The sequence below is a fragment of the Uranotaenia lowii genome, chromosome 1 (genome assembly GCF_029784155.1).
Source record: "Uranotaenia lowii strain MFRU-FL chromosome 1, ASM2978415v1, whole genome shotgun sequence".
In the NCBI taxonomy this organism is placed as follows: Eukaryota; Metazoa; Arthropoda; class Insecta; order Diptera; family Culicidae; genus Uranotaenia; species Uranotaenia lowii.
In genome coordinates this window covers 113,758,705-113,902,883 of record NC_073691.1, presented here as the reverse complement: position 1 = coordinate 113,902,883, position 144,179 = coordinate 113,758,705, and the positions used below count along the sequence as shown (strand labels likewise).

The 144,179-nt window shown below is 37.7% G+C and overlaps 3 protein-coding genes and 1 long non-coding RNA gene across 8 annotated transcripts; 1 reads left to right on the top strand and 3 right to left on the bottom strand.

Annotated features, from left to right (window-relative positions):
• Positions 1-7,694: 7,694 nt before the first annotated feature.
• LOC129737837 (uncharacterized) lies at positions 7,695-12,974 on the bottom strand. The gene is made up of 2 exons (XM_055728995.1): positions 9,717-12,974; positions 7,695-9,674 (listed from the first exon to the last, which is right to left on the bottom strand). The coding sequence occupies exons 1-2, from the start codon at positions 12,972-12,974 to the stop codon at positions 7,695-7,697; spliced, it is 5,238 nt and encodes a 1,745-aa protein (XP_055584970.1).
• Positions 12,975-31,724: 18,750 nt separating this feature from the next.
• LOC129739008 (neuroendocrine convertase 2) lies at positions 31,725-79,984 on the bottom strand. Of its 3 annotated transcripts, none has more exons than XM_055730367.1 (11): positions 79,853-79,984; positions 78,926-79,316; positions 46,253-46,360; positions 45,894-46,187; positions 45,753-45,829; positions 45,219-45,696; positions 45,058-45,158; positions 44,763-44,996; positions 39,440-39,604; positions 39,263-39,380; positions 31,725-33,691 (listed from the first exon to the last, which is right to left on the bottom strand). In XM_055730367.1, the coding sequence occupies exons 2-11, from the start codon at positions 79,121-79,123 to the stop codon at positions 33,530-33,532; spliced, it is 1,935 nt and encodes a 644-aa protein (XP_055586342.1). In that variant the 5' UTR covers positions 79,124-79,316; positions 79,853-79,984; the 3' UTR covers positions 31,725-33,529. The 3 variants fall into 3 exon arrangements, with proteins under 3 accessions (XP_055586342.1, XP_055586340.1, XP_055586341.1); XM_055730365.1 differs by lacking the exon at positions 79,853-79,984 and adding an exon at positions 79,391-79,843; XM_055730366.1 differs by lacking the exon at positions 79,853-79,984 and having other exon boundaries at positions 78,926-79,843.
• Positions 79,985-82,910: 2,926 nt separating this feature from the next.
• LOC129739006 (uncharacterized) lies at positions 82,911-100,801 on the top strand. Its single transcript, XR_008735714.1, has 3 exons — positions 82,911-83,042; positions 100,295-100,432; positions 100,495-100,801. It is a non-coding gene; the product is annotated as an uncharacterized LOC129739006 (long non-coding RNA).
• Positions 91,301-143,296, bottom strand: LOC129739005 (uncharacterized). 3 transcript variants are annotated; one of them, XM_055730362.1, is made up of 3 exons: positions 143,066-143,296; positions 91,662-92,681; positions 91,301-91,602 (listed from the first exon to the last, which is right to left on the bottom strand). In XM_055730362.1, exons 1-3 carry the CDS (start codon positions 143,112-143,114, stop codon positions 91,379-91,381), a joined length of 1,293 nt encoding a protein of 430 aa, XP_055586337.1. In that variant the 5' UTR covers positions 143,115-143,296; the 3' UTR covers positions 91,301-91,378. The 3 variants fall into 3 exon arrangements, with proteins under 3 accessions (XP_055586337.1, XP_055586339.1, XP_055586338.1); XM_055730364.1 differs by having other exon boundaries at positions 91,301-91,599; XM_055730363.1 differs by having other exon boundaries at positions 91,662-92,678.
• Positions 143,297-144,179: the final 883 nt, after the last annotated feature.

The window sequence follows — 144,179 nt, the reverse complement described above, 5'->3', positions numbered from 1 at the left end:
GCAAAAATATTATTCCATGGCATCTCTGCCCTCCAAAAAGTAGTTTTTCTGCTCGTGATTCTCAGTCTGAGAAAGCGTTGACATTCAAGACAAGAACCGTTTGTGATACTCACGATGAGATTATTTAGCATCACACTGAGATTCAAAAAGGGAAAATCTCACTCAAAAAAATCTCAATCTCATGAGATTTCGCAACCTTGGTTGTAGACGATACACCCAGCTTATTTGCGGTATCTCGGAGAGAGAGGTTAGGGTTTGCTTGAAACTACCGGCAACTCTCTTTGTCGTCTCAGCGGCTTCCGGTTTTCGCTTTCCCCCCGATTCAGACTTCCTAGCTGTCGACAAACGTTCCTCAAACGATTCACTTACATTTGTAACGGTTGATTTGTCAACTTTTAGCGATTTTGTCAGCTTTGCGTGCGAATAGCTCGGATTTACGCGATGCGCGAGCAAAATTTTGATACGCTGCTCTTCTTCCTTGGACGGCATTTTGACAACTGAAGAGTGAATTCCAAAATCAAAATAGGAGCAACATTCTACACACACACCTTCAAAATGAGGGGTGTTCAGGTTTTTTGAATGCAAAATTGAAAGAAATACGTCAAGTTGATATTGACCAAATTTTGACCGTATCACCCTTTAATTCATTTAATGGGTTCGCAATCAAGGTTTATGTAGAGTAACAAATTTAGCAAGCATATAAAAATTGTTCAAGGTAATATGGTCAAATATGCATATTTGGCTTTCTTTTTCTCAGGGAAAATAATTATATTGTTCCTGGCATAACTTTGTCAGTAAGAACGATTTTAATTTAGAATTTGATCAGCAGACATCATGTCTGCAACTGGGTGCAAGAATGTAATCTTCGGCATCAAACCTGTGTTTCTCTAAAGAACATCCCAAGTAACCAAAAGTCGCATAGATACTTAATTCTGTGCATCAAAAGTTCACATTTGGCTGGATAAAAGGTACTCGAGAGAAATGAAAATAAGTGCTTGTTTTGGGATTCTGAACGAACATAAAAAGTCTAAACAAGTAGCATAGAACGTTTTTGTGCGTTGCAAGTACTTTAAAAAATCCAGGATTCAATTTGGCTTATCGTGCTTCGTTACGAACTTTTAACGAATTTTTTGGTTCCATACAGAACTTCTTACGAACTTTTTGGTTCCATGCAGAACTTGATACGAACTTTTTGGTTCCATGAGGAACTTCTATAGAACTTCAATGCAAACGTTAGCGTTAAGATTTTGCCCAAGAGTGAATAACAAAATATCAGAGCTACGAAAATACGAACAACGAATTAAACCTTCAAATAAATCCACTGTTGTAATCAAAATGGATAGATGGCTTAAATCTAACATATATTTCACTTTTATTTTATTTTCACAATATTCATATCTAACAAATTGAAAAAAAAAAAAACACATCTCCTCGTTTACAATCCGATTTCCTTTATTTTTTGATTGCGAAGTTATTATTACAGCTAAGCTGTTAAACCTCCAGCACCTAGAGCAAATTTATTACCGGCTAGTATCGACGGTAGCTATTCGCAGCTGTTAGCAATATGTTCTTCAAAAGAATGAACTTGACTCTAATTTTCTCTATTCCTTTTCTATATTTGAAACAGTTCCGCAAATCTTGATTGTCATGATTGGGAAAAACCTTGATGAGCAATCACATGAAAGCTCTCTCCATTTTTTAACTAAAATTGGAAATAGATAGTTAGAAAATAAAAAAAAAATAAAAAAAATAAAACTACTCACGATTAATTTTGATTCCTCCTAGTTTGTTTTGGAAAAAAATTTACATCCTTTGGTGAATGGATACGAATGTTTACATTTTTTAATATCGCCTGCTTTGAAAAAGCAATAATTCTAAGTTTCATTTATATTGATGTTAAAAATAACAGCAATCTAAGAATTGGCCATGGTACAGAGGTAGCGTGTTCAGTTCTCACCTCGTTGGTTCAGATTCAAATCTTCAAGCATGCAAATTTTTCAAGTAAGTATAAAACTCATTCACAGTTGAAGCAATATTAAATTAGAATAAATAGGTACAACAATCCAAAGCAAGGAAAATTATGATTCTTTTTTCATTAATTTTTATTTTTCGAGGTCTCGTGTGGAGGCTGAATAGCCTTCTACTCAGCTTCAATTATGGACTTTGAAAGTATCGATAAGAACTTAAATTTAAGGCTGAGTAGAATGCTATTCATTCGTTAAACAAAGCTGAGTAAGCTTCTAAGAGCCTGTTTTATGGAACTTTTGGTTACTTGGGATATAAGCCAGTTGATCATTAAAATTTAGGATTGTCTACCTCACCTGGCCCAATAGAAAAGCTCTGCCTCCTATTTTATTTTATTTACATAGTATTCCATCTCACGACATAACTTGACGAACATAATTCCTAAAATTCACTCGGTCCATGGCAACCGTTCTCCAATTTCTCGGGCACCCCACGTTCGCCAGATCACGCTCCACTTGGTCTAACCACCTCGCTTGTTACGCCCCCGCTCGTCTTGTTCCTACCGGATTCGTAGCGAACACCTGTTTTGCAGGACAGTCGTCCGGCATTTTCGCAACATGTCCCACCCAGCGTATCCGGCCAGCTTTCACCACCTTCTGGATACTGAGTAGCTCTGCCTCCTCTGCTCTGTATTAGTGCATTGAATAATTTCCATGCACCTTCAATAGCTTTTCTCCAGCAGCCAATCGGAACAGGAACTATCCTGCGAAAAGAATCAACCACAAGTAGATTTATAATAATTTATATTAAAACATGAAAAAATAATACAAACCAAAACCAATCTTAGCACCATTAACCGCCTTCCGGACAATCGGCCCTCTGAACCGAGGGAAAATATTACTTTAACTTCATGTTGCTGCTTCCTTTTACTCTGTTTGTTTTTTTCTTCGAAATTCTATGTATGTACGGCTGCTGCATCTTTTTCATCCATCTTCCGGATTCTGATAGCCGCCCGGAAACAACCACATCACCTCTCATAACCATATTTATCCAATGGTTTCATCCTTTTTCGGAGATTCCCTTCGAGTTGTGACCTAGAAAAAAAAAAAACAAAACAAGAATCGTTATTTCCAGACAATTCAATGGCAATTCAAAACTATCCACAATTGATTTTTTAAATACAAATTTTGAGCGACAACCGATTAGTTATAATGAAAGTGTAATCGCAACACATTTTATGAATAAGTCTGTTTTTCCGTGTATACTTTCATCAGCTTTGAAGAAACTATAGCAAAAATTATCCATTACAAGATTCGGAACTCTTGCAGAAATCGACGGACAAAATCCAAAAGCGCCACCATCAAATGCTGCGGCAGAAATGCAACTATTCAGTAAAACACGCTAAGAAAAAAAACCATTTATATTACACGGTCGGAAATAACTAGCATTTCGAAGGTTTTTTTGCACAACAAACACACTGAGATCTTTCTCTACGTGGTCTTGGCTCTCCAAAATTAGCACGGTTTTTTGGTATCAGAGTCGTTATCGCTATTCAAAACTTTTTTTTTACTTGGGGGCCGTTCAGATACCACGTGGATAGAAAAATGCGATTTAAGACCCCCTCCTTCCTCTGCGTGGACAAGTGTGGACGTTTGGCAAACCCTAAACCCGTCCTCGGATGTCCACGTGGACAGGTTTGAATTTTTTTTCTAAATCTCATTTGACAGTTAGAAAATACTACTTTCTGCTTTTTTGTTATAGAAATGGCTGGTTTTGAAAAAAAAGCGAAATAGCATGTCCTGATATGAAATAATTTTAAAATTTTAAATTTCTTAGTTATGTTATTTATCACTTGCTTTCAAGTGTTTACTAGATGTTTAAACTTAAACTGGAAAACTTTGCAATTTTAACATTTTGAATTAAACATCTTAATAAAACTAGATAAAATTTATCTTCAACTAAATTAAATTAAGACCTTGGTAAAACAATCTGTATTATATATCATGTTATAACATAAATCAGGATCCCAATCAAAATAAATACTTGGCCAAGTCATCAAAACCCCTAATCGTAATATCCTCAGCACTGTTCCGTGGAATTTGGAATAAATGATCAGGCTCAAGTAGATATGCAAAACAAATAAGTTATCTGTTTAAATTGATAATTATTATTTTCAATTGAGGAATCTTAATGCGCAAAAACGAGTCAGGTTCTCAATTATATTGAGTCAGTGGCACAGCATTTCTCCAAAAATTGGCGAAAGTATGTCAGGGTACATTTTGCAAATGTATTCCAAATTAGTACAAAAGGATATTAGAGTGCATTTGAAAAATTCAATTATCGAGAAATGTTGACCTTTTCTGTCAGTAGATGGTGTTAAGGTTTGTTAAAAGATTGTCCGTTGGCGTTTATATGAAATATTTTAAGAGCTAGGTATCTTGGAGTATATTATTTTTGACTATAGTAAACGAAGAGGCGCAATCTGATACCTTTTGAATTGAGCTTGCAACCCTGCTGTAGGGCTGCCTTTAAGACTGCTTGGTTTTGCTCGATTGAAATGACACTGACAGAAAATCAAAAATTCCAATCGTGACATTTCGTCTCTTTGTTTACTATAGGCTCGTTAATCAGCCTTAACAAGTTTCAGATGATATAAATCAATAGGCTGTGTGGTGGCGGCTTATAGAATACTACCACTGGGATACTGGTCCACGTCGTAAAAGGCGACTTATCCAGTACTTCCCATATGCGTTAGTCATTCTTCAAATGCGACTATCACATTGGGAGGGGGGAATCTTGGCTTGGTTCCAAGCCAAGTTTCTTCAGGGAGGATTCACCAATTGTGCTTATTGCTATTAATGCGCATGCACGAGTTGTATTCTCCTAAATTTTGTAAACACCCGCTTCAAGGTGGTTCTGTGCCTGCGGGCCCCAAAGTGGGGGTAGGAGGGTGTATAATAATCCTATCTTAAGCATAACGTTGTTAAGGTCTGCACTATAGCCAGGCACTGGTGCAAAGGGCCGTATTTTTCCTGGCAACTCGTGGGATTCAGATTATACACACGATTTTAAAATTTTCATCCTGTATGGGATACCCCGCTTCATGCGTCGATATGATGGTGCAGGGGTTCTTGTGTGTGATGGGAATATGTGTGGAATTCTTTGATAGAAATGCTTTCTATTAAGGTTGCACAGATAAATCTGCAGCACAAAAGAACCGCTACACTGAACTTATGTCGTTTAATCCTTAATGGAACTGCATCAATCGCCTTGGTCCAAGAACCCTATTTCCGAAATGGAACTTTTTACTTAGGGAATTTGCTCAAACCAAACTTTACTGTGTTCAGTGTAATTGGAATGACTAATGCCCGAATAATGCCTCGTGCATGTATATTGATAAACAATTCTTTAAATGCAACACTTATACCCAATCTAACAACAAGAGATATTTGCGTCGTTCAGGTTTCGCTGCCTGATAGAAAATACGTCTACTGTTCAGCATACTCACCATATGAACAATCATCCCCTACGGATGATTTAAAAAATGTCATTTCATTCTGTGAATCACAAAATATACCTCTTGTAATTGGCTGTGATGCCAATGCCCATCATTTTGTATGGGGTAGCTCAGATATCAATCTGAGAGGCTTAAATTTAATGGAATATTTAAGCAGCACTGATTTAGAAATTCTAAATGTAGGAAATAAACCAACTTTTGTTAGGTGTGACAGAGAAGAGGTGATTTACATCACACTTTGTTCTAGAACAATTTCTCAGGAAATTTCAAATTGGCATGTGCCTAACGAAGAATCGATTTCTGACCACAGGTTTATCTATTTTGAACACTCAGGTGAGTTTTTAGAAACAATTACATTCAGAAACCCAAGAACAACTAATTTTTTTTTTTACTTTATTCGACTTTATTACGACCGAAGAAGTTTGAGAAACTGTTGACGGTCTTTAAACGGTGATACTATTTTTAGTGCAGTGTGTGTTTGCTTTTCCTTAAATACTACTTAAGTTTAAAACTCTCTTAACTGCCTCTAGGGGAAAGAGAAGGAAGGAATAGGGAATGGGGATTAGGATAAATGTTTGGAAAAGGAAGGGTAAAGGATGGATTTGGGGTGATACTTTAATTTCCCACGCCAGGTTGCACACGGTTGTGAAGACCATTTCCTGTCCTCTCCTCCCAAGAGCCCATGGTTATGACAAGGTTTACCGCGCTTGTCACGCGTTACTTTTGTGGCAAACTGTTTCTTGGGAGGTCCGTGCAGTATAGATTTTGGTATTTGGTTGTAGAAGCATAGTAAAATCACACCCCTCCACTAGCCATACTATCTATGTACAGTGTGGTTTCGTAAGAGCGGGAGGACTCTACTGTGCTGATTTTCGTTAAACGGGTAATTGTTTTGATTAAGGTTTAAGAATAATTTCACTTCTTTTTTAAAACTCAAAAAACTGTGTAAACATTTTAGTTCACTTGGTAGTGAGTTGAACATGCTAACTCCTCTTTTCACAACACTTTTTCGGGCAAAAGTGGTTCGTAGTCTTCTTGTTAACAGATTTATGTGTGCCGAACTTCTAGTATTATGACTATGAGATTCAGATGTAAGGGAAAAATCTAGTTGATGTTTGATAAGATTGTTTAAAACTTTGTATATGTACTGGCATAGTTCAAAGATATTTAGCATATCCAGAGATAGCACTCTTGAATTATAAAGCAGTGAAGTTGGATGTAGTAAGGGAAGATTTCTTATCATCTTGATAGCTTTGTTTTGTAAGATTCGTATTGGTTGCAGATATATATTAGCACAACTGCCCCATATAGAGTTTGACGATAGCAGCAGCAGCAGGTAAGTATCGGACAGGGCCGAAGCAGCAGTAGCAGACCAGGTAAATTTCACAGGAATAAGCAGCGGTGGAAACAGCAACAACAGGCAGGTAAGTATCACGTGGGTAAGTACTTTTCTTCGAATCAATTCACTAGTCCTTTTGTTTCCACTTTCTAAACAACTTTATTTTCCCTTTTTAATACACTTTATTTATCTTCTTCCTTCTTAATACTTTATTTTTCTATCTTCACTCTAATTTTGCTTAACTTTATTTATTTACTTAATCTCTAAACATTTAATTTGTAAACTTTTCTCCTCGATAGGCACACTACTTTAATTAGATGTCACGTTGACGTGTCTGCTGTCACAAGAGCTTGACGAAAGGCGAAACCCACACCGTGGGTTGGTCTTTTATAAACTTTTCGCCCGGAAATTTATAATCGCAGGTACATTGTTCTTGCTGTGGCCCACTTAGCGTTCGATGATATCTTCAACGGGGGGTATCCTAATCTGACCCAACTCGTTTCACAACGAGATGGCGAAGAACACATTTTTCGTCTCACGAACATCCTGGCCCCTCCAGAAACGAGGTTTCTGGCATCACCGTGCAGCTTCTTGATTCATCGATTAATCGATGACGACGAGCTCCGCTTGCCGTGGGTTGTCCCTCTTCTAGCTGATGTCGACGAAACAGCCTCGTTGACATCTAGAACGTCATCCTTCTTGGTAGTAGTAGTATGTTGATGTTTTACCTCAGGAACATAAATATTGCTCTGCAAAATTTGAGACCCGGAAGCAAAATTTTCGAAAAAAATAAATTTATTGGACAGGTTCTTACCTTGTCGCAATTTAAATGCGCCTTGTATAAAATAAGATTCATCAGCATTCCGAGCAGCTCTATTTGTCGTCCGTGGTGATCAGCTGATCCGTTTTGTCGTCGTTCTGGATTTGATGTGGTGCAATTGGAAGCAAACATATTTTCTGGACACAGCGAGTTGTTTTTGCCTTCGGTGTTTGCAGCGAAACTACTCTGATGATACCGTCGTTCCCAGGATGAACATCGATGATTCGTGCAGTTGGCCATCGCATTGGCGGAGTATTCTCGTCCCGGAGGAGAACTAATTGGCCTGGTTGAAAAGTGACTGGTGGACGGAACCATTTCGTTCTGGGTTGCAAGGTGGACAGATACTCCAAGTGCCACCGTTTCCAAATATCTTGTACGATTTTTTGCACTTTTTGCCACTGTTTGAGTCTGTCATAGTTGATGTTGGAAACGTCTGTGTCTGGGACGGCTTTAAGGGCTGAGCCGGTCAGGAAGTGACCAGGGGTAAGGGGGTCAAAATCCGAGGGATCGTCGCTGAGAGGAACTATTGGTCGTGAATTAAGGCAACATTCAATTTGGCAAAGTAACGTTTCCATATCATCGTAAGGTAAGGAGCGTGTTCCTAACACACGAATGAAATGTTTTTGTGCCGATTGGACCGCTGCCTCCCACAGTCCACCGAAATGAGAGGCTTTCGGCGGGTTGAAGTGCCAACGGATCTGCATTTCTGAACTGCTTTGGGACACCTCCGCTCGATGATTCTCGGAACGAAGAAGACGTTTGATTTCGTTCTTTGCTCCCACAAAATTCGTCCCGTTGTCGCTGTATACATCAGTGCACAGCCCTCGGCGAGCGACGAATCTTTTGAAGGCTTGCAGGAACTTGATGGTGGTCAGATCTGGAACGAGCTCCAGATGAACGGCCTTCGTGCTGAAGCATATGAACACTGCGACGAAAGCCTTCCTTGGTGATGCTCTCCGGTGTGGTGGTTGCAGTAGTATTGGACCCCAATAGTCCACTCCAGTGACTGCGAATGGTCTGGTGGCAGTGACGCGCGATTGTGGCAACTCTCCCATGAATTGCTGCACCATTGTTGGTTTGGCTTTGAAGCATTGCAAGCACTTGTGCACCACTTTTTTCGTTAAGCTTCTGGCCCCTATGATCCAGAAGCGTAGTCGAATGATGGTAAGTAGAAGCGTGGGTGCTGCGTGCAAGTGTTTGCGATGTAAGTGTTCGACCAAGAGAGCGGTGATTTGGTGAGATGATGGCAAGATGATTTGATGTTGAGTGTCGTAGTTTTGGTTGGAATTTGCTAATCGTCCACCCACGCGTAGAAGTTGATCGGGGCCCAGGAAAGGACTGAACCATTTCAGTCGGGATTTGGAGGATATTGGTTGCTCTTTTCGAAGATGGTTGAGATCTTGTTCGTAAGTTTGCTGCTGAACTAATCGAAAAAGCGTTTTTTCTGCTTCGTTGATTTCTTCCACCGACAGAACACAGTTGGGGATTCTTTTGGTTGAAGGTAGTCGAAATATTTTCGCTGGCCGTTGACAGAAAGCGGTAACTCGGAGGAGATGCTGGTAGCTACTGAATCGTTTGACCAAATCATCTACAAACGAGGGCTCCGGGGAACATAATGTGGTCGTCATAGATGATTTTCGCTGTTCTAGTAACACGTCTGTTGAATTTTCGGGTTGAGCAGTAGTAGATGGCCACGCATCTCGTTCTTCCTTTAACCAAGCCGGTCCGTGCCACCAGATGTCACATGAAAGAAGTTCTTCGGGCGGTATTCCTCTCGAAACATGGTCTGCTGGGTTTTCGCTGCCGGGCACGTGATTCCAGTGGGAGTTGATTGTGGCGAGTTGAATTTTGGAGACTCGATTGGCAACAAAATTTGCCCATGTTGACGGTGAACAATTCAACCATGCGAGGGCAGTGGTAGAATCGACCCAGAAAAAGGTGGGACAGTTAAGCTGAGTGGATGAGCAGATTTTGGTGTACAATTCGGCAGCATGGAGCGCACCACAAAGTTCGAGGCGTGGTATACTTATTCGCTAGAGGGGGGCAACCTTTGAACGAGAAGTCAGCAATACTACGCGAACACAACCATTATTGTCGCGTGATCGGACGTACGCACAAGCTCCGTATGCTCGTTCTGATGCGTCTGAGAATATGTGCAGTTCGATTGATGTTGCGTTTGGGAAAACTACACAGCGGGGGATTCTGAGATTTTCCAGATGTGGCAATTTGAAGTAGAAGAGGTTCCATTTTTTCGAAAGAGCTTCCGGTAGAGGATCGTCCCAGTTCAGAATGTTGTCTTGTCCATCCTTCAAGGTCCACAGAGATTGCATGAACAGTTTGGCGTTAACAATAACTGGGCCCAAAAGCCCTAGTGGGTCGAAGATTTGAGCAATTCTGGATAAGGCAATTCGTTTGGTTAAGACAAAATTCTCCGGGTCGCAAGAGAGTTGAATCTTGTAACGCAAATGATCCTCGGATGGATCCCAATTCAAACCTAAGGTTTTAATACATGGTTCCCGATCTAAATCCACTGATGATTGTATTGCACGATTTTCCATCGGTACCTCGTCGATAACAGCAGTTGCATTAGAACCAAATTTTCGTAATTCGAAACCGCCAAGCTTGCAAAGTTCCTCCAGCTCCTTCCGAAGGTTCTTTACTTCGTCGATGTTCTGGCCACCCGTGAAAAGATCGTCCATGTAGAAATCCCTTTGCAGAATTTTGGCAGCAGAAGGGAATCTATGTTGCTCGTCATTTGCCAACTGCTTCAGTACTCTTGTCGCGAGGAAGGGCGCACAAGCAGTACCGTAGGTTACAGTTTTCAGTTCGTAGGTGCTTAGTGGTTCGTCGTCGTGATTCCTCCAGACAATTCTCTGCAACGGTGTATCTCTGGTATCGACAAGAATTTGCCGATACATCTGCTTTATGTCCGCAATCAACATAACAGGATGCATTCGGGAACGTGTAATGATGGCGCGCAAATCGTCTTGGATGATAGGGCCGACCATAACAGCGTCGTTGAGAGAGTAACCGGTGGCGGATTTGCACGACGCATCGAAGACGACTCTCAGCTTCGTTGTTGAACTGCTCTCTCGTATAACAGCATGATGGGGGAGGTGGTAGGATTGAGCCAGCGTGCCGGTGATGAATGAAATCTTCTGCATGTGCTTGAGATCTTCATATTCATTCATGAAATCTCGATACTGTTGATGGAGTGTCTCGTTGCGTTTGATTTTACCTTCTAGCAAATGAAATCGTCTGACTGCTGACTTGCGGTTGTCTCCTAGGTTGCTGAGTATGATTTCACGAGTAGGCAGGCGGATAACGTAGCGACCTTCATCAGTCCGGGCAACGGTTTCTGCAAAATGGTTCTCGCAAGCGGCTTCGTCCACTGATGGTCCTGGTTTAGCGTCATCCTCTTCGATTTCCCAAAAGCGCTCGAGGAATCTATGAAGCTCGCTGATGGTGGCTACGTTGGAAACAATCGGTGTGATAGGCTGACTGAAGGAAGTCTTTCCAGTAACTATCCACCCCAGCTCAGATTTGACAAGGACAGGAAGGGTTGTTCCGAGGGAAATTCGTTCACGGTATTTGAATAATTCGAAGAATATTTCCGCTCCAATGACAACATCGATAGGGCCTGGACGGTTGAATGATGGATCGGCAAGTTCGACATCGGTTGGTAGGTCCCAAGAAGAAACGTCGATAGCCGCAGATGGGAGTTCGACGGTAAGTTTAGGCAATACTAAGAATTCAGTCAGGGAAGCATAGTCATTGAAGCGGGAACGAATAGTAGCACGAAGTTTGTGTTTGGCGTATGTTGCACAGTGGCCTATACCAGCAATGGGGAGAGAAATTTTCGTTCGATTAACTTTCATAGCCTGTGAGAGAGCATCCGTTATGAAGCAGCATTCACTGCCGGAATCTAAGAGCGCGCGAGCGGCGTGGACTCTTCCACTATCATCGACCAATTGGATAACAGCTGTAGCTAGAACTACTTTCAGCAGCTTCCCGTTGTTGATTGAAGTAGTTGTAGCTTGAATGAGAGAAGCAGCAGCGGATGTGGTTGGTTCAAGTTGATGTGTGTCTATCGGGTTGGGAGAGATTCGCTCAGGTTTAGAGTCTGGCTTGGAATGATCCTTGAAGCAAAGTTGAGTGTGATGATGACCATTACATTTTCGACAGGTGCTCGTAGATGGACAATTTTGTGACATGTGCCCCTTTCGCAAACAATTTCGGCACAACTGATGACGTCTCACTTCCTGCTCCTTGTCTTCGATCTTCATGTGTGAGAACTGAGAGCACTTGTAAAGTGGGTGGTTCTCCGAACAAATGATGCACTTGCGTGTGAAGGTTTGCATGGCACCGAGACTGGATACGGACTTCGGGTTAGACTTTCTAGGTGGATTTTGAGTTAAGCCTTCAGGAATTTTGTTTCCGATACTCTGCAGGACCGTTACTCTTCGCTGAATGAATGCGACCAAATCTTGGAAAGAAATAGTGTTGCGTGCCGAAGAAAAATCCTCCCAATCTCGCCTGGTGGTAGGATCGAGTCGAATGCTCAACATACGAATGAGCATAACATCCCAGTATTGAGTTTTCTCCCCAAGTTGATTCAAAATCTTTACCGTTGCTTCAAAATTTTCCACTAAAGAATGTAGATCTGTTGCGGATTCACGTTTTAAAGCAGTAAATTCAAAAAGTGCGTCAATGTATGACTGTTTTAAACGCGCTGGATTTTGGAAATGGTCGACTAACAGATTCCAGGCCACTGGATAGTTGTTCGCACTAATAGGTATCGATTGAATTAATTTCAAAGCATCGCCGGTAAGAGAGGAACGTAGGTAGTAAAACTTCTGGATGGTAGAAATCTCTGTCGATGCGTGGACGAGCGAGACAAAAAGGTCGTGGAAGTTAAGCCAACATTCCAAATTTCCGTTGAACACTGGGATTTTGACATCGGGAAGACGTATATGAGGGTATCGCCCAGGGAAATTCGTCGACAAGTTAGAACTAGAGGCTGCTACAGGATCAGGAGCTTTATTTACTGCCAGGAGAAAACCTTTCACCCGGTAGTAATTGGTTTCGAATTCCGCACGTTGTTTTAATAATTGGTCAATTGAAGGATTGTCGAGATTGTCGCAGACTTCAAGTTCACTTTGCACGTTGGTGAAGTCATTCCAAATGGTTCCCAGGTGTTCGATCCGTACTGGAACTTCCATTTCGTGTTGTTCTTCCTCGTATTCGTCAACGAACGTTTTAATCAAATTGAACGATACCAAGATGCTCCTCAGCCGTTGCTTGAGAGCCTTTAATTTACGTTCCGCGGCCATTCTGGAACAAATAATGACCCGGTAGCACAAAACGATATAAGTAGCAGTTATAGGAACCCTAATTACCTTTTGTAGGCAATTCAATGCCTTGTATTGAAGATTATTTCAGCAAACAGGAACTATATTGACCTTTCGAAACTCGTGGCGACGTAGTTGGAGGATTCACCGGATGGAACTCGGAGTTCGACGAGCGCCAGGATATCCGGCTCGAAGGACCATATGACGATAGCAGCAGCAGCAGGTAAGTATCGGACAGGGCCGAAGCAGCAGTAGCAGACCAGGTAAATTTCACAGGAATAAGCAGCGGTGGAAACAGCAACAACAGGCAGGTAAGTATCACGTGGGTAAGTACTTTTCTTCGAATCAATTCACTAGTCCTTTTGTTTCCACTTTCTAAACAACTTTATTTTCCCTTTTTAATACACTTTATTTATCTTCTTCCTTCTTAATACTTTATTTTTCTATCTTCACTCTAATTTTGCTTAACTTTATTTATTTACTTAATCTCTAAACATTTAATTTGTAAACTTTTCTCCTCGATAGGCACACTACTTTAATTAGATGTCACGTTGACGTGTCTGCTGTCACAAGAGCTTGACGAAAGGCGAAACCCACACCGTGGGTTGGTCTTTTATAAACTTTTCGCCCGGAAATTTATAATCGCAGGTACATTGTTCTTGCTGTGGCCCACTTAGCGTTCGATGATATCTTCAACGGGGGGTATCCTAATCTGACCCAACTCGTTTCACAACGAGATGGCGAAGAACACATTTTTCGTCTCACGAACAGAGTTCATATAGGTAATATGGGAGTGTATATAGGCGAAATAAATTTTCCAAGCTGTTGGTTCAGTGATTATTGAACGTATTTTCCTCAAAGCAAATACATACGGGGTTATTTTGGTACAGACGTGTTTAGTATGTATGTTCCATTTCATGTTTTCGTCTATTAACAAACCTAGGTACTTAACTGAATTGACTCGTTCCACTGGAGATCCGCGTAGCGAAATCTGCAGAGTTTGTGAATTTCCTCGGAGACTGAATGTCATGAAGTTGGTTTTTTTTAAATTCATTTCCATGTGATTTGAAAGAAAGAAATCCATCAGTAATTCTAGGTCGAATTCAATACTTTGTTTCAGCGAAATAAGGTCCTCTGAGGGATACAAAATTGTAGCATCATCAGCATAAAGCTGTAGTTTTCCCTTTAGAGGCAACGAAAATATATCATTTATGTAAATTATAAATAATAGCGGCCCAAGGATTGATCCTTGTGGAACTCCGTGTTTTATCGTAAGATACGAACTAGTCGTATTGTTAATTTTTACTGCTTGTTTTCTATTTTGCAGATAAGATTGCATCAGAAGTTGTGCAGCATGAGAAAAACCTATGTTTGCAAGTTTTTTCATTAGTAGCTTGTGGTGAACAGAATCAAAGGCTTTTTTTACATCTATGAATACACACGCTACAAATTTTCCTTTGTCTATTCCACTAGAGATTCCATCTACAAGGCTGACAGCAGCGGATAAGGTATTTGATTTTGGAACAAACCCAAATTGATTAGGGTGTATGATGTTATTTGTGAAACAAAATACTTGGATCTGTGCATATAGGGCCTTTTCAAAGGGTTTTGAAAATGCATTCAAAACGGATATTGGACGGTAATTACCCAGAATGGTTTTATCAGCCGATTTATGAACTGGAATTACTTTTGCTAGCTTCAGAATATCTGGAAAATTACAGGTTCTTATACATTCATTAACCAAGGTCGCATACTTTGAAATGTAATGGTTTTTATATTTCTTCATAAACTTCGTGGATATTTTGTCCAGACCAGTAGCTGCATTGCTATTGAGTTCATCAATAGATTTTGATAGTTGGTCTTGCAGAACTACAGAGAAATTGAAACTATGCGGGATATTGCTGAGTAGAGCTAGTGACGCCGAAGGCTCAGGTATTGCATCGCAAACATCCACATAGAAGTTATTAAAAGCATCCGATACTGTTGTTTCATCTGAAACCGAAATGCCATTTATTTGGATTGTATATTTTGAGGATTCATTTCCCCTTGTTTTATTGAAAATCAATTCGTTTATTTGATTCCACATAACTTTAGGATTATTCAAATTATCTTGTATTTTAGAATCATAATAATGTTTTTTAGAAAGTTTTATTTTATTGCTTACCATATTTCGTATCCTTTTATATTCATTTAAAATAGTAATATCATGTTAATTGATTATTGTTTTAACAGGAAGGACTTGTTGATTGGTTGGTATTTGCTGGTTTAGTGACAAAATTATTGTTTGATGATCAGATAAATCAGGATCTCTTTCGAGCAAAGTGAAATGGAAAGTGTTTGAGCACAAGTCGGTTAGCACATGATCAATGATAGTAGATATAGTATTAGAAACTCTTGTAGCATATTTTTTATCTACAGGGTTCAGTATCATAAATCCATTGCTTTGTGCGGTACAGCAATAATTGAGAACCGTTGAATCGTTTATGTCGAGAAGATTGATATTAAAATCTCCAAATATCAAACTTTTGGGATTGGTTTGCAACAACAAATCAAAATGGTTAAGAAAAGTAGGAACATTTCTTCCCGGGTTGTATGTTCCAAACAGATTGATTCTATATTCTGGCAAGTTAACTATAAGAAAGTCAGACTCATGTTCATGCTCCATGTACACGATATGAGCGTTCAAATGCTCGTTAATGAAAATGGATACTCCACCTCCTCTTGCTTCGTCACGGGTGCAGTGAAAGGATTGATATCCGGCTATGTTGCAGATTTCATTTGCGTATAACCACGTCTCAGTAAAAATAATCGCGTCGATCTTTTTGTTCAGAGCATTCAAAAAGCATTCAAATAATTCAATTTTATTTCTACAGCTGCGTATATTCATATAAAGAATATTCAGAGAATACGGTGGAATATTCTTGATGTGAGTATCACAAGTAACTATGTTTTGCGAAAAATTGGTCATAAAAATCGTTCTCCAATAAGGCAAGAGTGATCAAGATAGGCAGTGACAACAACAACAACAACAACAACAACAACAACGTCAGCAGCAGCAACAGCGAAAAATTTATGGGTTTGAATGAGTGATTTGATGAGGTTTGGGTAAGGCAAGGGAAAGGAAAGGTGAGGAATTGGAGGGGTATTGGCAGCGATCTACTTAGCATGGTGAGAGTTTTACCGTTTTTTGTTGGGGTCAGCAGTTGCTTTATGCAGATAATGCGAGATGTCATCCAATGAACGTACTGCGATCGGCGTCGTCTCTCTTCGATGTCGTAGAAAAAACGTTCCTCTGGAGTACCACACAATGTGTTTACCGGCGGCGGCGATCCCTCGGGTGGCACGATAGATTTGGTAGAAGACAGGGCTAAATCGCTGCTGGACAAAGATTCTTCGGTGAGCTCCCTTCTCGCAGCTTTGGTCGTACAGCATTCTACCAGCGGTGTTTTTAAGGAATGTTTGTTTGGAAATTCCATCGATGAAACGTACCACGATCGGTGAGATGTTTTTTGCACCGTTCGTTTTCATGCGCGTACAGAATTGAATTTTTGTTGGATCGATCGGCAATTTGCAAAGCGTGGTGAGCTTTTCTAGAATTTGTTGTGTGTGTTCAATTTTCTCGGTCTGACTTACATTCGAGATAATAACGTCAGCATCATATTTCATTTGCTCCAACCACTCGACTTTTCGGGTGACTTCCGATAATTGCATGCGCATATCAGTCGATTGCCGTTGATCGGGGGAATTATTTTTCGCATCAACTGAACTTTTTGTCGCTTGTAGTTCTAGTCGAAGTGAGTCTAGCTGGGTGGTGAACAGATGCTGGGTTTTTTTAATCGACTTCAGTTCATCGTTTAGAGTTCCAAGAGAACAGCGTACGCTTTCGGTGATGTCTACCACTTTCGACAGTGATTGCTGGAACGCATCCAATACCATTTTTCGAACTTCCATCAGCAAACTTTCGGAGTTTGGAATAGTGAGTCGTGAATTGGCCTCCATCTGTTGGGTGTATTTGTGATTCGTAAATTGGTGATTCCAACTGTTGGTGACTTGAGAATTGCGGGGTTGCAAAAATCCAGTGATCTTTTTCCAAAATACTGCTGATCTCGGCAGGTAAACGGTGGATAATGTGCAACACGAGACCCCATAGTGGTCATATCACCTCTTATTCACAACTCCTATCTCTACCTCCCCGCGGTGCCGGCTGGGGTGCGAGTAACCTAAGCGGAGATCGGGTACCCAACCCCGGTGGATGCTTTGGTCGCATGCAGACTGAGAAGGTGGCCGCACGCGTCTGTTCCCCAGGTCAGGGGCGGCGTGCAACAACAACCGAGCGTCTGTTCTCCAGGTCAGGGGCGGCTCAAACAGCGTCTGTCTTGCAGCAAGCGGCTGAATTTATGAAATGCGGCTCCCGCCAGCTAAGTCCAAGATGGCAGCCCCATCGCGGGATAGGGACTTTAGGCTAACAACCTACTGCTCCCGATTTAAAATTGTTACGGAATCCGAAAGAAATGACCGACCTGGAACTTTGGCGACGACTTTTAGCATGAAAACACGGACACGAATTGGAACTTGGAATGTTTTAACCCTTGCCCAACAAGGCAAACTGGAACAACTTGCTAGAGAGGCTAGCCGCCTCAAGCTTGAAATTCTGGGACTGAGCGAAGTCCGTTGGCCTAATACTGGAGAACACAAGACACAATCCGGGCAAGTCCTGCTTTACTCTGGCATACGAGGAGAACATGCTACTCGGGAACGAGGAGTTGGTTTCCTGTTAAGCCCGCAGGCCTACGCGGCCCTCATTAGATGGGAACCTATAAACGAAAGAATAATCGTAGCCAGATTTAGAACACGGGTTAGAAACCTTACAATGGTCCAGTGTTATGCGCCAACTGACGTTGCCGACTTGCAGGAGAAAGAGCAGTTCTACAGTCAACTGAACAGCGTGGTTGAGAGAATTCCGAAGGGTGACATTCAAATCCATTTGGGCGACTTCAACGCAAAAATTGGCTCCGACAATCAGGACCTTGAGCGCATCATGGGGCGCCACGGCCTAGGACAGATGAGCGAAAACGGAGAGCTGTTTGTAGAATTTTGTGGCAACAACAACATGGTGATCGGTGGATCGCTCTTCCCCCATCGACCAGCACATAAGGTCACTTGGGTATCCCGAGATGGCCGAACAGAAAATCAAATTGACCACATCTGCATCAGCCGAAAATGGAGAAGGAGCCTTCTTGATGTCCGCAACAAACGAAGCGCAGACATTGCATCTGACCATCACCTCGTCCTTGGCGAGATACGACTGAGAGTTGCACGTGTCCAACGGCGCGAGGAGAAAGTCGGGTGTCGATACGACGTCCGCCGGTTGGAGAATCCAGAGGTGAAAAGGGCATACGTTGAACAGCTAGAATCCCGAGCCTCGGAGCTGCCGACAGACGGAACAGTCGAAGAACAGTGGTGTGGAATCAAGAATGCCTTTATCACGACGAGCCATGGTACTCTCGGTAAAGTTTGTGGAAGAAGGAGTGAATGGATGTCGGATGAAACTTGGAGGATGGTCGATGATCGGAGAAAGGCGAAAGTCGGAATTGATCAGGCATGTACCGGGTCAGCCAAAGCAGTCGCCCGCTTACGATATGCGGAGCTGGAAAAGGCAGTTAAACGAGCTTGTAGACGAGACAAGAGAGCCTGGACAAACTCCCTAGCCGAAGAGGGAGAAAGAGCCGCCGCCAATAGAGATATCCGATTGCTTTACGACATTTCTCGCCGCCTCAGTGGTGCAAGGACTAATGCAAGAATGCCGCTAAAAGACCGAGCAGGTCAGTTATTGACCGATCGAACAGATCAGCTCAAACGATGGACTGAGCACTTCGAACAACTCTTCCGAGTCACGAATAGCGATGGCCAACAGAATCTGCAGCTCGAAGCGCCAACAGTAAGTCGCATAAATGGCGTCAACTCGGAAGCGCCTTCGCTGGCTGAAATAGAAGCGGCAATCAAAAACATGAAATCCAACAAAGCACCTGGGATCGATTGCATCCCAGCTGAAATGCTGAAAGCCGACCCTGCCCTATCAGCACAAATGTTGCACCGTCTTTTCGCTGACATCTGGGATACTGCGACATTCCCGGCCGACTGGATGCAGGGTATCCTCGTAAAGGTCCCGAAGAAAGGAGACCTGACAGAGTGCGGTAACTGGCGAGGCATAACGTTGATCTGTACAACCCTCAAAGTACTCTGCAAAGTGATTCTGAACAGGATCCAGGAGAAAATAGACGCTACACTCCGACGGCAACAAGCTGGATTCCGATCTCGACGATCATGTGTGGACCACATCACAACGCAACGAATCATACTGGAACAAATCAACGAATTCCAGGACTCTCTTCTGCTGGTGTTCGTTGATTTCGAAAAAGCATTCGACCGACTTAACCATGAAAACATCTGGGCGGCTCTAAGGCGACGAGGGGTCCCAGAGAAACTAGTCCATCTCATCGAAGCACAGTATGAGGCATTTTCGTGCAAGGTCTTGCACGACGGTGTCTTGTCCGAACCAATCCCGGTAACTGCTGGAGTGAGACAAGGATGTATTCTATCACCGCTACTTTTTCTAATCGTAATGGATGAGATTCTGATTGCATCGATTGACTGTGCACCGAACCGAGGATTGCCGTGGAATCCTTCAACAATGGAGCAACTGAACGACCTTGACCTGGCTGACGATATTGTTTTGCTCGCCCAAACACAACCAGATATGCAGAGCAAACTCGATGACCTCACCGAAAGTTCCAAGGCGGCAGGTCTCAAAGTCAATGTCGGAAAGACCAAGTCGATGGAGATCAACACAGGAAATCCCTCCAGTTTCATGGTAGCTGGGCAACAGGTTGAGAAAGTGGAGTGCTTCCAGTATCTTGGTAGCCAGATTACGCCTGATGGTGGTACCAGAAAAGACATCGAAACACGGATCAGAAAGGCCCGATTTGCGTTTGCGAGTCTCCGAAACATCTGGCGGTCACGCCAGATCTCTCTACGAACAAAAATCCGAATCTTCAACTCAAACGTCAAATCCGTATTGCTGTACGGGTGCGAAACTTGGTGCACATATGCGGTGACGACGCGAAAACTGCAAGTATTTGTAAACCGATGCCTGCGGAATATCATCCGCGCTTGGTGGCCTGGCAACTGGATCTCGAATGAGGAACTACATCGCCGGTGTCATCAAAAGGCGCTAGAAATCGAGATTCGGGAACGTAAGTGGAGATGGATTGGGCACACGCTGCGAAGAGATGAAAACGAGATTTGCAGAGAGGCGCTAGACTGGAATCCAGAAGGTCATCGAAGAAGAGGCAGACCCAGAAATTCGTGGCGGCGAAGCCTAGCCGCTGAAATCCGAACTGTCGACGAGAATCTTGACTGGGACCAGGTGAAGACGCTGGCTCCGGATCGTCAACAGTGGAGGTCTTTTACCACGGCCCTATGCACCGGAGGATCGGCGCGGGATCATTAAGTAAGTAAGTAAGTAGCTGATCTCGGTGCAAGCACAATCAGGGCTTTATGTGCAGTTGAGGCTACGTCGGTTCCGGTTTGCGATCAATGGTTCCACGGCAATATTTGTTTTTTTTTAACCACTTTAAATTAACGTTTTATGTAACAGCAGAAAAAAACGTTGCCGTATACAGTGAGCACACACACACCTATGGGACCTATATTTGGAGTATCTTGCTACTAAATTTCATGGATATACACCTGAAATTACTACTCCTCTTGAGTTGGATGAAGTGGTTGCAAAAACCACCGAAATTATTTTGAATTCTTATGAAGAAGCGTGTCCCTTACGAACGTTGAAATTCAACAAAAACAGTACACCATGGTGGAACTCAAATCTCAGTAAATTACGAAAAAACTGCAGACGCTCTTGGAACCGAAGGCGCACGGAAGGTTTTGATGCTTTCAAGTTGGCTCGCAGAGCTTACCGGAAAGCAACAAGAGCTGCCGAACGCTCAAGTTGGCAGAGCTACTGCACAAACATTTCAAGCTTGCACGAAGCAAGTAGGTTAAATAAAGTCTTAGCCAAATCAAAAGATTATCAGGTTTCATACCTTAAAACCCCTAGTGGTGATTATACATCAAACGACGAAGAAACATTAAGTTGTCTATTCAATACTCACTTTCCAGGATGTGTTGATCAAGATTCATCGATAGAGCCTGAGTTCTTTTCTGGAAGTCTAGATTCCTTGCATTTTGCTCGGAAAATAGTTACTACAGAATCGATCAAATGGGCAATCGATGGTTTTGCTCAATACAAATCTCCTGGTAGTGACGGTTTATTTCCAGTTTTGCTTCAAAAAGGTTTCGATCATTTCAAACACATATTAAGAAAAATAATGATAAGCAGTTTTGCTCATGGATATATTCCTAAACTTTGGCGGCAGATAGCCGTGAAATTCATCCCTAAAGGGGGACGATCATCATACGACGAAGCCAAAAGCTTTCGTCCTATTAGTCTAAGTTCATTTCTATTAAAAGCACTTGAACGTTTAATTGATCATCATATCAGGCAAGAATGCCTTCACGGAGAAAAAAGTATAGTATTTCCAACAATAATCCACTTATATTCTATCATATTTCTGATTAATTCTCGGCTAACTATAAATATTAAACTTTCTACTATATATATAATAGACAATTTGAGTGAATTTTCGCATTTAACCAAACCTATAATAGATTCAACTATACTTCTATGATTGATTTTATGCATTCAACTATAAATATAATAGATTCAACTATAAAAGTATGATTGATGTAGTGCATGTAACAATAATTATAGTAAATTTAATTATACTGGTATGATTGATTTAACTGTAAATATAATAGATTCAATTATATTTCTATGATTGATGTTTTTAAAAATCAACTATAGATATTGTAGATTCAATATTTGTTTATTTAAGAAGTCATCGTATTTATTGTTAATTACTTTCTTTCTTGTAGGAAGAAACTATTCATAATTTTCAAATTTTGTATTTCATTTCGGTTATTTTTTTAAACTCTACTATAAACACTATCCTATCCCCGGTTCCGGTTGATTGCTCGGGGTCTCACGGCAAAGGAACTCTCGCCTAGATTGTCCAGGTGATCCAGTTTGGCTTCGGCAGCACCACCAGTTCCACCCCGATAACGAACACCTTGATATTTGTTTACGGGCCATGTCTAGCAATATGTGCTCTCGGAAGAAGGAGGAAGGGAGGTCTTCGAGACTCTGCTACCGGGGGTTGGTCTAGAAAAGAAAAAAAAGTTGAGTTACTGATAGATTTATTTTTATAAATTCCACAATTTTACCTGTCGATTCATGACGTCACCAGCCGGTCCCCGGTTCCTTTTGATTGATCGGGGTCTCACGGCAAAGGAACTCCCGCCTAGATTGTCCTGGTGATCCAGTTTGGCTTCGGCAGCACCACCAGTTCCGCCCGGATATCGAACACCCTGATATTTGTTTACGGGCCATGTCCAGCAACATGTGCTCTCGGAAGAAGTAGGCAGCAAAGTCTTCGGGACTCTGCTACCGGGGGTTGACCTAGAAAAGAAAGAAAGTTGAGTTAATGATACATTTATTTTTTGTAAAGTTCTACAATGTTACCTTGCTGATTCATGTCGTCGTTTTTTTTTCTTTTTTCCCGCCGGGAAAGTTTGCTACACGCATACCTGGATATACTCAATGTTTTGTTAAAATATAATTCGTTGGAGAAAATCAGTCAAATCTTTCACAATGAATGATAGATATATAACAATATTTACTATATTTATAGTTCAATGGCTAGAATCAATCATACATTTGTAGTTGAATCTATTATATTTACAATTGAATCAATTATACCACTACAGTTGAGTCTATCATATTTACATTTGAATCAATTATACCACTACAGTTGAATCTATTATATTTACAGTTGAATGCCTAAAATCAATCATACAATTGTAGTTGAATCTATCATATCTACAGTTGAATCAATTATACCATTACAATTGAATCAATTATACCATTACAATCGAATCTATTATATTCATAGTTGATTGCATTAGGTCAATCAGCAGTTTGTAGTTAAATCTATTGTATTTATAGCTGAATGCATAAAATAAATCATACAGTTGAATATATCATATTGATAGTTGATTGCGTAAGGACAATTAGAAGTTTGTAGTTGAATCTATTATATAAGTAGTTAAATGCGAAAAAATCAACTGCATTTCGATTATTGGTATAACAAGCTGAAATAATTGGAACAACTTTCGTCTTTTTTCTCCGTGTTGTCCAACATCCGCTTAATGCGACACAACATGCATACCAAACAGGAAAATCAACATTAACTCTTCTGCACAACGTAGTACACAATATTGAAAATAGTTTTTCACAGAAAGAATCATGTCTAGAAGCATTTCTAGACAAAGAAGGAGCATTTGATAATGTCTCGTTTACATCAATAATGGATGCGGCACTACTTCATGGAGTGCCTAGTGTTATAACTAACTGGATTAGCGCAATGCTAAGTAACAGAAATCTTCATTCGTCTTTAAGACAGGCTTCAATAACAAAAGTTAGCACACGTGGTTGCCCACAGGGAGGTGTACTATCACCTCTTTTGTGGAACCTAGTTGCAGACGGCTTGTTGAGAAAACTCAATGACCGTGGAATACCAACCTATGGATTCGCAGATGATTATCTTCTGCTGGTAAGAGGTTTGTGCATAAGCACATTATTTGATATAATGCAACAAGCTCTGCGCTCTGTTGAACGATGGTGTTCTCATGTAGAACTGTCAGTTAATCCTCTAAAAATTAATATTGTATTATTTACTAAAAAAAACGTATCACCCGCGGGGTGCGCCCTCTGCTGTTTTATGGTTCCGAAATCACCGTGTCTGATCAAGTTAAATATTTGGGTGTCATTCTTGACTCCAAATTAAACTGGTCTGATCACATCGAATTCAGAATAAAAAAAGCATGCATGGCCTTCGGACAATGCCGACGTGCAATCGGAAAAAACTGGGGACTCAAACCCAAACATATTCACTGGATTTACTCCACAATAGTAAGACCAATTCTGGCCTATGGGTGTCTAGTGTGGTGGCAGAAAGGAGAAGTTGCAACAGTTCGGACTAAACTAAATCACCTTCAAAGAATGTGTCTTTTGGGGATGTCCGGATCGTTCACTACAACTCCTACTGCAGCACTAGAGGCTCTGTTTTCTATCAAACCTCTACACTTGTTCCTAAAACAGGAAGCTTTCTCATGTGCTTTTCGTCTACAGGCAGTTGGTCTCTGGCTGTCAGGAAATATCGAAAGATCATCGAGTCATACTAATGTGTGACCTGAATTAGTTAGATTAAACAAGTTTAATCTAGCGCCAAACGATTTAACACTCTCGAGTAGTTTTCCCTACATGGGGTTCAAAGTCAAATTTCCTTCTCCTCAAGAATGGTTATCAGGTTTCGTAGAGGGCCAAATGTCCTCTCATATTGTATTCTATACTGACGGTTCATTATCAAAAGGCCGTGCAGGTGCAGGAATTTACTGTCACGAGTTGAACATATAATATGCTCAACCTCTAGGAAAATATTGTACAGTCTTTCAGGCTGAGCTATATGCTATTATGTATGGAGTGCAAATTGCACTTCAAAAGAAGATTATGTTCAGAACAATTTATTTCTGTTCAGATAGCCAAGCAGCTATCAAATCACTCAGTGCTTCCAGTTCTAGATCAAAACTGGTAATCGCGTGCCGGAAAGCAATCGAAGAACTTGCTGAAGGCAATGGATTAAACCTTCTATGAGTACCCGGACATAAGGGAATTTTTGGAAACGAATGCGCCGACGAACTCGCTAGAGCTGGATCGGAAAAGGAATTTTACGGACCAGAGCCGGCTGTCCCAATATCACCATGTTTGTTCAGAAACCAAATTCAAACTTGGTCCTCTAACCAGCATAAACGATACTGGGAAGAGTTGGACACTTGTCGCCAAACAAAATTATTTTTAGAAAAACCATCTCCAATCATATCGAGTTACTTATTAACTTTAAATAAATCTCATTGCAGCATCTTGATCAGAGCACTCTCCGGTCATTGTAAACTCAACTATCACATGCACAACATTCAGCGTGCTGAATCTCCAGTATGTGGTAGTTGTGAATCAGATGTGGAAGATCCCTTCCATCTTATATGTAACTGTCCCTCATTTGCCAGACTACGTTTTTGTACTCTGGGATCTTACGCTATAAGCGAATCTGAGTTTAAGAAATTAGACTTAAAAAACATTCTATCATTCCTTACCGAATGTAGAAAAGAGCTTTAATGCTAATAATCCCTAGTGGAAAGGCTTTATGCCATCTTAAATAGATTGAATTTATTTCTTCCTTTTATAGGTTTTTCAGGTTTCTCAGGTAAATGATGAAATCTTGGATAAAAAAAAGGCTAGGCACAATTTTCCCGTTTGTTTGGATAACGTGCCGCTATTAAGCCTACCCCCATTCTGATACCTGATACCTGATGACACTGACAGAAAATCAAAAATTCCAATCGTGACATTTCGTCTCTTTGTTTACTATAGGCTCGTTAATCAGCCTTAACAAGTTTCAGATGATATAAATCAGTCATTTTAAAAGTGGTCCCTACCGCCCCTTTGGGGGCGTTGAGAGCTTCCAGGGCGCGGTGAGCTCAATGTTGAAATTTGGGGGGCGTTGAAAGAGCTCAAGGGGGCGGTGAGGTCGTATTCACATTTTCACAAATTACAAAACAACGTTGATTTGGAAGATTGGATTTGGAATAACAACGAGTTAGTTGATGCAAAAAATTGAATTACGTTACAAAACTAGACATCAGGTTGAAGACTAAAACATCTATGATTTCACAGAGCTACAAACAAATTTTTGTTAAAGTATCTCAGTAATTATTTTTAAATGTAACTAAAAGATTTTTTTATATTTCTTTATTCAATCTTTGCAGATGCTCTAAAATTTAGTACAATGAAAATATTTAAACTATCTTATTCTAGATTTAAAAACAGTTTTTGAGACATTGAAATCGAAATTACTACACTCAGAGGAAATCTCATTATAAATTTCATAAGATACATCTTATGAACCACTTTTTTGCGTCCAAACTAATTTTTCATAAGAGTCTTATGAAATTCTTTCAATTTTCATACGATGTTCTTATGAAAAATAGAAGAAACGGCATTGTGAAAAAATGATGAACACATTCATTGATAGCATCAGTTTTTTTTTCATCATCTAACAGTACGAAGCAATCGCCAGTTCATAGTTATTATAGTTTTCCTTCAATGTTAAATGTTATTGTTATCTCCGGAATGGTAAGTTCGATTTGATGTTTTTGGTGTGAACGTTGAATATATTAGTAAACTAAAATACATTATTTGTTTACTTTTCAGCAAGCTGATCGGCAAAAAACGAAAGGTCGAGGATTAGGATGCGGCAAAAAAAAAAACTTTGATGGAGCCGTCTGTTGATGCGCTGCTGATGGTGACAATGAAGGATTTAATTTTAAACGAATTTGGCAAACAATAAAGTGAATGTTTTCAGCATGAAATATCAAGAATTTTTCTTATTAGAAAGTGATTTACTGTTTCCATAAGAATCTCTTATGAAAAGCAACAACCTCTCATTGAAGTAGGCGTTCATCTTTAGAATTCATTTGAGTCATAAGACAATCTTATGAATTTCATTAATTTTTCTTATGGCGCCACTTCATAAGAGAATCTTATGGCATCTATCTTACATAATAGTATTTTTCTGAGTGTAGATATTTCATTAAAGCACGCACAGCATACATCCAACGGGTTGTTTAACAAATTTAAACTGATTTTGTATACGCTCTACATGTTGATCTTGTTTGGTAAGATTATTTTGTGTTATACTAAAACAAGAATAATTTTAGATGGCAATGCTTGATAATCTTTAAAATGTTTTGTCTCAAAAAATCATCCAAATAGAAAATACCTTTGAAAAAATCTGTATTTAAAGGCGTCATCTGTTATTTAGCGATAGACATTTTTGAAAGAAAATATGTAAGAATAATTTTAGATCAGAGAATTTTTATTTTAAGTTCTTATTCGTTGAACTCTGTTTTAGTCGACTCAAATAATCAATTTTGCCATCTGCCATGGATAAACTTTTAATCTTTTCGGTTATTAAAAACATCGCCTGGATGTAGTTATTAGAATCTAATTTAAACTTTAAGACCCGTGAATGCTGCATAACTGTGAACAGGACTCAAATTCAGATATCAATAGCTAATACCGTTCTTACGTTATTTCAACGGCTTGACAGTATTTAATTTGTATTCAGTAATGCAATTTAGTCTTCAACACTAATGCAAATTAACGGTGAATAGAATATTTTGTTTAGCAAAACTTTAGATATATCATTTGATATTAAACTAATTAGAATTATTTGTTTACTGGAGGTTTGAAGCAATATGAGGCCTTTGAAGCCAAAAGGGTATAAGTAAAGGTTGCCAAACTGCTCGGTTTTATCCGGGTTTGCCCGGATATTTAATGAAAAACTCGACAAAAGTCCGGTCCGGCCTGGTTGACCGGATTTCATTGAAAAAAGCCCGGATTTTGCCCGGAATTATTCACGTCATTTGCCAAATCCGATCTTACTCGACTTCGCAATCAACTACGAAAGGCTCGTAAATGTTTCAACAGAAATCGTTCTGAAGATCGAAGATGCTGTTTGAGATCCTTAGAGAACGAATTTAAAGATTTAAATGATCTGCTTTATCGTCGACATGTTTCTCAACTTCAACAAAATTTTAAACGCGATCCCTCATCTTTCTGGAAATATTTTAAAAATAGAAAACGAAACGCATCAATTCCCGTTGATTTGGCATTGAATGGTGCCATTGCTTCCAACCCGACGGAATCGGCAAATATGTTTGCAGACTTTTTCCAGAGTGTTTATTGTTCAGCTGGTACTGACACAGACAACAACTACCTCGCCTCTTTACAATCCAACGATATCAACTTGTCTGTACCGTACTTCACTGTTCAGGAAATCTACGAGAAGTTGGCCGCAGTTGACCCAACGAAGGGTGCTGGTCCAGATAACATACCTCCCGCCATTTTTAAACTATGTGCAGCACCTTTAGCTGCCCCGATTTGCAGAGCTCTAAATCGTTCAATCACAGAAAGATCGTTCCCTAGAGCATGGAAAATTGCCGCTATCTCTCCAATACATAAATCGGGAAATGTTCACAGCGTGTAAAACTACCGTCCTATTTCGATTTTGAACTCCATCTCGAAGATTTTTGAAGTCTTGATGCACGAACGGATATATGCTGCTGTTAAATCTTTGATCTGCGAGGCTCAACATGGTTTTGTGAAACAAAGGTCGACCGTTACCAACCTGATGTGCTACGTAAGCTCATTAAGTGACTGTATGGAGAAAGGTTGTCAAGTCGATTCTATCTACATTGATTTTGCGAAAGCATTCGACCGCGTTCCGCATAAAATTTACCGCGTTTCCCTGATTGGGCACTTGACTGGATTGCGTCGTACCTCAACGACCGTCATGCTTTCACGAAAGTCAACAGCTCACGTTCGAGAACATTTGCCATCCCATCAGGTGTACCTCAAGGAAGCCATCTCGGGCCTCTTCTCTTTATAATCTTCGTTAACGATCTCTGTGCAACTCTTCAATCCGATACGCTAATGTATGCCGACGATCTAAAGCTTTTTCGAAAGATTGTAAGCACTGTAGACTGTAGACTAGAGATGTACCGAATATTCGGTCGGCCGAATATTCGGCGTCGAATACCGCCAAAAAACCGTTAAGCCGAATATTCGGCTCACCGAATAGTTGAGCTAGGTATTCGGCCGAATAGGCCGAATAGGCCGAATAGTTATTTTTTTCAAATTCATCAAAAACAGACTTCTCAAATTTTTCAACAGATGTTAGATAATTTATAACATATCCAAAAGTTATGTTGGAAAACCTTCAAAATCATCAAAAACTTATGGATTCAGTAAAACATTTCAGATGTATCCGTGAAATTATCACTGTAGATAGCTTTATACTTTGATTTACGTTTATTCCAAATTTACTTGATATATCCAGGCTTGCCCATTAACCAAATAAAGAATTCGAGAAAAATTAAATCTGACCGGGATGGCCACATATTTTTTAAATTTTCCGTATTTTACCCGGGTATATTCAGATTTTTTGCTGAATCAAATAAAAAAAACCAATGTCTCTTTGATTCTTTTTAAATTTTCTGTTATAAAACGATTATTTAGAGTAAATTTATTCGTTTGATTCGATTTGAGCACTGGTGTTGTAATTCGATGAAAATTTTTAATTTGAAGTTATTTTAATTATTATTCCTCTTGTATGTTTGAGAATAATGCCTAGTTTCTGTTCAGATTATCCCTATTTTTTTAACAAGTTTTTGAGAAAAAAAACCGTTCAGACGCGGAAGTGTAGATAAGTGTCGTGGAAAGTATTGCATGCTTGAAGTCAGAGAACATCGTTTATTTTGTCAACTATTTTGATGACATCTAGCAAAAATTTGTCATTCATCTATTTCGATATGAAAAAAAGCTATTTCAAATAGCTATTCCCTGTTTTGACATGTTTTGTCCCAGAGTTCACTGGAATCCAATCTCTTTTGTAATTAACGTCCTAGAACCTACAAATATTCTGATGTCTTTTTAGCTAATGGTGGTAATTTTGAAAATGAAATAGACCTCTATTTAAAAAAGATCTGATACATCTGGTTGGAAATAATCGACTAATCGACTAATAAACATGAGGGACATTAAGATGGCAGAAATATAAGATTTCTAAAAGAAATAGAAGTTTTTCTATTGAAAACTCAACGGAATATTCCACCGAATATTCGGCCGAATATTCGTTTGGCCGAATAGTTGAAAAGGTCAATATTCGGTATTCGGCCGTTCGCCGAATACCACTATTCGGTACATCTCTACTGTAGACTGTCTCGCCCTTCAAGCTGACATTGTCTCGTTAGAAAACTGGTGCCGAATGAACGCAATGCAGGCCAATGCTAAAAAGTGTAAGATCATCAACTTTACCCGTTCCCGAAACATGATCAGATTTGACTACCAACTATCAGGTTTCTGCTTGGAGAATGTGAAGTCTATTCTTAACCTGGGAGTGAAAATTGATTACAGACTTACTTTCTCCGAACATCGATCGATCGATACGATCCGTCGTATCGAATTGCAGCAAGTTCTCATTTTTAATACCTTGACTCGCCGTGTCGACTCCCCGTACATACTTCAACGTGTCAATATCTACGTATCTACAAGGCCACTTCGACAACGCCAGTTTCTTTGGATACCCTATCATCGTACCGCATATGGCAGAAATCATCCTATTGACAAGTGTTGTGAACGTTTTAACTCAGTGTGTCACTTGTTTGATTTTAATATGTGTAAACGTAGGTTTAAATTAGCACTTTGCATAATTTCTTAGATTTAAGCTATTAGTCTGGACGGTAATTCAACCAAAGACGATAATAATAAATAAACAAATAAAAAAACAAATTAAAAAACAAATTGTGATGTTAAAATTTGGATTTATGCGTCCAAAACGAAGTTTTTGGAGCAAATTTTATGGAAACTATCATGAAAAATTTTGTGAATGCCTAGATAAAATACGATTGAAAACTGCTGAAAAATTATGACGGAAATATTTTTTCTTGATTTTTTGTGTTGAAACTCCTGGGTTTTGACAAAATTCTTGTATATTACCCGGGTTTTGGTCGACAATTATGAAATCAAAAATCAATGATGCAGATTTGCATTTTTTTAATAGATTTTCTGAAAATTTGCCCAGGCGTTGAGCTTGAAATTTTTGCAATAGGGGGCGGTGAGTGAAAAAAGTTTGAAAACCACTGATTTAAATAGTTAGTTTTTAGTATTATAATATTATTCCCAGCAAGATGGCGTCAGTAAATTCGATTCAATTTCACAATCAACATGGCGTTCAGTAAGTTAATGTTGAACATCTTAAGGCAGTTGAAAACAGTTTTGAAATTGTTTTTTGCCGGTTTGAAAAATTTTGTAATAAAACAATTCCAACAAACAGTTTTAAAATGGTTTTAAGAGACCTTGAATCACAACTTCGTTTGACGTTTCTCTAAATGGAATACACGCTCATGATGGATTCATCCATTTTTGAGTAAGATAACTTTGTCGCAATAAATGAGATCATTTCGATTTGTTGCTTGGCAAAAGGCATTCTTGAAACTTTTCGCTTTGTTTCCTTTTGACTATGATTAGACGATGGTCAATTACCTTTAAATAACAAGTAGGTACGTAACTACGTTACGCTTCAAATAAATCGTAATTTTCAATGATCGGCCATTGCTAGTAGATTTTATCCTGACTAACAATGTAATGATAAACTTGTACAAATAAGGCACTTTAAATAAAAATCAGTTATTCGAGGATCATTTAAAAAATTTGAGTTTTGAAGTTTGTTTTTATTTGTTTCCCGAAACATACTTGAAACACACAATGATGCTAAGACAACTTTCGCTGTCAATCACATCGCAACATTCTTCAACTCTGTAAAGAAATGGGAAAATATGCACTCCTTTAAGTGTCCACCATTCCTAGTTAGTAAGCTATCCCACTGATTAATATTTGGAAAATAACACAATCACTCTACTTATGAAGAATAAAACAACTTGGCTTAGAATTTTCATATCAATTAATTTTTATTCATTTATAACTTTATTTATGGTTTTGTTGTAATAAAATGTACATCAATTTATTTTTACTCTCATGATAAACATAACCAGACTCTAATTCTCTAATTTTGTTTGTATTGTTAAAGAATATTCTATGACGATAGTGTTGTAAAAACCGAAAAAAAGGAAGAGATAGAGTGTAAGAATGTAAGAATGTCTAACGAATGTTTGGCCCCCCAAAAACACAAGCAGTGTGTAGTAGCACAGCGTTTAAAGTATGTATGTATATGTGTATGTTTTGTGTTATTAAAGCCAAATTTCAAAACATTGCAAATTATTTGATTCTCTACAGATATCGACATTTCTATCAATATTTTTTTTTATTTTGTTTGTTTTTCAGAATACGTGTGAATGTGTTGCGTTACAGTTTTTTGTGTGCTTGTTTTTTTTTTTTTTTTTTTTTTTGAGCGAAAATAAACTTCCTTCAGCAAAACAGTGTTTGGATTTTAGGTAATGAATGCAGGAATAATATACTTACGTATACGAACATCATCAGAAGATTTGAGAACTTGACTTTTGAAACGAAATTCGAACCTTCGATTATCTGGTATGTGATTCATTGCAATGATTAACAGTTCATTTTCTATCATGTGGACATGTGATCAGCATGTTTGAACTAACAATTTTAACAAAACTGGAAATATGATTTTTTTTTCCATAAAAAGCGATAGTAAACAATCAAATTACAAAGTGTTTGATATCTTTCTTGACACTTGATAGGATCATAAAATAAATAATCGCAACTTTACAAATCTGTTTCTGCAGAAATTTTCCGATTATCATGTTGTCTTGAAATACAATTTGTTAAAACAAATTCTTGATGAGAACGTTTTAAATACATTACAATCTTATTTCAACAAAAAGTACACTAAGGTTTTTTTTACGCGGTATGAATGCCGTCGGTAACGTATAGGACTTTATATTATATATATTATATAATTCTTTCGCTCAAAAAACGTGTTGTTCGCGAGAGCCGTGTAGAAGAATCATATCCATGGCAAAAAAAACGCGTAAAAAGAAGCCGAGTTAATAAAACTGAGCAAAATCAAACCGCGTAAAAAAAGACCTTCCACAAAATTATACAGAAATCAGAAAAAAAAACTTTTTCGGTCTGTTCCAATATATCAAATTAAGCTAGACTGGTAGCTTGAATTGATATACTCTTCTTTGAGGGTTTTTGGAATACTAAAAATGGTACATTCCTTAAGTGTTTTCTTTTCTACGAGTTCTATAACTGAGACATATGTAACTGCGTCCCAATTTTTCTCTATTAAAAAAACAAAACAAAAAAAAGCCAATGCAATTCTAACGGAACTTTGAGCCACCATGGATTAAAATAGTGCATTCAATGCTTTTCTTCATGACGAGATCCCTGAATGTTGAAAAAAAAGAGTACCAAATAGTGCTTCAAAGTTGGCAGACTGAATACAATTCGTTCTATCATTATGCATTTATATTTTGATTCTATAATCGTATTTTCTTGTTCAGGAATGATTGAGCTCTTAATATGCTGGTTTTTTTTTTGTTTGACCAGAGAAACACAAATGTAGAAAAATAAACGCTAGAGCACCCAACAACAACACCCGTTTTAGCTTGCATACTCTGTATCATATATTTATAACTTTGAGAAGCTCAAACTTTTCTTCATTTTTTTATTTGTTTGTTTGTGGGTACTAATAAATCATCATCATCATCTACATACATATCGTCTTAACTTCATCTTCAATGAGTGTGTGCTGCATTTACATTTTATCCTGATCTTCATGTGCTTTCTTGACGATCGCCAATTTCGAGTGCGGAGAAGCTGGAGATAGCATCCGGTAGGGCGGATCCTTGGTGCCGTGCAGGACCAGTGAAAACTCCTTCAGCCAACCCGTCCGCGGTTCCTTGGAGTTGAACGTGGCCTGGAACGAGAGAACGCGAGACATGCATTTAAAATAATGGTAAAATCACGATCATTACACCCGAGATTTATCTGGAGCAAAAAAAAGGAAATATAAAGATCCTGAAATGATGAATACGAATAAAATAAAATAGGTCGATAACCCACTGAGAATGCTTGCAAGTAGCTTGTGAAATACAGGAAGTCATCGACTACCTTCATTCGAAAACAACAAAATCATTTTGAAACAGTTATGATTTTTCAAGAGAAATTTCGATTTTTGTTGGTAATTTTGAATATATTGTAAGCTTGAAAAACATGTAGGGGGAACTTGTCTACTACCGGACACTTAAGGGTTTTAAGCAATAATTCAATTAAATATTTTTTGTAAATAATGGTTCCTCTACTGATTTGAACAGTATCAATATTACGATCACTTAACTATATTAGAAAAAAAAATATTTACAACATATTCATGTGATAAGAGAAATCATTTTATGTTAGTATTCACTCATTTAAAAAAGTTTTTTCTATGGCCGGACGCTACGAATTACTTCTCCAAAGTTGTTACCAATAGCACACAAACGTAACAAAATGACTCAAATGACTTGCACAGGTCTTGTGAGTACGTGTTTTTAAATACTGATCATTCTATGAAGCCATTCATAAATTTTTGACAAACCAGAATTAAACGTTTGTTTCGAAAAAAATAGGTCTTTCGACCCGATGCGGTACGGGAAGTCTCGATCGCATATTCAAATATTGTTCATGCTTAACTCATCAACAATAATTGCAGCACTACCATGAGGTACGTTACCACTGGCTTGGGACAGATTTCACTCATCGCACTCCTTTCCAAGTATTCGAAAAAAATTAAGAATCCTGAAAAGATACCTAAGTATCCTAAATATTCCAAAATTGCCGAAATACTCCGGCTGGCTTGAACTCACAATCCATTGTATATCAGTTTTCCGCTCATTTGATGCCCTGTTCTACCCCCCTCTAAGCCCCAAAAATAGAGTTAAGCTATTTCGAATATTGTAAGGGCTTGTGATATAGCTCAGTTGGCAAGTCTGTTGTCTCCTGAGCCGATGTCCGTGAGTTCGAGCCCAAGAGTAAACATCGAACACGGTTGTACCGGATAGTTTTTCAATAACGATCCGCCAACTGTAACGTTAATAAAGTCGCGAATGCCATAAAGATGGTAAAACGACTATAATCGAAACAAAAAAAAAAAAAAAAAAAAAAGAATATTGTAAAATGAATAAAAAGTTACCAATTTTTTCATCTTACCTTTAAACCAACTGTACTTTCCTCATCTTCGTATTTACCTCCCAACTTTGACTTGATAATAACGAATTTTATGTACCAAAAAGTAACGGGAGGCTAATGATATGATGTTAAACGGTATCCATTATCTTTGCTTTTATTAGGTATTAGGTATTATTAAACAAAAGATTTGTCAAAAACAAATAACAAAAATTACAGAAATAATATTGTAGGATACAGATGAATAGGATTAAATATTGTTGTAGAAAAATGTATTCAGTTTTTATTCCGTCCTAAGCGTGCAAGTGCGAGAGCTGCATGAGTGCAATGAGTGCATGAGTGGAAAAAAATCGATTAACGGAAAAGTCTAACGACCAACGTACATAGAGTCAGTCTATTGACGAATTTTCGTGGCGATTGAGGTTATTTGTAGTGTTTCATATTTTTAATAACACCGAATCCGACATCAATATTTCTTCAATGAATCATAGAACCAGGATATTTTATCTCTAGCACAACTTTTTAGCATCACGTTAACAAACAAAATTTATTTCAAAGCAGAATTAAACTTTTTATGTGATAAACAATATTAATATAAAATTTATCAGTTCTTTTCACATAATCCACAGTAACTGAAATCTTCAGCTGCACGAAAAAAATTGTTAAATTAAAGTTTATCCAAAATATAGTTGCATGCATTTCAGAGTTTTTTTGCGAAAACTCCTTTTTTTATTAGTTGATCACCCAGGTGGTAAATCCTTTTAACGGATTGCATTCCAAGCTGGGTTGCCAGGTGCCCAGATTTGTCTGTAAAACCAAGACTTTTGACCCTTCGTCCAGATATTGGTCAGACACAGATTTTACCCAGATTTTTGCTGAGAGTGCCCAGATTTTACAGACTTTTAAAATTGACAGATAAAATCAATATTAATGTATCAGATTTGATGTGTAAGTGGCAGATTAGACTAAAATCTAGCTTGTATTCTTTGGTATGACCAATCAATCATTAAATTTTTTTTTAAATAAGATCGGCATGGTACATGGTAGGAAACAGTGTTTGTTATACAGTTATCAACTCGAAAATAACCCGAACACCATAGCAAAAACAACCCCCCCCCCCCCTCCCGCTCACACGATTCGCCAAATTTAATTTCTTGTTTAGTACCAAATTTGTGATTTTTCTTATACACAGACACACACAGACTTTTTTTCAAAATTGCCCAGATTTTTCATCCTCAACACCTGGCATCCCTGATTCCAAGGCACGGCGAGCGACCGAGTCCCCCAAAAACTCCTGAATATATAAGGCTTTGAAATTAGTCTCGCACACAAGTTTTCGTAAAATATACCGATAAAAATTTTCCCATGAAATATTTCACTCTGCTCCCGAAAAATATGTCAAAAACTTCGTTTCTGTCATTAAGTCAGTAGGAATAATAATAATTAAAATGCCAACTGAATCAAGAAAATTAAAGAAGCTTTAAATCAATCCTGATCCTTCCCGAAGTTCCACTCTACTAATATGACCCAATACTAGTCCAGAGGGCCCAGCACCAGTGTTAGCTCCATCACATGAGATACATTGTTTTTATATAGAAAACTAATCGAACGAATCGATTCACAGTTTTCTTCCCTTCACTTGAGACCAGTGCATAAAGGGCACTAAATTCCAACATAAAATCAGAATTTGATCACATTTTTCGAATTTATTTTTGAAATATCTTCTCCGGAAGAAAATTTTCTAAATTTCACTTTCCAAGGCTTCATTTTACGAGCCGAATAAACTGACCACAATGTAAATGCAAAGTTTAGGCAATCCTCTCAGAACTACCCACTAGGCAAAAACTGTCGGTGCCTATCATTGGTTTACCTTTTCAGACTGGTTTACCAATCAATGTTGTCCGGCCATAGACGACCTCCCCCTAGAATTCAAATTGTAAATTGAAAATTTAGAATTTGAAAATGATGAAAATATGCATAACTTTTGATGCCATCAAATTTGGAGCAATTTTATCAATTTCGTGAAATTTGAACTTCAGAAATAGTGCATTTTTTTTCCTTGTAGGGGAGATCCCACTGCGACCAGTAGTTTGCTGAAAGGAGATGGTGTGTCAGATAATCATAGAATCATACCAAAATTATTTTATATGTTAAGTTTTGTCTATTTCCCGGATTTTGTAAAAAAAAAAGTTAAATGTAAGCTTTTCTCTTCCCTTCTTATATTCCCAATTCTATTATCCTACTGCAAGAATGGAATTGTTTCACATAGAAAAATTTATGGGGGGCTTGTGATATAGCTCAGTTGGCAAGTCTGTTGTCTCCTGAGCCGATGTCCGCGAGTTCGAGCCCAAGAGTAAACATCGAACACAGTTGTACCGGATAAGTTTTTCAATAACAATCCGCCAACTGCAACGTTGATAAACTCGCGAATGCCATAAAGATGGTAAAACGACTATAATCGAAACAAAAAAAAAACATAGAAAAATTTCTCGTATTGAAATACCATCCCATGCCAAATTTGGTTTTATTTACGTAGTAAATTCTTGAGTTATGCATAAACTTGAAAGGAAGTACCAACCCCCCTTCCCTTCTCCCCATTGAATGGAGAGGTGGAACTTAATATTCATAAAAGTTTTTTTCGTACTCAAACACTATTTGATGCCTAATTTGGTTTCATTTGCTCGATTAATTCTCGAGTTATGCAAAAAAAAAATGTATGGAAGCCCCCCTTTTCCCTTTATATCTTTCCGCTGAAAAAAAGGTGGGGCTTCAATTTATAATAGAAACATTTCTGGTATCCAAATACCGTCACATGCCATATATGGTTCAATTTGCTCGATCAACTCTCCAGTTATACTGAAAATAGTAAGGGAGACCTATCCTCCTCCTTTCAATCCACCTCTTTGAAGGAGTGAGGGATACCAAATATTCATAGAAGCATTTCTCCAAATATAGTTCGGTTCCGTTTGTTGTTGTAGTTCTTGAGTTATGCAGTAAAAATTGTATGAAACTCCTCTTTCTCTTTCCTTTCTCCACGCTGGAAGAAGGAAGGGGTATCAAACAATCATTAGACAATGTCACGTTCGAAATACCTGCCCATGCCAAATTTGGTTCCATTTGCATAATTAGTTTTTGAGTTATGAAGAAAAATATGAAAGAGACCCCCCTCCCCCTTTCTACTGGAAAAGGGAGGGGTCTCAAATAATCATTGAAATATTTTTGTATCCAAATACCTTCCCGTGCCAAATTTGATTCCAATATCTTGATTAGTTTTCGAGTTATATGAAAAATTGTAAGGTAGCCCCTGCCTCCCTTTCTATCACCCCACTGAGAGGAGGAAGAAATAATATTCATAGAAATACTCCTCGTTCCCAAATACCATCCCATGTCAAATTTTAAACCATTTTCTTGATGGGTTCTCAAGTAATAAAAAAAATCTTCTTATGTTTGGGAGGCCCCTCCCTCCCTTCATGAGATAGGGAGGGGTCTCAAACCATAATAGAATTCCCCTGCCTACAATACTCCCACCTGCCAAGTTTCACGCAAATCGGTTCAGTAGTTTCCGAGTCTATAGGGAATAGACAGACAGACAGACAGACAGACAGAAATTCATCTCTCTTATATATAAAAATGGAGGCATTTTCTTAGTAACAACATCACGTATGAATGGTCGGTCGGAATGAAGTGAAATTTGGTATCCGAGGGTTTTTTGGGTCAGAGATGGTTTGTATAATAGTTTCAAGAATCTCACTTTTTATGAAAGGGGGGTCCCCATACAAAGTTATCTCTTCTTCACATCTTATATATAAAAATGGAGGCATTTTCTTTGTAACAACATCACGTATGAATCGTCGGTCGGAATGAAGTTAAATTTGGTATCCGAGGATTTTTTGGGGCAGAGATGGTTTGTATAATAGTTTCAAGGATCTCACTTTTTATGGAAGGTGGTGCTAATACAAATTCAACTTTATTTGTTACTATTTCCATAAGAATCTATTTGCGAGCACGATGCAGTTAAGGACGTGTAGATGAAATTAAACATTTATTTCGATTCATACTTTAGAAGGTAAAACGAAGTTTACCGGGTCAGCTAGTTTATATATATATAGATTGAAGCAGTCTATTGCGGTATGTCCAATTAATAGAATTGCCAAGAGGATACACCACTACACGTACTTTAAACTAACGACAGAGAGAGAAGATCACACAGCTTGAAGCGATGTAGGGAGTTGGTTTTAGTAAGTCATGCTAGGCGGTTGAGTTAATGTACGCCTGCTGGAATAGGCACGGCTCAATAATAACTGATACCGAAAAAGCTAATTACCTCAAGAAGCCACGTTCCTTGCGGGTACTCTCCCCAGGTATGGGTCGTCATGAATGGCCACTTGGTGAAGCCATCCCGGTGATCGTCATCGTTTGCTCGACGGCTCAATATCATCGATCTAGAAGACAATGCTTGTTAAAAATATTTTTTTCTTTATCAGATTTTTTACAACGTTACCTGGTTCCCATAGGAGAGGTCACAAACAGTTCCAAATCACCTCTGCGCGTTGCATTTGCAGTAATAACAGCTTGGACGTGTTCCAAGTAACGCACCTCGGTGTCAGTATCTTTACATGCATCGGTATTTATGCGCAAGACCAAAGATCCCACCGACGAAATGGAGCTAAAAGTTTGGAAAAAGAGGTACCGTCAGTCAACATCATGCAACACATTGCAACTTCAATGGCTTCTAAAAATTTAATGACCACAGATAATCATACCGCTTGTACATCAACAGTTTTTTTAAGGTTGACAGGACATCAAATTGACGAAGTCAGAAAAATTATTGATTTTACCAGTTATTTTTAAGTTTACAAAAACATGCGATTTTCATCCTGCTAAGAAAAAGGGTTGAGTTGCAATAAGCTTTGTTTTTAATTAAAAATCAAATGATAACGTTTGAAATTTTATAGTTTTTGATATACTTGTAATGTCATACCGCATGACAGGAAGAACCGACTCATGGGGGAGGGGGGGGGGGGGGGTTTGGTGACAAATTATACCTATGATTTTTTGCCCAACATGTATGTATGTATGTACATATGTATGTATGAGAACCCACCAGTGGCTGATAGGTTTTTCGACCCGAGGCGGTACGGGAAGTCTCGATCGCTTATTCAAATATTGCTCATACTTAACTCATAAACATTAATTGCAGCACAACCAAGGGGTCCGTTACCACTGGTTTGGGGCAGGTTTAACTCATCTCACTCCCTTCCAATTGTTCGAAACAAATAAAGAATTCCGAAAAGGTTTCTAAGAACCATAATCATGGTTCTAAATTTGACGAGATACTCCGGCTGGCTTGAACCCACAATCCATTGTATGTCAGTCTTCCGATCGTTTGATGTCCTGTCCAACCCCCCGCTGAACCCCATAATAGAGTTAAGCTATTTTGAACATAGGAATAGAAAAAAAACAGTTTCACTTTTTTTCTTCTTACCTCTTTACCATTTGAAAACGATACTTGTCTAAATTCCATAAGATTCTTCGGGAATATTTGAAAGGCCCATAAATCAGTGCTAAATATTTATCTGGTCACAGCATGCCGAGAATGCTATAGCGATTTTACACCTAAAGTTTTCTGTTGAAACGGACCATTTTCGGTACAAAAAACCTCAACTATCACGTTGGAGCTTGCGAGATCTTGAAATAATTACATCTCAAAGGCATTACGAGACAACTTTTTCCTAATTTTGGTTCCGTTTTTGGGGTAAAAATTATTTCTACCCACGATAGCCACGAACCATCAGTTGCACAAAAAAACACTTGCCAAAAAAAACTTTTTATACGCATGAACCATCCACAATTTCGATCGAAAACTTTCGGTGATCAGTGTTCCACTAGGCATCCGGTCACTCTTTGAACATATTTTCGAACAATTAATCACAAAATAACTATTAAAAACAACTATATTAATAAAAAGATTACAGACCCGAAAAAAACGCAAACATTGTCATCACCTACGATTTTTTGCCCAACAATTCACAAATTAAAAAAAAGGTTTGTAGCTATACGATTATTCATTTTTAAGTACCGTAAACTGGGGGAATTTTGATCAGCGGGGTAAATTTGACCAACATGAAATTTTTGCAAATAATCATCATTAACTAAGTTTAACGTAAAAATATCTGAAAACTGTTTATTACGTTTGAAAGCTTGTAGGCTTGAATTACAAATAAGCTAAATTAGGTTTTTATAATGAGATTCTTTATATTACTTAAAATATAGTTTTAAAATTTTAAAATATCTGGTTTTTTGAAGGCTCACAAACAAACATCTCCCTTGATCAAATTTAAGCATTTAGGAGTAAATGGGTTTTTTTTAATGTGAAAGTTCAACCTTTTTCTTGGGTTAAGTTAAGTTTAAGTGTTACTTTTATGGTCATTTGATGATAATTTTTGAATATTGAAAAAAACGGCCATTTTCAATGAAAAAGCGTGTATAGAAAAAATGGCTAAAAACCCTATCAAATGGTTAAATTTGAAGAAAAAAGAACATGGGAAAAGTACGAGGACTTAGGGAATTGCATGAAGATAAAATTTTATTTATTTTTGAGACAAAAAAAAAATTTAGAAATGTTTATAATTTTTGCTCCTTAATGTATGCAGCAACATTGTCCATCTTTAGAGTATATAACCCATTCCAAGCACCCCTCAACTGGAGAACCGATTTTTATTTTTCATTATCCAAAAATAAATTACATAGCGTTAGAAAGGTTATTTCTTGAGTGTCATTTTCCATTCCATTTTCAGCTACCTTTTTTTAGAATTGAGTATGTGAAAGTTGAAATTTAAAAATATTAGTTTGAAATTAAATTGATTTTTGCTAATATTCTTTATTTATAACATAACTTTGTCAAAAATTCAGCTATGTCAAAAAAATTACTGCAAAATGATAGTAGAAAAGCCATCTTTTAAGCATGATATAAGATAAATAAAAGTTACTGCAAGTTTACGCTCTAGAATCGTTGATAAAGGTATCTGATCTTAAATTTATGATTTACTGAAATTTCACATATTGTCGAAAATTGGAGATCTCTTCAAACTTTTTGTGTGGAATTTAATGCAATTTTTAGATTGAAAATCGGTTTAGCAAGTTGTGAGTGGCACCGGGTGAAGAATGCGTTGTGACGTCACGAAAATTTATTTACTTTTTTTCGAAAACATTCAAGACTTTTTACTTCAACACTATGATAGTATTTCTTCAATACAAGTTCAACACAACAATGTGCTTCAATAAACGAATTCTATCATCAAGTTTTCAAAGAAACTAATTTTTTTTTGAATTAACTTAGTTGTTTTTAATTATTTCTAATAAAAAATATAAAATAGCGCTTAAAAACGCTTGATTCAAGAATAAACAAACTATCAAACAAATGAAATTCTCATCGATTTTGTAGAAGAATATTTGTGAATCATAAAGCAGATAGTTATCTGTGATTTGAATAAAAATCATGCAAAAGATCAAGTTCTTCATATATCTATGTTAGAATGAAAAACACCGATAGTAGCTTATATTTCTTTCTGGCAATATGTTTAAAAAAAAATTAAATGAAATGAAATAAATGTAATGAGATTCAAAAAATCTTTAAACATGGTAAACTTAATAGATTTACTTTTTTAATTAAAAATTTCATAAGATTTTCATAGAAAATTAATTAATAAAAAATAATTAAATTATTTTAATAGAAAACTGCCCTTATTGAAATTTCCACCTCGAAGAATGTCACTAGAAAATCCAAATCGAACCCCGTGTTCACGTAAAATCTCACAAAAGAGACTTTGAACTGAATTACAAAACTAAATAAATTCAAATATGTACTATCACAAGGCCTCATGCAAAATTTGGGTCAGATTATTCTAAGGGAAAGGGTTGCGCAACGCACCTGAAGTTTGTATGGAATTATGTAGATTTTGTTCGGCATGATAAAAAAAACCGTTTTTCGTCAATAATTAAGGTCTTTATCAACCAATTTTTCTTTTAATTTGAGTATTTTAGAGCTTTGATTATGACAATATTTCATCTGAGGAACGCGTTTCGATTAGAGTTATCATAAAACAGCTGTAACGTTCAAAATTAGCGTCGATTAACGATCATTCAGGTATTTTTTGTATTTGACCCATCAGAAGCTAATTTTTGAAACTCAAAAACTTTTTTAACTAAATCATTGTCGAAATGGGATCTTGAGATAAACTATTGGTGCATAACTTGGTTTTAATGTCCTTCCAACCCCAATTTCTCATAACTCCATACAAATTCCAGGCTCATTGTGCCCTCTATTTCCGTGGGTCAATCCCCAAATTTGGCACTGGACTTTGTGTTAGGCCTAGGATCTATTAAAGCTTGCAACTCATAAAATTTTCATTAGATGGCTGATTTAGGCACTCTAGTGTCGATTAACTATCTTTGAAAAGATCGAAGGCTTTGAAATTATCATTTATTTTTCCTTTCCTTTGCAATTAAAGATTAAAAAGATCAGGTATCAGAATGGGGGTAGGCTTAATAGCGGCACGTTATCCAAACATACGGGAAAATTGTGCCTATAAAAGTAGCCGAATTTGTCCCCCGGTCAGGTTTGACTCTTGTGAGATTCGATTTGTTGGCATTCATTAGAGAAAGTTGATCTTGTAATGGGGGTCTGTGGTTTGCTGGTAAAGAATGAACTTGTACACAACAGGGGTTTGAGTAGTTAAGGTTACTCAGTCCTTTGGAACGTGGAGACAGGCAAGCTACCCTATTTCCTAGTTTTAGTTTTGTCCTAAATGATATTCACATGATCGCACAAAAAAACTTCGAATAAAATTGATGTTAACAGTGTTGCAAACCTTATCTGCTTATATGGGCCTTTGAGATTTAATTTCTTTTAATTTTTTGAATAAATGGATCGATTTCATCACCAAATCACATTATTTATTAAGTTTTTAAGCATTTTAAGTAAATTAAGCATTCATTTTAAGATTATACTTTGATTTATTTCATGTAGCTAACCATAAAATTTCGCGACGTCACAACGCTTTGCAAAACCCTGCTTTAAAAAAATGGTGCGTTGTGACGTCACGAAACTGAATCGCTCTAAAATAAATTGAAATCAAAATTTGAAATAGTCAAAAACATCGATTTGTTAGTTGTAATGAATCGATACTTTCCTGAAATTTTCATATAATTTGATCAAGTAGAAGAGCAGAAAACTGCGGCGTTGTAAAAAAAACTGAAAAGTGGGAAAAGAGGCGCGTTGTGACGTCACGATTCCTTTTGCTTATATTTTGTTAACTATTTATTCTACACAAATACTTTTAGTTCCAAATTGTAGAAAATTAAATTTTGACCTTATAATGTACAATTTTTAACAATGTGCGATATGACCTGTAAAACTTACATAGAATATACCAAAAAATTGTTTTGCAAACGCTGTGACGTCACGCTGGAATGGGTCATATTTATTTTTGAAAGAAAACGTTGAAAAATTCAATTGAGTCCAAACAAAAAATAATTGTTATCGATGTTTTGAGCCTTCTGTGCTTGATGGCATCAAAACAATAAATTTGATGATGTTGAGAGTGTTTAGATGATATTGATAGCTTTTTACGGTAGCGAAAAATGTAAAAATTTGTTGTTTGATTTGCTAAATTTTCTATGAGAATCAAAATTAAAAATAAAATTATCTCACGATGAGTGTTGTGATATGCAAATGTTGCATCTAACCCCGCTGTTGCATGATGCCGCGTTTGACGGTATGTGTTTAATGAATTAGGCACTTCGAACTAAACTTGTTAACTTACTGCGGTGTTAAGATTGCTCCTGCTTCACAATGATATCGAGGAGGAACGGTGCGCCATTTTTTGGCCAATGAAACAATAGCCCCTGCGTCCAGAACACCAAATCCGAATAGATGATTAAATTCGAGTCCCACACCGTTCATCGTCCAGTGGAAACGATTTTTGGCATCGAACAATGAATTTCGCTTCGATGTGAGAACCGTTAGGTGTTGAACATCACGCCATGTTAGAGATGGGCTAGAAATTTTTTTGTTTTTAAGAAGTACAGGATATGGACCTTGAAAACTATCTATCTTACTTTGCTTCCAGTGCCAGGGCAAACACTCCTGCTGCCTCTGGAGCTGCTGCGCTGGTTCCGGAATGGGTGGTTGTGCATTTTCCGTACAGATCGGTTGTGGCCTGGAATTCAAAGGACAATGAACAAAATTTTAAAGTTTGCTTGCTTCAGATCACACTTACCACTCCTGTGTTGGGATCTTTGGCACCGTTGCTAAAAGTGCTGGCCAATGTAGAACTACAGCTTTCATCATAATGCGCATTTTGACCATCGTTGATGGCACTATTGATTGAGATCGTCCACATGGAGGCAGCATATCCGTCACAATTGCAGTCATCCTCTTCTCCACCATCACCAGACGCCCAAACGTAGATATTTCCCAATCCGTTGCGACCTTCATTCACACCCTGGACTATGGCTCGCATTGTAGCATTTCTTGGACCATCGACCGTCTTTCCATCATCTGTGGGTCCCCAGGAAGCGCTGTAGATGTGAATTTTATGCGGCTCATGTCCCATGGAATTGGCTTCGATAAGATCAGTCATATAAGGTTGATCCAGCATCCGTATTCCAGCTATCTTGGAATCGTATGCTACTCCAACCCCACATATTCCATTGTCACGAGCAGCGGCCACCTCTCCAGCACAACGTGTACCATGGCTGAAAAGAACGGAACATAGTTTTATTCTGCCACGCATTAGACGGACTCTTGTAACCTGTTAAACCAATCATCGGTATATCGAGGGTACGGAAATTGATCGTTACTGCTGAAGTCGTAACTCGCCTCCGCATTCTTCAATAAAAAAAAAGATTATAAAAATAACTAGAAATCAATTTCGAATAAGCAACTCCCTTACGTAGTTGAACTTCAAATCCGGGTGCATGTAGTCCACCCCGTCGTCCATGATGGCTGTAGTGACATTTTTTCCGGTAATCCCTTGATCCCAAGCTGCCTGAACGTTCAAATCGAGACGCGGTTTTCCTCCGTTCTGACCGGTATTCCGCAAATACCACTGCAGTGGGAAATACGGATCTGTTGGAGCTTTTCCTACATTCGGATCCGATTTGTCGGGAACGTAAACGGCAGGAATAGCCGGTCGTAAGCCTCGTTTAACTCGTTTGAACCCTTGCTGTTGAATTGCTGTGTTTATCTGAAGAAATCAAATGCTCAAATAAACTAAGTCATAGTGACTGATTTTCGAGAAAATGTTCTTACCAATCGCTCTTTCTTCAATACCCTGGCGTGCGTTAAACTGCGTCGTGTTCGAGCATGCGGTAAGGTGGAATGTTTGAAGTGATATTCACGACCAGCGCTACCGGGAAGCTGAAAAATTTAAGTTTTCTGATCAATTAAACAACAATTTAAGTTTTATGATCATAATAAAAGACATACACTGTCTTAGCCGATTTAGGCTTTACAGACTGAATAAACTTGGACAACTTAAGATTAAAATTTAACAACCTGTGCCAAGATGGGAATCGAACCCATGCCATCAGTAGACCTGGCAATTAACGTCATACCACGCTAACTCGGCTACTGAGACTATTAACAATGTCTAACGCAAATTCTCTGGTTTTACTTTTAGAAATATATGTATTTATCATATTTTTGTCTGAAATTTGCTTTCTTTTGCATTTTTGATCCTTGAAAGTAAAGACGTTCGGATGACAGCATCTTTACAGGAACTAAGGCCACATACTAAGAGCAAACATTTGAACTGATCGACCTCAATTTCGGACAGCTTGAATTCTTCACATTTTTCACTGGCGATATCGTCATACGTGTAGAAGCCGTCAAACTGGTTTTTCTGGATCTGAAGGTACTGGTATCGCAGATTGAAAAGAAATATATGACGGCCAAAGATGGAATTGAGTGTGTAGACCGTCTTCTTTTGATTTCTACGGAAGTATGTAGTTCACATATTTCTTATGAGCAACAGTGCTAAGGTTTTGGAGAAGGAGCCTAACTCCGACTTCCAGGTCGTTGTTGAATTTGTGGATTCTGCTTGACAAGGATTCGAACAAAAATTCGCTCTGGTTCTGCCGGCGTGAATCTTCCGGACTCTGATGACCGTTTTGAGCTAGAACGTTTCGTTGCCGGGTGAATTCTTCGAGCATTCGGGTTTGGTTCTCGAGTATCTGCAGAATTGTGTGGATTTTTGAATTCTCGTCGCCAAAAACTATTGTGTCTTGTAAATTAAAAACTGTTCTCCTAAATAGCTTAATAAAGAATGATTTTATTTAACATGACATAGCAAGAAGTGGAAAACCTAGCCTAGATTTCCACAGACTCATCTTGGATTGCTTGATCTCTAACATTTTACATGACATTGCGCCAGCATTGCGGGTGATGGTTCTGGCACAGACTAATAGTTCTGGTACACACTGACAGTGAGGCTTATGAACAACATTCTCGAGAAATTTAATTTAAAGTAGGGAAGATAAGAGCATCTGTATTCGTGGTCTATGTAGTAGAAGGAACCAAGACAAGACAAAAACGGAAAACATAATACTAGCTTTCTTCGGATTCTTTTGTACTTCAATGAATAAACATAATTTATGCTAAACAAAGCACTCTTGGATTGCGATTTGGATCATTCTATTATATGAAACGACTATCCTGTTGAACTGTGATAATGGAAACCCACTGAAAAATATTTAATTTGAATGAGATTGATTGTAGTGGTGTGTTTCGAACATCATTCTTCGTGGTTCTTAACCAACATTCCTTCAATGAATGATTGCATCGGAATTCGTGATGATGATTGCGCTTCAGTCTATAAACGAGCTTTGATGGCGTAGAACGCTTCCTGTGTTTCGATTTATAGAAATGTTAAATCGTTAGAATTAGCTACGACAATGGCGCAGTTCGACTCCCAGCAAGAGCTGTAAGTATAGTTCAGTGCAATTGTAGTGAATGAGTTGGCCATGGATTGGAATCATGGAGTGATTCACTTGTTTGTGCCTAAGATAAAGTTCCAAAATGGTGGATTGAGTATTTAAGTAATACTTATTGTATTGGTGAAAAAAAGTGATAGAGCACGAAAGAATTAAAAAAAAAACGATAGTGTCTAGGTGTTAAGTTCGAAATGGACTTAGAGATACAAGTAAAATTAAATGGTGTGAGAACTCTAGTGGAAAAAAATTAAAGGGACGGAAGGTACCCGTGTTGAATAAAATGATGGGACGGAAGGACCCAAGTGGAAAATTTGAAAGGGACGGAAGGTACCCGAGTAAAAAAAAATAATTTAAAAATTAAAATAATGGAACGGAACAACCCAAGTGAAAAATTAGGAAGGGGCGGAAGGTACCCGAGAAAAAAAAATAAAATAATGGGACGGAAGGACCCAAGAGAAAATTATAAAAGAGGCGGAAGGTACCCGAGTGAAAAATAAAATTTAAAATAATGGGACGGATGGACCCCAGAGAAAATTTGGAAAGGGACGGAAGGTACCAGAGTATAATAAAATGATGGGACGGAAGGACCCTAGTGGAAAATTTGAAAGAAACAAAGGTATCCGAGTAAAAACAAAATTAAATAATGGGACGGTAGGACCCAATTAAAATATGAAAAGGGCGAAAGGTACCCGAGTAAAAGTAAAAATAAAAATAATAAAATAATGGGACGGAAGGACCAAAATAAAAAAAAAATGAAGTGGCAGAAGGTACCCGAGTAAAAAAAATATATATATATATTGATGGGAAGACAGGACCCAACTTCTTAAAACAAAATGGTTGGACGAAGTGATCAAGTAGGACATTTTGAAGGGACGGAAGCACCCAAATAAAAAAAAAACCAACAATGGGATGGAACAGCAAAAGAAAAAAATGAGATAAAAGCTAGGAAGTAAAAAATAATATAATAATAACGGAAAAAGAAAAAAAGCAAAGAAAAAAGGCAAAGAACGAAAAAAATCATTTAAAAGTAGGACAGAAGAAGAACAGTGGGTTGTGAGAAAACAAAAAAAAAATAATGGGCGGATGGACTTGAGGTTAAACAAAATAAAACGAATAAGAAGAAAGGTTCTAAAAAAAAAACAAAAAAAAACACAAAAAACAGAAGGGCTATGATTAAAATAGCAAATAGTTTAACGAAAGAAGTCAAGTAAAAGCAAAGAAAATGGAATGAAAAAGAAAGAACTATACAAAAGATGAGGCGGAGGGATGCAAGAAATATAAGGAAATGGAAGAACCCAAAAGAAAGAAAGAAGTCAAGTAAAAGCAAAGAAAATGGAATGAAAAAGAAAGAACTATACAAAAGATAAGGCGGAGGGATGCAAGAAATATAAGGAAATGGAAGAACCCAAAAAAAAATAAAAATAAAACACAATGGGATGGTAAGTTGCGGAAAAAACGGCTTGAAAGGCCTCAAGCAAAAGGAAAGTAAAAAAAAGTAACAGAAATACGAAACGGACGGAAACAAATAAAAAAATCCATATGGAGAGATCCAAGAAAACATGAAAAGAAAAAAAAACAAAAAAAAAAATATCAATGGGACTAAAGGATTTGAGATATATGAAAAATTAAAAATAAATGCAGACTAAATGATTGGCTAAGTTTCGCTTATTGTATAGTATTTAGTAAAAGAAAAAAAAAAGCTAAATAAGGTAAGGACTATCTTAACAAAACAACGGAAGGAAGGACTGTATAAGAAAAAAATGCATAATGCATCAAAAGAATCGAAAAATAGAAAGAATGAAGAAGAGTATAAAAAAAGCTATGGATGGTTTATGTTAACAAAAAAAAATTAAGGACGAAAACATAATAATAAAACTAAATTTAATTGATGGAATGGAAGGATTAATGGATTAAAGGATTAATTTATGGGATTAAAGTACGTTGTAAGAAATTTAAATTAATAATGGGCTGATGGACCTAAGGTTAAACAAAATAAAACGAATTGGGAGGAAGGTCCCAAGTAAAAAAAACAACAAATCAGAAGAGCTAAAGTTAAAAAAGCAGAATAGTTAAACGAAAGAAGTAAAGAAAATGCGAAGAAAATGGAATGAATGAAAAAAAAACTATACAAAAGATGGGATGGAAGGATGTAAGAAGTATAAAGAAATTGAAGGACTGTATTTAAACAAAAATGTATAATGCATCAAAAGAATCGAAAAATTGAAAGAATGAAGAATAGTATAAAAAAGTGACGGACGGTGTATGTTAACAAAAAAAAAGTTAGGACAAAAAAAAATAAAATTAAATTTATTGAATGTAATGGAAGGATAAATGGATTGAAGGATTAATTAATTAAAGGATTAAAGAAGGTGGTAAGAAAATAAAATAAGTAATGGGTTGATAGACCAAAGGTCAAACAAAATATAACGAATTGGGAGGAAGGTCAAAAATAAAAACAACAAATGAAAAAAGAAGGGCTAAAGTTAAAAAAAAGCAACATAGTCGAACGAAAGAAGTAAAGTAAATGCGAAGAATATAGAATGAAAGAAAAATACTATAAAAAAGATAGGGTGGAAGGATGCAAGAAATATAACGGAATGGTAGGACTTAGGAAAAATAAAACACATAGGATGGTAAGTTGCAGAAAACGGCATGAAAGGTCTCAAGCAAAAAGAAAGTAAAAAAAAAAAAAAAATGAATGAATAACAGAAAAACTAAACGGACGGAAACAAATAAAAAAAAAAACAACGATGGAAAGATACAAGAAAATATGAAAAGTAAAAATAAAAAAGACGCAGATTGAATGATTGGACAAGTTCTGTTAATGTGTTTTCTTAAATGTGAAAAAAGTAAAAAAAAAGGTAAGGAATATCGTGAAAATAACGGAAGGAAGGACTGTATTTAAAAAAAAAAAGAATAATGCATCAAAAGAATCGAAAAATAGAAAATAATGAGGAAGAATGTAAAATAAGTGACGGAAGGTTTATTTTCACAAAAAAAGAGGAAAGACAAAAACATTATAATAAAATTAAATTCAATTAATAGGATCGAAGGACCCAAGTTGAAATCCGAAAGAGACACAAGGACTCTTGTCAAAAAAACAATATACATAAGGAGGAGATTAAAATTAAAAGGTAAAGAAACATAAAATACACGGAAGTATAAAAGCAAATAAAATAAAAAGGATGGATGATGGGAATTCTATAAATAATAGTAACAATAGTAGGCGGCAGGAAAAATGAGAAATAAAACAAGGTTAGAGACGTAAGAACAAGAAGAAATATAGCAATGGGGCTTTTAGAGTAAAAAAAAAAATAACAAAAGAATGAACTGGGAAAAAAATAAGAAGACGATAAAAATTCAAGTAAAACAAATGAAAAGAATGCAATCACGTTTTTATTTCACTATTAATTGGACTCGACTAACATAAATAGAAAGCTCCAGAGATTTGCAACCTGGGTTACAGATCTCAAAGGAATTGAAAAATTATAAAAAAAGTTAGACTTATTGAATTTTATAACTAGATTTGATATTTTAAAACAAATTCCGTAAATTGTGAAACCAATATAACATTATACATGTTCCAGATATAGTAGAGTAGCGAGCGAATGTAGTAGAAGGAACCAAGACAAGACAAAAACGGAAAACATAATACTAGCTTTCTTCGGATTCTTTTGTACTTCAATGAATAAACATAATTTATGCTAAACAAAGCACTCTTGGATTGCGATTTGGATCATTCTATTATATGAAACGACTATCCTGTTGAACTGTGGTAATGGAAACCCACTGAAAAATATTTAATTTGAATGAGATTGATTGTAGTGGTGTGTTTCGAACATCATTCTTCGTGGTTCTTAACCAACATTCCTTCAATGAATGATTGCATCGGAATTCGTGATGATGATTGCGCTTCAATCTATAAACGAGCTTTGATGGCGTAGAACGCTTCCTGTGTTTCGATTTATAGAAATGTTAAATCGTTAGAATTAGCTACGACAGTCTATTCTTGGGTCTAATTTATACAAAAATTGAACCACAGAATTTAGATCCGATCCAATAAAAAAAACATGGCAACTGCACTCGTGTTCCATTAACTGTCAAACGATTTAGAACTTCGTCAAATTGGATCCAAATCTCATCAGTTTTGGATCAATCCTTATAGCAGCTCTAAAAAAAGTTGAGTTGAAACTGGTATAATGGATCACCAGTGCGGTTGCTCGGGTCGAAATTTGGGTCTAAACCGGCTGTTTAGACCACGGATACAGGTGCTCTAAGGCCATAACGAGCACCCGGGGCATAATAAGCACTCCTCTTTTCTACAAAAGTACGTATTTTCTTAGATAAATGTTCATGAGGATTAGTTTCGTTCTTCCTATAGTATAAATGTATCACCAAAAAGGAAATCTCTTTATCATCTTTACAAAAATATTTGAAAAAACCCATCTAGGTTCTCATGTGACGAAAATATTAATATTTTTGTATGTTATGTATGTTGGTTATCCACCATGGGTGCACGCCCAGACAACCAGAAGTCGTATATTATTTTTCAGATTATATCGTATGAATGTTATTTAAACTCATTTTCGTATATCTGCACCTACAATGTGCGGCCCATGCATATCCTTTATCGTATTTAAATGCATCGCATGTTTTTATTACGACAATTCGTATATATGCACCTACAATATGCGTCCCATGCATATTCTTTGTCGTAATTAAATACATTGCATGATTTTATTACGACTAAACAATCCAAATCAAGAATATGTGTACTAACGTACCTATATGGCCTCCAAAATGATACGTATATACTGGTTTTGCTGCATTATATACGATATGTTTACACGTATATTTGCACGTATATTTGTGTTGCAAATTTGATATACCCACCAAATGGTTGTCTGGGCGGATTCACCGCAGTTTCTGTTTCAGTATGTGTTCACGTGCATTCTTTTAGATTATTAGGTCCGACAAATCTCTAATGCAGTTCGCGTACACCATACCCGGACTCCATGGCTTCGTTATTGAACTGTTATGGAGTGAATGTATTGCGTGTGTTGATGTAAGTATATTTTGGAAGAACGAGTCAATCAGGTGAGCTAGTTTACTTACAGGTATTCCGGCATCCGTGTAAATACCTGGCCAGCTGGCAACTGATTGAACATTCTTATTATATAGTCAGTTATAAGAGGAAACACATCTTACCTGTCGGCCACTTATGGGATTCGAACCCAAAAGCTTTCTTGCCGATACCGGGAATCGAACCCAGTACGCCTGGCATGCTAAAACCAGACTCACGCCAGCCTATCCGCTAGACCACATCGGCGCTACGAAATTATTAATATTTTTAAGCACCAGAAAATAAGCTCTTATGATCTTTTAATCATCTTGATCTATAATGTACGCACTGCAACATGATAAACACATTGTTTTCTCAATTTTTGCCATCATTAAATTTTTGATTTGCATCGATCATGATAGGTAAATGAAAAAAATCACCACGACCAGGAAGCGAACTCGAGTCCTCTGATTATCTCTCCGACTCCTCACCAATAGGCCAAATCGTCAGATGAAACTAGTCAAGGGGGCATCCGTAAATTACGTAACGCTCCTAGGGGGGAGGGAGTAAGCTCGAGCGTTACGAGTTGTGACATAGGGGAGGAGGGGGAGTGTATGCTCATCGTTAAGTAACGATTTTTACGTTAAAAAAATCAGTTTAATTGCATGATATCATGCAGTTTTTGCAGAATGATATGCAAACCAAAATCAGCTTAAAATTTGTAAGTTTGAACATGATTGAAACTGGTTTCTAGACATAGAAGGAGTATCTGATAATGTCTCGTTTACATCAATAATGGATGCGACACTACTTCATGGAGTGCCTAGTGTTATAACTAACTGGATTAGCGCAATGCTGAGTAACAGAAATCTTCATTCGTCTTTAAGACAGGCTTCAATTACAAAACTTGGCACGCGTGGTTGCCCACAGGGAGGTGTACTATCACCTTTTTTGTGACGGCTCTTGTTGAGAAAACTCAATGGCCGTGGAATACCAACCTATAGATTCGCAGATGATTATCTTCTGCTGGTAAGAGGTTTATGCATAAGCACATTATTTGATATAATGCAACAAGCTCTGCGCTCTGTTGAACGATGGTGTTCTCATGTAGAACTTTCAGTTAATCCTTTAAACTAATATTGTTTTATTAACTAAAAAACGTATCACCCGCGGGGTGCTCGCTCTGTTGTTTTATGGTTCCGAAATCATCGTGTCTGATCAAGTTAAATATTTGGGTGTCATTCTTGACTCCAAATTAAACTGGTTAGATCACATTGAATTCAGAATGAAAAAAAAGCATGCATGGCCTTCGGACAATGCTGACATGCAATCGGGAAAAACTGGGGACTCAAACCCAAACATATTCCCTGGATTTACTCCCTATGGATGTCTAGTGTGGTGGCAGAGAGGAGAAGTTGCAACAGTTCGTACAAAACTAAATCACCTTCAAGAAATATGTCTCTTAGGAATGTCCGGATCGTTCACAACAACTCCTACTGCAGCACTAGAAGCTCTGTTTTCTATCAAACCTCTACACTTGTTCCTAAAACTGGAAGCCTTCTCATGTGCTTTTCGTCAACAGGCAGTTGGTCTCTGGCTGTCAGGAAATATCGAAAGATCATCGAGCCATACAAATGTGTGGCCTGAATTAGTTATATAAACGAGTTTATTTTAGCGCCAAACGATTTAACACTCTCGAGTAGTTTTCCCAACATGGGGTTTAAAGTCAAATTTCCTTCTCCTCAGGAATGGTTATCAGGTTTTGTGGAGGACCAAATGTCCTCTCATATTTTATTCTAAATATACTGACGGTTTTGTATCAAATGGCAGTGCAGGTGCAGGAATTTACTGTCACGAGTTGAACATATAATATGCTCAACCTCTAGGTAAATATTGTACAGTCTTTCAGGCTGAGCTATATGCTACAGGAGTACAAATTGCACTTCAATAGAAAATTATGTTCAGAACAATTTATTTTTTTCAGATAGCCAAGCAGCTATCAAATCACTTAGTGCCTCCAGTTCTAGATCAAAACTGGTAATCGCATGCCGGAAAGCAATCGAAGAACTTGCTGAAGGCAATGAATTAAACCTTCTATGGGTACCCGGACATACGGGAATTTTTGGAAACGAGTGCGCCGACGAACTCGCCAGAGCTGGATCGGAAAAGGAATTTTACGCCAATATCGTCATGTTGGTTCAGAAACCAAATTCAAACTTGGTCTTCTAACCAGCATAAACGATACTGGGAAGAGTTGGACACTTGTCGCCAAACAAAATTATTTTTAGAAAAACCATCTCCAAACATATCGAGTTACTTGTTAACTTTGAGTAAAGCTCATTGCAGTATCCTGATCAAAGCACTCTCATTGTAAACTCAACTATCACATGCACAACATTCAGCGTGCTGAATCTCCAGTATGTGGTAGTTGTGAATCAGATGTGGAAGATCCCTTCCATATTATATGTAACTAAGAGGACGGATGACCATGTTGGTTAAAATCCTCTATAAATACACAAAATAGAATAGAATAGAATTATATGTAACTGTCCCTCATTTGCCAGACTACGTTTTCGTACTCTGGGATCTTCAGGTATCAGGTATCAGAAAAGGGGTAGGCTTGATAGCGGCACGTTATCCAAACAAACGGGAAAATTGTGCCTAGCCTTTTTTTACAGATTTCATCATATACCTAAGAAACCTGAAAACCATAAAAGGATTAGAAAATAAATAAATATTTAGGGCATAAAGCCGATCCACGTAGGGATTTTGAAGCATTGAAGCTTATAACAACATTGGGTGAAAAATGACAGATTGTAATTTTAGTTTAAATTCATAGAATTAGATACACTTATAACAGGATAGATGAGAGTACACAAAAGCTTTCTAGCAAACGAAAAACAGGCATATATGGTCTAAAAAGAATCACACATTATTGATTCATAACTACAAAATTCAGGAGATTTGAGTTTACAATGATCAGAAAATGTTCTAACCAGGATGCTACAATGAGGGCAAATAAACGATTTTATAATGGCAAAGTTGGCATTTAGCCTTTCCACATAGGGATTTTTAAGCATTGAAGCTTTTTTTAATCATAATATTGGAAATAAGGACTTTTTTTTAAACTTGCTTTGTTAAATTCTGACATACATTAAAAAAATGAAGTCGGGCAAAAGAGGGACATGTACACACTAAGTGGAAGGTAAATATAGGTACAATAGTACCTCTGAATCATAGCTTAACCATACAGGAGATTCAGAGCACAAATTCTTGATTTTATATATTTTTATTTAACTGATCAGTTAGCTCTCTGGTTAGACGACTACAATGAGCTTATGTGACGCCAAATTTGAAACACTGCACGAAGCTGTAGCAGTGGATTCCAGAACCAGGATTGACGTATGATACGAAATATCAGAGCACGATATTAAAGGAGCTTTGACGCTTCTTAACACTAAAACCATTCTAAAGCTAAGGGAACATGTGTCAATACAAGAGAAGTGACATATATTAGGTGAAACAGATATGACTGTCGACATGCGATACAAGTTTTGATCAAAAACTTGATTTAATAGGGAATATTGAAACCTTTTGGCAGTCAAAAAAAAAATTTTTTTTGAAATTTTTATCCACGGAAACAATATTTGTACGGCTTCAATGATTGAATAACCATGACGCAATTTTAACAATTAAATATTTTTATATGAACGGACATTTACCTCCACGGATTACGAACTTGGTATAAAATTTTTGAAAAGTAAAAGTAGTTTTACGATACATTTATCCATAGTAATCAGTGTATGGTGATTTTTTACTTAAAAAATTATGTTCATAATTACCCCGAATGCTGTTCATATTTACCCCGAGACTTGTCCTATATGATTTATATGGTGTCAGAAAATCTCAATTCAACACCAAATAATGAAAATTATTAGCAGTAACAAGAAAATGGGTTGTTTTCAAAAACTCAATCCAATTCATCAATAAAACTTGCAAAATAAACAAATTTAATCAAAATTAAGAGGTAAAACAATAGAAAAATATCTATTTAGTGTTCTTTTTAATTGATATTTTTCTATCTTTTGTTTCGAGAGTTTAATTTCTTTGTTGCATCTTTTACGTTTTGGTTGGTTTCTTTTTTTCCGTTTCTTTATGTCTTTACAGAACATTTTATTTACCTCTCCATACGTGTGAAATTTCAGACGAGTTAGGCTACTCGATAGTTTTTACATCTGTTTAAAATGTCCTGCGCAGCAAACATCCAGTCTTCACCACAATCTCGTGGGCTTGGCTTTTCACGTACGTGCAAGGTATCATGAAATTGCAACCTATACATATACAGGAAATTCGAAAATATATTTAAATGGTTGTTTCACAAAAACACTCATTAAAATCTTCTTGGATCAGTGAACAGCCTTTTTTAAAATTCTTATCAGTTCTATATGATCGACAGTTTTGAAAAATATTGACACTTATAAAATTTTTATCACCTGTATGAAATTTCACATAAGTAGCTCTATTCTTTCAAAAAACAAAATTGAAGTACTACCGAAGTTTTCCTCAACAAACTGAAAGAGAAAATCTTCAACCAAAAGATGTTTATTTTGCACCAAATTGAAAAAAATATTCGAACCAATTAATATTGAAAAAAGTATCTATCAGGTATCAGAATAGGGATAGGCTTAAATTAACATTGAAAAAAGTATCTAAGTAAAAAATTAGACTGCAAGAAAATAGATTTTTGGATCTTTGATATCCGGGTTTAACAGATAAACAATTATTATTTGATGTAATTCTAATGTTCTGAATAGCAGCACGTTGTCCAAACAAACAGGAAAATTGATCTTTGCTTTGTGGACTTATTCACCAATTAAATTAATCAAAAATTTTGATGTATTTTACTGTTGACCACAGAGATTTAATTAAGGTTCATAATAATGTTAAATTTCACACAGTTATGATTAAAAGCTCGATCAGCAAACCTTTTGTAAACAAATGGTGAATTTAATTTTTAGTCAAATTAAACATTTATTCAAGTTTGGTTTATAACCTTATTGTTAATCAATTACCAAAACACCTGATTTTGGAAGCACGCAAAACCTGTATTCGGTATTAGAGAACTATTCCTGGGATACAGGTTTTCGGTTTTGGTACTTTTGACTGCCTTTTTTTTCTATCAACGAAAAGCAAGTTTTTATCACTATTTATTTAAACAATATAAAGACTTGTTTAAATTTTGTTACAGATTGAACTTTTTTCAAAATTTCTGTTTTATTCACTTTTTTTTCCACTTTTGAAATTTTATTTTCAGTTGAAAAAAATGGGGTTCAAAAGTTTTTTTGCAAAGACTGAAAAGAACTGGCATAGCTTTTTTTCTAAATCGGAATCTTAATTTTAGAAAAAAATCAATTTCTCAAAAATTCAAAACTTAACACATTGCAGACCTAATTTAATTATGAAATTTATTGAAATCGGTCCAGTAGATTCTGGGATGTAAAAGCCAAGTGTTGATGTTTCCCGGCTAAGATTTCTCCACGGTCGTTAATGTGTTAAGATGTTATAGAAGGGGGGGGGGAGTAGATTTTTAAGAAACTTCTTACAAGGGGAGGGAGGGGGAAAGGGGTCTGGAAATGCTTGGGTAATTAGTGAATGGCCCCCTAAGTTGATGAATAAATCATTTGACCATTACAAACATTAGAAATGTCAGGATATGCATAAGAAGATGTGTTCATAATTACCCCATAGGACGAAAACTATGGGGTAAATATGAACACTCACCTGTGAATAAGTGCGAATAAATTTTTTCAAAATTTCTTCAAAATCCAGACAGAGCATCATAAACTGGATGTAAAACAGGTGATAACAACATTCCAGCTGGATTTCCTATGATCAGATAGTCAAAACATTAAACACTGTCCGAAACTATTTCCGTTTCACGAGGTAATGGTTTTTTAAAACATCTGAGATGACATCATTATGATTTGAAAACAGATTCGAAACACCTTACAGCTATCAATTGAATGTTAAACTACCACTTTTGGAACTTTTTGTGTCCATTCATCCCCCACAACAGCGCGTATGGCACTTGTTCGGAATTACCCCGTGTTCATAATAACCCCACTTGACCCTACTTGTCCATTATAAGGAAAATACACTAATTTTACGCTTGACGTAACAGATATAACTGATGTAATTTAGATCATATTCTTCTATGATTTCAAATCGGTTAATATTAACAGATAGCCAAAAGCAATGGGACCGTTTTTTTTCTTTTTCTAGGATTTTAACTCTCTCGAGTTATTCATCCTCAATGGGACCGTAAGCGGTGCGTTTGCGATTCACATTTGAACACTTGTGAAAAGATTTTATTGAACGGAGTTACTAGGAGAGCAAAGAGATTAGTTAAATGCAAAATTATATTCCAAATTGGTAAAACGAGAAAATATGGAAGAATACAGCTTGTGCAAATGCATGTACTACATATGCACTATCGGCATACCCTTCTCGAGAGAAAATACGTACAAAGGAAAAATACTAGCAAGAATTTAAAACTGATTCAGATTCAAAACATTTTCTTTCAATGTTTTGAACTTGAAAAACTTCTGAACTCTGCATGTTATAAATGACCTTGACCTATTTTCTCCCCCGCCCAGATACAGCCTCATTGATTTCCAATAGACAGAAATATGAGATAAACGTATCTGGGTAGTACTGGATCAGGTATCAGGTATCAGAAAAGGGGTAGGCTTGATAGCGGCACGTTATCCAAACAAACGGGAAAATTGTGCCTAGCCTTTTTTTACAGATTTCATCATATACCTGAGAAACCTGAAAACCATAAAAGGGTTAGAAAATAAATAAATATTTAGAGCATAAAGCCGATTTTAAAGCATTGAAGCTTATAACCACATTGGGTGAAAAATGACAGATTATAATTTTAGTTTAAATTCTTAGAATTAGATACACTTATAACAGGATAGGCGAAAGTATCTACACTGTATCAAAAAATTGTCCGTACAGCACATACCTTGAAATCCAAACAATCAAAAAGTGCACTTTTTCAGTCAATAAAAATACTACAATTACATCATTCGCTGCAGAAACTAGTCCTTTTTGTAGATCAGTATTAAAATGTTTATGAATTTAACCTTAAAAATAATCCAATTCATTTTGTATAGAAAGTCCCAAAAACGACGTCAAAAAATTGTCCGTACAGTGAGGCCTTTGTCAAATATTAGTCAAGTAAACAGTTATATGTCAGTCTGTCAAACGCAGAAACATGAGTTGAATCTCAGCAAAGACAATTTCCAGTGGTCTGAGCGGTAAATACGGTAAAATGAACTTTATCTAGCATAAATCAGTAGATTTTCGTGTTTCCGGATGTCAACGGGTATTTTTAATGTGAAAAACAGACATTTTCCTGTTAATTAAATCCACAAAAATTAACAAGAAAATGTCTGCTCCTCACAAAAAAATACCCGTTGACATCCGGAAACTGATTGCCGACCTGTAGAACGGTAGAGCTTGTCCGAAATTGCAGGTATAGTAAAACGGCCACGATCGTCGGTTCAGTATGTCCTTCAGAACTTTAAGAAGACTTATTCCCTAAAGACCACTCCAGGAAGAGGCCGCAAACTGAAGCTTACGTATCGTCACCATCGCATCATTGTCAGGGAAATCAGTCAGAATCCTAAAATCAGTGCCCGGAAACTAGCAGACAGCCTGAAGAATTTTGAAAACTACAGGTTAATCCTCAAACGCTACTGAACATACTTCACAAGAAAAAATACCGAGGTTGTGTTGCTCTGAGGAAGCCATTTATATTTGCTAAAAATAAGAAAAAGCGGCTGTATGTCCTCAAAAGTATGTTCTGGAACCGGAAGAGTTCTGGCAGAACGTCATGTTCACTGACGAAAGCTAATTTAATATTTTTGGGTCTGACGGACATGTAAGAGTATGGCGTAATCCAAATACTGAATTGGATCCGAAAAATTTGTGATCGACAGTTAAGCACGTTGGTGGCCATGTAATGGTGTGGTATGCTTTCAGCGCGAATTCATTCACGGAGAAAAATAAATAGATTTATCAGTCATATTACGCTTCTACAGGAATATAAATATGATTGTTTGGTTCTGACCCGAAAATACGATCAAACCAACCATCAGCGTATACGATTAGTTTCCAGCGAGTTAGTCTTCTTAAAGTTCTGAAGGACATACTGAACCGATGATCATGGCCGTTTTACTATTCTATGCGTAATTCGAAGACAAGTAAATAAATAAATTTCGGAAAAGCTTTTACCGTCATTCTTCAGGTCAACAATCAGTTTCCGGATGTCAATGGGTATTTTTTTGAGAGGAGCAGACATTTTCCTATTAATTTAATCCAAAAATTGTTGAAATCTACTCATTTATGCTAAATAAAGTTCATTTTACCGTATTTATCGTTCAAACCACTTGAAATTGTCTTTACTGAGATTAAATTCACGTTTCTGCGCTTGACAGACTGACACATAACTGTTTACTTGACTAATATTTGACAAAGGCCTCACTGTACGGACAATTTTTTGACGTCGTTTTTGGGACTTTCTATACAAAATGAATTGGATTATTTTTAAGGTTAAATTCATAAACATTTTAATACTGATCTACAAAAAGGACTAGTTTCTGCAGCGAATGATGTAATTGTAGTATTTTTATTGACTGAAAAAGTGCACTTTTTGATTGTTTGGATTTCAAGGTATGTGCTGTACGGACAATTTTTTGATACAGTGTATATAAAAGCTTTCTAGCAAACGAAGGCATATATGAGCTAAAAAGAATCATACATCATTAACTACAAAATTCAGGAGATTTGAGTTTACAATGATCAGAAAATGTTCTAACCAGGATGCTACAATGGGGCAAATAAACGATTTTATAATGGCAAAGTTGGCATTTAGCCTATCCATATAGGGATCAGGTACTGGATAAGTCGCCTCGTACGACATGGACCAGTATCCCAGTGGCAGTATTCTTTAAGCCGCTGCCACACAGCTTGACCATGTTGGTTAAAATCCTCTATAAATAAACAAAATAGAATAGAATAGAATTATATGTAACTGTCCCTCATTTGCCAGACTACGTTATCGTACTCTGGGATCTTACGCTACGACAAAAACTTTTAAAATATACTTTTAAACGTCTTTATCTACTCATTCAAGTTTCAGTCAGTTATGAAATAGACATTTTTAGTGTCTGAACACGAAGAAATGATGTACCTCACATATTAAAGCTGCTTCCTGTGGTTAAATAAGCGTCCTTTTTAAGATGACCACTATGCCCTTATCTCCCCTAGTGATGTTTTGTGAAACCCATTGGTATTTAAATTTAATATAAAAAAGATGCTTCAGATGGGTCAACCCCAATACATAAAATCCTCCAATATCTTCTGTCACATGATCTTATCTGATAATCTAAAACTTTTTCAACCAGTTGAACTCTTGCAACTTTCGATTTTATTTCTTTACTTCCTTGAAAATTTGTTTTGAAATTTTAAAACATACCAGATGGGAAAAAGGACTTTCGACGCCGACGCCTACTGATCAACTGGTTTTTGCAAAACTCTCCACCATGAAAAATTAGTTTTCGAGTGTCATATGGAAGACAGTTAGCAGAGTTCACACTTAAAAGTGAGTTTTATTTTAATTGATAAAAATAGTTTTCTCAGTTTTAGTTTAAATTTTTTACACCAACCACCCTCCTCCTCCGCAATGAAGTTTCTTGATCATCACCCACCACACGATGTTCTTCAATAGAATTGTCCGCTAAGAGCACATTTTTGACTCTGAAATTACCTCGGCTATGAAGTAGACATTCATTCCCGATACTCCAATATACATAATATGCTAGCGATCTTGACGTAGCGACGTAGCGTTCAATAAATACGTTTCTAACAATGGCGACGAGAATGAATCTCATTCATGGTTAGGTTCCATAGTACTTTTGCACCTCGAATCGAATTGTAAGCTTGGTTTTTAAATATTTGGTTTCCTCTAAATGTTCAAAAAAATTTGAAATGAATTTATATTAAAAATGATTTGCCTTGATCCAGACTCAGCATTGAGATTGAAGATAGGGAATTGTTTTCTTCAGAAATTGATAAAAAAATTCAAACTCAGCTTTGGCAATATGTAAGGTTCAGAAAAATCTCATTTAAAGTGGAATAAAAATTTATGAATCAAATTATTAAAAATAGAATTGTAATTTTAGGTTCGAAAAAGTTTAGCTTGAAGTTCTTGCTTAATCTTTAACTCTGAATACTAGACTTGAAAAACAATTGATGTGAGAATTAGGTAGGAAAAAAACAAAGTGCCAAACGAGATGCGGCCGTCAAACTTTCCGTACAACTGGGAATGTGTAAACTCTTGAATTATTAACGCTCGGATGTACTTTAAACCATTAAGTACATGGTCACATTTAAATTCATTGGATAATGAATGTGATACCATGGTTCTGCTTTATTCGGGATGGCAGCGGATAAATGGTCGGGAAAATCTAACAGAATTCCAAAAAAATCGGACGGATTTGAACTGACAACTAATATTTTGACAGTTATCGGTCCGGGCAATGGACTTGGTGGGAGGATTAAAAGAATCAATGTAGGAGGTTTACGTTACATAATATCAATAGTTCAAATCACTAGTAAGTAGTTATGAAAATTTAACCATGAACTAGTAAAATTTCGATACCTAGAATGACAATCAGCGACATCGATATTTATAATGTCACGAAATCTCAATCGTAACATTCATTGAATGTTATAAATTTTACTGTCGCGACCACATTTAATGCAAAGTAAATGTAGACAATGGGATTTAGATCGATTAAATAAGAAGATGATTTGAATTTAATTGGTTGACTTTTCTACAGAAAGATAGTACGTACGTGAGATTAAAACAAACTAATGATGATTAACAGAATTAATACCGGTAGAAATTAGTTTAGCTCCAATTTCAACTTGCGACCCCTTTAGTGTAAGGGTGACGGAAAATAGTGTCGCGAATTTGCTAGTACAAGCTTCTAATGTTAGTACCGCGAGAAATGTGTTTAGCTCCAATTTAAACATGCGACCCCTCTGGTGGAAGGGATTGACTTGTAGGTGACGAAAACTAGTGTCGCGAGTTCGCTAGAACAAGCTACTAGTGTTAGTACCGCGAGAAATGTGTTTAGCTACGATTTAAACTTGCGACCCCTCTAGTGAAAGGGTTTGACCTGTAGGAGACGAAAAATAGTGTCGCTAGTTCGCTAGTACAAGCTACTAGCGTTAGTACAGGTCGAAATTAGTTTAGCTCCGATTGCAACTTTCGACCGGTCAAGTGAAAAGATTTAACTTGTGGGTGACGAAAAATAGTGTCGCGAGTTCGCTAGTACAAGCTACTAGTATAAGTACAGGTAGAAATTAGTTTAGCTCCGATTTCATCTTTCGACCGGTCAAGTGAAAGGGTTTGACTTGTAGGTAACAAAAATAGTGTAGCGAACTCGCTAGTAAAAGCTACTAGTGTAAGTACAGGTAGAAATTAGTTAACCTCCGATTTCATCTTTCGACCGGTCAAGTGAAAGAGTTTGGCTTGTAGGTGACGAAAAATAGTGTCACGAGTTCACTAGTACAAGCTATTAGTGTAAGTACCGATAGAAATTAGTTTAGGTTAAACCATTTCACTTGACCGGTCGAAAGTTGGAATCAGAGCAAAACTAATTTCTACCTGTATCAACACTAGTAGCTTGTACTAGCGAACTCGCGACACTATTTTTCGTCACCTACAAGTACCCTCCCGAATAGCAGGAACCATGGTTTCACATTCATTTTCCATTGAATTCGAAGGTGGTCATGTACTTAATGGTAAAAATTACATCCTAGCCTTTAGTACAAAAATTTACACTTCTCTAATTTTTCGTGTTGGGTTGACAGCTGCGGCAATTTTGTTTTGCTCGAAAAATTTCGGTCGGCACATTTTTCGATGGTTTCTTGGCACAAAAATATTAAACCATCAAGTGTTGATATGACCAAACCGGTGAGTAGTATCGAAGCATGGAAGAAAAAATCATTTTTATAATCTTTTGTTTATCATTTCCAGCGACAAAATCCCTTCCCACAAGCCTGTGAAGAAATGGAAAGGAATCACTTGGTCGTGTTGGAATAGTAACCATTGACTTACATAGTTCTTAATAAACTCATTCTGTTATCAACCCTCAACCCAACCAGTCTATTATATCAGGTTGTGGACCCAGCAAGCTACATAGTAACGGTTGGTTGCTTAGCAGAATAAACAAGTTGAAAATTTTTCTCAAGAAAATGGAAAATTCGAGAAACATCAAGACCGGAAGCAGTTCTGTGGCTCTTTCCATACGGGAAATTCTACGAGGTTCGGAGAACTACAGTTCTTGGGCTTTCGCGACCAAGATGGTCCTTATTAAGGAACGGACCTGGTGCGCAGTGAAAGCGAGAAACGATGAAGATCCGGCGGTGAGCGACGAGGTTTCCGAGCAAGCATTGGCCACGATATGTCTAAGCATCGACCCGAGTATCTACGGATTGGTCAGAGATGCGAAGACGGCGAAGGAAGCATGGGACAATCTTCGAAGCACGTACGAGGACGATGGCTCAACCAGAAAAATCGGACTTTTGCGAAAGTTAACGGCAATCCGATTGGTTGGCGCGGAGCGAGAAGAAGAGGTGATATGCAAATCGACGCAGGAATATGTCAACGAGCTTTTTACCACAAGTCATCAATTGGCCGAGGTTGGTTTTAAAGTCGACGACACGTGGCTCGCAAGTTTGCTGATGAAGGGATTACCAAAACGTTACGAACCTATGATTCTTGGACTGGAATCATCTGGCATCAAGCTGACAGCGGACATTGTTAAAGCCAAGATTCTTCAAGATGTGAAGGTGTGCGATTCACAATCTGGCTCAAGTGAAGAAGCATTTTATTCGAACCCGAAAGCGCAGAAGGGCGGTGAGAAATCGTCGATAAAATGTTACCGTTGCAACAAAATGGGCCATTATTCGTCCGAATGCAAGCAGCAGGGTGAGAGGAAAAGATCCACGAAATCGGGGCGAGACGGAAAGCAAAGCGGACATGCAGCATTCTTCGCTGCGTACAACACAGTGGAGGCGTGTACGAGACCGGAAGAGTGGATATTTGATTCTGGAGCCACCACTCATCTTTGCCGGAATAGGAACGTTATGCAAGAAGCCACTAGTATGTCTGGCAGTATCAACGTGGCAAACAATTCCGTTGTTCCTGTTGTGGCGAAAGGATCTGTCAAATTAGACGCCGATTGCGATGGTAAGAAATGTGAACTGTCCATCAGCAATGTTTTGTGTGTTCCAGAGTTGGCGATCAACCTTATGTCCGTGAGCAAGATCTGTTCAAACGGGTACCAAGTGGTCTTCAATAAAGAGTCCTGCAAAGTATTGAGTCCAGAAAAGGAGGTCGTTGCAATCGGAAAGGAAACTGGCGGTCTGTACAAGCTGAAGGTACGCACCGAGTCGGCGAATTTGGTTCAAGCCCGGAATAATTTTGAACTGTGGCACCGACGGTTAGGTCATTTGTCCGTTGGTAACATGCAGCGTCTAACCGGAATGGCAACAGGAATCAATTACAACAGTAGCACCCAACTGAAGTGTGTTCCATGTATCGAAGGAAAACACAGTCGAAAATCATTCAAATCGAAGGGTAGAAGAGCAAACTGTGTATTGGAATTGATTCATACGGATTTGTGTGGCCCCATGGAGACGAAATCGATCGGAGGATGCCGATATTTTCTCACGTTTGTGGATGACGCTAGCAGAAAGGTTTTCATCTATTTTTTGAAATCGAAAAGTGAAGTTTTTGGTGCTTTCAAGGACTTCAAATCATATGCTGAAAACCAAACTGGTGAGACTATCAAGTGTCTCAGATCCGACAATGGCAGAGAATACCTCAATAGCAACATGGAAGAGTTTCTTCGTCAAGCAGGTATTCGTCATGAAACCAGTGTCCCTTACACTCCCCAGCAGAACGGGTTAGCCGAGCGGATGAACAGAACGATTGTCGAACGAGCTCGGAGCATGCTGTGTGACGCCAAATTGAAAAAACGTTTTTGGGCGGAAGCTGTGGCTACGGCTTCCTACATCATCAATCGTTCGCCGATGTCGGAATTGAAGGTAACACCCGAAGAAAAGTTCACTGGCAGGAAACCGGATTTGGCCCACCTTCGAGTATTTGGTTCGGAGGTTATGGTTCGAGTTCCAGACGAAAAAAGGAAGAAGTGGGACCCAAAATCGGAGAAGTGTCTCTTCATGGGATACAGCGAAAATTCCAAGGCGTATCGCGTTTATCATCCAAAGAAAAGAAACGTGATAGTGAGCCGCGACGTTATTTTCCTGAATGAAGATCAGTTTGGCGTTCACGATGAAGAGCCCTCAGCAGAAGTTGATCCTGTCACTTTAGTCATTGATTCCGAAGTGGATCAAGCGCCAGTTACCGATGTGAAGGTCGATATAGTATCGAGCGATGATCAAGAATCGAATTGGTCCGAGTACAGCGATGCTGAAGATGGTAGCGAGGAAGAACAGCCTGCTTCCGCGCTCCCCTCACACTCAGAGGACCCACAAATGTTGGTAAGGCGCAGTGAGCGGGAGCGCTTACTCCCAGGCAAGTATCGAGATTTTCATATGGGATTAGGTATTCTTCCTAAAAAGGTTTCCCCCTCCTCTCAGGATACTTTGACAGAACCCCAAACGATGAACGAAGCCCTGACGAGCGTTAATGGTTTGCAGTGGAAGGAGGCCATGAAAGCAGAATACCAGTCGCTAATCCTGAATGGTACTTGGGAGCTGGCGGACTTGCCCAGCGGGAGGAAGGCCTTGAAGTGCAAATGGGTCTATCGAGTGAAGACGAATGCCGATGGGTCACTCGAACGCTTCAAAGCTCGACTCGTGATCAAAGGTTTTTCACAAGTCAAGGGTGTCGATTACACGGAAACTTATTCCCCAGTTGTCCGTTACGCTACCGTTCGTTATCTGATGGCTGCTGCTGCTCGTTTGGACCTGAAAATACATCAAATGGATGCAGTAACAGCGTTCTTGCAAGGTGACCTCGACGGGGAAGAGATCTACATGGAGCAACCCGAAGGTTTTGTAGATCAGGCTCATCCGAATCAATCGTGTCGACTAAAGAAGGCATTATACGGCTTGAAGCAGGCAAGTCGTGTATGGAACCAGAAGCTGGATGGGCAACTGCGAAAAGCTGGTCTGAAGCGATCCAGATACGACACTTGCGTCTACTTCAAAATAGAAAATAAATCGATTTTGATTGTAGCCGTGTATGTGGACGATTTGTTAATATTTTCGAACAACCAGCAACGAGTGGATGAATTGAAGAGGACTCTGGAAAGCAAATTCCAGATGAAAGATTTGGGCCTGGCAACCAAGGTCCTAGGATTCCGGGTCACCAGAACCACGGACGAGGTGATGCTAGATCAAGAGCATTACATAGATGATCTTCTTAATCGGTTTGGTGTTGTTGATTGTAATACTGCGACTACCCCTGCCGATTTCAACCAGAAGCTCACGAAGGAGATGTGCCCACAAACCGAAGAAGAGCGGAACACCATGAGCAATGTACCTTTCCGGGAACTAGTAGGAGGTCTTCAGTTTTTGGTACAAGGTACTCGACCCGATATCGCTTATGCTACGAATGCTGTTAGTCACTTTAGTAGTAATCCAGGGAAAGCACATTGGACGGCTGCAAAACGTATCCTGAGGTACCTGAAGCACACGAAAGAAATGAAACTGATCTATTCGAAGAAAGCTGATCGAAGGTTCTTAGGCTACAGCGATGCAGACTGGGCAAACGATCCTGATTCAAGACGATCTATCACCGGATTCGTTTTCCTCCAATCCGGCGGACCGATAACATGGAGCTGTAGAAAACAAACCACGGTGGCGTTGTCAACGACCGAAGCGGAATACATGGCGGTTTCTGCTGCTACACAGGAAGCGATCTGGTGGAAGGGAATGCGGAAAGAACTGTTTGGAGATTCAGACCCGGTGACAATCTACTGCGATAACAAGAGTACCATCTGCCTTGCCGAAAATGAAGTTGGATATTCACAGCGAAGCAAACATATAGACATACGACATCATTTTGTGCGCGAGAAAGTTGCTGACAAGTCTCTCAAGCTGGAACATATTGGATCCAAACATCAAACGGCGGACCTGTTGACCAAATCTCTACCATTGGCCACTTTCGAAACCGGAAGACAAGCACTTGGGATACAATAGTCACGGTTAAGGGGGGATGTTGGAATAGTAACCATTGACTTACATAGTTCTTAATAAACTCATTCTGTTATCAACCCTCAACCCAACCAGTCTATTATATCAGGTCGGAGTCCCGTAATGCGTAATGCATTTCAGCTGGTGGTCGACGGAGTAGATAGCAGCATTCTGTATGTAATATAAATATGTTGGAATTTGATACGTGTCAAATATTACAATGAAATAAATATTATATATACGAAAACCTAAACACAACAATTATTTAATAAGATCACGAAATAACATTGCATTTAATCTTCCTTAAAACCATGAATATTAATTAAAAAATATTGAATTTCACGGTTTCCTTGAGGAAAACTAGATGCTGAAATAACCATGAACTATATATTTTTGTGTTCTGAACTGTATGGAAAAAAGTTGATTTTTTCATGGTTAAGTTGCTTAACAACCCCCTTTTTTCATGGTAATTTTTGTCTAAACCGTAAATTTCATTGTAGAAAACGATGAATTTGACAGTGCATTCAAGGTTTCTTGTACCATGATATTCATAGCGGCAACCATGAACTACATGATAATGTGAAAATACAATTCATGGTTTTTTCAAAATGTTTTTCTATTCGGGCTTTCACTTGCTTCACTGGCTTCACTCCCCGTGGTGCAGAGTGGAAACGTGTCTACTTTATGCAGATGTACGGCCGAGAGAACTACACCCCCCCCCCCCCCCCCCCCTTACGAAGACCCTCGTTATCGAATTTTGATCACGGCAATTTCTATCGGAAACCGACTCCATTGGTGAACGTATAAAGCTTAACCGTGCCGATGTACCTGGAAGGCTGGCGGGTCGTTAAGTCAGTTGTCTGTGGGGCACCGGGACACACCCCACAGTATCCCAGTCCTTGCGGCTCTAAGCAGGTCACTGGCGCAGTGGACCGTTCGTTACCTTGCCACTCGTGGGATTCAAAATGAGAAAAAATTCAAAAGAAGCAAAAAGAAACGGAACGGATAAAGGCGAGAGCCCGAACCCGTTCGGTGGGAGTAGCCTTAGGCGTTCGCCGGTTAGGCAATCTGCCAACCCGGTGGACCCGACGGCGACGTCGGTGGAAACACCGAGCGATGTTCGAGCGGACCCGTACGAAGAAGTACAGGAAGCGCTGGAGAACCTACTGAGCTCCCCGGAACTCCAAGATCCGGGAGCTCCTGTAGAGTTCGTCACGGCCATGGCTGGCATCGCTGACCTTGTGGAATGTGTGAAGGGGAAGTCCAACATCCACAAGGAAATACGCGAGAAGCTAGCCAGGGTGATGCAGCTTTTCATCGCAGCCAACAAAGCTGTGGTGGAACGTCTTGCGGAGCCCGAGGCCAGACCAAAGGAGCGAGGGCCGGCAGAGACCCCTCTGAGGGCGGACACCATCCGCCCGAAGAAGGTCAATGCCTTTGCCCAAACAGAGGGCGTCCTTGCGTTTGCTGGCAACAGTAAACGTAAGAGAGGGTCTCCCGGGGAACTCAGACCCGGTGACCCTAAGAAAAGAGCGGAGGATCCGTCTGTCCGGCAGGATCTTGCGGCCAGCGCTTTCAAGCGGGCGGAAGGCCCTGCAGAAAAGGCAGGTGAGCCGACGAGCGCGAATACCGGATGGCAAACGGTATCGCGCAGAAGGGGAAGGCCCAAAGGTACGGAGACGGGAAAAGCCAACCCCGACCCCAACGACGCAAACGTCGCGTCAGGAAGAGGGGCGAGGCGATTGTCGTCAAAGCACCTGAGGGCACGTACGCAGATGGTTTGCGACAGATGCGTACGAACGAAGACCTCACCGATCTAGGCGAAAAAGTTCGGAGGATCCGTCGGACACGCACCGGCGAGATGATCCTCGAACTAAAGCGTGGTGCTGGAAACTCCAGCGGGACCCTTACGATTAAGGCAGCCGAAGCCCTTGGCGACAAGGCTGAGGTGTGTGCCCTCTGTAAGGAGGTGATCATCCGTGTTAAAAACCTGGATGAAGTCACGACGGAAGATGAACAGCGGGTGGCACTGGTCGAGCAGTGCAAAATCCGCTCAGACCAGATGTCGGTTCGGCTGTGGAATGCCCCCCCCAGATCTGGCATGCAGATTGGGCTGGTCAAACTTCCGGTTGCAGCAGCAAACGCCGCACTTAGGTGTGGGCGGCTAAAGGTGGGATAGTATATCTGTCAGATATCCATCCCCCAGCAACCGGACCGGTGCTTCAAGTGCTTGTTGAACGGTCACAAGTCGTTCGACTGCACTGGGCCAGACAAAAGCGGCATATGCTGGCGCTGCAGCGAAACCGGCCACAAGTCGGCTAACTGTGAGAAGCCTGCTAAATGCCCTGTCTGCGCTGGACACCACGCTGCTGGTAATCCTAGGTGCCCTGCCTACACAAAGGCGCAGGCGGTACCACTCCGATGATGCTAAACTGGCCGCGATATGGGTAACAGGTAGTTTCCCCATACAAGAAGTGGTGGCGACGGAAAACGAAGGCATGGTGGTGGCCAAAGTTAACGGGATCTACTACTCCCCCAAGATGGTCCTTGGAGAGGTTCGGCACTATGGTTGACAAGATGGTAGATGTTCTAACGGGGAAATGCCCCATAGTTATTGCTGGCGACTTTAACGCGTGGGCCGAAGAATGGGTTGGCCGCCTCACAAACCCCAGAGGTCAAATACTTTTAGAAGCCCTGGCGAGGCTTAATGTGGATCTGGCCAACGTAGGGAACACCAGTACCTACCAGGGTTGGAACGGGAGCGAGTCAACCATAGATGTCACCTTCGGCAGCCCGGGGTTGGTATGCGATTGGATGGTGAGCGAGGCCTACACGAATAACGATCACTTCGCGATTCGCTATCGGCTAGGCTCAAGTACGCGGACAGGTAGACGCGAGTCTCGTACAGGAGAACGCCTCTGGAAGACAACGCAGTTCGACCAGAACGTCTTTGTCGAAGCGTTGCACTGGGAGAGGAACCTGGACAACCTGTCCGCGGAAGAACTGACGAGGGTTCTAGCTCGCGCTTGCGATGCTGCGATGACGAGAAGGGCCAAGCATAAAAACACTGGGCCACCCGTCTATTGGTGGACGGAGGAAATTGCGGGTCTGCGTGCCGACTGCCATAGGGCAAGGCGCAGGATGCAGAACGCAAGGACCCAAGAAGAGCGAACGGAGCGTAGGCCACTCTTCACAAGCGCGAGATCGGCCCTCCGCAGGGCCATCAACGCAAGTAAGAGGGCACGTTTCAAGCAGTTATGCCGTGACGCCAACGACTGTCCATGGGGTGATGCCTATCGGATAGTCATGGGCAGAACTAAAAGTGGGGGTGCACCACCTGAAACGTGCCCCGATAAACTGAGGGTCATCATCAATGAGCTGTTCCCACAGCACGATGTTATCCGCTGGGAAACAGTCCCGTATGATTGGGACACTAGCGCCGAAGAGCGGATAACGGTGGAAGAACTTCGCGAGATCGCCAAGTCTCTCCAACCGAGGAAGGCCCCCGGACCGGATGGCATTCCGAACGTCGCAGTGAAGGCCGCAATCAGGGAGTTCCCCGATATGTTCCGGACATCGTTGCAACGATACGTGACGGAGCAGGTGTTCCCTGACACGTGGAAACGGCAGAAACTCGTCCTTCTGCCAAAACCGGGTAAGCGTCCAGGAGACCCATCGGCATATCGGCCGATCTGTCTACTGGATACAGCGGGGAGAAGGTGATTCAGAACCGACTTCAGAGGTATACTGAAAGCGAGGGCGGACTCTCGGGGAAACAGTTTGGTTTCCGTCGAGGCCGCAGCACCGTAGATGCCATCCGCTCGGTCATCGAGGTAGCGGACAGAGCCAGGCTGACCAAGAGGAGAGGGCTCCGCTTTTGCGCGGTTGTCACTCTGGATGTGAAGAACGCCTTCAACAGTGTCAGCTGGACAGCGATTGCGTCGTCGCTCATCCAAATGAAAATTCCCGGCATATCTGTATAGGCTTGTGGAAAGTTACTTCCACAATCGCCAACTGCAGTATATGACCGGCGAGGGTTTGCGAACACAAGAGGTTTCGGTGGGTGTTCCACAGAGGTCAATACTCGGCCCGGTTCTGTGGAACATCACTTACGACGAACTTCTACGAACGAGCCTCCCATCGGGAGCTGAACTCGTAGGATTTGCGGATGGTATAGTCCTCTTGGCGAGAGGCTCCTCAACAGCGGAGGTTGAGCTACTGGCCACGGTAGCTATCCAGGCAGTGGAAAGCTGGATGCACTCCAAGTGCCTGCGTCTAGCCCACCACAAAACCGAGATGGTGCTTATCACCAACCTGATCTCACCCCAAACAGGTACCATTGCCGTTGGACCGTGCAATATCGTGTCCAAACGCGCAATCAAGTACTTAGGGACTCAGCTTTACGAGCCATGTCGAATACGTGTGCAAGAGAGCGGCAATGGCCACGGCCGCACTCACACGGATGATGCCGAACTCCTCGGCCATCCAAAGCAGCAAAAGACGGATTCTGGCAAGCGTGACCACTTCGATCTTGCGGTACGGAGCAGCGGCCTAGAGGCAGGCCCTGGGAAGAAGCTGTAACCTACAGCGACTTAGCAGCGTTCAGCGGCTGATGAACCTGCGGGTTATCAGTGGATGTTATCAGTGGATACCGGACCATGTCGTCCGAAGCCGCCTGTGTAGTAGCGGGTGTTATGCCCATCTCGGTTTTGCTTGAGGAGGATGTCTATTGCTACGACAACAAAGACACGCCCAATGTACGAGACCTCGCCAATGAGGACTCGATGTCCAACTGGCAGCAGCTGTGAGACAGCTCAACGAGAGGAAGGTGGACCCATCGTCTGATCCCGCACATCGGGAGCTGGATCGGAAGAAGGCACGGTGAAGTAGACTTCTATATGACGCAATTCCTGACTGGTCATGGATGCTTCATGAAGTACCACTACCGGTTTGGACATGTGGCTTCGCCATACTGCCCAGATTGTGCTGGAGAAGAGGAAACACCTGAGCATGTGGTGTTTGTCTGTCCGAGGTTTGCGGCGGTACGTACTTCCATATTTGCCATATCCACGACAGCAGATAACGTTGTACAGAGGATGTGTGCGGATTCCAACACTTGGCATGCGGTCAGCGATGGGTTCACCCGGATCATGACTGCCCTGCAGAGGAGCTGGAACCAACGGCAGTCCGCGAACGGTGTAGGATGACTCCATCGACGGGGAGCATTTGAGTAGTGTGCGTCCGATCCCTTGATCGAAGCTACAAAGATAAGGCAACATCTTCTGCGTAGCGGAGGTCGGGGGTGCGCCGCGAACGTGTGTAGGATACCCCAACGTCGGGGGGTATCCGAGTAGTGCCACTTCCTAAGAGGGAAACTGTGTATAAGACTTAACCTTCTTCGCAGCGGATCTCGAGGGAAGAGGGTTAACCACTGTCGGGGGATACCCACGGGTAGAGAGGCTCTCGCTGCCGGGCGAGCCTCTCGAGTCGGTGTAGGATGTCGTCACCGTCGGGAAACATCCGAGTCGTAGCGTTCCAAGTCCCGAATGTGTGCCGTGACAGGCGCGAGTTTAGGAGAAGCTGCTCTCGATCTGGCACACAACGGGCAGGAAAATCCGCGGGCCAAAAATCCTAGGGTTGCCAGCCAAGAGGGATAAAGAAGACCGGACAACGGTCGGAGTAGACTGACCCCATCGACGGGGGGCTGTCGAGTAGAGTGCGTCCGACCCCGCGGTTTGAAGTTACAAAGATAAGACAATATAAGAGGTCGGGCTTCGAATCGTTAGAGGAGAGGTCAGGTCTCAAACCTTCAGGCGGAGAGGTTTGTGTGGTCAACCCCGAGTCTTTATGATAAGGGGTCGGGTCTCGAGTCGTAAGAGGAGGGATCAGGCCCCTTACCAACAAGAGGAGGGGTACAAGTGGTCACCTCGAGTCATTACGAGGAGAGGTCAGATTTCAAGTCGTTAGAGGAGAGATCGGGCCTTGAATCGTGCAGAGGAGAGGTAAACCTCGAGTCGATGCGAGGGGGGTCGGATCTCAAGTCGTTAGAGGAGAGATCAGGCCTCAAGTCGCGAAGAGGAGAGGTTTGTGCGGGAATCTCGAGTCATTGCGAGGAGATGTCGGTTCTCAAGTCGTTAGAGGAGAGTTCAGACGTCGAGTCGTAAGGATGAGAGGTTTTGCTGAAAGTGGTCTCGTTAATGAGTATTGCCTTGGAGCGCATTAGCGCGAATAGACCTCCCACTATTGAAGTATAGTGTACTAAACAGTTCGAGGTGGGAACCAGGTCTGCGGCCCCAGGTGGAGTTTAGGGAGTAGGGGGTATACACGGAGTATATCATGAGTCTTCCCATTGTACCCATGGACCCAGAGTAGCAAACTGGGGGGAAGCGGTGGCTCGCCGTGCCTTGGAATACAATCCGTAAACCGGGATTTACCACCTGTGGTTACCAACAAAAAAAAACACACTATTTTTTGTCACCTAAAAATCAAACCCTTTCACTTGACCGGTCAAAAGTTGAAATCGAAGCTTAACTAATTTCTATCGGTACTAACACTAATAGCTTGTAATAGTGAACTCGCGACACTATTTTTCGTCACCTGAAAGTCAAACCCTTTCACCTGACCGGTCGAAAGTTGAAATCTTAGCTTAACTAATTTCTACCTGTACTAGCACTAGTAGCTTGTACTAGCTAACTCGCGACACTATTTTTTGCCACCTACAAGTCAAACCCTTTCACTTGACCAGTCAAAAGTTGAAATCGGAGCTCCACTTATTTCTACCTGTACTAAAACTAGTAGCTTGTACTAGCGAACTCGCGACAATATTTTTCGTCACCTACAAGTCGATCCCTTTCATTTGACCGGCCGAAAGTTGAAATCGGAGCGAAACTAATTTCTACCTGTACTAACACTAGTAGCTTGTACTAGTGAACTCGCGACACTGTTTTTCGTCACCTATACAAGTCAAACCCTTTCACTAAAGAAATGGGAGCTAAACACATTTCTCGCGGTACTAACATTAGTAGATTATACTAGCGAATTCGCGACACTAGTTTTCGTCACCTGCAAGTCGAACCCTTTCCCTAGATGGATTGCATGTTGAAATCGGAGCTAAACACAAAGCAAAGACACAACAACTAATTAATATTCCAACCATTGACTTATCTGATCGATCTAAACAGTTTTATTTTAACAAAACTTGCTTAAAGCTCTTTGATTTGGCCTTTTTCGCGAAATTTTTCTAGTTCATGGTAAAAATTTCATAGTTACTAGTGTTGCTAACTAGAACTTATAAGTGCTTATAAGTATTTTAAAACTTCTAACATGAATTGTAATAACCCTCCCACCAATTCCGTTGCGCGCTACAAACTTTTTAACCAATTCTATTAATTAAATTATTCGTACAGATTTCTTAATCGGCCCCCAAACACACGGCCCACACTCCGTGTGCTAAAGAGCCGCGCGCACCGTCTGGTGCGCCGCCGTGTCCTCTTGGTTGATGTGTCCTCGGAGCTCCACACGCATGCGGCTAGAGAAACGCAAACGCAATTCCCGAACCACTCGCCCTCTCGAATAGCCGTGCGCAAAAATCGCACGGCTCAAAATTATCCAAGCTGCGTTTCGGCCGCAAATTTCACGTGAGAATTTTGAGCAATTAAATGTGCCCGCGAACAGAGAACGAAAGAGCTGCGTAAAATTTTCTCTTTCTCATTCGACGCACTCGTGCGTATTGAACCCGTTGAACCCTGCCTGAAGGTTCGAAACAGCTGGCTCCTGTAATTGGCAGGGATTTTTTTCAATTCTCCTGTAAGCACGAGAAGGGTTCTTCCCAGGATGTACTGAAATGGTTTTCCCTTTTTCCCTGCCTTTCCATCAAACCCAAACTTTTTAAATAAAAAAAAAACATTATAATTGTTTTATACATCAATTTTATTTTAACTTCCACTTTAACTTTCATTTAGAATCATTTTTAATTATATTTTTCTGCATTTAAAATAGGCGCGACAGTTTGGATGTTGTTGAACCGTTGAAATGCCGCTACGGGAATGTTAGCCGGGATGTGATGGATGGATGGGATGGATTGTGAATACTTACACGGAAATTGCCGCCGTGGCCATGCATGATGTATAATTTTTGTAGGCGAAGTCTTCTAATTTTGCAGGCATTCAAGAACTTTGATAATCAGCAAACAGCAATCAAAACTACCACGGATAATCTAGCCATTTTCAACACTGACCTCTTTTGCTGGTTGATCAGCTAGTGGAGCGTGACTGTTGATGAGTAAATAGTTGACGAATTTCTTGAATCCTTTGGCAGCTCGTTTCAGCTTTTTTGAATCAGCAATTTGTTGTTGTCCGGACTCTATTTCGTATTTGCACTTGAACTTTCTTTGCCAAAATAAAACTTTTAAACAATATTTGTGAGGCAAAGATTTACTAAGGACTTTACATTTGAGACTTGCGGTATCAACAGAAAGGGAAAGGAAATTTGGTACGACAGCGAAAAAGACAACAAACGTGTCTAATGTGCTCCGAGTTCCTGTTCATTTGTAGGAATTTTATCCCAGATTTCAGGAGAAGTGAAGCGTCCCGACATTCAAAAGGGTTTTCATTCGAATTTCGCGACATTTGAGGACTTTTCCTGTGGTTCGAAGGGCCATGATCCCGAGCGGAATAAATGCAGTCTTAGTGTAAAGCTATTAACTTTATTTTTTTGCAGTTACGTTTTAATAATCAAAAGAATAAGTTCAGCTTTTTTATGGAGGTTCTATTCAGAATACAATCGTGTATGTAAAGTTTAGATTTTATATAACTATTTTATCATTAGTATAATTTTCTATCACAAAGTTATTTTTCTTACAGGTTTATAAATTTAAGATTTTAAAAAAGGATTGACAAACTGTGTTAATGGTGCATTCTCTCTTTGAAATGAAATCCAGATCTCTTGCTCATCTGCAAAACATCGATTCTTTGAACGGAGTTATGCAAAGGTATTGCAGATTATGAACAAAATATTTTATTGCTGAATAATCCCCGGGTTAATTCTTATTCTGATCCTAAATCAAATATATCTCTTGCTCAGCAGAAAATCCATTCCCTGGTTGAAAAAGCCTGAAGGTATGCTTGAAACGGTTGACTATGCAACGTTCAATTACAAAAGCACCATATGTATGGCTGAATTGATGCTTAATTTTACCGATGTTGCCATGTAGGTTGTTTTCCGTGGTAAAAAATAAATTGTAGAAGAAATTTATATACAAGCAATGTGCGAACACGTTTGACCGAATTTGTGTTATCAAGTTCAAAGTTATCTCAAGATTAGTTAAGTAAATTTCGCCCTGATCCACCTTGTTTTCTGCTTAATATTTGAAGTAGGACGAAATAAAGTATGCAGGTACTAATTTATGTTTTTGAACTAAGAAAATTTCCATATCGCCTTATTTTTGTTAACAGATGGCGTACTCGTCAAAAAATTACGGCAGTTATTTTGCTTACTGAAGGCATCTATGAGTAAATTTAAGTTTGCATATTTGGCAGAAAACTTGAAATATGATATATCAATAAAATTTAATAATAAAGGAAACTCTTAACCGCACTCTGAACCCCACAAATGAATACCTACCATTCCTAGGTTGACGAATCCATTACGTTCAGCGATGTCGTGAGCCTGGGCATGATCGACGTGGCGTTTGAACCGCACGAGGAATGAACTCGTGAATACTCTGTTTGGATGAGCATCAGACGAACTATGAATTGTCACCACCAGGCAACATGCAATCAACCCTGCCGAGATGTAACACCATTTCGGAATAAACATCATCACCACTATTGTACCTGGGACTTAGCACAGTGCTTCTTCAGTAAATCGCACACTACTGTGTTACGCGCTTTCACTACGAATTACTCCCAGTTGTTAAGCGTGTAGGACCAATAAAATTGTTGATGCGATACAGACGGTTTTCCAGCCGAGTGCCGTATGTGTATTTTGACGCAAAACAGCCTGTGGAGTTTGTCTGTGTATGCGAGAAAATGGATTTAAAAATCAATAAAATATGTTATCTTGAGAAAATGTTCAAATTGGTATTACGCTGGAAAAACCACGACTACAAAATTTTCCTAGCAGTTTATTATCGACTGGGCGCCACAATTGAGTGTTTTAACTTTTTTCACCAGAACCATATTGTTACAACATTTCAAAGTTTTATGATATGCTTCCATTATGTTTCACTCACAAACAAGATTCCGATTGAAAGTTTCTGGGAAATTTAGTGGGTACTGTTCCTTTTTTGAACTTCCGAAGCATACAGCAATAGACCAAACCGACCGTTCCTTGTTCCACAGTTCCGGAATCAACCGAGTATCCGGAAAATCAGCCCAGCGACGATAAAACGAACCGACCTGCTTCACGCTTGCTTGGCAAATGATTGTTGGAAAATAAGCACAATACACACACACATCTCTGAGATTCACAATGAACGTATCATCTGTTAGGTTAACTCGTTTTTCCTTCATCAGCAGCTCATTTCAGTAGCTGAGAAGATGGGGGTACCTGTATTGTACACCATGCAGCGCCAGGAAGATTTTCCCAATCTCAAGATTTACTTCCAATCGTCCAACTCCTGCCTGAATGACCCATCCGTAGGCGGGAGAGCTTTTTCATTGAGGAGCAATATTTCACCCCTAGCCTTATTCTTTTTTTTTTAGATTTTCTCACCAATACAAAAAAAAACGAGGAAAAATACCCGTCTAGTTACAACAAAAAAAAAAGAGAATTCATCACTATCCAGTATGACGACACAGAAACCAAATTTGTATATTTTTCCATGCATGACAGCCAGGCCATTCTCTTCGAACATGCGTACAACACGCTTCTTGAGCTGTCAATGAAGAACTGTGAGATTTTCCCATTAATCAATAATGATGTCCAGGAAAGAAGCTTTATCCTACATATGAAACTAGCCGGATAACCTAACAATTCAAAACTTTCATCTTGTGCTTTAACCTTAACCACTTCAAAAGTCTAAAGCGCGAAAAGCACGAAAGGTCAGATTATTTTTTAGACTAAGTTTTTCAAAGCGTTTGCTTATGGATATTTTTGTGGAAATCGAAGCTTCTGCGTACACTTCTACTCTGCGAGGTCGGCAACGAAAGATATTTTCATCGGCAAAGGTAATAGTAATTGCCTGAAAGATGAGGATTGAATCTGAATCAGAAATATAAAATCTGAACCTGTATCCGGAACTTGAATCTGAAATCTGAAATCTGAATCTGAAATCTGAATATGAATCTGAAATCGGAATCTGAAATCTGAATCTAAAATATGAATAAATCTGAAATCTGAATCTGAAATCTGAAATCTGAATCTGAAATCTGAATCTGAAATCTGAATCTGAAATCTGAATCTGAAATCTGAATCTGAAATCTGAATCTGAAATCTGAATCTGAATCTGAAATCTGAATCTGAAATCTGAATCTGAAATCTGAATCTGAAATCTGAATCTGAAATCTGAATCTGAAATCTGAATCTGAAATCTGAATCTGAAATCTGAATCTGAAATCTGAATCTGAAATCTGAATCTGAAATCTGAATCTGAAATCTGAATCTGAAATCTGAATCTGAAATCTGAATCTGAAATCTGAATCTGAATCTGAAATCTGAATCTGAATCTGAAATCTGAATCTGAAATCTGAATCTGAAATCTGAAATCTGAATCTGAAATCTGAAATCTGAAATCTGAAATCTGAAATCTGAATCTGAATCTGAAATCTGAAATCTGAATCTGAAATCTGAATCTGAAATCTGAAATCTGAATCTGAAATCTGAATCTGAATCTGAAATCTGAATCTGAAATCTGAATCTGAAATCTGAAATCTGAAATCTGAATCTGAAATCTGAATCTGAAATCTTTGTTAGTTTATTTTTCGGCATATCAGTTAAAACGTATATTATTGAAGAAAGAATATCAGAAATGAAAATTGATAAAGATGGACAGAGAAGTGAGGAGAAAATTTACAGATGTTGAAAAGAGCGAAAGAGCATTTTTGCGAGAAAAAACTAATTAACGCACACCATACTTTACCCCGCAACATTTCATTATTTAGGAGAAGTATAACCGGGATAGAGGTGGCACTGCGATGGAACCATTGCGCGCAATAGGAAAGCTTTCTGGAGCTTAACGTACGCCCGTGTGTTTTGCCCGTTCGGAGTATACGAGTTCACCACGTGTAGACTTCGGACCAACCAGATTTCATTGTATAGGTTCACAAAATTTTCGAGGCCGGAATTTAGCAAAATTTCGCTCAATTTTGACCAGCTAGAAATTTAGCAATCAATTACAACTAAATTAAGAACAAATCAACTAAAGAAATTCAACACATTACAACCGGAAAATATTCTGTTTTGGAATGGTTCTTACCTTCATGCTTCCGTTGTCGATTCGGCCATCATTTTGTTATCCACTTGGCCATAAAAGGTACCGCCGGTATCAAACTGCACCCAAAATAATAAAGAAATTATTTATACGGGATTTTTCACGTAAACTAAGATTTTGCTGCATAATGTCGATTCTACGTGTGTCTGTAGTAAACACAGCGTATAACGGAAGCCCTGGTAGTAACTAATTTACTTCCACATAACTGACTCATGAATTTCACGTAAAGTCTAAGTGGATGGCTTACAATACATTTTCTCAAGCGTGGGTTATTAAATTCTAATTAGAACAGAAGCTGCCATCAGTCAGCAACTTTTATTTACTATTTTAAAAACTCGTGTTGAACGTTGTGTTTGTTTTTTTTTTGCTAATCTCGTGGATTTACGGATACCTGAAACCGTGGCCGTAATTTCTGGCACTCAAAGTTTCAGTTAATAGTAGAATAAATTCTGCCTCAGTCCGTAAGGTGGTTCTTCTGATTGAAAAGTTCCGGCAAATCGAGAAGGATGTCATATTCGGTAGACCACCGTTTAATAGCTTCAAAAAAGCGTTTGCATTTTGGTAAGTTCGATTAAAGATATCTTTTAAAATCTGTTTCAGTATCTGAGTTCTCAATAATTTTCAGGCAAGTCAACTGTGATCTAAATTGGAAACAAACCCAAAAGAAATGAAGGCAAGTTTCGTGTACTCCATCCATAAATTTCACAATACTTGTGATAGTGACAAGTAGTAGTGGTTGTGTGTTGTGATAAATAATTTAGAAAATAAATTTAATTCGATTTAGCTTTATTGTTATTTATTACAAAAAAAAAGCAACGAGAAAATTGACCCCAATTGAATTTCGAAACTAAAATTATTTCATGCGTTTTTCATAATCGCACCTTGTCGAACAATCCTAAAATTCACGTAAATTGTAGCTGAAGCTCATAGCGTGCGAATTCTTATTGAGGTGCGTTCACATGGTTTACTCGTACAAGCTACGTGAAAATCAATTGGATAGAAATTATGTAGTTTTTCACGTAGCCACGACGTGCGGATTATTTTGGGTGTGCAAAACAGCACTGACTTTTTTCTTAGCTGCGGCAAAAAAAAGCTGCTGCAAAACAAAGAAAGCGGCCAACAAACTTAGTTTTTACTAAAATCAAGCAAAATCAACTTTTTGCTATCGTGTTAGTAAAACGAGTCCAATTGCTAATCGAAAGTAATCGCCTATTTTTGCTAAGTGAAAGCTCAGAAATTTTGTGTGAGGTTAAGGTAGTGCCACCTCTATCCCGGTACTACTTCTCCTAAATAATGAAATGTTGCGGGGTAAAGTATGGTGTACGTTAATAAGTTTTCCTCGCAAAAATGCTCTTTCGCTCTTTACAACATCTGTAATTTTTCTCCTCTCTTCTCTATCCATCTTTATCAATTTTCATTTCTAATATTCTTTCTTCAAGAATATACATTTTCACCGATATGCCGAAAAATAAATAAACAAAAATTAATTAACGGTGGTTAACCTATCTTAAAGAATCTGAAATCGGAATCTGAATCTGAAATCTGAATCTGAGTTCTGAATCTGAAATCTGAATCTGAAATCTGAATCTGAAATCTGAATCTGAAATCTGAATCTGAAATCTGAATCTGAAATCTGAATCTGAAATCTGAATCTGAAATCTGAATCTGAAATCTGAATCTGAAATCTGAATCTGAAATCTGAATCTGAAATCTGAATCTGAAATCTGAATCTGAAATCTGAATCTGAAATCTGAATCTGAAATCTGAATCTGAAATCTGAATCTGAAATCTGAATCTGAAATCTGAATCTGAAATCTGAATCTGATATCTGAATCTGAAATCTGAATCTGAAATCTGAAATCTGAAATTTGAATCTGAAATCTGAATCTGAAATCTGAATCTGAAATCTGAATCTGAAATCTGAATCTGAAATCTGAATCTGAAATCTGAATCTGAAATCTGAATCTGAAATCTGAATCTGAAATCTGAATCTGAAATCTGAATCTGAAATCTGAATCTGAAATCTGAATCTGAAATCTGAATCTGAAATCTGAATCTGAAATCTGAATCTGAAATCTGAATCTGAAATCTGAATCTGAAATCTGAATCTGAAATCTGAATCTGAAATCTGAATCTGAAATCTGAATCTGAAATCTGAATCTGAAATCTGAATCTGAAATCTGAATCTGAAATCTGAATCTGAAATCTGAATCTGAAATCTGAATCTGAAATCTGAATCTGAAATCTGAATCTGAAATCTGAATCTGAAATCTGAATCTGAAATCTGAATCTGAAATCTGAATCTGAAATCTGAATCTGAAATCTGAATCTGAAATCTGAATCTGAAATCTGAATCTGAAATCTGAATCTGAAATCTGAATCTGAAATCTGAATCTGAAATCTGAATCTGAAATCTGAATCTGAAATCTGAATCTGAAATCTGAATCTGAAATCTGAATCTGAAATCTGAATCTGAAATCTGAATCTGAAATCTGAATCTGAAATCTGAATCTGAAATCTGAATCTGAAATCTGAATCTGAAATCTGAATCTGAAATCTGAATCTGAAATCTGAAATCTGAAATCTGAAATCTGAAATTTGAATCTGAAATCTGAATCTGAAATCTGAATCTGAAATCTGAATCTGAAATCTGAATCTGAAATCTTAATCTGAAATCTGAATCTGAATCTGAAATCTGAATCTGAAATCTGAATCTGAAATCTGAATGAATTTTAATCTTTGTTTTGAACGTAGTTTTTATCCCAATAGTCTAAAAATGGCTAAGGTAACGCCCATTTATAAATCTGGCGATTTTTCCTTATGCAACAATTATCGACCCATTTCCGTTCTACCTATTATAAATAAAATACTAGAAAAAAAATAGCAAAAAGAATGGTTTCGTTTCTAAATAATAATTCCTATTTTTATCCTATGCAATACGGCTTTAGAGAAAAATCTTCCACCAATAATGCTGTTATTGAACTTATAAATAGCATTCAACTGAATTTGGATAAAAAAGAGGATGTTCTCGGTTTATTCTTAGATCTATCTAAAGCGTTTGACACGGTAGATAGGGAAATACTTCTTGAAAAAATGAATTTTGCTGGAATACGTGGTGCCAATTTAGACTTGATCAAAAGCTATTTCTCAGAAAGATCTTAATTTGTTAACCTTGATGGCTATCGTAGTTATTTAACATCAATCGATATTGGCGTTCCCCAGGGATCTGTTCTCGGACCTCTGTTTTTTACTATTTATTTAAATGATATTGCTGCTCTTCCTCTTAAATGTGTTCTTCGATTATTTGCTGACGATTCTGCGTTCTTTTACAATAACAATAGTTCTGAAGAAAACGATAATAAGCTTTGTTCTGACCTCACATTATTGAAAGACTATTATCGCATAAATAAGTTGACTTTGAACATAGACAATTCAAACATATTAATTTTCAAAACCTCTCAAAGATGCACTCCAAACTCCTTAGAAATCACCAAAACTAATTTCCTTAGTCTTAAAGGTGTAATCATTCTGCCGAACTGTACAATATCGAAAATAACATTATTCCTGTTAGAGGCCTGTATATTTTGCATATATGTAGTTTCATTTATTTAAGCATTACAAATAGTACTCACTGCAATATATCATTCAATCGTATTAATCATCAATATTCAATGCGGAACAGAAATATGTTAGTTCGCCCTTCAATCAGTTCTTCGATTGGAGAACGTTCCTCAACCTTCATCTAATTTTAAAAAATCTGTCAAACAATTTCTACTGAATCCAGAAGTGTCATCAACACTTTTAAAGTCATACAATATTTTTTCACTTTAACTCTATTTAAAAAAAACATGTTTATAAATTTATCGAGATTAGTTTCCATTGTTATTCTTGTTATTTTTTTGTATCGTTGAATTTATCAATTTGATTATATTTTTTATTTTATTACCACTCGTCAGTTATTAGTTTAGTTTCCAAAATATGTTTGCTTTATATTCACCATACAACTCATTAAAGGGCAATGCCATTGGAGTTTTAATACAAATCTCATGTATGTAATGTATTTGTTATGTTGTAAATAAATAAATAAATATCTGAATCTGAAATCTAAATCTGAAATCTGAATCTGAAATCTGAATCTGAAATCTGAATATGAAACCTGATTCTGAATCTGAAATCTGAATCTGAAATGTTTTAGCTTAGATATTGTTCTAGCGATATTGTCGTTATTATTCACCTGATTGTGATTGTGATTAGCACAAGAGAGTTTTAAGGGACGAGCAATCGATTCGAAGTATCAAGATTAGGGTCAGGGATCGGCCAAAGGGGTCGTCCATACAACACAAATGCTGTTTAAGCGATATTGACGTTATCATAAAACGGATTCAGTTAGCATAGAATTGATTTGAAATTTATTCATAGGGATGTAGTGATAAAATCAATATGATTTTAGGTGTTGAATTTCGAGTTATTGTACAACGAAAATGAATAATTCTTTCGAACCATCCGCCGCTTTTGCGACATTTTCGTGAAAATTAAATGGATCAACGTACGAATTAAATAACGGGATTCGAAAAGAAACTGATATCTATGTAGTTTGTGAAGTTGGGTTCATGCCTTATCAATAAGGATACTCTTAAAGCGAAAGTATTTTTCTTCAGTGTTAGGAATATCGAGATTTTACTTTATTCATCCAATAACATTCAATTCGATAACATTTTTACTGTTGTTAGTGAAACGAAGTTCGTAAGGGATCAGCTAGGTCTGAAATAAGAATAAGAGTTATGACAATATTTCAATTGAAATAAGTAGTGGCTCCAGAGAGTTTCAGATTAAGCTTGCTATCAGAAGTGCTGGGAACAAGCATCACAATCTCACTGAAGAGTTCTGAGAATCTCAATCCTTAATATGAACCAATAACGACGCCGGCCTAGTCCGTATAGTCGATAGAGGAAAAAAAAAAGTACAGCACATGTGATGATTCGTTTTGAGGAGACCGGCTGTAAAAATATGGACATGGTATCAGATGTTATAGCGAAGTCGTTTGACTTCGAACATGAACTTTAACAATACCGAAGTTTGAAAAACTTTGTTTTGCCTTCCCCGTGTTCATCCTTCGGATTTGGAAATGTCCATGACGTCTTGTTTGGTAACCGTGAGCTGTAGGTTTTTCAGCGCTCGGGGGTTATCGATAAAGTTTTTCATTTGAACCAGCGTCTGTACTTCTCTTAGACCATTGACAGTAAAAATTGATGTTGCTGCATTTTGAAATAACTGTTCAGTTGGATAGAGCCGTGGTCTACTGTAAACTATTTTCAAGCATCTATTTTGGATAGTTTGTAGTTGCTTCAAGTACTTAGAGTTCATCTGTGCTTATAGTGCGTTGTTTGTTGGATCGTGGTTGAGTCGACGACAAGATTCGGGATTATCTGAGCTGTATTCGAGCGCGGTGCTCTGAATAGGATGTACCTATTTTGTTTTGGAAAGATTGAGCGAAAGTAGATTCTCAAAAAAAATATTCTCCCAATGTCTTCAGATCGATATTCATGTTACGAATTGTTTGCTCTGTATTATCACCAATATACAGAATTGAAGTGTCGTCAGGAAAAAGGCGAGATTTCTCACGTAGCTCAAGTTTTGGTAGGTCATTGATATAAATCAAGAACAACAATGGACCTAAGTTGCTGCCTTGTGGAACACCGACTCTTAACTCGAATCGACATAGTTGACTGGTGAAGTTGTTGGCAATCACATATTGATTACGATCGACGAGAAGACTATTTGCTGCTCCCCTGATGCCATACACATTCAGTTTGTTAAATAAAATCGTATGATCAATTGTATCGAACGCTTTCTTGAGATCTATGTAAAGTATTCCTACGGATGTCATCAATAAGTTCGCAGGCAGCGGGGAGCGTACTGAATCCACTAAGGAAGCCGTATTGATGATTTTACAAAATATGACGTTGATTTAGGAAGTTCAACAATCTAGATGCCAACATTTGCTCAAGAACTTTGCTTATGACAGATAACACCGATATTGGTCTGTAATTGTTAACCTCCGATTTGCTACCTTCCTTATAAATTGGTATAACCTTTGCCGTCTTAACCAGTCTCGATAGTTTCATTAAACACATCCCTCATGATGGCTGAGAAAATCCAGTGGTGTCTTTTTAACCCTCATCCGCATTAGGGTGTCATTTTGACACCATTGCAAGTTTGAAGGCTTGTAACTTTTTTCAGAAGCTTCAAAATACAAAAATTTCTTCGGGGACCCTAAATGAATTCAAAAGTTCTTCAATATTGCATCTTTACTTTTTTTATGGACGAACCCTGGAAGCCTGGACAAAAAAACTCCCTTTTCCGACTTTTGGTGTCATTTTGACACCACAAAAGTAAAATCTATTTAAGTCGTTTGAATTATTAAGAACTTCATATAAAACTTATATCAATAGAAACCTTGTAATGTAAGTAAAATATGTTTAGAACATTATATACAGCTAAAGTTACAAGTTTTCTCGTTATTCAGCATGAAAGAAAAAAATCTGAAAAAACATGCCTCACGAAAACTGTTGTAGTTCATATGTTACACGTCCAAAAAAATATTTGCCTTATGCATATGAAAGCTGAAGTTAATGCCTACATCAAGAAGACAAGAAATATTTTTTTTAATTTTTTTTAATGAAATGGTCACAAAAAGTTCAAAAAAGTGGTCTAAAAAACCTACTTTTCATTCGATTGCTAGTAAATACTGTTTGAGCGATGGTAGAGTTTTGAAAAAAATATGACTACAAAATGTATTAAAATTCCAACATTTTGCTGTCTTTAGATTTTTAATGCAACAAAAATTGAATTTACTGGAATTTTTCAAAGTTCACTACTTTGCGCGATTTTTTTACAAATTGAAATTTCATCTGTTTGTGTGGTCCACCGTCAGGTTGTACCCGGATTTTCAGTGCTTTTACTTTGTTTGGACCAACCAAGAGTATATTCATTGGAAAGCACATTTAATCTTCATTCTAGTGAGGTGCTGCAATTCACGCTGTGAGATTTCACAAAAATATGAAAATTATAAACATAAAATCATTCCTGAATTCCTAGAACCACAAGCACCGCGTCCAGCAAAACGTGTTTGTTTGCTCTCCGAGAAGGTACGGTGGGTGGTGATTCGGGCAGAGAGCGAAGCCGACAGACGAAATAATGATGCGTGTCGTACGTTTCTCGGTTGGAAATTTTCTATTGACAGTAGTTCTCGTTTGCTAGTCACGACACGCATCATTATTTCGTCTGTCGGCTTCGCTCTCTGCCCGAATCACCACCCACCGTACCTACTCGGAGAGCAAACAAACACGTTTTGCTGGACGAGGTGCTTGTAGTTCTAGAAATTCAGGAATGATTTTATGTTTATAATTTTCATATTTTTGTGAAATCTCACAGCGTGAATTGCAGCACCTCACTAGAATGAAGATTAAATGTGCTTTCCAATGAATATACTTTTGGTTGGTCCAAACAAAGTAAAAGCACTGATAATCCGGGTACAACATGACGGTGGACCACAAAAACAGATGAAATTTCAATTTGTAAAAAAATCGCGCAAAGTAGTGAACTTTGAAAAATTCCAGTAAATTCAATTTTTGTTGCATTAAAAATCTAAAGACAGCAAAATGTTGGAATTTTAATACATTTTGTAGTCATAATTTTTTCAAAACTCTACCATCGCTTAAACAGTATTTACTAGCAATCGAATGAAAAGTAGGTTTTTTAGACCACTTTTTTGAACTTTTTGTGACCATTTCATTAAAAAAAATTAAAAAAAAATATTTCTTGTCTTCATGATGTAGGCATTAACTTCAGCTTTCATATGCATAAGGCAAATATTTTTTTGGACGTGTATCATATGAACTACAGCAGTTTTCGTGAGGCATGTTTTTTCGGATTTTTTTTCTTTCATGCTGAATAACGAGAAAACTAGTAACTTTAGCTGTATATAATGTTCTAAACATATTTCACTGACATTACAAGGTTTCTTTTGATGTAAGTTTTGTTTAAATCGGTCCAACACGCCAAAAGTTATAACGATTTGAGCTTGTGGTGTCAAATTGACACCACAAGTGCTGATTAGGGTAATGAAATCTAATGCGGATGAGGGTTAAAAAGTTTTCCGTAAACATGTCTGCTACATCCTTCTTCTCAATAACTTGATCGTTTTTTTTTAGTTTGAGTTCATCTATGAAGACTCTTTATCTCCAGTAACTGATGTTATATTTTTCCAGATCATTAGTTGGTTCGGCGTATTGAACAAAGATTGGTAGTTAACTTGTTTAGCATGTGCTTTTTCCCTTACCACCCTAGCTGATAAATGTTTCAGGAGGGATTTCAATTCGCGGTAATATGGGCCAACGTTTGCTTCTAGTTCATAGATTATGTTTCATTTTATTCAAATTCCATGGGTCAAATTTCCTCCAAAGACACGTGCAACTTTCGTGACAACTTAAACAGTTCTGGAGAATTTACCTTTTAATTCTTGATATAACTCAATCAGTTTTCTCAGTTTTTCACTCGCAGTTGACAGATTCCGCTTCGAAAGACGAATTTAAATGGTTATGGTCGATGATCACTTTCTCTAAATCTCGAGTAGTGAGAGTTTTCCAAGCAAGATTGACGAAATTATCGTAGAACTATCACTTATTTCAGGATCTACGGTCGCACTTCTAATATGATTCAACAGTGATTCGGGACAGACTACGTGATCGATGATGTTGTTACTGCTAGGTCGTGTAGGATGAGTATTGGTAGGATTAGTAACTGCCATGTTAAAACATTTCAGGGTGTCAAATTAGCTCTGTGTGGTTTCATTTGTTAAATTAGGCTGGAACAAATATCAATTTCTTCTTTTGTCAACCCCACCCCTCCTTTGAAATTTCTAAAAACCCGAAGGGGGAAATTAATAAAGCTTGAAGTTATTTATGTAAATTTCAATAAAAACTCCAATATCTGGAAGATAACAAGACCAAAAAACCAATTTAAGAAGATGGATGTTATTTCCCCTTTTTGTTTTTTTTATTTGATTGAATTATTCGATAAAAAATTACTTGATTTATAGGTTGTGTGAAACGATATAACTAGTATGCAATTCTGTTGCATACAAGCTCCCGTGCAATTATTTCCAATTTATTTGTTTTTCGCATTATTTTTTATTGTCCCACCCCTCGCGATGTTCCAACTCCGAGTGACAAAAGAAGGATTTGAAATTTGTTCCGGCCTTATTAACACAAATATTTACATCACCAACCAGGATTTTTGTAACATATGGCTCATATTCAAGTTGAGAAAAAAAAGGAGCTTGAGGGATAACTTGAAGGCCTGTAAATCGCGTGTACATTTACATGTATACTGGTAATACTAAGGCGTATTTGGATGTGATGGAATCTGTTTTCATTGACATTCGAAAGTTCCTCATTGATAAGAGCATTTTTAACGAAGATTGTTAATTCAGAACTCTTGAAATAGAATACCATACACATAGGTATGAGATTTTGAAATGTTGAACAATGAAAAAATTTGATATATCATATATAACACTGTTTATTTACACATTCTTTTTAAGAGGTGCTCATAATTTTAACAAAAATATAGAAATTTTATGGTCATTTTTGAATACCAGTAGTATCTGTATCTTCGCTCTGCGATATTTCTTCCTGCATTTGAATCTTCAAGCGTCTTGCTTGCTGACGCTTAAGAGCTTCCTGACGTTTTTGCTCTATTTCTTCTTTCGTACATTTACGTTTTTCGGTTTGTGGTTGTCGATCGCTGCTGTCGGGTGCCGTCTCCAAACTGTTTGACGAACAAGGGACTTCACCCAATTTTGCTACTGAAATTGAAAGAAAATTGTAAAGTTGCGTGAAGGCTACCAAAAAAAATGAAAATTACCTATTCTCGGAATGTCCAAATAATTGTGTTCTAATGTTTTGGCAGACACGTGAACTTTGATGTGACTTGGAGACTCAGGCATTGACTTGTGCCTTATTAGTGAGGTAGCTTTTTTTGAGTTGTTGCGGCATGTGTTTTCACTGTCTTCATTGCAGTTTACTGTTACGGCAACTTCAGCCATTTGCGAAGCTTCGATCAATAGAGAGTCGAAATCTGAATCATTCAGTGTAACATCATTCAACCTACCGACGTCATCCATCGTTCGACTTTTGATCAAACTTTTCCTCTTTTCTGGTTTGCCTTTTGGAACTTTTTCGACTTTTAAAGCACTTTGTTTTTCAATTGATTCGAGCAACATAATATCCAAATCAGAATCGTTGAATGAATCCATTTTGACTGATTTCAAGCTGTCGTCAAATTTAGGCACCAAGGTATCATTGCTTACATTTTCTTCATTTTCAAACGTACTCAGTTTCACTTTATTACAGTCGGCGATTGATTTGGAAAAAGAAACAAAAATATTCTGTTCTTCCGAACAATTCTTCGCATGTGGCCGATGAATAACAATCGATGAACAGTCTTCGATTGGATTGTTTACATTCATGTGCGTTTTCATCTCGGACTCTTGCATTATTTTCAACTCAGTTTGAAACTTGTTAAATCCTTTTAGCCGTTCAGTTATTTTTTTCTTTTGCGCTCGCGAAAATTCGGCTTCATAGGTAGAAGTTGCATTATTCTGCATCATCAAGGGACGCGGTCTTATGCTTTTAGATTCCACCAACGATGCTCTTTTGGGGCTGTTCCATGCCCAGGATACACCTGAAACTACATTGCTGGTATCCTGCGATAAAAGGAAAGCCGGAGAGCACTCACTGTCATGAGCGAGTGGTGAGCCATCGTTTGTTTTAGTGCTGCGCTTCCTTGTGTTTAAAGGTGTGCTACAACTCGATTCCATAATATAATTCGACTCGCCGGTTTTTGAATTTGGGTTGTTTTTGATTGGTGATTTGGGTGAATCTACTGAAAAAGAATGGGGAAAAATTTAGGTTAAAAATTTTATACATATTTGGAATCATAAAATATTTTTTTCTCTTGTGCTCTTGCTCTTGTCTTTCACTACTTTCTATTAGAGATATAAGTTCAATAGTAGGGGAAAACTGTATAAGACGCACCAGCGGGGTAAGATGGCACATGCCAATCTTTTTCAAAAATACACTAACTTATGGCTTCTAATAACGTTTTTCTTCATATATTACATGAAAAGTTATGAAAACGACTTTAGTTTTTAGAAACAGAAGGATTAATGGAATCAACATGAAACTTGTTATTTTTCATGGGTAACATGTAAGGTTTTATGGTAAAAAAGTCTGCGCAATCTGATGAAACTACAGCTTAATTTTTTTCCACCCCGGAAGACTATAAATATTTTGTTGTATTTTACTAACTTCTCACAAACTTTAACTAAAATCAATCTGTAATATCTTTCGACGTTGACGTCCAAACCCCTTTCGCTGAGTTAATCCATGCAAGAGAGAATCACTCTTTCTCTCTCTGTGTTTACATTGTAACTCAGACTCAGATACGGAATTGATGATCAGTGATCAATAAAGAATTCAGTCTCAGATTGGTGGCTAATTCCGATCGACGTGTTATTTATTACATCTCCGAAAACGTAAGTGAAAACTTAAGTACCGACACTAAAATTGACGACGAGGAAAAGTGGTTAATTATTTAAATTCACTTCCCGCGTATGTCATTTGCTGTGTTGCACTTTTTTCAACAGTAATTCGTGCAAGGACGCGTGTGAAAACTTTAGAAACGAGTGGCTTGTAGAGCCAGCATAAGCTGTGTTAAAAGCCCTAATTGTTTGAAGTGCTAAGTGCTGAAACAAAGGAATTTTTCATCTGTTTTGTGTAGGCTGAGCTATTAAGCAAGAGAGCTACACAATAGAGCTTGCCGGTGGATCGATGTAAAGCTAAAGCGGGATTCTTCAATAGTAACGCCATTTTGGAGGAGAAATTGGAATCATTTGTACTACCAACGCTATTGTTCATCATTCGTGGAAGCCGAGCGAGAATCAGCTGGTGATTGTTTGGGTTTAGTGGTGACTTGGTGAGACGGCTTCTGCTGAGACGGATTCTGGTGAGAAGGATTTCGGTGAGACGCATTCTGGTTAGACGAATTCGGGTGAGTGGTTCAGCACTGTTGGAAATAATTTGGTGAGTAATTCCGTGATTTTGTACTTTTAGTGACTCGACCTCTTTCGATTGCACAATTATAATGGCCAATGTAAATGGAAATATTATTGGTTCCATGCAATGTTCCGAAAATCAATCAAAATAAACACTCAGGATGCGTTTCCTGTTGGATACATTCTGATTGTATAATGGGATAGCGCCTCTCGCAACTGCTTCGCCTGGCTGGTATGCAATCTCGATCAGCGCTCCTATCAGCTATGCAAACCGAGTCGCATCATTCAGAATCATCGGTTTAGCAAACATCGCATATCGGAGATGAGAAAGATACCAACTGATCCAATCTGAATGTCGCTCACTCAGTATCCGCCTGGCTGATTAGAAATTGAAAAGACGGCGGAAGTGACCATCTTTCCATCACAAACACAACTACTGTTTGATTTTATTCTTACTGTAGTAAAAAAAGCTGTAAAATCAAATAAATTTATTAATTGGCTATGTTTAAAATCAAACAACATTTGCTAATGATCGGTTACATGTATCACTCGCTCACTGCCTGAACCATTCACTCCTGATCCTAGCCCAACATGATTCGCCGTATGCATCGCTCAATGGTGAGATTCCAATTTGATGGTAGTGCTGCACTGTTTTGACAGCAAGCTTCGTGCGAGGTGATCTGTATTTTAGCGATGAATAGAACGATCGATGATCGGATAAGTCCAGTAGCAATCAATAACAAAACCCGATCGCTATACGTTCAGTTGCGAAGTGCATTCAGGAACATTCATTGAAAATTAGTGATTTTCGGAACACTGGTTCCATGAAACCCTATGTTCCAGAAACAGTGTTCAGTCAGTATGCCGAGCGATTTGAACACTTTTTCGAATTTAGTCAAACCCCTGATGACCGAAAAAGGTTTTTTTTTATTACATTGAGCGGTCCTGTAATTTTAAGCGAGCTTAAATTGCTGTTTCCGGGTCAAAATTTGTCGTCTCAAATCTAGATTCGATAGAAAGGATACTGACGTAGTGCAGTGCTTCAAATTAGAATCTAGAATACAGACAGAAGATGAAACGGTTGAAAGCTTTATTTTAGATTTGAAATTAACAGCTTCGCAGTGTGACTTGAGCGATTATAAAGATAAGGCAATACGAAACAGAATTTTAGTGGGAATCAGTGACAAGGAATTGCAACGAGAGTTATTAAAACAGAATCGCTTAACACTGCAAACTGCTGAACGCATAGTTACCCAATGGGAATTGGCTTCAAACAGAGCAAAAATTTTAAGTAGCAACAATCCAGAAAATTGTTATGTGGGATCAGTAAGAGAGAGGTTGGGAAGAAGGGCTTATCACGGTGGCAATCGATTCCAATCAACTCCGAGAAGAGATGCAGACTACCGTAGCCGCAGTAGGAGTCGTGGAGAACAGAGGGACAGGAGAAAGAAGCAATGAGAACCGCTACTCCAATCTAATTTGCAACCGCTGTGGGCAGAAAGGACACACTAAAAGGCAGTGTAGCGTCTCCTTTAACAACAGACCGGGTACCAGCAGAACAGATCGTGTTCAAAGTGTGGCTGTTCCAGATCCTTCACGAACCACTATGGGTAAAATAAATCAGGCGCTGACCAGACTTAGAGTTAGGTTGAGTGAGGACTCTGAAGAGGATGATTCATCACCAGGTGATTATTATTTTTGTATGAAGGTGTCAAATGTGAACAGGTCAGATAGCTCATGCTTGCTAAATGTTTTTTTTTCCTGTTGGGGAGAGAGTCCACTGCGACCATTAAGTTGATCTATTGTGGTATTACCCCGCGTTGCTATTTTTACTTTGCTATGCTACTTGACACCCCTGCACTATTGGTTGAAGTTGCAGTTGTTTACCGGTAGCACTACGAGCACACACATAACTAGGTAGGATCTCCAAGTGCAATCTAAGTTCCCTTGAAAAGATCCATCCACATGCATGTGCTGCATCATTGGGGCGTACAATTCAAAAGTATACACGGCTAGCATTTCACTAATGCTAAAACCGCCAACCTTCATCATACTATGTGTGCCAGGTTATGTCACGACCGGGATTCGATCTCATGAACGTTGGCTTAGAAGACAAGTATGCTATCCTCTAGGCCACGATCTGCTGGCTTTGCTAAATGTTAGTTTGGAAGGAAATATTTTCACTACGGAAGTTGATACTGGCTCAGCTGTGTCTGTAATGGGAGAAAACATGTTTCGTAAATTTTTTTCTGTTCATCTTTTCAAAAGTAACAGAAAACTAGTATTTGAAACGGTGCGTGGTCATTTGGAAATTCTAGGAGAGGCAAACGTACCAGTAAATTTTAACAATTGTAGGGAGAAACTTCCCCTGATTGTTTTGAAAGAAAGTATGTACACTCAGAAATGAAAAAAATATGAAAATTATTATATTTCAATAACTCCGATATTTCTCTGACATTAATATCCAGAAATATTAAAAAATAACTATTTCAGATATTAAAATTTATGCATCCGAACAATTTCTTGGCGTGTAATGATCCAATGCATAAAATTTAATAACCGAGATATTATATATTATTTTGTTCAAACAAACGCTTTGTGCGTTTGAGTCCCAACTAAACGGGTATGAGCACATGCTAGATTCTTCAGTTGCTAAATGCCTTTCAACTTGACTGCATGCAGATTCCATTCTCTTTAAATATTTAACTGAATCATATTTAAAAAGGATGGACTCAATTGCAGCAAGTAATATTACCAGCGAAATGTACATGTTTTTATGCTATGGTCAATTATGCACATTGACCATAGAACATGAACGAAAATCAAACGATTTTCGTTTGCTTTTTCAGATTATTTCTGCTTTAAGCGTTTGCCTTTACGTTACGGCTCAAACTTTTTTTTTCTGACCACCAGATGTCGCTCCATAACATTTCTCAATGCATAAATTTTAATCGCAGAAATATTTCCCAGTGAGAAATATCCCAGTAATTACACCATGAGAAATATCCGTGTGCGTAAAGAGGGAGATATGTGAAAATACCTAAAAAATAACTGTTTGATATTTTATTTATTTCTGAGTGTACCAGCCAAATTACAATTCTTATCCTCTCATAGGAAGAGAATGGTTGGACGTATTTTTTCCATAATGGAAAAAAACATTCGCTTGTGGAACTTCAAGTATAAAAAATGTTACAGTGTTGCCAAACAAGAATAAAATTATAACAGATCTTAAGAAAAAATTTGCAAATGTGTTTGAAAAGGATTTTTCTCAACCGATCAGAGGGTACGAAGCTGAACTTGTCCTTAAAGTTGAGTTGTTCCTTATGGACTTAAAGAAAAAGTTTTAGAACATTTGGCAAAACTGGAAAGAGAAAACGTAATTACACCAATTGAAACGAGTGAATGGGCGTCTCCAGTTATTGCGGTAGTAAAGAAGAATCAAGACATTCGGTTAGTCATAGATTGTAAAGTGTCCATAAATAAATGTATTATTCCAAATACCTATCCTTTGCCAGTAGCTCAGGATATTTTTGCGAAACTTTCAGGTTGTACTACGTTTTGTGTTTTGGACCTTGAAGGGGCTTACACTCAATTGTCATTATCAGAAGAGAGCAAAAAATTCATGGTTATTAACACCATCAAAGGTTTATTTACTTATACACTGAGGTTTTTTTTACGCGGTTTTTTTTACACGGTCTTTTTTACACGGCTTTTTTTACGCGGATTTTCGAATTAACGCGGTTTTTTTTTACGCGGATTTTCGAATTAACGCGGTTTTTCAGAGAAAATATTCTAAGACTTTTTGAAAGGAAAACACTTAGAATCTTTTTGTAGTTGGGAAATTCTTAGCTCTGAGACTAAGAACGTGATACATGAGATTTGTGACCTGAGACCTGAGACTTGAGACCTGAGATTTGAGACCTGAAATATGAGACTCGAGATCTGAGACACGAGACTTGAGACCTGAGACATGAGACATGAGACCTGAGACATGAGACATAGGACCTAAGACATGAGACCTAAGACATGAGACATGAGACATGAGCCATGAGACATGAGACATGAGACCTGAGACATGAGACATGAGACATGAGACCTGAGACATGAGACCTGAGACATGAGACCTGAAACCTGAGACTTGAGACATGAGGCATGAGACATGAGACGATCTGAATTCCACACTGTCAAATAAGCCTCACTATATTGTACTATTCTATTAATCTAAGGGGCCGTTCAGATACCACGTGAACAGAAAATGAGATTTTTTACCCCCTCCTCCCCCTCCGTGGACAAGCGTGGACATTTGGCAAACCCCTACCCCCCTCCCCGGATGTCCACGTGGACAGATTTGAAATAGTTTTTTTAAATACCTAAACAGAAAAAAATTTTGACTGTTACGTGTCACTGAAAACTGCAACCTTTAAAAGAAATCACCTGTAATGAACAAAACCTGTAATTTTTAATTGTTTTCCTTGAAAGTTAACGAAGATTTATTTCTTATTGCAGCAAATGTCCTGTAAAAAAGTTGTGCACAAAAAATTAAATGTCACGTAGTCATGTTTTCGACCTGTAAAATAATGGTAAATGGCTTGCTCGTTTTTGTTACAGGACATTTGCGTAATTTTACAGGAACTAATTTTTGCTGTGTATAATTTGACAGTTAGAAAACACCACTTTTTGCCTTTTTGTTATAGAATTGGCTGATTTTGAAAAAAAAAAAGAAACGAGTAAGAATTTCCTGGTATCACAAATTTTTTTAAATATTAAATTTGTAAATTATTAAACTTATCACTTGCTTTTAAGTAGCTACTAATTGTTTAAACTTAAACTGGAAAGCTTTGCTATTTCAAGATTTTGATTTAAACCTCTTAATATTTATTCATCTTTAGAAAATATTTTTAAAGTAAGAATGTCCACGTGGACATGACCCAAACCCCTACCTCCCTCTCCGTGGACAAGCGTGGACAATTCCATACCCCCCTCCCCCCCTCAAGTTGTCCACGTGGTATGTGAACGGCCCCTAATTGATTTTGTTTTTTATCTTAAAAATAAACTATCATTGAACGCACATTTTTAAATAATCATGGTTCTTACGCGTTTTTTCAGTAACGTGCTTTTTTGCGCGAATTTTTTTAATTAAAATGTATTTTTTACTTGGCTTTTCGAATTTCGGGATTTTTTTTTTCGTGGATTTTCGAATTAACGAGGTTTTTTTTTACGCGGATTTTCGAATTAACGCGGTTTTTTTACGCGGATTTTCGAATTAACGCGGTTTTTTTTACGCGGATTTTCGAATTAACGCGGTTTTTCTTACGCGGGACGAAATACCGCGTAGAAAAAAACCTCAGTGTAATAGGCTCCCTCAAGGCGTGTCTTCAAGTTGTGCAATATTTCAGAGTACAATGGAAAAGATTTTGGGAAATATTGAAGGAATTTCTGTATATTTAAACGATGTTCTAATTTCAGGAAGTGATGCTGACGAATGTAAAAGACGATTATTCCTTGTTATTCAACGTTTATCAGTGGCTAATATAAAAGTAAACTGGCAAAAATGTAAGTTTTTTGTGTCCGAGCTATCATATTTAGGGCATATTATATCAGATAAAGTTCTGAGTCCATGTCCAGATAAACTTTCTACGAGAAAAAATGCGCCGAAACCAACGAATACAACTGAACTAAAATCGTATTTAGGATTGATTAATTATTATGGTAAATTTGTACCTAAGCTTGCTTTACATCTTTCACCCCTCTATAATTTATTAAGAAAAGATATTAAATACAAATGGACTGTTGAATGTCAAAAATCTTTTGAAGTTAGCAAGGAGGCTTTGTTGAAATCGAAAATTTTGGATTTTTATGATCCCACCAAGCCTTTAGTTATCATAACAGAAGCTTGTAACTATGGATTGGGTGGTGTTTTGGCCCAGGTAGTGGAAGGAAAAGAAAAACCGATAAGTTTTACGTCTTTTTCCTTGAATAATGCTCAAAAGGCTTATCCTATATTACATTTAGAAGCTCTTGTGCTCGTTTGTACTATAAAAAAATTTCACAAATATTTATACGGCCACAAGTTTACGGTAGGTGTGTTCAACGAAACCCAATCGAAATCAATTGAAATGGATTGACAGTTGATCAGCTGTTTTTTCAATTGACTTCGATCGATTTCAATTAGGCTGTTGGTTGAACAGTCATTCACTAACACTAACACGCTGTGTTTGTTGTCATTTTCTTATTCAGCTGTGCTTTTTGAGGTTTCGAGATTCTTTCAGCATTTAATACAGAAAGTTTTAGGCAATTTAATCAAATCAAACGTACCCACTGTATTGTTTGCCATATTTTTAGAATTTTAGACGCGTGCGTTCATTAATAGTCGTAGATCATTTTGTCCGATAACTTCGTTTGTCATCATTATTTAACTGACGTATTTTTTTTCTTTTTCCAGTACGAAATTGGTTCTGGGAATGAAATTCCTCAGAGATGGATGACTGCTGCCAAAACAAGACGGTAGACAGATAAAAACAAATCCGGAAACCGCTGACGGAAGTTTATCAGAGGCACCAGAATTTAAAAACAGAAAAAGGTTAGTATTTTATTATTTATGTAAGCAGGTTATGAGAAAAAGTGATTATTGTTTTTGTTTAGGTCCCCAATAACTAGAAGACGAAAGCCGACTCATAATGGAAACTCATCACCTCGATAATTAAAAGATGTCTTCCATCCAGGCTTGGTTCCGGTTGAGGAGTGGTGGAGCCATTCTAGGCTACAGAAGGGCCAAATAATCTCAGGAAAACATAATTTGCAGCTTTTTTAAAATTTAACGAAATATGTCATTTTTACCGGTTCACCGGTTATTTTTCAAAAATGTGCACCTCCATAATTAATATTGTATTATGACTTTTGGGATATGGAAATATTGTAATTAAAAATAAATTTCTTCTGTTGTTCAAAATATGTATTAAGTATTTATTTTAATCTTATTGTATTAAATATCACTTTTGCTTCGGTGCAGCAACTGCACTGAATAATGCTACTAAAACTGCATCACTTATACAGCACCTCTGGCACATCACCGCCGACGAGACATATACCGACACCATTTTCACTAGCACCTGCACGGTCCACAGAAACGAAACACAGAATCAACTGTTTTTGTCTCTAGCAATTGCCAGACACCATTCCAAAACTAGCACCACCGACACTAGCACGACTGGCAGCACCATCGACTTAGCACGAGTGACACAGCACCACCGACTTAGCATGAGTGGCACAGCACCACCAACTTAGCACGAGTGACACAGCACCACCGACTTAGGACGACTGGCACAGAACCACCGACTCAGCACCCGACAGAGAACACCGAACCAAATGACATCACACTACTAACACTGCACCACCAGCACAGCACCTCTGACTCAAACTCAACATCACTGGCACAGCACCACCGACGCTGCACCGATTGACTCCAGTTTCATTTACACGGATCACACTAACAAAAGTAAAAAACAAACCAATTCAGCTGTTTTTGACAATAAACAACTGCATTTGTGTTAGTGTAATAGAAACCGATAGAAATGAATCCTGCTGCCGAGCTTGATCGATTTTGACTGGTTTCGATCGATTTCAATTGGCTTTATTGAACGCCGGTTCGATTTGTTTCGACCAAAACATTGGCTGAATGAACGGTCATTTACCGATCGAAATCGATTGAAACCAATTTCGATTGGCTGTTGAACAGGCCTGCTATTTACAGATCACAAACCTCTTATAGGAATTTTTGGCAAAGAAGGAAAAAATTCGATTTTTGTTACTACACAGCAAAAAAATCTGAATCAATCCCTAATATTACACGTCATTGAACGCGAATTCATAATGTAAATTTACAAAATCAAAAAGGTTGAACCATTAACAGCACTAAGATTTGAATCACACTAATATCACATGACACAGAACACGATTTCATGTGTAACTCGCGGACAGCTACACTCAGTGGGTGGGAACATGGGAAGGAGAGATTATGGTGGGACTCAGGGTCGTTACAGGAAAATTCACTACGTTACACCGTCTTCTGGAGTAACCTCACGCAAAGGATTCCAATTACAGCTAACATGTTTTTCAGAGGTGCCGAAACGGGTGGGTACCTCTCATGCTATCAACCAGAGTCGGAAATTCAAAATATGAAAAACAATGCCTGTGAATTACTGAGCGGACCACCCTAGAGAGAGATTTGATAACCATTTTGGTTCGAAACTTTAACGAATCCCGGAAGTGTAAATCGATTACGGATTTCTACAATTACACACTTTTTAGCTGCGATTACAATAATGCTTAATTTTATTTACGAATGGGCCCTGGCATGACATCACACACTATATACTTGCGGCTTTGTTTCTTCCTCGGCGTTTGTTGATCGCAGCGCCGCTACGATTCCTCTGGCGGCTTGTTATTCACCGTCTTAGCCAGTAACGGAGTCACCTGGCTGGGGACGACTGACATGCAAAATACCGCCCCAATACTTGACGGTGCTAGCATAGTTGGGAACGGCCGGAAATAAAGCATGCTGACATGCTTGCTGCTCGTTGATCTTTCGGCACCAGTGTCTGGCCAAAAGATGTTGTTTTGATACTGACCGATACAAGACGAGGTTATGTTCGAGTCGATACCAAATGCTTGCTCGACTCCGGTCTCGAACGGTGTTTTCTGTCCGGAACTGTTGGTTGCCTGGGGATAATTATGGTGTGGTTCGTAAGAACCAGCCAAACAGAAAAAGGCCCTTGTGGACCTACCCAAGGGTATTAAAAATAGTGCGCACGTCAATGTTTACATTGGTTTTGTTTTTACATGTGGTTCAGTCTTTTTAACAAATACATATTTTTAGATAGCATTTTACCTTTTGCCTGCAGTTTTACAATGTGCTTCGTTTTAATGTCGTTTTAACAGTTGTTTATGCCTTTGTCACTCTCTTTTAACGCGTTACATCTATATATATCTATCTATATATATAAAAATGAATTTCTGTCTGTCTGTCTGTCTGTCTGTCTGTCTGTCTGTCTGTTCCCTATAGACTCGGAAACTACTGAACCGATTTGCGTGAAACTTGGCAGGTGGGGGTATTGGAGGCCGGGGAAGGTTCCTATTATGGTTTGAGACCCCTCCCTCTCTCATGAAAGGGGGGAGGGGCCTCCCAAACAAAAGACAATTTTTCGCATAACTCGAGAACCAATCAAGTAAATGGTATGAAATTTGGCATGGGGTGATATTTGGGAACGAGGAATATTTCTAAGAATATAAGGTACCCCTCCTTCCTTTCAGTGTGGTGATACGAAGGGGGGTAGGGGGGGGGGCTACCTTACAATTTTTCATATAACTCGAAATCTAATCAAGATATTGGAACCAAATTTGGCATATGAAGGCATTTGGATACGAAAAGTATTACTATGATTATTTGAGGTCTGTCTCTCTTTCCAGTAGAAAGAGGGAGGGGCTTCTTTTAATTTTTTTTACATAAATCAAAAACTGATAAAGCAAATGGAACCAAATTTGGCATGGGAGGGTATTTGAATACGAACAATATTTCTATGATTGTTTGAGACCCCTCCCTCTTTCCAGTGAGGAGATAATAAGGTGGGGGCCTCTTTTATAATTTTTTACACAACTCTAAACCTAATTAAGCCAATGGAACCAAATTAGGCATGGGCGGGTATTTGGGAATGTTACATGTTCTAATGATTATTTGAGACCCCTTCCTTCTTCCAACGGGGAGAAAGGAAAGGGGGAGGGGAGTTTCATACAATTTTAACTGCATAACTCGACAACTACAACAGCAACTGTAACCAAATTTGGCATGGAACGATATTTTGGTACGAGAAATGCTTCTATGAAAATCCGGTATCCCTGACTCCTTCAAAGAGGAGAATGAAAACGGGGAGGAAAGGTCTCCTTCACAATTTTCAGTATAACTGGAGAACTGATCGAACAATTGGAAACATATTTGGCATGTGAGGTTATTTGGATACGAGAAATGTTTCTATTATAAATGAAAGCCCCACCTTTTTTCAGCGGAAAGATATAAAAGAGGAAAGGGGGGATTCCATACAAATTTTTAGCATAACTCTAGAATTAATCGAGCAAATGAAACCAAATTTGGTTTCATTAAGTATTTGAGTACGAAAAATACTGTTATGAATATAAAGTTCTCCTCCCTCCAGTCAATGGGGAGAACGGAAGGGGGATGGTACTTCATTTCAAGTTTATGCATAACTCAAGAATTTACTAGGCAAATTAATCCAAATTTGGCATGGGATGGTATTTTAATACGAGAAATTTTTCTATGTGAAACAAGGGAAGGGAAGAAGAATGCTTGCATTTAACCTTTTTTCTTACAAAATCCAAGAAATGAACAAAACTTAACATGGAAAATCATTTTGGTATGATTCTATGATTATCTGACACACCATCCTCCTTTAAGTGAGTAGGTACATAGGATGAGGGAGGTTAGCCCAACACAATTTTGTTAGCAAAAGTTCTCAATTTATGCTCACAAAGCCAATAAATGGAAACAAATATAGCATGGAAAGGTACTTGGTTATGAGATATGTTTCTACGATTGTTATAGACCCTTACGCTTTAAAGTGGAGAGAGAAGGGGAGGTGTTTGGAAAAATGGGTATGATTATTAAAGACCACGACCTTCATTCAACAGAGGATTATGAGAAGGACAGGGGGGAGGGGCTCTCTTATCAGTTTTTAGCATAAATCCAGAACATATCAAGCAAAAACAACCATATTTAAGCGTAAGATTAATTTGAGACCCTCCTTTTTCAGGGCAATGCTAAAAGAAACATTAAAATTATCAGAACTAATAGAAAATTAGTTTAAGTCATCTTTGTATTGCAATTCGAAACTCCAGCTGCAGCTCTCATTTCATAGCGGTTGCTTTTGAATTATGTTATAATTTGATTCAAAATAACACCAATAAAACAATAAAATTTTGAATAATTTCATTTGTTTTTAAAAGGTGTAGCAAAGCACACCGGGTCAGCTAGTATATATATAAATGAATTTCAGTCTGTCTGTCTGTCTGTCTGTCTGTCTGTCTTTCTGTCTGTTCCCTATAGACTCAGAAACTACTGAACCGATTTACGTGAAACTTGGCAGGTGGGGGTATTGGAGACCGGGGAAGGTTCCTATTATAGTTTGGGACCCCTCCCTCTAACAGGAAGGAGGGGAGGGGCCTCCCAAACAAAAGACAATTTTTTGCATAACTCGAGAACCAATCAAACAAATGGTATCAAATTTGGCATGGGGTGGTATTTGGGAACGGGGAATATTTCAATGAATATTAGGTACCCCTCCCTCCTCTCAGTGGGGTGATAGGAAGGGGGGAGGGGGGCTACCTTACAATTTTTCATATTACTCGAAAACTAATCAAGATATTGGAACCAGATTTGACATGGACAGGTATTTTGATACGAAAAATATTTTTATGATTATTTGAGACCCCTCCCTCTTTCCAGTAGAAAGGGGGAGGGGGCCTCTTTCATATTTTTACACATAACTCAAAAACTAATAATGCAAATGGAACCAAATTTGACATGGGAGGGTATTTGGATACGAAAAATATTTCTATGATTATCTGGGACCCCTCCCTCTTTCCAGTACGGAGATATAGAGGGGGGAGGGGGCCTTTTTTATAATTTTTTACATAACTCAATAACTAATTAAGCAAATGGAACCAAATTTGGCATGGGCGGGTATTTGGGAACGTGACATATTCTTATGATTGTTTGAGACCCCTTCCTTTTTCCAGCGGAGAGAAAGGAAAGAGGGAGGGAAGTTTCATACAGTTATTACTGCACAACTCAAGAACTACAACAGCAAATGGAACCAAATTTGGTATGGAACGATATTTGGGTACGAGAAATGCTTCAATGAATATTTGGTATCCCTCACTCCTTCAAAGAGGTGGATGAAAAGGGGGAGGAAGGTCTCCCTTACAATTTTCAGTATAACTGGAGAGTTGATTGATCAAATTGAACCATATTTGGCATGTGAGGGTATTTGGATACGAGAAATGTTTCTATTATAAATTGAAGCCCCATCTGTTTTAGCGGAAAGATTTAAAGGGGGAAAGGAGGCTCCCGTACATCACTCGAGAATTAATCGCGCAAATGAAACCAAATTTGGCATCAAAAAGTATTTGAGAACGAAAAATATTTTTTTATATGTGAAACAATTCCGTTCTTGCAGTGGGATGATAGAATTGGGATATAGGAAGGGAAGAGGAGGCTTACATTTAACCTTTTTTTTTACTAAATCCGAGAAATGGACAAAATTTAACATGGAAAATCATTTTGGTATGATTCTATGATTGTCTGACACATTTTCAGTGAGTAGGTACAAAGGAGAAGGGAGGTGAGCCCAATACAATTTTATTAGCATAAGTTCTTAATTTATGCTAACGAAGCCAACAAATGGAAACCAATATGCCATGGAAAAGTACTTGGTCACGAGATATGTTTCTACGATTGTTATAGACCCTTACGCTTTACAGTGTAGAGAGGGGAAGAAAGGAAGAGGCTCCATATACATTTTGTTGTAAAGCTTGAAAACTTATCAACCAATGCAATGGAACTATATTTTTGATATAAAAGGATTTTTGGGAACGAAAAAAATGGGTATGATTATTTATGATCACGACCTCCATTCAGCAGAAGGTGAAGGGCAGGACTAGGGAGGGGGCTCTTTATCAGTTTTTTAGCATAAATCCAGAACATATCAAGCAAAAACAACCATATTTTATAAGTTAGATTATTTGCGTACGATTAATTTGAGACCCTCCAGACAGATTAACGTTATCAGATCTTTAACACAAATTTATTGATCAAGATTCAGAAAATTAGTTTTAATCATATTTATGTTGCAATCATATTTATGTTGCAATTCAAAACTCCAGCTGCAGCTCTCATTTTATAACGGTTGCTTATGAATTATGTTATAATTTTATTTAAAATAATGCCAACAAACCAATAAAAAAATGAATAATTTTTGAAAATATAATTTGATTTTGAAAGGTGTAGCAAAGCACACCGGGTCAGCTAGTGTAATATAAATGTGGTTTTAATTCTTTTGTCAAACGCATGTTCATTGAGTTTTCAGAACTATTACTAACCGTACTAACAAAGCAAATTTAATATAATTTAGCTTTACTTTTAACGTGTTGTGTTTGTTTTTCGCACTGTTTTTTCTGTAATGTAAAGTAGATTTTAAGTAACGTTTTTACACTTCATGTTAGTTACGTTTTACTTTAAAAAACTCAAGTCGCGCACAATTGCTCCCTCAGGCGATCACGAACAGAAAGGACAGGAAGCGGATAGCCGCTAAAGCGCTAAGTGGAATTTTCTACATCCAACCAACACACATACATTTACGGTAACACAAACAATACTAGTGTGTTGTTTTCTGGGTGACCACACTTCCCCGCCTGGGCTCCGAAAACACACGACGCCTATGGATTTCCCCTGAGAAGACGATGTGAGATCTTGGGACGGGATGGCAGTCGGTCAAGGTTTTGATCTGTTTGGATAACTGTTGTAGGGTTCACTTAATAGGACAGGGATAAGTCAATTTTGTGACAGAGTCACATTTACAAAAGTAACGAACGGTTACACATGATGTAAAATTCCGTCATTTATGATGCTTCTTTTTGTTTACATCATATATGATGTAATTTTACAAATTTATATCATAGTGTGAACACTGAAAACGAAATTTATGAATATTACATGACAATGAATACGATTTTCGATGTATTCTTATAAATGGTGATTTCTTAACAGCACTGAAATTTAAAATTAAATTAACAAAACGTGTATAAGCAAAGATTTTTTTTCTCGTAAAATTAAATTAGCCTGAATGTTATAATAACACGTAGAATAAAACCAACCGAAAAGGCGTTTTGACATAACATTCTGCATTAATTTTGTTCATCAGTCGAGTTCCGCGACATTAAGACAGATTCGCTTTTTAAATGAAAAAATACGAGAGCGCAGCGATAGACTTTCTTGGTTTAAGTCAATTTGCTGCAGACAAACAGTAAACAAGCACATCACAATTTGTGCATCACTTGTTTCAGGAGGTTTCAGGCAGGAGAATTTCCAGAGGTAAACACAATTTAGTTTCATATTAATAGGATAATTTAAGAAAAAAATTATTTTGTTTCCTTTTTCAGCCTTCACTTGGTTGACAACGATGGCCCTGAAAGGATCGCTACCTAAATCTGGACCAGAAACTCTAACAAACATTGCGGCCGTATCGATGGTATCACTCCGATCCCGCCGTAAGTTCGTTCGTCACTTGTGGGTCATTTTCACTGCCATATTGCACTGCTGTGTTGTTCATTTATTAGTATCGGTAAGTACTTTGAGTGGATCTTAAAATAAAGCAAAATATGCTAAATAATTTTCGTTTTTAGGTGTCCAAAGTATCCAGTAAATGGTTCGCGATAGGCGCTGCAAGTAGGGCATGTTGTTGGTGATCTTAGTCGTGTAGGCGATGGTGGTAGAGGTCGTAATCGAGACGATTTAAAATGTCGTACAAGACATGATTACGTCAAAGGAATTCCCGAGATAGCCCAACAATGTGGGCGTTAAATCTATTTTAACGAATGGTGCTGATTTCAATCAGTAAAGTTGTAATTAAGTGAAGTGATGTTGTGTGATAAGATGATAATGTTATTATTATTATTATTCATAGTTTATTAGTTCTTGTAACTTAAGATAACATATCTTTTTGTATTGTTACAATGTGGTATAATATGCGAATAAATTAACGTTTCTATAGTGTGTGATAGAAAACTTAAACTTACTAACTCTAATTGCTGATTTTACCTTAACTTATGAAACTTGTTAAAAGCATCCTCTTGAACTCTGACTCCGAAGCAGCTAATTTTATTGTAACAGGTAGAGAATTCCAGAGAACAATACCTCTAACGAAAAACGATTTGTTCATATAAGCTGAGCTATGCATAGGAACAAGAAGGCTATTGGTACGTGGGTTGTTAAAAGAAGTAAGAATAGATCTTAGATAGAGTGGTTTACTAATTTTAAGTAGCCTATAGATGAATAGGCATGTTCTGAAATCGTATAATCGGTTGAAAGGACACCCAATTAAACTTTTCTGGAAGTGTGTCACTCTATCATATCTAGTAAGGTTGAAAACATATCTACAGCAGGAGTTTAGAGCAACACGAAGTCTGTTCAAATCATAACAAGCAGCGTTAGAGTATAAAAAAGAACCATAAATAAATAGAGGATATATATAGCACTTAAACAGTTTGAGTTTTGTTTGAACATCTAAATTTTTAGTGGTTAAATTTAGTTTCTTCAAAGAGCTGTAGATTTTTCCACACTGAGCTGAGATAAAACGATTCCAAGAAAGATTACTTTCGAAAATGATGCCTAAATTATTTACATACTCGTAAAAAGTTATCTCAGAATTGCAAAAATATAACACAGGTTTTGGTATAGATTTTTTTAATTTACTGAATAGTATTGCTTTCGTTTTAGATGGATTTATTGGTAGTAAATTAACTGTAGACCATTGATAAATCCTTTCAAGATCAAAGTTGATCTTTCTACCAAGTTCTGATACAGAAAAATTGCTCTCTGATCCTAAATATATTTGAACGTCATCTGCAAACAAATGCACTGAGCAATACTCAAGCACCGAGGGTAAGTCATTTATAAAAAGTGAGAACAAAATCGGACCCAGAATAGAACCTTGAGGCACTCCAGACTCAATTGGGATGAATGATGACAAATCATTATCCTTTGACACAGCTTGATATCTTTCTTGCAGATAAGACCTCAGTAAAACAGCAGCTGATCTGGAGAAGTTAAACTGTGTAATTAGCTTGTTTATAAGTCTACAGTGAGATACTCTATCGAAAGCCTTAGCAAAATCAATGAGAATCATAATAGTAATACCTTTTTTGTCTATCGATTCTGCTATGTCGTTGTGAACCTTCATTAATGCAGTCTCGGTACTATGAAATGCTCTGAAACCTGATTGAAATTTAGTTAGAAAATTAAAATCATTTAAATAATTTATTATTTGTTGTTTCAAAAGCTTTTCGAAAATTTTTGAAATCGCGCATAAAATGCTGATGGGTCTAAGATTCGTAATATCAGTAGAGTTACTTTTTTTAGGAATAGGAATAACTTTAACTTTTTTCCACTTGTCCGGATAATTAGACGTTGTAATGATTGTGTTGAAAAGGTGTGACAAAACAGGTAGAAGATATGGCAATATAGTTTTGACTAACTTAATAGGAATATTATCTAGTCCAATAGCATCCGAACGGATTTCGGAAACCGCATTAATTATTTCAGTGTCACGGACTGTACTGAATGAGAAGCCGTTAGGGCTACCTGAAAGATATCGCTCTTCAGTATTGCTTCGTGTGAAGTTCGACGAGAAGTATTCATTCACTTCTGTGACTGTGCGATTGGAATGACAAAAGTCAGCTTGATTATTAGATAAGCCATAATTTTTTATATTGTTCCAAAATTTTCTTGGGGTCAGACTCATATTAAGTTGTTTTCGATCGTTTTTCGTTTTAGCTTTCTGAATGAGAGAAGTCACTCGATTTCTTAAAACTTTAAATTTATTTCTATTTTCGAGAGTTTTGGATCGTTTCCAGGCTCTATACGCTAGATCTCTATTAATCATAGCAGCTTGGATTTCAGCATTAAACCATGCATTTTTCTTCAGTTTAATAAATTTGAGAGGGAAAAAGGATTCATTCAATTCAATTAGAAATGCATTGAGTATTTCAATGAGAATATTGGAATTTTCAATGCTATAGTATGGTGACCAATCAACATTATCGAGATAATCAAACAGTTCATAGTTAACATTTTTGTAATCACGATACCAGAAACCCTCACATTCTGGAGTGCTAGAAAAATTTAACGAGGTAAAAATTAGATCATGTTTAGAAACTCCTGGTAAGGAAATTTGGTTGAAACGATAGACAGTTTCTGGCGAATCAGTTATTAAAAGATCCAACAAAGAACATCCTTGGTTGTAGAAGAAGGTTGGCTCACTGTTAATGCAGGTTAAGGAGAGACTGGTAAGAGTGTCTTTGAACTGCTTTACTCTATTAAAATTTTTCATTAAATCAGTGTTAAAATCTCCGATGAGAAAGGCGTTTTGATAATTGATTGCAAACTGTTGGTAATGGTTTAAAATAATGTCTGAGCAATTTGTATCTGGTGGATTGTAATAAATGCCATAAAATAATTTGTTTTCGTTGCAGATAATTTCAATCAACAAATATTCTGTTTCACCGAATTCAAAATTATTGTGGTTATCTGAACTGCAAATAATTCTAAATTTGAGATTATTTTTAATGTAAACACAAAGTCCTCCTCCATGTCTATTACGGTCATTACGAATCAATTTATAACCTTCAAAGCTTATGACTGAATCACGAATTGATTCGTCAAGCCACGTTTCTGACATGCAAATAAGATCAAGATTACAATCCGTAAAAAGATTCTTCAGTTCCTGAAATTTAGTTAGACGGCGAGCGCACAAACTTTGCACATTAATGTGACAGAAGTTCAGTTTATTATACGGCAGTGCGGCACGTAATATAGCTCTAGAAATATCGTTCTTCGAAGAGGCACTATTTCTTTGAATATTAATCATTAGGAACTAGAAATGGTATTGAGTCAAATATCAAGAAGAAACCATCAATCAAGTTCACAGCTTCAGTAAAAATCAGCAATATTCTACTAACAAATATAAACATATTTTTGAACACTGTAAGGCTTCTAAACTTTTTTCGAGCTTTGTTAAAAAAAAGCAAAAACAGTATCTAATATTCATTGTTGGCACAAAGATCTTTGAGTTAGCATCAATAAAGACTAATGAAAAAAAAAAAATATCGATTTGGAAGGAAAAAGAATATTCCATATATCATCATATCACCATATCGTCTTCCGGAGTTCCAACATCTCGGCAGCTACGACCACGACAATGACCAATGGACCAATATCAAGTTTGGCGGCAGGGCAGCAACACACGATTCGTTTTCCAGGGCTTAAGCATCCACCTCCAGCTATCGACAAGAGCAGCAGCAATACCAACAATAGCAAGTTCTGGCGGTAGGGCAGCAACACGCGATTCGTTTCCCAGGGCTCAGATATCCATCTCCAGCTCTCCAGCAAAGGCAGCAGCAACACCAACAACAACATCAACGACCAATCGACCAGTACCAGACGTCTCGCAGGCGGCAGCGAATTCACAATGAATTCCAGAGGTTTATTGTTTGTTTTTAACTTTCAGGAGTGGATAGAGACATGGGAAACTAGGAGGGGGAATGGGAAGGAAAAGAATATTTCGTTAGGAAAGGTTTAGCTGTTTTTGTTGACTTTTAGGAGCGGATATAGACATGGGAAGAAAGGAGAGGAATTGGGAAGGAATAGAATATTTTGTAAGGAAAAGGTTTATTGTTTGTTTTTAACTTTCAGGAGTGGATAGAGACATGGGAAACTAGGAAAGGAAATGGGAAGGAAAAGAATATTTCATTAGGAAAGGTTTAGCTGTTTTTTGTTGACTTTTAGGAGCGGATATAGACATGGGAAGAAAGGAGAGGAATTGGGAAGGAATAGAATATTTTGTAAGGAAAGGTTTAGTTGTGTAACGTAGAGAGTTCATCCACTGAACCCACAGGAACCATTTTTTCTCCTCGACCGATCGCTTTGACGAAGACCACTCCGTTCCTAGTGTTAACCTTTTCGAGCTTTTTGTTCTTCATCAGCTTCAGTGCTTCTTTTCGGATTTCTCGAGCGGCAGGAGTTAGATGCTCATTAATGAAGATTCGAGCATCTGAATCGAAACCGATAGCTTGTAATGAAAGAGAGCGTTTGCCAATGTACCTTCTAAAAAACTCATTCATTGAACATCGAAATGCGAACTCACAGAGTATCAAGGGAGTCGCACCGGCTTCAATTGGCTGAGAAGCTAGTCGTTTCATTTCAACAAGAGGGACTTCTACGTAATTCAAGCTCATTGCTATACGTTTAAATACAGTTTGAAGGTTTTCGTTCTGCTGATAGGGTACACCTGAAATGACGAGCTCACGATGTCTAGCAACGCGATCTGACGACTGTTGGGCTGATGAAGTAACATTTAGCTAATTATAAGTAACGATTTGATCAATAATATCAATACAAATAATGTGACAGTTCTATGTTGCTGCTTTTTGTTTTCTTCATTCATAGAAAATCCCCAAATTACAAAACAAATAAAAGAAGAAAAAGAATTCTAACCGTTCGGAAAATTCAGTTCTTTTTTTGTTACATGCATTTTAATATTACATGCTCTTCAATATCACAGCACTTAATTTTATTGAACGTTGAATATTCACCTGGAACGGAAAATTCCGTCATATGTGATGCTTCTTTTTATTTACATCATATGTGATGTAATTTTCCTGATTTTTTTGGTAGTGTGTAGGCTACAAAGATATGTTTTAGAACTATCAATTTATGATTTCAACATATGTTACAGAAAAGGAGAAAAACTTGCAAATGCAGATTTCTGTTCGAGATTTCCTTTACTACAAAATGTTCCTTCGAGCCTCGACACAACAGTCATACAAAGTTTAAATTATGGGAACAATATGCCTTTGGATTATGTGAAGGCTGCAAATGAAACAGGAAAAGACCAAGTTTTGAAACAAGTTATGATTTTTGTCAAAAAAGGTTGGCCACAGAGAATAGAAAAAATATATAGTAATATGTTTTCGAAGCAAATCGATTTGGAATTATTAAACGGTTGTTTGCTCTTTCAAAATCGTGTGGTGATACCAAAAAGTATAATTCCAGAAATATTGAAACTGTTACATGTTAATCATTCTGGTGTTGTCAAAATGAAACAGCTAGCAAGACAAACTGTTTATTGGGAAGGTTTGAATACAGACATTGAGCAGCATGTACGCCATTGTTTAACTTGCTGTAAAATGACGGCATACCCAATTAATAGTAGTGGATAGTTAATCAAAATGGATCGAGATAGAGTGGATGAAATATGGCACAGACGCTGCAAAAGTTATCAAAAAGTTTGCCAGAATATGTTCAACATTTGGTTTACCAGATATTGTGGTAACAAACAATGGTTCTCCCTTTAATTTACAAGCCTTTATCAACTTTCTCAAAAACCAAGGAATTGAAGTTCTTAAGAGTCCACCTTATCATCCATCGAGTAATGGTCAGGCTGAAAGGATGGTAAGGCTGGTGAAAGAAGTGTTCAAAAAGTATTTGTTAGAGCCCGAAATTCGATCATGGGATACGGAAGATCAATTAAATTATTTCCTTCTTAACTACAGAAATACTTGTATTACAAGTGAGAAGATTTTTCCTTCAGAAAAAATATTTAGTTACAGACCAAAAACACTGATAGAATTAATAAATCCTAAAAGTCATTTCTCGAGAAATATGAAAGAAAACACAGCTGATATAAAACACCGAAAACAGTTTACGATTGACAAAAACAAAACAGTTGATAAGTTTGATACTTTAGTTGTAGGCGACAAAGTGTGGATCAGATGTTATAAACAGCATACTTTAGAAAAATGGATAGAGGCTATATTTGTAAAACGAATATCATTCATTCGTCTCACGGCACTCGGTGGATACAGTCGTATTTTTTTTACCTCGTGGCATAGCAGTGTGGTGAAAAGCTTATCAGATCTGTGCTTCTATTGTTGTTCGGTTCTATAAAAGCAAAGTGTTTAATTCGATTTTTTCTATTGCAAAAATAAGCTGATTGCGAACCAGGGGGCTTGACCCCCGAAGCAGGAGAATGGAGGAGTCGACCCATATGGTCACTGCTTCTTCTCAAGACACAGATATTCCTAGTGATAATATATCTGAAGAGCCTCCGCCATGTTTGTTGAACGATTCTGTACAGGATTTGTACCTACCAACCGAAACACGTGTGCGGCATTATCCGGAATCAGTGTCGGGGCCGTTTGAGGTGTTCGTCCGTAAAAAAGACCCATCAAGATCAATTAATGTGCTTTTGATTTCTGCTGAAGTGTATAAGTTGTTTTCCTCTGTTAAAGAAATAAAAAAAGTTTCATATGGCAAAGTTGGCATGGTGTTTGCAAGACGTATAGATGCTAATAACGTGGTTCTTAACAAAAAAATTGACCGAATTATATAGAGTGTACATTCCAAAGTTGAGATTATCGGCGTTTTGAATCAAGATGCACTTTCGCTGAAAGACATTATGGAAAAGGGTTTGGGAAAGTTTAATGATCCGCGTGTTGCCCGTGTCCCAGTTCTGGAGTGTAACCGATTGATGGAAGCTCGAATCAAAGATAATACCAAAAGTTTTGTCCCATCCTCAGGGTGCAATCAGGGTTACTTTCGCTGGTATTACTCTTCCCAATTACCTTGAAATTGATGGGGTTCTGCTTTTTGCTTTTTATTTTTGAGTTGTTTTATATCACGTGTGTACCATGCTGGATGTTTATAGCTTGTCAGTATTCTTTTCTTTCTCTTAGGCACGAGTTCGTCAATAATTGTATATAGATTACTACTAAATAAACCAGCAGCTACATTCATATCTGATTCATCTTTCAAAAGATTTTGCCAATTAATATCATTGAAACGCATATCAAAATCAGAATAATTCAGGTTTTTAAAATCGTATACGAGTTCAAAATCGGCACCACTAGGGCGCTGTCTATATAGATCAGTAAAAAGTGAATACTCTATGGCAGTATGAAATTTTTCGTTTTTCCATAATGGATCTGCAGCTTCTTCAATACAAAAATCTTCCGTGCAGTTGGTGAACAATAGGTCTAAAAAGCGGTTTTGCTGGTTGCGAACATGATTAATTTGATGAAATCCTAGTTCACTTATTTTATCAAAAATAAAATGTAATGTTACGTTCTCACCTATAACCGGTTGCAATATCGATGAGTTTTCAACATCTTCCATAAAATCAATGGAATTCTGGTTAAAATCACCATAAATATGTATTTTAGTCTCAGGTTTCAATGATTCAATTATGGTTTCAGCAGTCCGGAAAAACTTTTCATATGAGTCTTTTTTAGCCATATCTGGAGGGAAATACACAGATACAAAAATATGTATTTCTTCATGAATCGTAATTTTAACCCAGACGTCTTCATACTCGGCGCATTTACTGCTAGGAAGCTGTTCAGAGGAAAGAGAGCCATCAACTGCGATAAGTACACCACCACCAGATTCTTTGTCAGTTGATTCGAAATCGCGGTCACTTCGAAAAACATTGAATCGGCTTCCAAAAACTTCTTCGCTCTTTATATCTTCAGACCAATTTGTTTCTGTAGCTAAAATAATGTCATACGAGCAGCCATTAACTTTTTTTAAAATTTCATGAATTTTTCTTGCACTCCGCATTCGATTAAAATTTTGACAATAAATTATTGTCTCTTTAAAGTTAGTTACCTCTCCTTGATGGAGAGTCGTCGATGCTTCAAGATGATTGTTGTCCTCCAAGGGGTCTGTCAATTTCTGGCAAAACACGAATGTCTGCATGTACAAGCCTGACATGGAGCAGTCGATGACGTTTGCACAGCCACGGGTTCGTGCCCTGGGACAAAAGATGAACTGCATACTGGGGCCGAAAAAGTTCCAGACGGTGACAAATTAAACGGGCGCGGAGCGATAGGTGTTGAAACTGTTGATGCAGCACTTGTTGGGTACGGATTAAGAATTTCACCCCTTTGAAAGTGAATTGGTCGATGACTGGGTGGAGGTCTGGAGAATTGAACCTTCGCTGCAGCAAGAAGCTCACGGTCAGTAGGTATTTGAATGTAATTGTTGTTGTTGTTGTTTCTGTTGCTGTTGTTGTTAATGTTGTTGTTGTTGTTGTTATTGTTGTTATTGCAGTTAAAGTTGAGGTTGGGATTGTGGTACCGATTTTTATTGTAGTTGTGGTTATTTTTATTATGACTGTTCGAGTTGTATTCCCTTTTTCTTTGTTTTTTTCTTATGTTTGCAGCATCTGCCATTTTTTGCTGAAGTAAGCGACGCTTTTTTCGCTCATCATATTCTCTCCAGTCAGCTTTCCAAATTTTAGTGGTTCCTAATAGTCGCCATCCTGAATTATCAGCATTTACTAAATCCAATTCAAACTCTAAGCTTGGCAGTGAATCAGGCAAAGTGGGAGCCTGAACAATCTTCGATTTAAGCTCATCAACATTCGATGACAATATTTTTAGTTCACCTATAATGTCGATTTCAAGCAAAGGATTGTTATGCATCGTACAAATGGCTGCTGATTCGATGCTTCGCTGATTAAGCTGACAAATGTCATTGTTAATTATGGTCAGCGATTGATTAATGTATTTTTTTAAATTTGAAGAGGATGAATTTATGGAGGCCATCTGTTCCTTAAGATCGTTAAGCAAAGTTTCTATGCTCTCCAAAATTTGCTGGATATCGCTCGGTCTTTCACCTTTCTGCGCAAGTCGGTGCATCACCTCGGTGTTTTCATTTATTTGCTTCGTTAGCAGCTTCTGTTGCTCAGCAAGCGCATTAAAATCAAACGTTGTGGATACTAGCGACTGGCATGACTCACAGCATGGAAGTAAAAACGAGGATGGATCCACCGTTTTTTTGTCAAATTTCTTGATGCGGAGGGACGATACCCCCACACAGGAGGGGTGAAATGACCGGGTGCACCCGACACATGACCACAGCACTTCAGCGGAAGAATCAGCTTCACACACTTCGCAAACTTTACTCATTTTTTTATATATATTATTGTTATTATAACACCGGCACAGAAAGAAAAAAGCGCTAACTTGCGAAAAGTACTAGAAGCAAAAAAAAAAAAAAAACAATCAATTAATTATTACGCGCGGGCCGGGAGCGGGTTAAAAACGCGTCCAAACTGATTGACGAATCGATTGCAATGCTCTTATGAACCCCCTAGACGCAAGAGAACTCATTCTTCAAACCAACAAAAAAAGACAAAACCCTTACTACAAACAAAGCTCATTCCGAAAGAAAATCCCTTAAGCAATCCCCCAGGTTTTGCTCTACAAGATGTTAATTCCCCCCCCCTCCTTATTCCAGAACAAGTCACGGAACAACGTTCTGAAGAAGACTCATCAAAATTATCGATTGCGAAAATTATGGAAATGCTGTCCAATATTTTGAATTTGAATAATTTTTGGAAAGAATTCTTATTTAATTTGTCCCCCATCCTAAAAATGGTAGTAAGAAAGATAATCTCATTTTGGCCACCCCTTGGAGTCTTCGTATCCACCGATTGATGGTTCATCATTGATCTTATGGGTTCCCTCTCATTACGGAGTTTTTGGTAATGAGATGGCTGACACTCTTGCCAAGCAGAAGAAAAAGAAGAAGAAAGAAATTCGAATTCCATTTGAAACCCATCTCCGAGATATCATCGTCATCCAGAATATGCCATCGATGAAGACTATCAACCGAATCTAAGTTGCTGCTACAATCCAAACAACGAGTCTGACACCAAGATGATAGAAGGAATACCATCAGATGGAATGACAATAATATGAAGATTTTTGTATCTAGTGATTACCTTTTTTTTTAATCTTATATTGGTAATGGTTAATGCCAATGAGCCTTCCATTGTATTGATTATAAATAAAGGATAAAAAAACGAATATCATTGAACATATTTCAGGTGACGTGTGGAAACGTGACTACCAACGTGCACCGAGACCAGATAAAAATTGCGAGTAGAGAGCTAACGCGGCCCAATATTATGGTACCAATCGTTTCCAATAAAAGAGAAAGAGCACCTTCGATCGATGAAGAAGAAGACTTAGAAGGTTTTGATAATGAAATAAAATTAGGAAGCGATCAAATCGGAAATTTTAATGAAAATGGCTCTAAAATGGAGATTGTAAGGAGGTCAGCTAGAATAAAACATAAAAAAATAGCTTTAGGAAAAAGCTGAATTATAAAAGAATTAAACATGAATTAGATACAAATTATTTTAAGTTATTCTATGTAAGCAAGTTTTTTAAAGGGAAGAATTGTAATATCTTCTGACGTTGACGTCCAAATCCCTTTCGCTGAGTTAATCTATGCAAGAGAGAATCACTCTTTCTCTATCTGTGTTTACATTGTAACTCAGACTCAGATACGGAATTGATGATCAGTGATCAATAAAGAATTCAGTCTCAGACTGGTGGCTAATTCCGATCGACGTGTTATTTATTACATCTCCGAAAACGTAAGTGAAAACTTAGGTACCGACACTAAACAATCGTTTCAAAATTCGGGCAGAATGCCCACAAGACCACATGATTTTCGTTCAAATTTTAAATGCTGTTGACTTTTGAGAAAACCCGAATACTAAAATAAAATGCCATTCTTTTTATTTGCTGACTCCCAAATTACGATAACAATGCATAATTTTTAAAAAAATTCTTAGTAATTAATTCATAAGAAACACCATCCCAACTGGAATTATGTCTCGATTTCGTCTACAACTGACATCTCAATTAAAAATGACAGTACGACGTAATCAGACAAATATTAAATTGGGTTATTCCACAATAGATCAAATAAATTGGTCGCAATGGATTTGCTCATACAAAAACAAACATATTCGACTCGAAAAAGATATCCACCGCCATGTTTGCCGAAATATAAGTCAAGAAATTAAATTTCGTTGCCTACCAAACGGCGTTTTACCTATAAGGATGTATGATTTTTTTTTATTGCAAACAGATACATAAAATTAATACATTTGAGTTAGTACTCCAATGGCTTCGCCGTTTAAGGAGTTATGATTTATCTTAAATTCAAAATCTATGATCTAATTATGTATCAAATACCATCAACTCACCATCTACCGCCCAGTTAAGCGGTTTTTCAACTTCAAACATGAGTAATTAAAAAAAAAGGGGGCAGATTTTTATTCGCTGTCTTTTCCAATACATCTCAAAACTGCTCTACTATCAACAAAAAATTTAATGGAATACGAAAAATGTACGCTATTCAAAATAATTAACTAAACTTGGGGGAGTTTAACTGGCCCTATAACCACCTAGGCCCACTCGACTTTTTCCGTTACCGATACTGTTTTCTTAAGGAAAAACTATCGTACAACACGGAACAGGTTCTTTCTAGTATTTTTCATGTAAGGAGCTGTCAAATCCATATTTTGGATCTTGAGAGAATACATTTTGTGAAATTTTTCCAGTAAATTTTGTACAAATTTAACAAAATGCGTTGACTGCATTTTCGTAGGTGATGGAAAGAATTAAAAAAACATAAGCTATCAAAGAACGAAAGAACATAAGCCGTAAATATCATGAATTTTTCGGAAAAGATACAACGGCTCACCGGCAGGACTTGAACCTGCAATCTCCGCTTCAGTACAACGGCGCGTTAGCCAATTTCACCACGGTGAACGTGATGAAACCGGCGAACACGAGCAATCGAGCTCTGCCAATCAACTGCTGGACCTTCTATCGAAACACCATGTATATCCCGCATGTGATCTTTCCCGCTATTGATCTCTCTTGTTTCTCTAATCCCACCCATCGACTCGGGATTTAGCCGAGCAAGCACATGGTCGATTACTTCGGGTGTTTACATGGTGTTTCGATAGAAGGTCCAGCAGTTGATTGGCAGAGCTCGATTGCTCGTGTTCGCCGGTTTCATCACGTTCACCGTGGTGAAATTGGCTAACGCGCCGTTGTACTGAAGCGGAGATTGCAGGTTCAAGTCCTGCCGGTGAGCCGTTGTATCTTTTTCGAAAAATTCATGATATTTACGGCTTATGTTCTTTCGTTCTTTGATAGCTTATGTTTCTTTAATTCTTTCCATCATCTACGAAAATGTGATTATTTTCAGGTACAAAGATGTACCAAAGCGATTTCATAACATCAGTATTGATTTCAACAGAGCAACACCTCCCTGTGTAACTGGTCTGCTCGGAACCTTGAGCAGCACTGATTGTTTCTTCATCTGACCGTAAGTTGCGGCAAACCCGAAGCAATCGACCATGTGCTTGCTCGGCTAAATCCCGAGTCGATGGGTGGGATTACAGAAACAAGAGAGATCAATAGCGGGAAAGATCACATGCGGGATATACATGGTGTTTCGATAGAAGGTCCAGCAGTTGATTGGCAGAGCTCGATTGCTCGTGTTCGCCGGTTTCATCACGTTCACCGTGGTGAAATTGGCTAACGCGCCGTTGTACTGAAGCGGAGATTGCAGGTTCAAGTCCTGCCGGTGAGCCGTTGTATCTTTTTCGAAAAATTCATGATATTTACGGCTTATGTTCTTTCGTTCTTCGATAGCTTATGTTTCTTTAATTCTTTCCATCATCTACGACAATGTGATTATTTTCAGGTACAAAGATGTACCAAAGCGATTTCATAACATCAGTATTGATTGCGTTGACTGACAAAATGATGATTCCCGGCAAACAGCCTCAAGTAATCGTTTACTTTTAGCGATAAAACATCATTTTCTAACATAATCAAACTAAATGTTACTTAAAATTTACACATTTGACACAATAAATGCGTTAAAAAGAAAGAAATTGTGCGTGACTCGTCATTAGGAACAAACACTTTTGTTTACATACCAATTACCGCCCAACACTAAACGCTCCAAAAACAACAACTATTTAAAAAAAATCGAGAATTTTCCAATGCAAATCTATTCTACGAAAATAAAACTATCGTTTCAAGTCGTTTTTTGATCCAATATGTACTTTTTAGGAAACAAAAACACTTTTTGCATCAGGAGCACATTAAATGCTCAGTTCGCTAACAGGCGTCGAGTTTAATAATTTGACCGGATACGAAAAACCAAATATTTTATTGCTGGCTAGCGTTAGCATAATTAAGTTATGTTTTTTCAGTGAAATGGTCGAAAAATGATGCCAACACAGAATAGAAGTCTTATTTTTGGGAAAAACATCTATCTTTTTTCGAAATTCACATAAAAGGGTGATTTTGGCGGTAAATGGTGACTGGGCGGTGAATGGCTACTTGATGGTAGTAATGAAGCGATAAAAAAAATGTACACAAATTATGAAATTGAACTCAGCTGTAGTGTACAGAGATGTTAAAATCGCGAGTCTACATACTCGCACTTTGCCCTTCTTTGCAGAACGATTTAATTTCGTTAAACTCAAACTGCAATGATGCTATCTCTAGTTCAACTCGGAAAGCATTAGGAAGTAAGCTTCGGGTAAACTCGGCAGGAGTAAACAGCAATCGGGGGAAACAGCAGCGAAGCGAACGTACAGTTCTGCGCAGAGATGCCAATATGCCTGATTTTGTCAGGCATTGCCTGATTTTTCGGGGCTCTGCCTGACAACCTGATAAGCTATTGAATTTCCTTGATTTTTGAAAATATGCCTGATTTTGCCTGATTTTTGCGAATGTCATGAAAATGGGTAGTAAGGAACTGGAGTAGGTACCATAGCTGAAGTGAAAAAGTGAAAATGTGGCTGAATCAAAGCACGAAAGATTCCCGTTAATTCTTACTTAAAAAAGGGAATTAAAGGGAATCTTTCGTGCTTTGATGCAATAGAATTAGGCCGAGGACATATTGAATACGATGCGATGCGATGCGGCGAATGCGATTCAATGCGGTGAACCACATTTGATGAAAATGTATGTGAATCGCGTAAACCTGACATAGTGAAACCAATGCGAATTTGCGATCAGACGCGGCGAACCTGTTTTTGTGTTTGGTTCGCCGCTTTGCAATCGCTTTACACGCTGAGAAAATTTCAATCGCCATGGCCAATTCATTTCTTTTGATTTATTCGGTAAGTTTATATAATAAAAATAAAACTCTAGAAAAGTTTTGTTTTTCAATTCATTTTTTATTTTAGTTGTGTTTGTTGTGTCAGTGAAAAGAAACCCGTTTTCCCAGGCCAATAAACTCGTCACCATCAGCAGAATTCACGAAATGATTTTTGAACATGTTCCCTGCAGTGTTCATGGTGCGGTTTTTGAGGCTCGACTAGCAGTTCCTAACATCGCCAAAATAGCCATCTTCCTCCGGCGATGGGGGAACCGTTTTTCCTATACCTGTTCCTGGTAGCAGTAGTGACGCCCAACAGTTCCTGGCGCATAGGAAAAGGCGTAAAGTATAGATGTAAACGTCAGCGAGACCAACATGAGTCTAGCGAACCGCTTCGATAATCAAATCTGACGAAGGCCTCGGGTAAACATTCCTCCCGTACGTTTTTTGGCCATGGTGGAGATTCGGTTGTGGTGTTCGTCAGCAGTTTCTGCCATTGTACTCCGTCTGCGAAACTGAAAAAGATAATCGGCAACACCATGGACTTTTTTCTGGGCCTTTCGCTTATTGAAAAAAAAAATTAAATTAAATATTTAAAATATTTAGAAGAAAGAAAATGGAATTGTTTGTCAGCTGTTTTGTGTTTGCTTTTATGCTATCTGAGAAAACCATGAAACGGATTTGCGATCAAAAGCGGTCACTATGTCATAGATCGCAATTCGGTTTGCATTTCGCTAATTCGCTATTCCGTAACAATTCGCATCGCATCGCATCGCATTCACTATGCCATCAGCCTTATTCAACCAAGTAGGCTCACAACACATCCCGAATAGCAAAGACCATGGTAATAATATAACGTAACAATGATTTTGAATTTAACGATAAACTTCATATTAATTTCAAAATATTTATCAACCATGTTTTAATTTTGAATGCACCATGATTTTTAAAGTTACCGTGAAGTATTTCGTTAATTAAACATATTTCAAAGTTGCAAATATTTCATAAACACGAACATCGTACGGTATCACAGTGATATTCTTGTGATTTTTGTTGTAACAGTGTTCTTCATGGTTAAATGAAAATCCAAACCACGCGAACATTGGTAAATTTGTGCCTTTTTACACATTTACATTTTTTTCGTGTAAAGAAAAATTTTTAGCTCCACAAACGTCACCTTCTTTCGGAGGAAGTTTTAATTTTCGCGGTTGGAATCAGCAAATCCGAAATCAAGCTGATCGGATTCGGATTAGAAACGATGGATATAAATTTGGTGATCTTGGTAAGTAGTTTTATTATACATTCATTGATATGAAGGAAGACTAAATTGAACTTTCTTTTATTCTAGAAGGTGATGGAAATTCAAAGTTCCGCATGGCCAACTTCAGTTGAGGGTCGTTGCGGCAGTTGGCGGCCATTGCCACGTGGACAATATAGACGTCCGAGGCAAACCAATATCAACCGGAATTTGTGGTCTAGTGCAGGATGTGCAGGAATCCAGCCTTGTTCCAGGGTCGGGCAGAAGAAGCGGTACAGGAGCCGCCGATGTGGCAGAGAAGATCCGTAGCGCAGATAGTTTCCTTATAGCTTCTGGAAAGTGACTAATTTTTAAAAACAAGACCAAAAGTTTGAATAAAATTGAAACAAACAAATGAAACAAGTTATTTAATTTAAAAAGTAATATGAATTTTAAAGAAAAAACAACTGAAAACAATAATTCTAACCATGGAATTTTACAGTCCTGAATTATGATAAATTGTGAAATAACATTGATATTCACGATCGATGAATCATTGAAATTCAAGGGAAAACAATTAATTTCACAGTTTATTTGAAAAAAGTGGAAGCTGTAATAACCGTCAACTTTACCTTTTGAGTTTTCAAATGTATGGGAAAAAGTTGATTTTTTCATTGTTAAGTTGCTTAACAACCCCCTTTTTTCATGGTAAATTTTGCTGAAACCATAAATTTCACTGTCCAAAAATATGAATTTGACAGTCTATTCAAGGTTTCATGTACCATGATTCGCATAGTTTCTACCATAACATTCATGATTGGGTGAGAATGAAATTCACGGTCTTTTTAAAATGTTTTTCTATTCGGTATATTACAGTGAAAATATGGAGTGATGACCAAATAAAAAAGGTCATCACTTTGAGCGAAATTTCCGTTACTTTAACCACTGACCACACTGACATGACACTTAGAACAAAAATTCACCCATTTTCTGTCCAATTTTATGTTGTCAGATTTTGCAGGTTCGCAATACCGACGGCAGGTGGCGAACCTGAAAAATTTGGCAAAAATGCCCTATAGGAAAAATGGTCCTGTTTAGCCCGATTTTATCGACGATATTGCGTGTTTTATTTTTAAAGTTGGGTGGCATTTCCTAACTGGGATAGCATTTCTTCCAATCGATCCATGCGCACTCTGGAATCGACATTGCGTACTGTTGGAAAAATTATCCAAAAAACGAAATCGAGTGTCCAGTCAGTATGGTCAGTGCTTTAACGTAGCCTGATTTTGCCTGATTTTTATTTCACCAGTTCCCTGATTTTTGAAAAAAAATGTTGGCAACCCTGGTCAGGCTTGTAAGTGGTCACCATCGTTTGAATTTTTCCGGAAACAACCAACACACATCGTTCGTGACAATCGTGGAGAGCGCAATCGTTTGATCGGAGAGCAAAAAAATGTCAAATGAAATTTTGATCTTTGGTGTGGTTAGTCGTTTGACTTTCATCCCTCTTGCGTAGATAATCGAGATAATCATTCCACATTGTTCGACCAACACATCCAAACATCACCCGGCGCTGCAGAGTGGCGAATTTTTTTTCAACAGGAGGGAGTGAATAGAAAAGATTGCATTTGCTTATTGAGTCTGTAAGTTCTGCTGCGTGAAAGAGATAGGCGATGTCGTAAACTGTCGGGATTGATGGTCGTTTGACCATCAAATTATCGCTCTCGTGTACCAAGACACGAAATTTTGTTCGACAATCACACAAAGAAGAATGAATGTCGTTTCGTTTGATGGTAGTCGGCTGTTCGGCAAGTGTTTGGTCGCATTCGTTTGATGGCACGAACAATGAAACTGATAAAAGCAGGCTGTGCGACTGTCAGAAAAAATGTCGATCACGCTCATTTTCATATATACATTTTCGGTTGAAAAATAACCATTTTATGGTTTTGGCCCAAAAACTGCCAATATGGTTATTTTTTAAGAATTTTTCCTTCTCAAATTTTAACCATTTTTGTAGTTCTTGAGCATTAACCACAAAATGTTTGAATAATTTGGTTTTCCTATCGTAGCTATCTTGAAAATTGCCAATTTACAGGCGAACGCGTTTTTCAAAACTCCATCATTCCGCGAAACTAGATCGAGTTCGAGATTAAATCGGTCCTTGTCGGAACACTTCGAATGTATTGGTGGTTATCAAAGGTAAATATTTTAATTTAAATATTCATCTTAATTCATCTTTTAATATAAATAAGTCAAATTGCTACCTCACAATAAACAAATGAAATTAAATTTCAAGATACCGATGAGATATGAACCCGCATGAAGTTTTAATAGAAACACCTAAATTATAATCAACCGCAGCCGCTTGCTAACTGGTCCTCGCACTGTCAGGTATATTGAAATATTCCTTAGGATACTTTTGAATCCTTCCAAGGATGGAAAGGTTGGTTACCTAATAAAGTATTTTTGTTTTAGGTATTGGTGCGAAAATGCAAGATACTCTTCCGACTGCCGACTGCCATCCGGAAGAAGCTGGATGCATGTCAGTATTTTGAGACTATAAATTTTAAACAACGAACCTTTAATATGTAAATGTGATTTTCAAATTAAAATTTTCAGAGCAGTTTGCTATTAATATTTTTTACGAAGTTAACAAAATTTATAATATTGACACTTAGAACTTCAATAAATTTTGGCTTTAGGGAGATAAAACAATTTTTTTTGGCGACTCACAAAATATGATAACACAATATTTGAAAAGTTATTTCTTTCGCACAATTAAATTTTCAAACTTTAGAATTTGCAATGGTTTGAAATGTTGAAATTTTTTGCTTTCTTCTCTACAAGAATTTTGAATTTTCGAAATTCGTAAATTTGAATTTGAAAGATTTATAAAAAAAAGTGGTAATATGAATTTCATTTAATTGTATTTAATTGTAAGTACTTATTACTTTGTATTTTTATAAAGGTTACTGAAATGTTAGATATTTGAGAATATTGAAGTTACTAATCAAAATTAGACTTGAACTTGAACATAAAAATACTGGACTTCGATCGTTTGGAATCCGTCATATGTAATTTAATTCAAAGAGCTAAAATTTGGTGAAATATGAAGTGAAGAAAAAAAATACAAATTAAAATTAGACTGAACTCGAACATTAAATGTTTGGGAAAGGTTTTTTCAAAAACTTTTATAAATGTTAAGTTTACATACAACAAGAACGGGAATGTAGTTGTCTTTAAACGGAGTGGTATATGAAAACTGGTATTCAAACTGTACTTTTTATCTAAATGAAATTTGAGGTTAAAACTGCGGTAAGATGTATGCTGTATAAAGGTAAAAGGTAAAAGGTAAGTTTGTGCTTCATAAAAAGGTAAGATTGCAAAATTGAATTTTTGTCTGTTTCATTTTAAATGATAATATTAGAACAACCAATCACTTGCTAACTGGGCAGGTATCTAAACGTATGCGTAATACCTGTCATAGATCAATAACATCAAAAAATGTTTTTAATTTTAAAATGGTTGCGTATGTGATTGACTTATTCATCCAAATAATACATACATTTACACATATTACATTCATACCATAACAGTTCATACGAAGCCATGGTGTCGGGTATGCGGTCATTTGCATTGATGATTTGTCGAACTAATAATCTAAAGGATGCAAGTTAGCGCATGCGTTGGCGAAACTGCGGAGAGGCCGTGCACCCATGGTGAATAACCTACATACATACATACATAAAACAAAATAAGAACATTAACTCAAATTCTACTTCATATTTGTGATTTTCAGCTGAATTGTGTGTACAAACTAATTCTAATTAAAATATTTGAAATCTGGTAATTGAACTGACTAGCAAATTTTTAAGTTTATGTTCTCTTGAATTTCTCAACAGTTCAATATTGACTGAAAAACTCATTCACAAGCTATATCATTTTGTGAAATTTTTAATCTGAATTGTAATCCTGAATTCTGAACCTGAATTCGAAAATTGAACTTTGAATCTATTTCCGAATGGAGAGCAACCTGGTTCTCATTTCCGCGTCGTTTTCCGCCTTAAAGCCACACACAAACATGAGACATTTGAACTGGTCTTCCGACATCTTCCCTAGTACATTCTACACACAGTCTATTCACACGACACGCAAATGATTTGTAATCCTCCGAAGGTTGCTTGGAAACCTGGAGGCATTGGTACCATCCGGGTTACTGTTTCGGAAAAACTCACATCTTTGGGTGTGTAGTGAAAATATTGAGCGACACTGTAAATGTCACTAGCCGATGCAACTTTGTCAGCACGGTTTATTATTTTATGGTATGGTATGGTGTCAGGTTGCCGCGATGTTTGTATAAACATCTACCCGGCAACTCTGCAGCGGTGTGTAAACTCGCTTCGGAAAGAATCATTCGGCTGATTTTTTCCGAGTTTAACTGGTTGTGTGCAGATTGATTTTATCTTCGTTCCAATCATTACGTGATTGCACACAAAACAAAGAAAACAGTTCTGTATTGATCTTTTCCATGCCTCGCAGGTCGCAGGAATAAAATCACACCAACGAAACAACAGAACGAAGTACGAAGCTTACCGTACGCGAATGCACACGAGCGATCGTTGCCCGACGGACCGAGTTAACATTCCTCGCACCGTTCTCTCGCTCGTTTCCCGTTCCCTTGTATCTATCTATCACTTTTAGCCACGCCCCCATGCGTTGTCCGATTGATGTATTCGGCTGCCGAACGAAAACGATTTGAATTTTGAATTCGCAGAACTGTACGTTCGCTTCGCTGATGTTTCCCCCGATCAGGGATGTCAACCTTCCAGATTTTGTCTGGATCTTCCAGACTTTTTGGACTTTTGCCAGACATTTTTTTAGGTTTCCAGACTTCCAGACTTTTGACATTTCTTCCAGACAATTCCAGACTTTTGGGTTTGGACATTGATTATTATAAGAAACTATGAAAATTCAAATTGGCCATGGTGTAATATGACAGGAAATGATAAATTTTATGAATTATAAATTCAAAACTTATTAATAATGGCAAATGCTTTGAAGATGAATGTTCAATCGAGAGTCAGACAGAGCACGTGACTGGTATAGTGACAGAAAAATACGAAACGCAGAGAAAACTTGGATTTTGAAACAAATCAAAACTGGCTTTGATTCAAAATATTCAGTTTTTTGAATCAAATTCCTGTTTTCTTTGAATCAATGAATTATTGTTATGATTCGAAAGAATAATTTTGGAAAGAAAGAATTAATTTTTTGAACTGAATAATTTTGGACTTTGATTTTGAACAAATTCTTGGATTCGAAAGATATTTGTCCACTTGCACTTTTTTATTGCGTTGAGTTTTCTTTCAACCAAAAAAAAATGTTTTCATAATTTCTTTAAATTGAAACTTCAAACTTAGAAGATATTTTGGATTGAGCAAGAACCGAATGCGAATAATTCGAATCAGAGACAGCTATTTAGGAGAATTCCTGATGAAAAATGGTAAGTGTGTGTTAATCCGTTAATCTAAAAGTGAATATTTAAGATTTCATATAAAATCTTGCATTGTTACAGGACCACGACTGATTCCACCCCAAATCCTGATTATCTTTGGCTCGATCTTCAGCATCATTCACCAGTTGGACGACCAATCAAACTAGCAACCAGAGTTGCTTCCGGAAGTCTATTGAGCGACCCAAGAAGAATGCCCTCAGGCCAAAATTAGGACCGGATGATTCAATTATAGTGAACCAATTTATGATGTAATTTCTTTGTTTTTCTTATTCAAAATTCCTAATAGGAACTTCGGATCAACAGAAAATATTTCGTACAATCTAAATCTAAATAACATTGTAGCAAACGAAAACAACTTTGCTCTTTTGATGTTTTTTTGTTTCAAAGGATTAAGATTTTGATTGAAAAGAAAAATTATTTAAAATTAAGGAAAATGCCTTTTAACCAAAGCAATATCTGTTTATACCAAAATCAAAGGAAAAAGTCCGGCATTTTTCTATGAAAACTAAAATCATTCCGCTGCGTGTATTGCAAATTGCAAAATTGATCTTAGGGGCCGTGGACCACGTCGACAGAAAAATGAGATTTTTAACCCCTCCTCCCCCTCCGTGGACAAGCGTGGACATTTGGCAAACCCCTCCCCCCTCTCTGGATGTCCACGTGGACAGATTTGATAAAGTTTTTATTTTTAATACCTATGATTAAAAGTTAGAAAACACCACTTTTTGCCTTTTTGTTATTCAAATGGTTGATTTTGAAAAACCGAATAAGAATTTCCTTTAAAAATTAAATTTTTTAAATTTCTTAATTACCATATTTATCACTTGCTTTCAAGTAGCTGCTAATTGTTTAAACTTAAACTAGAAAGGTATGCTATTCTAAGATTTTGATTTAAACTTCTTAATATTTATTTGCCTTTTGAAAATATTTTGAAAGTAAGTATGTCCATGTGGACATGACCCAAACCTCTACCCCCTTCTCCGTGTACAAGCGTGGACATTTCCATACCCCCCTCCCCCCTCCTAAGGTATGTGAACGGCCCCTTAAAAAAGGAGCCACCTTCAAAACTTTGGTGTCCAGACATATCCAGACAATTCCAGACATTTTTTCAAAATCTTCCAGACTTTTCTGAAAAATAGTTGGCAACCCTGCCCCCGATTGCTGTTTACTCCTGCCGAGTTTACCCGAAGTTTACGTCCTGATCAGCCTTGCCAGATCTACGGATTTCTCCGTAGTTCTACGGATTTTCAGCATTTCTACGGAGCTACGGATCGATGCTCGAAATCTACGGATTTTCAGCATTTCCTACGGATTTTCTACGGATAATCGCATAAATTCAAGGGATTCTGCGGATAAATGAAAATTCTACCTGACGACCAAAAAAAAAAAAGGTCATCAAGTTTTATTTTGCCGGAATCAGTACGTTTTTCGATTTTCGTCAAATCTACGGACTTGAGCGGTTTTCAATCTGGCAACGCTGGTCCTGATGCTTTTCGAGTTGAACTATAGATAGTAGCATCATTGCAGTTTGAGTTTAACGAAATAAAATCGTTCTGTAAAGAAGGGCAAAGTGCGAGTATGTAGACTCGCGATTTTAACATCTCTGCAACTCTGATGCTTGGTCAGCAAAGATGACCACCATGTCGTTCTCTATGGGTTTCGCTAAGACTAAAAGTTCAGAATAAAGCGACTCAACCTACAACCGTCCGAGTGTTAAGTCATATGTGAAATATCACGGCCAGCGTCCAAAAGAACAAATAACACAGTACATGGCGACCGTGTTAAGTGCCGTGATACCTGCAAAAGAAGAGTCACTGTTCGCCAATATCAAATAGTCAGTGAATCAACAACATCTGAGTGTAGTTATTCGTTCGACTTCCGCCGTTTTAATCCGGAATAGGAACCATTCGAAACGCTTGCATGCTCGCTTCCGATATGTGACTGCCTTATGCGTATGTTAACCGAAAAGTGAAACGTTGTTAATTGTTGGTTCTCGGCCTCAGAAATCAAGTGTAATGCATCGGAACGTAATTGAAGAAATACGATCCTGCCAGGAGAAAAGGAATTTGTTTCATTACGATGAATGGATTATATTCTACGCAAAGATTGGATTAAAGTGACTGAGAATAATGGGTTGGTTTTCGGCAGACAAAATCGTCGCCCCAACCATAAGTAATCAGTGTGAAGGCCACCGTACGGCTCAGACATTGGCGATTTGCGCCCTAGCGTTAGCAGCGCTAAGTTATATAGCAATTCAAGGAATCGTCAAATTAAACCGGCACCAAATCGAGAGGGTAACAGCGCGCACGGTGAGGATGAACAATCTAAGTGCCGATGTGTGAATTGGAAAAATCAGAAGTCTAAAAGTTTATACAGTGTACCCAAAATTCACATAAACAAAAAAAAAAAAGAGTGTTCAAGTACGTACTTTCCCAACTAATCAAACCAGCAAGAAATTGCTCTGTGAAATTGTTTTTAATCCCGAAGAAATCGTAAAAAAAAATTAACGTATCAGCAGCCACAGTCAATGTCGGCAGAAGCTCCCGGCAAGAGTGCGAGAAGCTGGGCCAACCCAACCCACATAGTAGAATAATGTCGCTGTGTCCCGCGCACAGATCCGCAAGGAGGCCAAATCGAAACCAGAAAAAAAATTGACAAGGCATCGTATGGTTTCTGGAAAAAGTGCATCGTAACCAAAACTACCTACCGGACTGGGGGGAAGCTGAAAGAACTGGGGATTTTTTTTTTATTATCTGACGGGTTTGCGCCGGGGGTCTTTAGATATTCCCCAAAATTGAAAATTTGGTTCATTTTTGCGACTTAAAAGATTTGGTTACTTTTCAATGCTTCTTTCGGCGAAATAGTCTTTGGTTTATTGCTTTGAATCATTTAAACATTTTTTTAACTCACTTGATGTCGAATGATGCACACTAGTTTTCGAAGGCTGGTCTGCCTTTCTTAGGAATGACTTCCTGAGCGAAAAACTATCGGATGCAATCAAAAATCGTAAAAAGATTCAACTTACAATGTGCAATTCACGATATTTTTCCAAAAGTATGTTTCTTTTTCTGACAATTGCATTTAGAAGTTCAAAAATGATCAAATTCAAGTCTTAGATAGTAGCTTGGCGAGAAAAATATATTCTGTATGGGACTGTTATGCTAGTAGATTTGAAAAAGGTTTCAAATATTGTCGATTAACAGTCCCATAATGAATAAAAATGGTGCTCTCGACCTTACCAATAACCCAATTTCGAAAATTTCAGGTCTAACGATTAATTATGACAACCTAGAAACGATTTTCTTTTATGCTGAAAGTGGTGGTCACAATTTAAAAATATATTCCAAAACAGAAAAAGCTGGTTGTCTCGCTTGCTTGTTTTTATATATGGGACTGTTATGAAAGTAGAGGCGGTAGATTGTTGCAGCTTAACTGACTTCATGTTATATCCAAAAATCTAATAACGTATTCGTTTAGTTACACCCAGTTTTGCACCAGGTCACAACGAGTTATGCACATTTTACTGTCATTTTTAGAAGTTTATGCGCTAAGTTTTGCATCCGAAATTCCCCAGATTTGATTAAAATGGACGGTGGAACACTGAAGATTCGTGTGTGAGCGATCGAGGTAGCAAAACACTGACAACGAATTATGTTTGTTCTAGTATGGTAAACCTTAAAACTGGACGAATGTAGAAAACGAATACGGTGTAAGTATCATATTTTCATCATTTTACAGCCTGAGCTGGCCATACTCAGCTCTTCGATTATTTCTACAACATTTGTGCCACTTTCTCATACTTTATTGATCAATGGGAAAGAATTTTGGTGTCCAGTGCTTAGCTCCCGATATAAAAACTATGTAAAGCACGTATATACTTCATTTTTTAATCACATTTTTGTGATTCCAAACACAGGGACTGAACCTTCTACTATTGGCATTGATTATGTTTCACAATGATCTTTGATCGAAAAGTTAATAAGTTATATAGTATATGACCAGGTTGTAAAAGCAACATTCCCATTATTAGTTATATCACATTAAAAATACGATACTAAGAATTTTGGTTAAAATTTAAAGTCATTTTTTCTGCAAACACTCTACAAAGCACGAAAAAGTAGTGTTTTTACCTGCTTTGGTAAGTTCTTTTGTTTCCATGTTGTTAGAAGTGCTTGCTATCTCCATATGTGAGTGCAGTTGTTCGATCATTGTTTGTTTTCTATGCAAAAAAAGAGATTTATTGTCATTATTTCTTTCATAACTCTTCAAGGTGTTAATGGCCCACTTTGGTGTCTTCAAATGAAAGTTGCATCATGAATCGAGCTATACAATGGTATTTTTTGCAAAATATTCGGTGGTGCAGACGGTACTTTTAGACGCCATTTAAAGTTTATTTACAACTTTTCATGTTGAAGGTCATTATTCAATTTTTTTCAACTATTTTATTTGGAAAGCTGATAAAATTTCAATGCATTTTGATGTGCTATTTTATAATTTCCGTTAAGAAACAACAGAGTTATCTAGCTTTGAAAAATGGTTATTTTTTAATTACAAAAAAATCTAACCGAAGCTAACTCAAAAAATAAAAATGTTAGAAATCTGAAAAAATACATGTGTTTTTAAGTCGCAAAAATAAACCAAATTTTCAATTTTGGGGAAAATCTGAAGACCCCCGGCGCAAATTGTCAGATAATAAAAAAAAAAATTCCCAACTACACACGAAGAAATTCAAAAAAATAATATCTAATCAAGGCGAAGAATGTCGATAGCGATAATGCGCTCCGGGGCGTTTTACGATTCAGCAGCTAAGTATCTAAAATAAATAGTAATACAAAATAAGTTAGTAACCTAGAGTTTAATATTTTTTAGGAACCGCTACAAACCAGGAAAAGAAACGGAAAAATGAGTAATGTGAGTAAATTTAACAATTTTCAAAAAAACAACTAAGGTACACCGGGGCAAGTGCAAACGGTTTTCACCAGAGTTCAACTTTCACATGTCCTAGAAAAATATGAAAATCTTCAAAATTTATCAATTATCGTTCGTTGCATCACTAAAATAATTCTCAACAAATTCCCGTTGAAAGTGAAAAATTAAAAAATGTTGATAAAAAGCAACGGCACTTTTGTGAAAAAATTTCTAAGTTTGCACTTGCCCCGTTTATGGGGGCAAGTGCAAACGCAATGCTTTTTCCAAACTTATTCAAATATGTGTCAGTGTATCGGTACTAAAACGAATTTAATACATGTTCCGATATGTTTTACCAACTTTTTTTTTATATATTTGCTGTTTTTCTGCAATATTAATTACTTTTTGGAACTCCAGTTTCGCTGACTGTTGTTTGTAGCAAAAGACCTTCATTTGCCAAGGCATTACGGAATTTTAAATATCCGCTTCAGATACAACACTTTGGATACCCCTTTCTGACCACTCTAATCTAATGCTTGCTTGAGCTTAGATAAACCGTACATTTCAGTAGTTGCTACTCCGTGATTGACAAGAACCATCAAAATTGTACATAGATCCAAATAAATGGGGCTTGGGATTAGCTTACCATTTTCTGTGTACACGTTTCGAAGGTTCCTTATGTTATATGGTCAATAACGGCGCCGGCCACGTCCTTACGGTTTATCGGGGAAAGGGAAGGATTGTTAGTTCGACTTCCGTTGCTACTAGAGACCGAATACACCTCTAAATCTCCACGGTCGTCACAGGAAGGGTGGTTTGTTAGTGGGGAAGGTAAATATGTAAGATCTGGATTCCCTTTGGGAAGGGATGTGATCAAAGCAAAGTTAAATATGTAATGATCGTCGCGTTTTTATTTAGAGCAAATAAGTCCTAACGTGGCATTGTCATACACGTACAATGCACTTGGCACCAGTGCAACTCATCGAATTTTATCACGCGTTTAAAACGAGAAGAGCAAGAACGAGAGAAAGGGAGAGGGAGAGAGAGAAAAAAACGGATTTAACTTCATTAGAAATATTTAATATTGGAATTATCATACACGTACAAAACACTTTTATCGCGCGCTGTAAACCAAGAGAAAACACGTCCAAACGCGGCATTGCAATACACGTACGAAATAAACGCGGGAAAATTATCCATCACCGAACACTGTACAAGCCTTCGATTTCACGGCGGGTAGCCAAAAAACTCACTACTAACAACAAACTAACTTTTTTTCTTTCGAATTTTTGGCAAGCTAATTAAAACTTTATCTGTCAGGTTCACATACATTAAGCAAATTTGAATTGAAATGAAAAATATACTTATCTTAGTATCCTGTTGAAAGGCATTTTTTCTGTGGGCAACGGTATCGGGCACGGAAAATAAAAAAAAAGTTAAATTTACCTTTTTGCGAGGTGAATTTTTTCCACCCCTCTTTTGAGGTAAATTTTACCTTTTTTTCATTCACCTAGCAAAAAGGTAAATTTTACCTTTTTTCAATTCACCTAGCAAAAAGGTAGATTTTACCATTTTCTCATTCACCTAGCAAAATAGTAAATAATACCGTTTTCCGATTCACTGATTTAAAAGGTAAATACTAGTTTGTTTGATTGGTTTCTTCAATAAAAAATAATTTAAAAAAAAACACAGTTCATGAAAAAATTGGTATTTATTTGAAACAAATAGAGACTGTTACCTAATATTTATTTTTGAAATATATCACCGTGTTCTTTAAAAATTGTTGAGTCAAGTCCTTTGTTCGCCAAGCTTGTCAGGGCCGGCTTTTCCGGAATAATATCTGAAGGCTGACGGGAATACAACACGAAGCTCTGTGGGCCGATCTGAAACAAAAGCAAAGTATTATGAAAAGAACCAGCACAACTAAATAAAATCTTAGAAAACACTTACCATTTTGTTCCGATTTTCACATATTGTGCACGAAGCAAAACTTGTTCCTAAACGGCAAAACAGCTTAACCTCAATAAACGGATTCGTCAAATAGTTACTTTTTTTCGAGATGATTTGTACCGTTTTGTTTAGCTCAATCCAGGTCAACTTCACCTCGCTACGAGGTAAGTTTTACCTTATTTGGATTTACCTTTCTTTCAAGGTGGATTATACTTTTTGATTCAGCTCAATTCAGGTGAACTTCACCTCGCTACGAGGTAAAATTTACCTTTTTTGGATTCACCTTTTTTCTCGGTGAATTGTACCTTTTTTCATTCTTCGTTTCAGGTATATTTTACCTCGCTGTGAGTTTCACCTCGAATAGGTAGAAGTTACCTTTTTGGCTTTTGCGAGCGTTCACCTTTGCTGTCTCGGTAAATTTTACCTTTTTATTATTTTCCGTGGGTGAAAATTCGCCACTCGACGTCATCAAAAAACCATACATCGAATTTTATAAACTGGCAGCACAAAAATATAGAGCTATAGTTGCGCCATCTCCATTTGAAATGAATAATGAGCTTTCGAAAACTCATAACAGCGCTATCTCGTGATGAAAATCACTTGAGAAAAAAGGCATAACAGCGCCATCTTCTTTCAAAAAATGACTTGCTATTTTTCTAAAGGCTTTTTGAGTTGCTGCCATTTTCTCGACTCACAAAGGAAACAAAAAATACAAATATTTAAACATAAATTGCACTTCATAGTTAACACTTTTCACTAAAACTTCACAACTCTTCTAAGCACAATCACCTCAAAATTCGCTTTTACAAATAAAACTCAACAAAAAACAATTATTTCACCAAAAAATCAACATTTTTTCCTCTACTTGTAATAAGTAACACCACCAACACCACACCCAGGGTTGCCATCCTCTGACCACTCTAATCTAATGCTCAACAATTTTTGAGATGATTTTTTTTAATGTCTGATGTTACATGGCTTAAAGGTGCGTTTGCACTTGCCGCGCAGTGTGGATTGACATGAGTGAATATTATTTTCACAATTTTCAGGGTGTACTGAATACTTTTTAAAAATTTTCTGCTTTCACATGAATATCAGTCCCAAACACTCACCTTTCAACGAAAAATCGTATTTGAATGCCCTTTTTTGTAGCCAAAAAAAATCAAAACAAAAAAAATATTAAGAAGTATTTTTAATTTTTTTTTTGTAACAGAGGAAAGTTGATCGTTTGCACTTGCCCCGAGTTTGCACTTGCCCCGGTGTACCTTATAAAACTTTAAAAATATTCGCAAGAAACCGTTGCTCACTATTAAGGGAAAAAGAAACTTCACCGAAACTAAAGCGAACTCAATTGTTTTTTGGTTGTTGAGGTTTAATGGAAGCAGAAATTGATAAAATATTAGAAAATTTATCAATAATTCTTAAAAATCTAAAAAAGGCGGATTTTTTTAAAACCACTTTGACAAACAAATTAGATCAGAGTAAGAAGCTTTATAACAAATTAACGAATATTTTAGCTTATCGAGAGGCGAAAAATCATAACTTTATTATAATAAAAGCAAGGCAGACATTCGGAGAGATCAAAACCTTTATTGATGTAAGGCTAGATCTACCTCATTTATTAAAATTTAAAACATTGATTAAAAGTATAATCGTTTTCAATAATCTTTACGAAAGACACAAAACAATGGCAGCATTCGATATAAAACAAGCTGCTTAAATAGTCGAAATATTCGACGGAGCAGCAGAAAAGACGGATGCCTTCATCGATTCAGCAACACTGTTGTTGGAAGTTACCCCTGCCAATCAGCATGCGACTCTATTCAAATTTCTGAAAACGCGTCTAGCAGGAAAGACTAGACGTTGTTTAACTGCAGATGTGGGTGATAACCCACTGCTTTTAATTAATGAGGTCAAAGATAATAGATTAGGACAAACTCCAGAATTAATTATGGCCAAATTGAGAACTTGCCAACAAAAGGCCCAGTCGAATCTTTTTGCAAAGAAATTGATGCTTTGGCGGATGAACTGTGTAAAATATACATTCAGCAAAACGTCCCAGTCGAAGTAGCCAACAATTGAGCCAAAAAAAGCAGGCATTGATCCACTTATTTCAGGCATAAAAACGCCTGAAACTAAAAAAATTTTGAAAGCGGACTATACGATTCATTGCCAACAGCTATCCAAAAAGTTTTGGAAAATGAGACAAATAATAATGCTCAGGTGCTCATGACTAACAGTGCAAGGCAGCAATCCAATCATTGTTCTAATTATTCAATAATTATTTAATAATTTAGTCCGGACACTTTCGGCTTTTTTGATAAAATTTTAGTTAAATTTTTTTTGCTAATTTCATTGTTAACTTTTTAGCTGGTCAAATTTCAGCAAAATTTTGCTAAATTTCGGCCTCAGAAATTTTGTGTGTAATGCTGACACTCGAGCTACTTTCAAAAGCGCCCGAACGCAGGCAACCAAACTGTAGCAAAACCAACTTTGCAAGCAGAACGAATGATCGGATGCGGTCGAAAGAATTGCAATCATCAATCACTGGCTGAAAATGCGAAATGCGGCGTATGCGATTGTTCTATGCAGAATCAATTGGAATAAAAATTTAAGAAATAAAAGAAAGAAATACATACTTAAGACATGGGAAGTCAGTCGTTATTTTAGATGCAAAGATAAATGATTTGAATAATAGGATTACAAGTTACTCACAACATTTGAAGCAGTTTTATTACATAAACAAATTTTCCAAATCTGAAAGCTCAAAAGAAACGTGGAACAACATTAACGAAGTCTTAGGTCGTGTTGTCAGTAGCACTTCAATAAATAAAGTTCAAGCATTAGATTCTAACTCCGTAGTTACTAGTAAACCATTAATCTGCAACGAATTCAATAAGTATTTTTCATCTATTGGACAAATCATGGCTTCTAAACATTCTTCAAACAGTACCGATTCTATTAATAAATACAATACCATAGCTTTCAGTAATAGGACTTTATTCCTCGTTCCTACCGATGAAATGGAAATAACTTGTCTCATTAAATCTTTTTTTAATAACACAAGCGCTGGCCAAGATAATATTAGCGTATTTCTTCTTAAAGCTATAGTTGAAGCAATCAGTCCAATTTTAAGCGACATTTTTAACCTTTGTATGCAAAGTGGTGTTTACCCTAGAACTTTAAAAACAGCTAGAGTACCACCAATTTACAAATCAGGTAATCCATCACTTTGTAACAATTACAGACCAATATCAGTTCTTTCTACAATCAACAAAATTTTTGAAAAAATGCTATCTAAACTAGGGTTGCCATCCGTCCCGCTTTTTTGTTGAATGTCCCGCCGTCCCGCTTTTTCCTCAAAATGTCCCGCTTTTTTTCTTGGAAAATGTTTACAAAGTTAACTGACTTACACTTTAAAAAATAAAGCTTTAGATCCTATACAGAAAATCTTTCAAATACGTAAGAGACTATAAAGACTTGTAAATTAAAGGTTTTAATTCAAAGATCAACTTTCCCCAAGACTAAGAGTCATTTTGAATTCTGAGAAACATTTTTTTTAGAAGTTTTCTTATTGTTTATTTTTCCCAACTGCAAAATACGGGAATTTTGACGAAATTTTAATCCAAAATTTTAATCCAAATTGAATCTTAGATATTTCTCAACCCATAAGTCCAATCATTTTGCAGTCTTCGACAAAGTTCTTAAAAGAGTTCAAATCTTTAATATCAAGTACACGAAGACATATTTTCAGCAGTGTCAAAATAGGTGTAATGTTATCTTTAAATTTATCTCATAATTGTAGAATTAATATGTTTTCAAAGCGATGTATCTCTGAATCCAGAATATTGAAGCAAAATCTGAACCATTTATTGGATGGAAGATAATCAATATATTATAATTCATTTTTTTTTGTTTTGAAAATGGTTTGTTGGTTCATCAGTTATCAATCAACGATTTTACTCAAAATTGGTTAATTTCAGAATTTCCACCCGCCATATCACTAGAACAGACTGTTTAGACTGTCTAGAGCTGATAGACATAATCGAACGAATGAATGATTCGAATTCAGCTCGCCGAAATCTTTCAAAATCAGTTATCGAAACATTGCATTAAAAATTACAGAAAATGCTGTTCCCTACTGTTAAAGATCTTAATTTTTTGCCGGAATCTTAATTAAATTATTGCCTTATATCATACACCACCCTTTTTAGACTCAATCGTCCAAAGTGTACAAAGATGGAAGTTGTCTTGGGTTTTCAAATATTTATTTGTTACTACACAAAGGTTTTATACGCGGTATTAAATTCACTATTTGCATGTAGCACTTGAAATATATTCTTCCGAATTAATTATTTATTCGCGAGAACCGTGGACATGCTTATGTCAAAAACCCGTGTAAATAAGAGTCATGCAAGAAAAAACCTGGGCAAAATCAATCTGCGTGAATAAACGTAAGTGTACTTTTTATGAACAACTTTGGTTGATGGTATACGTATACGTTTGGCTATACAATTAAGCTTCTCAAGTCCAGTTTCTCAAATGTCCCGCTTTTTTCGGCTGTTTCCCGCTTTTTTCGGCTGTGTCCCTCTTTTTTTTCGTGAAATTTTCCGCTTTTTTCTGAAGGTATCTGGGAAGCCTAATCTAAACGATTGTCTTCCTTTTTGAATAACAATTCTTTCTTTTATTCAATGCAATATGGTTTCAGGGAGAAATCCTCTACTACTAACGCTGTGATTGAACTAACGAATAGTATACAGCTAAGTCTCGATAAAAAAGAAAATGTGTTAGGCCTTTTTCTAGATTTATCAAAAGCATTTGATACAGTCGACAGAGATATTCTTTTAAAAAAATTGGATTTTGCTGGCATTCGGGGAACACCGTTGAGTTTATTATCTGAAAGTTATCTGACTGACCGATCTCAATATGTCAGCATGAGTAATTACCAAAGTTCTATACTACCTATCGATGTCGGAGTCCCACAAGGCTCGGTTTTGGGACCATTATTTTGTATTATTTACTTGAATGATATTGCCCTCTTACCTTTGAAATGTACACTAAGACTCTTTGCTGACGATTCCTCCACTTTTTACCACAGTGATAGTCATACAATCAATGATAATAACTTATGCAGTGATCTTGTTTTATTGAGTGATTATTTCCGTATCAAAAAACTAACTTTGAACCTAGATAAATCAAACATATTAAGTTTCAAACCTAGTAATCGTTCATCATCAAATCCCTTACCAGTTACCAAATCCATATATCCCAGTATAAAAGTTGTCACTGAGTGTAAATATCTTGGAATAATTCTTGATGAGCAATTAAATTGGAACCAGCATATCGATAATCTTTTAGCAAAGCTGAACAAAATAAATGGAATTGTTTGTAAAATAAGACGAAGATTGCCACTAAATGTACTACTTATAATATATCATTCACTTTTTCACTCAATACTGACATACTTGGTTTCAACTTGGGGTAATGCATGCAATAGTCAGATCAATAAATTACAGACCACCCAAAACAGAATTCTTCGCTTAATTTACAATCTTCCTATCCACACAGTTGATCTTTACAATAGTATCAACAACATCATTCCAGTCAGAGGTTTATACAGAGTTCAGATTTACAGCTTCATTTTTCTAAGTCAAAATAGAACTACTCATTGTAATATAACATTTAACCGTTCTCATCACCAGTATCTTACAAGAAATAGAAACATGCTCGATCGCCCCACCGTTATTTCTTGTATTGGTGAACGTTCTCTTGCCTTTAGTGGCGTTAAATTTTTCAATAATTTTGAAAACAAATGTGGATCTTTTAATAATAACGTTCAACTGAAAAAGCTTATAAAAGAACATCTTTTGCAACCTCATTTCTTATCAACACTTCTAAAATCTTATAACATCTTCATATTATAATTTCAATTTTACTTTTAATAAAAAAAGAGACATCTGTAATATAGTCATTTTTGATATTTAAATTTGATAGAATATTTAGATTAGTTTAGGTATAAGTAGTATAAGATTTAGGTACTCCTTAAGCGGCTTGACCAGTGGAGTATTAAAGAAATAATGTAAATAGCCAACTTATGAATAAATAAAACATCAAAATCAAATCAAATCTTCCAAAGCTATATCGCTTGATGATTGAATCATAGGATGGCAGACAGGCAACCCATTCGTCTCCTGGATGAACTAAAGAGGTTGGCCGGAAAGTCCGATTGGTTCGCTCACTGAGTGCCATCGTGAGTAATTTTTTCGAATGCGTTCGAGGAGTGGGTTACCTCACAAAGTGAGAGAATCGTTTTATTTTCGTCGATTTATTCGCCAATCGCCATCCTTGCCTACAGTTACTGATTTTCAGCTTTTGACAAACAATTTTTAAATGCATTTTTAAACGTTTTATGCTACTTTTTAAGTTCGCTAGGAAACAGACTATTTAGTGTCTGAACACGAGACAATGACATTATTAGCTGAAATAAAATTATAGCTGTTTTCTATGATTTAATTAGTGTCCTTCTTAAGGTGGCCATTATGCCCTTATCTCCCCTATCATTAAAAATAAGCGACGAAAAAGAACAATGACATTTCCGGTAAGTTGTGAGACTTGTAATCAAAGCAGAATTTCCAATACATCCAATTAGAATTCTAGAATATTTTGGTTATTTTAAAATGATTGAATAATTTCCATTTTCAATTGCACCTATCATTATTGGGAAGTTTCCGTGCAAATCACCTATGTAGTGGAATAAAGTTAAACTTACCTGGTTGGCGAATCAGAGATAGATTCAAACGACCACGTCGAGATGTCATTATAATAAAGTCTTAACGGGAGGAAAGCGAAATGCTAATATTGCTGTAAATATCAGCTGTGACATAGGTTATAACTCACAAATATGGGTTTGAATTTCTCTCTGGAAAACTGAATTAATTCACTGAAAAACTCAAAATAAAAATTGCGGTGTAGTTCAACAATAAACAATCACAATCACCGCGCTAATCTAACAAAAAACACGCTGAAATTGAAACACTTAATCATAGTAGATGAAAATCCTACACTCTCAAAACCACAAGTTACCAGTCAATGAGGTACATAGAGAGGTGGTGAGAGAGGAGCTATGCAAACGTAGTGGTAAAAGTTTTCTTTCGTAAACATAGTAACCATGACAATGGGTGACGTCACTACTGACCCAAGAAAACGACGGCGTCGACTGTTTGTTGGTGGTTACCAAACAAACATTCGACAAGTGAGAAAACGTTTTTTATGTTCGGTTCGGTTTTTTTTTTTTTTTTTGTAAATTCTTTATTTGAAACGGCTCATACCTTTAGGCTTTAAGGAGCCAAACTCGTTTTTTTTATAACAATTGTGTGCTTATATCTAGTTCACTTTTAAAGAAAAAAGAAGATTGATAGGGAAATATGAAAATAAGAAGAAATTATATATAGACGAAGATCAATAGCTTTTAGGAAAAGATATATTTCGAACATGTAGTCCAAGTCTCTCACACCCAGCACATCTCTCACTGGAACATAGGGTGGTTTTCCTCGGGCCCGAAGGGAGTCTATCAAATTCGTTCTAGCGACAAGATGGACCTCGCACGACCAAACAATAAATATGTGATGTTCACGTAAACCTGAATGGCTCATTCACGTAAAATCTGTGTGAAGGGATTAGTATTGTGCGTTTAGATAAAAATTTTATAAACGTCTTTGGTGAACTGGCATCATGGCTGACTTCCGACCAAAACATATTGAGTCGTTTTATTTAAGCGTGCGTCAAATTCACATAAAATCAACGTTGCCACAAATTCATTTGAATCGTTTGTGTATCTCATTCTTGCCCGGAAGAGTATATTTCACGCGAACACAAACGATTGC

Coding starts and splice junctions, on each gene's coding strand:
- LOC129739008 (XM_055730367.1), bottom strand. CDS start 79,123: ATGATGTTTATTCCGAAATGGTGTTACATCTCGGCAGGGTTGATTGCA. Junction 45,830..45,893: donor CGGATTTGAAGTTCAACTAC/GTAAGGGAGTTG, acceptor TTTTTATTGAAG/AATGCGGAGGCGAGTTACGA. Junction 39,605..44,762: donor GGAGCAATCTTAACACCGCA/GTAAGTTAACAA, acceptor CCAAACTTTTAG/CTCCATTTCGTCGGTGGGAT.
- LOC129737837 (XM_055728995.1), bottom strand. CDS start 12,974: ATGGCCGCGGAACGTAAATTAAAGGCTCTCAAGCAACGGCTGAGGAGC. Junction 9,675..9,716: donor ACAATAATGGTTGTGTTCGC/GTAGTATTGCTG, acceptor GCCCCCCTCTAG/CGAATAAGTATACCACGCCT.
- LOC129739005 (XM_055730362.1), bottom strand. CDS start 143,114: ATGACATCTCGACGTGGTCGTTTGAATCTATCTCTGATTCGCCAACCA. Junction 92,682..143,065: donor ATCTCTGATTCGCCAACCAG/GTAAGTTTAACT, acceptor ATTCTTTTTCAG/TAGATTCACCCAAATCACCA. Junction 91,603..91,661: donor TTTGGACATTCCGAGAATAG/GTAATTTTCATT, acceptor TTTCAATTTCAG/TAGCAAAATTGGGTGAAGTC.